This window comes from Myzus persicae, unplaced genomic scaffold (genome assembly GCF_001856785.1).
Source record: "Myzus persicae strain clone G006 unplaced genomic scaffold, MPER_G0061.0, whole genome shotgun sequence".
Lineage (NCBI taxonomy): Eukaryota > Metazoa > Arthropoda > Insecta > Hemiptera > Aphididae > Myzus > Myzus persicae.
This window is the reverse complement of record NW_019100515.1, coordinates 257122-392926: the sequence shown is the minus strand read 5'-3', so window position 1 is coordinate 392926 and position 135805 is coordinate 257122. Positions and strand designations below refer to the sequence as shown.

At 30.5% G+C, this 135805-nt stretch overlaps 10 protein-coding genes, 1 long non-coding RNA gene and 2 other non-coding genes across 24 annotated transcripts; 9 read left to right on the top strand and 4 right to left on the bottom strand.

The window, feature by feature from the left end:
- Window positions 1-2133: 2133 nt before the first annotated feature.
- On the bottom strand, window positions 2134-6208 carry LOC111029918 (alkylated DNA repair protein alkB homolog 8-like). Of its 2 annotated transcripts, none has more exons than XM_022309168.1 (6): window positions 5803-6208; window positions 4629-4860; window positions 4445-4567; window positions 4197-4379; window positions 2830-3122; window positions 2134-2601 (listed from the first exon to the last, which is right to left on the bottom strand). In XM_022309168.1, the coding sequence occupies exons 1-6, from the start codon at window positions 5890-5892 to the stop codon at window positions 2167-2169; spliced, it is 1356 nt and encodes a 451-aa protein (XP_022164860.1). In that variant the 5' UTR covers window positions 5893-6208; the 3' UTR covers window positions 2134-2166. The 2 variants fall into 2 exon arrangements, with proteins under 2 accessions (XP_022164860.1, XP_022164867.1); XM_022309175.1 differs by having other exon boundaries at window positions 6026-6208.
- Window positions 6209-10896: 4688 nt separating this feature from the next.
- On the top strand, window positions 10897-13352 carry LOC111029979 (tail-anchored protein insertion receptor WRB-like). The gene is made up of 4 exons (XM_022309258.1): window positions 10897-11170; window positions 11297-11462; window positions 11542-11609; window positions 12212-13352. Exons 1-4 carry the CDS (start codon window positions 11102-11104, stop codon window positions 12401-12403), a joined length of 495 nt encoding a protein of 164 aa, XP_022164950.1. The 5' UTR covers window positions 10897-11101; the 3' UTR covers window positions 12404-13352.
- A 10827-nt stretch (window positions 13353-24179) lies between these two features.
- On the top strand, window positions 24180-75729 carry LOC111029504. The gene is made up of 6 exons (XM_022308520.1): window positions 24180-24668; window positions 71460-73421; window positions 73532-73713; window positions 74090-74218; window positions 74301-74412; window positions 75157-75729. Exons 1-6 carry the CDS (start codon window positions 24587-24589, stop codon window positions 75423-75425), a joined length of 2736 nt encoding a protein of 911 aa, XP_022164212.1. The 5' UTR covers window positions 24180-24586; the 3' UTR covers window positions 75426-75729.
- A 5281-nt stretch (window positions 75730-81010) lies between these two features.
- On the top strand, window positions 81011-83902 carry LOC111029932 (EP300-interacting inhibitor of differentiation 3-like). 7 transcript variants are annotated; one of them, XM_022309201.1, is made up of 9 exons: window positions 81011-81152; window positions 81224-81283; window positions 81425-81618; window positions 81708-81806; window positions 82282-82418; window positions 82507-82716; window positions 82797-83007; window positions 83565-83683; window positions 83792-83902. In XM_022309201.1, exons 3-9 carry the CDS (start codon window positions 81492-81494, stop codon window positions 83843-83845), a joined length of 957 nt encoding a protein of 318 aa, XP_022164893.1. In that variant the 5' UTR covers window positions 81011-81152; window positions 81224-81283; window positions 81425-81491; the 3' UTR covers window positions 83846-83902. The 7 variants fall into 7 exon arrangements, with proteins under 7 accessions (XP_022164893.1, XP_022164920.1, XP_022164878.1 ...); XM_022309228.1 differs by having other exon boundaries at window positions 81224-81297; XM_022309186.1 differs by having other exon boundaries at window positions 81217-81283.
- A 2042-nt stretch (window positions 83903-85944) lies between these two features.
- LOC111029723 (ribonucleoside-diphosphate reductase large subunit-like) lies at window positions 85945-90979 on the top strand. The gene is made up of 15 exons (XM_022308865.1): window positions 85945-86263; window positions 86364-86488; window positions 86737-86825; window positions 87504-87681; window positions 87767-87927; window positions 88014-88216; window positions 88279-88504; window positions 88570-88811; window positions 89030-89231; window positions 89302-89451; window positions 89518-89739; window positions 89804-90016; window positions 90074-90169; window positions 90245-90433; window positions 90507-90979. The coding sequence occupies exons 2-15, from the start codon at window positions 86437-86439 to the stop codon at window positions 90690-90692; spliced, it is 2409 nt and encodes an 802-aa protein (XP_022164557.1). The 5' UTR covers window positions 85945-86263; window positions 86364-86436; the 3' UTR covers window positions 90693-90979.
- LOC111029735 (39S ribosomal protein L28, mitochondrial) lies at window positions 90868-93026 on the bottom strand. The gene is made up of 2 exons (XM_022308875.1): window positions 92798-93026; window positions 90868-91760 (listed from the first exon to the last, which is right to left on the bottom strand). Exon 2 carries the CDS (start codon window positions 91748-91750, stop codon window positions 90953-90955), a length of 798 nt encoding a protein of 265 aa, XP_022164567.1. The 5' UTR covers window positions 91751-91760; window positions 92798-93026; the 3' UTR covers window positions 90868-90952.
- Window positions 93027-93266: 240 nt separating this feature from the next.
- On the top strand, window positions 93267-93350 carry Trnal-uaa. The gene has a single exon. It is a non-coding gene; the product is annotated as a tRNA-Leu (tRNA).
- A 2374-nt stretch (window positions 93351-95724) lies between these two features.
- On the top strand, window positions 95725-104672 carry LOC111029751 (facilitated trehalose transporter Tret1-like). 2 transcript variants are annotated; one of them, XM_022308897.1, is made up of 8 exons: window positions 95725-95977; window positions 96857-97092; window positions 97303-97456; window positions 100015-100403; window positions 100907-101063; window positions 102230-102420; window positions 103018-103280; window positions 103911-104166. In XM_022308897.1, exons 2-8 carry the CDS (start codon window positions 97018-97020, stop codon window positions 104164-104166), a joined length of 1485 nt encoding a protein of 494 aa, XP_022164589.1. In that variant the 5' UTR covers window positions 95725-95977; window positions 96857-97017. The 2 variants fall into 2 exon arrangements, with proteins under 2 accessions (XP_022164589.1, XP_022164599.1); XM_022308907.1 differs by having other exon boundaries at window positions 95726-96023; window positions 103911-104672.
- Window positions 104673-109980: 5308 nt separating this feature from the next.
- LOC111029996 lies at window positions 109981-113737 on the bottom strand. Its single transcript, XM_022309278.1, has 5 exons — window positions 112520-113737; window positions 111184-111574; window positions 110900-111117; window positions 110489-110823; window positions 109981-110426 (listed from the first exon to the last, which is right to left on the bottom strand). Coding segments are annotated over exons 1-5 (1293 nt in total). The 5' UTR covers window positions 112521-113737; the 3' UTR covers window positions 109981-110078.
- A 4027-nt stretch (window positions 113738-117764) lies between these two features.
- On the bottom strand, window positions 117765-120692 carry LOC111029403. Its single transcript, XR_002604009.1, has 4 exons — window positions 119809-120692; window positions 118292-118497; window positions 117961-118214; window positions 117765-117898 (listed from the first exon to the last, which is right to left on the bottom strand). It is a non-coding gene; the product is annotated as an uncharacterized LOC111029403 (long non-coding RNA).
- Window positions 120516-120588, top strand: Trnar-ccu. The gene has a single exon. It is a non-coding gene; the product is annotated as a tRNA-Arg (tRNA).
- Window positions 120693-121644: 952 nt separating the features above from the next.
- LOC111029384 (UDP-glucuronosyltransferase 2C1-like) lies at window positions 121645-125356 on the top strand. Of its 3 annotated transcripts, none has more exons than XM_022308362.1 (5): window positions 121645-123084; window positions 123621-124213; window positions 124330-124552; window positions 124745-124964; window positions 125054-125356. In XM_022308362.1, exons 1-5 carry the CDS (start codon window positions 122844-122846, stop codon window positions 125313-125315), a joined length of 1539 nt encoding a protein of 512 aa, XP_022164054.1. In that variant the 5' UTR covers window positions 121645-122843; the 3' UTR covers window positions 125316-125356. The 3 variants fall into 3 exon arrangements, with proteins under 3 accessions (XP_022164054.1, XP_022164062.1, XP_022164071.1); XM_022308370.1 differs by having other exon boundaries at window positions 122974-123088; XM_022308379.1 differs by lacking the exon at window positions 121645-123084 and adding an exon at window positions 123098-123302.
- A 1469-nt stretch (window positions 125357-126825) lies between these two features.
- Window positions 126826-134272, top strand: LOC111029370 (UDP-glucuronosyltransferase 2C1-like). 2 transcript variants are annotated; one of them, XM_022308343.1, is made up of 5 exons: window positions 126826-127465; window positions 131136-131722; window positions 133048-133270; window positions 133345-133564; window positions 133956-134272. In XM_022308343.1, exons 1-5 carry the CDS (start codon window positions 127210-127212, stop codon window positions 134212-134214), a joined length of 1545 nt encoding a protein of 514 aa, XP_022164035.1. In that variant the 5' UTR covers window positions 126826-127209; the 3' UTR covers window positions 134215-134272. The 2 variants fall into 2 exon arrangements, with proteins under 2 accessions (XP_022164035.1, XP_022164044.1); XM_022308352.1 differs by lacking the exon at window positions 126826-127465 and adding an exon at window positions 127618-127687.
- The last annotated feature ends 1533 nt before the right edge of the window (window positions 134273-135805 follow it).

Sequence of the window (135805 nt, the reverse complement as noted above, 5' to 3'; positions counted from 1 at the left end):
ACAAATTCTGAAGAGGTACACAACATGTTACAACAAAACCAAATATTTACAGCTGAAAATGAAATTTTTGTAATGGTAAACGATTAGCAAACAAATATTATATTATTTTCATGTGAAAAAAGTCGATGGGACTTTTCAATATTGCCCAAAATTTTTTCTACAAATGTTTACAATACATGGTCTGATAAATGATTATTACATTTTTTTACTGCCTAACAAAGAAAGTAAATCGTACGAAAAAAGCGTTTACGTATTTGAATGAATTATGAATCGTGCTCAAAATATAATACTGCCTTCGCTCCTGATACTGGGTTCGTTGATTTTGAAATTGCAATTGATAGAGCTGTGTGTACCGTGTGAACAGAAGCGGAAATAAAAGGTTGTCGTTTCCATTTGGGACAATCGTGGTATGTATAAATTATTAACATCGGTATAAAGATATTTGGTATAATTAACGGTTTAATTTTAAAACAAATAAACGTTGTAGGTGGCAAAAAATACAAAATATTGGATTGGCCAATGAATATAAGAATAAATCAAAAATAGATTTATTTCTTAGAATTTGTTTTGGACTGCCATTTTTACCTCCAGAAATGGAAAGTAACGTATTTGCCTATGAAATCATTCCAATCATCCCGGCAGAATATTTAGAATTTACTGACTACATATTAGACAATTATATATCTGAAAATGCTCAATTTCCTCTATCTTTTTACTCAAGCCACCCAAATATACATCAATTTATAAATATTTTAAAATCATTTCAAATTAATACTTATGTGTTAATGACTAGCATACATACACCCAAAAGAGACTATAGAACAAAAAAATACCAAAAAATTGACTACTTAAATAAAGAAATAAAAAAATTCCGAGAAAAAGCAAATTCCGCTTTTATATATTTAAAAATCTTTTCACTAAAATTTCAGGTGACATTATTTTAATTAAGTAATAAATGATTTTTAAATTTCAATAATTTTCTTACTACATTTTTTAGTTAACTCTTTTTATTTTGTACCTAGTTAATTTTGACGATTTTATTAATAAAAATTAATTATATACCTACCTATATTATTGTTTTTATATTTTTAATTATGTATAATCTTTTTAATATGTTTATTTACATCATTTTGTATAATTGTATCTATTTAAGCGTGATGTGATAATGTAATGCGACATAATCAAATGTACCTATATTAGTGGAATATAATATAAGTTACTATATAAATAGAATCATATGTAAATGTAATCAATATAATATTCTGATTTATAATAGTCTGTAATATTTAATTTATGTTATTAAAAACTGGGACGCAACTAGGTTGTGTGAAAAGATACTGTTGGACGCAAATAAGCTATGACCCTTTTTGAACCTTTTTTGATAGGACGCAACTCGCCTACTAATAATAATCTCGGACGCAAGTAGTATGCACCACACCCTGCAGGCTGCCACCCCAAATTGGTGTTCCTGCACCTATTATTATAACATTTTTAATTAAGATTCAAAAAACATAAAATACACTATCTTGATCTTATTGAAATTGAATGTTTATATTCAAAATTTGTAAAATTAATCTTCTAAACGTCATTAAATAAAGGCCTGAAAAACAAATTTTAATTTTGTGGCCATTATATAAGTATCAAATAGCTCTACCTTTAACATACAACAAATAAACCTAAATAATCATAGAGTATCAAACATTATACTGATCTTTTTTTTTGACACATATACCTCACTTTCAAATTGTAATCCAAAATGTTTGGTTAAATTGAGAGGTTTTTCTTTGAATGTACCTCTTATGCTGACTAACCAATAAATATATTTTTTTTTATTTTGCAATTTTATAATATATTTTTATATAAAATTATTATTCATACAAATATTTAAACTTTTAAGCTGAGGGGAGAGGGGAAACAGGTTTAATTTAATCAAATAAAACAAAACAAAATTCTTGTTTGAAACAAGTGTGCTGTTAGAATTAAACCAACAAGAAATTAAAATGCTTACGATGTTCCAAATGTTTTAATTATTTTTTAAGACAATCTAATTTTCTTCTTTAAAAACATGTACATTCTTACTATGATTACCTGACATTTATCTATAGATAAATACACAAACATATACACAAAACCTGTATCTCAATTAATTTATTATACTTTTTTTTATTAAGAAACATTAGTGTTCTGTAACATAATCTTAACAAATAAAGAACAATCATCACAAGGAAATAATAAAGGTTCAATCTGATCAACATTAACAACCATTGACATTGGTACTAGAAACATGCCTCCACACCGGCATCTGTAGGAATATGTTTGTTCCTCTTCGTTATTTTCTAAATCACTAATATTGAGAGTTTCAAAGATGGTTACTTCTGTATCAATATCACATTGTTCAATTTGCTCATCATATGTTTTTTTTAATTCAGAATCTTTAAGAACACTCCAAGCTTTATTCAACTCAGCACAAGCAGCTGTTGATGATGACAAAATACCTTTATCTGGATGAAGCTTAACAAGTAATTTTCTATAACTATCCTTTAATATTTCAAAAGGTGTGGTTTTATCACAACCTAAAATTTCATATAAATTTCTTTGAACCTAAAAACAATCATACTTCAATTAATTGTCAATTAAATTATAAGTAGAGAATCAATAATCCAAGTTAGTTTAGATAGGAGACTCATATTATAAAATATGTATTGTAATAAATTATTATATGTTAACTATAGGTATTGTTTAAATGAATTAAAATGGTTGTTCAAAAATAATAAAGATCATAATAATCTGTCAAGATCATAGAAACTATTAACTAATTATTTTATTTACCTCAATGTTTTCATGATTCTGAACTACTCTCCTAAATGTTACAGAAATTCTAGTTCCACGACAAATAATATCAGGACCATCTACTGTGTTAATCATATCAAATTTTCTGGGTGTTATGCCATGAGTCCAATCGAACCTTGATTCACCAGACATAATTAAAAGAGATTTTGACTTGAGCAAAATACTATTATGATAGTTTCCTTTTCTGAACTCCATGATAATATCAGAATTCAATGATAGAGACAAGATATATTCGTCAAATACTCCATGAGTATCCACGTGACTTGGTATTCCTGAAAAATGAAGAAACACATTTTAACTTCATTGAAGCTAGTCTATACTATTGTCTGCTTAAGCACAAAAGAATAAACCAAAATAGGTTGTTGTTAAATGAAACTACAATAAAAGAACTGCTAAATGTTAAAATCTAAAATGTCTGTCAACTTGTTACCATTGAGTATAAAAGGTATCATACACTTACTTATTACGCTTATTTATAGTACTTATTAAAAAATACTGGATAATCTACAGCTTATGATTTATTGTGTATTTTAGTCATTTATTTTTGTAGCTTGAAGGATTTAAAAATATGATAATATAAAAGACTTTTTTATCACATTAAATGATAAACACACACAAATCTAAGAAACAATTTTTAGTTGTTTTATTTTGTATGAGGGAACCAAAAAAAACAGAGCAAAGTGTGAGTCTTTAGGTCAGAAAGAAGTTGAAAAAAAAGCAAGCGTAATGACAATATTATAGTCATACATTTTAGACCATATCACATAAGAAGTCTGTAAATTAAAAACCAACCACGTTAACATATTTGTAGCGGTCAATGACTATATAACAATAACAATTATTGAAAATAAATAAAACAAAAATATGAACAACGAGTAGCGTCTCAAAGCTCAATGTTGAACCTCCCTCACTTTCCACTCCCCCCCCCCCCCTATCACACACACACTGTGCTAGAGTTAATGAGACATCATCTCAAATTTATTTATTTTTATAGTAAATAACCTGCCATACGGGAACTGCAAGTGACAAAGTGTGATGCCCATAATAAGTCTATTCTAAGAAAAGTATAAAGGTATAACAAAAAAAAAGATTTTGATAAATATTGGAATACATATATATAATAATGTATTATTCAATTATTGACATTCAAATTGGTAAAAAAAATATTTTATCAAATTTATTATTTAAATAATTTGTCTGTATTCGAGTAGGTCTCATTAACTCCTACAACACTTAGCCACTACCATAAAACAATTTTAAGTTTTTAGAGTTATAACTCGTAAGTACCTATTTTAAATTTTAATACAAGTTTTTAGTAAGTAATTTATGTTTTTGAATATTTTTACCTTGTCCGGGTAAATATTTATTAACAGTTATTTGATTGGGGTGCCATTTTAAATGCAAATAAATAGCATTTAAAATAAATTCAAATTCTTTAGGAATTGGATCGCATGAATCATATCGTACTCCATTATTGTCATAATCAAATTCATATCCATAATGTTTAACTTGACGATGCTTCATTGCACCTACAAATTTAATAAAATTATAAAATAATTTATCAAATTTAAATAACTAATAGTAAAAAAATTACTTGATTCAGACCAATGTTTTTTAAAATATTGTAACATAAAATTTTCTTCTTTTTCTGTAATGAAATTGTCAATGATTTCTAATCCAGGAGGATATGAAGTTGACACTTCTATTAATTTTGGGACTGTAATGGAATATATAATAACATAAAATCATTTTATCTTTAGTAAACTAATAAACATTACCTGAGACAGTATAAATCAAATAAAACAGTTTTTGTTCAGGAAGACTATTTACTTTCCAATTCACTTTGTCTAATGCATTTATTGCATCCTGTACATTGGTGTAGCAAATAAAACAATATGATTTATGAGGTAACATTATTATGCGCTCTATTTGACCATATTGTGAAAAAACTTGTAATACATCCTTTCTACTTAAACCGTTCACCAAACCATAATTGCACACCATTAAATTCTAAAAAAAAATAATTATTTGTGAATAATTTAATAACTTATAAATACTTTATTTATAATTTAATAATTTAAAAACTGATCAATTAAATTATTAAAATTTATCACACAAATTTATCTTAGGTTCAGTATTATAAATAATACTAACAAATAGCAAAATAAATATTAATTATGTGCTTTTTTCAATATTGATGGAGAATCAGGTGAAATAGTTACTGATTGGAGATGTATTATACATTTATATTAATATTTGAAGCAAGAAACAATAATGTGCGATTGATAAGTAGATACTAATTGAAACTTACTGTCAATAAATATTATAATAATTTAATTCCTAGTTAATTTTAACTAAGAATTAAGGATTCTTGTCACTATTAGTTTTAAGAGCAAAAAAATGCTCATTCTAATTTCAACAGTTAAAACTATGTGTAAGTACACCAATAAGAATTTAAGATTCTTTACAAGGAGTGACAAAGTTACAGTTATTTTAAATCATTTTTTTTTTATTCAAAAACTTACATTTGTATTTACAATAACACAGTAAGTAAATATGAAGATATGTACACAATTACATCATATAAGATACTACAATAGGTAAAACAATGTATAGGGATGTCATCCATCGATATATAGAAAACTTAAGAAATTGATTTTAATTTAATTAATTAATAGGTCATGACACCAGCGTTGTCTGTGACGAGGTGAGTTGTTGGGGATAGTGTGTGAGTAAGGTAATGCTAAAGTTTTGAATGAAATTTGTATAGTATTTTTTAGCCAGTTGATTCACTAAATTCCAAATAAATTAAAATTATATATAGTCTTGTATATAGTTGTACATCATAAATAATAAACTAAATTAAAAGATTGTAAGTGATTAAAATAAGACTCAGGTGATCAGAATAAATTATAATTTCAAATAATCAAGAATATTTCATAAATATATTACCATAGTAGGACTAGAGCTAGCTTCAATATTCATGTCTTTCTTCAGTATTGATGTATACTTTAACCTTTTCCTATGCAATTTTTGTTCCATTATGAGGTAAATTATGACGAGTTAGTAGTTCATACAAACGATATAATTGGTTAAGAAAAATAAAGGAAAATCATTTAGCATTACCTAATAAAATATATACTATGTACACTAATATAGAAGAACTACATCCTACCAAATACTATTTTCTATCATTGAATATCTTTAATTCTAGTAGCCCTACACTGAACACAGATATTTTTATACGGTAGATCAAACGATAAGTAGATTCTAGTAAATTAACTTTACAGAGTAAAGGTAGTTTTTGAAGCTTTATTACTAAAATAGTAAAATTTTTGATTTGTGAAAAAAAACTTCTGTTATCAGTTATCATAAATAATAATTCTTACTTCTTATCACCTCACTATCAACTTTAAAATTATGAGGTATAATAATAAACCATGGTTATAGACGTACTGACCATAGCATATAAATGTTTTATATGCCTACCAGCTCTCCGAGCGTCGATGGGGGACACCCCCAGACCCCCCGAGTAGGCTTAAAGTGGATTTTGGTTCATAGAGACTGAGTCGTTACAATTATAAAAGTCACGTCCGTAGATGGATTGAACCTCAAAAGTCGGAGAAGGTGATAAGGATTTGTGATAAGGGGCTTTGAAGGTGTCGTTTCGAAGGCGGGAACGTTTGAAAATCTAGAAATCTGTGATTGAACGGGATTGATAGTCGATACGGTCCAGTCTTGTGCTCTTACAAATGTCGAAACCCAAAGTGTATATATGAGAGCCATATTTGGGTGTCTAGCAAGTCAGTCAAGGCCAGTGAAAATCGATTGACGTCCAACTTAGTCATCTACTCATCTAGGCAGGCAGATTGCCAGATTGGGCCAGCATGTAAGGTATGCGGACACAGTGGTGGGCAACTGTAAGTGAAAATTTCCAAAAGCTTATAAAAGGACATAATACATTAGCCCAGTGGGATTAAACTCGCTCGCTGCATTGTTACGGAAAATTCAAATTCAAAACAACAATCGATTCACAAAATAAAACCTCCTTGGATAGGTCTTGACTTAACGATACTGGTTAATTATGATTTCACAATTGTCTGAATAATGGATTACAATTTTACTACGTGTACGCCAAGCAATATATTAGTGTCAACGTTAGAAGAACTTATTAAATGAGAATGAAAATAAACAATTTGTTAAAAATAAATAAATTTGTGTGTCAATTTCTATAAATATATTTTGTTAAAAAAATATTATTATTACAGGTATACACTAATATATAGAAATACATAAAGCCAATTATACAATAAAGTAGGTACATGATTTTATTATACATATGATTAGGTATTGTTTTCTTTATGTTTATTTAGGTGTAAGTGAACCACATAACAGATCATACATTAAACAACATAAGAACAGTTGAACGCTGCTCATTGAATGTACATTAGGTATACAATTCAGTATTATCCTGGATTTATAATCTACATCAACATCAGTCAGCCTAAAATATATATTATACTTTAATTATTATATACTCTGTTTGAGTGAATTTAGTTTAAGTTAGTATAAAAAGTAATGAAAATCAAAGTATGATCGCCCTCTTTTTTTACATTTTATTTCTATTCTATAGGATAACCTTGTAACTACCGATTTAAACTTATAAAAGTTGCTCCTGCAGCTGACGTGTTCATAGACATATATACGTTATATGTTATATAATATGTACTAACCATAATAGTACTATTATAAGTTATGAAAAAATATATATATGATCAATATTAAACTATAAATTTTCCTTTATTTTTATCAAACGTTGACATTTTGTCAAGCTTTTCAGGTTAATACTTCTGAAACAGAGCAGCTTTTGCCCGACAATCATTTCAGGAAACCGTTCAAATCTTTAAGGAGAACTGCTGATGCGAAATCGGAGAATTTCCATTTCCGCCTTTCAGACAAACTGCACGAATGACAACCATAGGATTTGCGGACCAGGACGCCCAGCCTGCATGGGGTGTTCTCGTTGGGCGGCGACGACGGCGCAATGCACTACAATGTGCGGCCGACTTCGGTTCAGCCGGCAGTACCCTCTCGACGGCCCAAGAGGATATTATGGTGCTCGACGGCGACAAATATGGCATGCAGCAGCAGCAGCCGCCACTGCAGGAGCAGGATCAGCTATAGAGGAAAATCAGACCTTGCCGAAGGACCACAATCGCCGGAATTGCTGCCCTCGTCCACGTGTTCGTTCTATTGGTATAGGCAATCCGTGTCCGTGCGGTTTGGACCCGAAAGCTTGGTTGCTGACCAAGAGGTGTGCCCCGTGCGCCGGACACGGATACGGTGACTGCAGGAGGAACTTTGAACTTGACGGTGAAACTGGTAAAAGGGTACCTAATGAGCTCGATAGTGGACGTTCTAAGAAGAGAGACATGAATTCCATAATTCTGGTTAGGTTTGGATTATTTGGTTGTGAAAACTTCCGGTTATAATCGAATGGGTGCTGAAATTATGAAACAAAATTAACAATTTTGATTTTTTTCACGATTCTTCGACATTTTTATACCTATTATGGTTTTGAAATAAGTTGTAATATTCTTAGTTCATAATAATGTAAGCTTATAACTTACTTATTTTGATATTCAATATATTTTGTATACATTAACATTATACATTGAAATTTGACAAAATTTCTTGTCACGCTTCTTTGTGAACTGCGACGTTACTTCCGTTAATTCCTCCGTGATCAGGTCGCCATCTACTGTTCCGACACACATTCGGGCACACGCACCTAGATCTGCAATTTGGCTTTCTCGTCCGCTTATCCCGACCGCTTACATAACCACAGAACGAACACAGGTGGGCAGCAATTCAATTACATAATAATATGCTTCCAGTGGTCCTCCGGCGTTGGCTGATCTCCAAACTCTGCTGACCCTGATCCTTCTTGCTGCAAGTGCCGTCGCATGCCATATTCTTTATTCAGCGCCGTCGAGCTCATGCTCCAGCTCCGCCGGCTGACCCGCTTTCGGCTGCATTACTTTAGCACACCCCGCCAAGCCGTCGTCGCAAAGGCCCAACGAGAACTCGGCTCAGTCATCTCAAAGGTCCCCGTCCTTCCCCTCAATCGGCCAAATGGCATCAGGGTCCGACATCCCTCTAGTCCGCTATAGAATTGTAGAATGTTTGAAATTCCTATAGAGTAATATTACTTTATGGAAATTCCAATTTCAGTGTCTAGAAATCTCACATCGACCGCATGAAAATCGGCAATTGAATAAATACGATCCCCCGTCGCATGTCCCGTGCTTTTGCTTATGTAAAAAAATGTATGTTCGAAATAGGTTTGAGTGTCTTGCAACTTGCAAGTCAGCCTTCACAAGTGTTCTACGAAACCTAAATGTGGAATCCGCCTTCTGCGGTTGAAGCGCTTTTTTTTAATGCTGGCATAATACTTTCACTATATTTTATCTAATTGAAATGTAACAAAAAAAAAAACGGAAGAAATTAAGTACAATACTCGTAATTACAATATTTTGCAGTACTTTGTATGCATTTATTTGAAAAAAACTTGTTACTTTATTTGTTAAATATGTTTATGTCAATATTATGGAATTGAAGCTATATGTGTGTATTGAGTGTGTTTCGATATTTTGTTGTCAAATTTTTAAAATACCTATTGTTATTTAGTTTATGAAAAAAGCTATTGTTGGCTGTTTCATCGAACAGATAATTATTTATTAATCTTGTAATTGCCACTCGGAGTAATTCAATACCTAATAATAATTCGTTTGATTTTTATTATTGTTATTTCACATGAATAAAATTATTTAAAGTTTCCCCAATTTATTAAAAATATACTATACTTTTGTTCGTTTGATTAACCTACAACAATCAATTAGTCCTTAAAGGACTGTGTAAGTACCTACCGAGAATAGCGAACTTGGAGAGCTTTTTTGTGTTTACTCAAATCACATTCAAGCAAATTCCATGTAACCCACCCTGTAGCTTTAAAAAGAACTAGTGTAAGGACTTACTCTCTCCCTAAAAACATTCACACGGGGTGCGTCAATGGGTGACTTTTCTTTCACGCCAATAATCCCTCCCAAATTACCTATTGCATTAGTATGCATTAGTATCAGTATGTAATAACAGATTGTAAAAAAAAAAATGTTCTCCATAATATTTAAAATATCAATAGGTACATAAATATTGTTTTATATGGGTCCGTTTTATTATTAATTTATGCTGTAAGGATTAATTAGTCGACAAGGTACTTGTTAATTGTGTAATATTAAATTGTGAATTATTTATCATGGGTATATATTGTTGTATAGTAATTTGTAATGCAAAGCTACTAATATTGTCTATTGTTACAATATTTGTTATAGGTTGTTACTTGAAACAATTTATAAGGGTACGCACTAACATCGAAACATCAGCTAGGCTACTTTTATTAATAATCAATATTCAGTCAACCGAAAAATAAACAACGGAGCTACTAACAGAGCACTAACTTACTACAATACTACTTACTGAATAGTGAATTCAAATATTATTTACGTGGTAATTATATGTATTTATATACAGTAAACACTAAGGCGGGGCTATACAAGCGGTACTCCGTGGCGTTTTCCGTCGAATTCAAAATTGGTTTATATCTTTATAGCTAATCCAGCTATACACGACGGATGCAATACGCCTAGTTTCCATCAGCGGAGTAAAACGCCGATCGGTTAGCGTTTTGAGAACGAAAGCCGAAGTATTATTAAAAACGCCAACTCCTAATTTTACATTATTTTAAATTAGGATGGGCTATAAGCCTATACCGATCGGAAAACGAGGTGGAATCAGCCGTACATAACCCCAGCCTTATGCCGGAAATCGTAATGGCAAAGGCAAAAGGCAGTATCCAGTATTGTTATTTAGGTAATGCCTATTTATTAATTTGTTTGGGACAAACGTTCATAGTCAATTGCCATCTAGTGGTGAAAAATGAAAATACTTGTGGTAAATATTGTTATCAAATATTACTTTCTTATCGCTTTATTATAAATTTGTTTAATAATTAATTTAAGTTTTTTAACTTATAACTTATAAGTAATTGATCTAACTTCTAATGTTTACTTTTCAGCTTAAAGCTTAAACTTAAAACTTTTAGATAATTAATTAAATATTGTATTGCCTGTGCTTAGAGATTAAAAAACCCAATACTATCTATTTCAACTTCGGAGAATTTAATAAAATCGTTATGAATTTGCTTGTTTGGTCAATTATTGTTAGTTTTTATAATATGTTATCCATCAAATTTATTCCAAAGGTAAATTATGAATTATTATTAGAACTAGCATTTATTACACAAGATAATACAAATTTAGATTGTACTTTTGCCACACTCTTTGATTTTATAATTTGTATACTATATTTTATTTTATTTTCTGTATAGTTTATATTATGGTTTATGAATATCAGTAATGAACATCAAAAAATAGCAGACGAAATATCATTGCTAAAAGAAGAACAATCCAAAATTCTAATTGTTAAAGAGTTTGCTAAACATACAAAATTACAACGAAGAATCAACAAGTTGAATGAACAATTAAAAAACCACAGTATGTTTTTTTTAACTTAATATTATAGGTTTCATAATATTTTAAGAATTATTAAATATTTTAAATATAAATTTTTCAGTAATAGAAAATTCATCTAAAAATTTAAAGATCAAATTCATCTGTAAAGTGTCTTTATATGTTTTCTCCGTAAGTATATCATCAGTTTATATTTGAATAACTAAAATTGTATTAAGTGTTTTAAAATATTTTACCAAATCTTTTATATTCTGTTAGTTTATTATACTGTGTTAGTTATTGTTAGTTATAAATAGATGACTAGTTAATAATTAATAATACATAGATACTATTTCAACTTGCTAAGAAAATTGTATGTTAAAAAAATATATAAATACCAACACATTTAGCCCCAGAAATGTATTGAATATATTTTGAATTAATAATTGTAAATTGTAAATTTTATTTTCAATGTATTGAAAAATGTAAGTTTTTTCTATTTCATTCCACCTTAATAAACGGGGCAACAGTTTTGACCAACCCAAATGGATAACTTAAAAAAGAACCACTTGCAAGCACATATTAATAAGTAGAGGGATGTCATCCCTCCGTATCCCCCCCCCCCACTTCGACCACTGTTCATATTTCATATTACCTTTGCTTAAAATGTTGACATAATGTTATATTATTATCGTACAATACATTTACTAAATTACTACCTATTTATTAAGATAATAATATATTATGTTTATTTTTATGTGATTATTAATGAATTTTTATTATTTTTGTTTCAGGTAATTTTAAATCTTTTATTTGTTTATTACAACTATAATAAAACTGTTTTGAGAGAACTTCCAACTAATTGGTTTGTACCATTATCTTGGTTAGTTCGATGGCCTTCCTCACAAGTTGGTACAATGAGTTTTGTCTTTTGGTATAGTATCACAAATTGCGTTGCAAAGGTGACAACTAATAATATATTATGATTAGAAACAAAAGTTGTTAATGTTATTGAGTGATGACTGATCTTTGTGTAAATTATTAAGCATGTGAATTTACGATAAGTCGATAACACTTAATTGTGTGGGACTATATTAGTAATACAATTGATAAGTGTTAAGGATTTGTTTGGTAAATCCTGTAATTTGAAATTTCCCAGTTTGTTACACTTATTTATTTCCAATTTGTTTTCAATTATTAAAACTAAAATTTATTCTTGTATCAGAGGAAAATGTATTTTATAGGGTGCTTATACAATTTTTATTGTCGATGTATTAAAATTATTTTTTTGATTATTAGATAATAAGTATAATGATTGAAAAATTAATATTGTACAAGTTATTCAATTAATGAAATATCTATAGTGGGATTTATACGTACATTTTTATGTTTAAACTAAAAATTATTTTATAAATTTGTTAAGTTTTATTTTGTTTAATTTGTTTAAATTGTTTTCTCTTATATTTTAGAATATCATTAAATTAAATTTATACATATATATTTTATCACTTGATTTTGTCTACATTAATTCGGATAATGAGTAATGATAATTTTCCCTCATTTATTGAAAAGTTGTGCCATGAATATTCTTTAACTCGTAGTTCATGATTCATTGTATCTTAAAGAAGTTTTTTTAACATCCTCAAGAAAAAAATCAAACATTTTTCTAATTATTTTAAATTGATTCTCATCTCTCTCGCACTTTTATTCTCTAATCAGTTTAATATATCTAAAATCTACTAATTCCCATCTACATCAGTTTTTTACTGGATAGTAAATACTTCATATCGATATATTTTTGTTGATTTATTTATTTCACGGTGTTCCACTTCGATTATTACTGTGTTCCTTCTTATACTGTTCCAATTATTATTGTTATTTTATTTTTAATAAACGATGGATTTGTAATGTATGAATAATTTAAATTAAAAGTTGTTTAATATTTAACTACAATTAGAAAAAAAACTGAACCTCAATAAATTTATTTTTAAATTATTATATTATAATTGTATTAAAAACGGTTCATAAACATATTTTTAATGTTTACTTATAAGTTATTAAGTTATCAAAAGATATCAACATTATTTTATTAGGTATTGGGTATTGTTTTGTTTAGTACCTATTGGTTTTTCATTATTGTATTTTCCATTGTTATAAATTATATTTTGATTTATATATTTATTTATGTAATACACAAATGTTTAGGCTAGCAAACATAAACTTCATAAACACCTAAACTAAATTGTGATAAATATATTTGGTGATTATGCGAGATTATTTATTATGGAAAATTAGTTTTTTTTTACTTCAGTCAATAGTTCAATACCTATGTGGACTATGGTCTAATATGTCCTTGATCATCTTAATAGAAATAACCTATACATAATACATTTAGGCATTAAGTCTACAAGAAATTATAAAACGGTAAACAGTCAACTGTCAAATGCTCCAGGGACATGGGGAGAAATGGAGCATGACTCAGATTATGTCTTGCTTCCATGTGGTCGTGGAAGTATTTTCTAACTTTTAAAAATGGTAAGACACATTGTACTTTTAAATTATTGAGTTTCTTTCAAGTTTCGGCAAAATGCTTTTAAACAACTTTTTGAAGTTTTTACTGTTCATCTCATCATATTTTTACTAGATTTGAGACACAGCAAGCTACCAAGTAGGAATCCTTTATCTGAGTCAGTTGGCAGCATCAGTGGCATCAGTCAGCATCAGTCAAGTATTATTATCTGCTCCCATACTGTAATGTAGTAATTCATTTGTGTTTCACTTATAATACATCAAATTCCATTGGTCAATTACTTAATAAATGTATTGATAATTCTTATCTTTTTAACCAAGTGTTAAAAACAGATTCTAGGGGTTCAATTCCTATTTCCTGTGGAAATGAATATTTAACAACTGTGAAACTGGGTCAGTAATCTTTATTCATATTAACGATGCTTTACGGAACTTTTCACTATAGAACATTTTTCTTTTCCACAAAGTTATTTTTTCACAAATTGTAGTAGTATTAGAAATAATGTCATCATCAATGTTTGTGGAAACAACCTCAACATTTTTAATATTTAAACTGAAAATAAGATACAAAATCTCTTATGAATTATTGCTATAATATATTTTAATATTTAATATATTACTTCTGGTAATCCATTTATTCTGTCAAAACGTTGTCTTGTATAAAATACTATTCAAGTACTGGTTTCATCGGTTGATATTTATATAGCACAGTTAAATTGTCCTTTTAATTTAACAACATTTTCAACTAAATCATACTTTAAATAATTACTTCCTAAAAAATAGACTGTACAAATATCAAAAGTACAAAACTGAATTTATTCTATTCCTTACCAGCTATAATAATGCAATTGTTAAATAAATCTTTTAGTGTAACTATTTTACTACTTTCTTTCATAATTTAATTTTGAATCATTTTTTATTTGTCTAAAGGTCTAGGTATAAGTTATAATAATACTGCCTTACTTTCCAAACTTAAAATATTTGAATACGAGTTTTCAAAACATAGTCATTAAGTAAATTAAGTAGCTTAAAATAAATGTAAAAATGTTGGTATTTATAAATTTAAATATACATTTTTAAAATTTAGTTTCTAAACTACATAAATTAAAATACGTTTAAATGTACGTACAATGTCACATGCTGATTAAGAGTATAGGAGTTCGGTTCTCCACAGTGCTTATTTCTTATATTATTATTATTATCAACAAAATGTAATATTGAATTCAAATGATGCTGTACTCATTCTTTCTTTAGGTTAGTAATTAGCATAAATTGAAGCCAACCAAAAGTGACAGGGCGCCCAAACATTTCTTCGGGCGCCCGGTGGCCTGTTATAGATCCAAGCATCCATCCGGTGTTCTAGACATGGCAATAAATATATTATAGTATATTACTTTTTATATTTGTGTTAGATATTTGTTAGTAAATTATTTATATTTATACTGTTAGATGTAGGGTTGCTATTTATAAAATAATACAAGCCAGGACACTACAGCCCCCTCCGCTACCTCCCACACATTATCTGGAATTTTCAATAATACTCTTTTTATTAGTCAAACGTTATTTAATATTTTTATAATACTTATGATTTAAAAAGTAAAATATTAGAAATACAACAATAATATTATTATTATTTTCTCAAATGTAAATATAATTTATAATTATTCATTATCTTAAAATGTAAAAGGTATCTAAAATGTATTTCAATGTCCACCGAAATATCAGTTAATTTTGTTTTAGCTGAGGTTTCTTCTTTGGCCGCTAATTTCAATAATTCGTCTTTAGCTTTTAATGGAGGAAAAAAATCATTTACATAGCAAGATGTAGTTATTTACCCTGTCTTATGTTTATTAGATTTCATATGATAAATGACCCATATCGGCTATACCTATCAATTTTTCCGCTGTGGCTAACTGAAAATGTACTCAAACATACAGTACATTTTTACCTTTTTAGTGATTGGAAAGGTATAATTCGTTTTAGAGTTTGTCAGTAAAGCTGCATGGATTTGGAGCCGTAATGTTTAAAATAATAATAGGTATAGGTAATAGCATAAAAATAAAAATTAGTAATTACAACACAATAATTAATTTAATTGAAATGTGAGAACATCACAAGTTCATAATACGTAGAACACAAGAACGTTCGAGTGGACTCATAGCCCATAGGACTGAAGAGAATTAATAGTCGATCGAACACCACTAGAAAACCCTACTTATCGTTCCTCGACTATCTCGGAAATTGTATTTATTTTTAGTTATTCAATCATGACAACAATTCGGGACTAATATAGTAATATTTTAAGAAACCGGTACTTATCTATATACGCCCCGGCCCATATTTGAAAAATATCGGGACTATTTAGTGAAAACCGGTATAGTGTCCCAGCGAAAACTGGACAAATGGCAACCCTATATAGTTCCATATTGATATTAATTTCTTGGTGTTATTGCAACTGAGGTGTGGACTGTCCATATTAGCATTGTTTTCATCTCAGCCACTTCGTTTATTTGTACAACTTTTTGTTTTTATGTTAGTAACTCAGTTAAATTGTAGGTATTACAATCACTATTTTAGCAAATAAATTACCTATGTAACAGATTTTTTTAAAATAATTAATTATAGTAATTAGTAAGTAAGCTATGTTTCGTATTTTCTTCGAGAATTTTTGAGAATTTTATTTGTTTCATAACAAGTGTCATTATAATTGTAAAATGTGAATACCTAGTTCAAGTAGTTCATAAAAATTATAAACAAAATAAAATGTTTATTAATTTAAATGACTGCAGTAATTTTAGAAAATAGAGATAACAAAAGAAAAACTTAAAAGACAGGTACAAAGTACAGATAATAAGTAAAAATAATTAATTTTTAATTTAAAAAAGAATAAAATATTTCTATGTTTCCAGTTTTATTTTTTGTTCTATGTAAAACTGAAGGGTTATTATATTTTCTCCTATTGTTACGGACGTTACGGTCCGTTGTAAAAATTGCTTCACACACAATTTATTATCACAGTCATAGTAATTATAAAATCAACAAACATAGTGCAGGAGGCATCGGTGCGAAATTGCAAAACTATTTAAAAAAATAAATTTTTTTTTAATATCTACAATTTATTTATACGTTTTAAATTAATTGAACTTCAATCTTTTGTTCCATATAATGTTTATAGACGATTTTAAATAATGAATTGATGTTATGAAAACTCGGAAGCTAATAAATTACTAAATAGTTATCACTAAAAGTTTTAAAGTTGGTTTATTTTTTGTTAACTGATGACATTAGATACAACGTTAACAAAGAAGTAGATAATAATGAAGATTAAAGATTAAAGAAGCTATAATCAGTAGTTAGTGTCTCAGTATATATTGGTAGATTATTTACTTAGTGATTATATAATAAATATTAATAACATTTACAGATTAAAATATACAGATTTATTTTAAATCAAATACCATTGTTATTTGTTCTGATTACAAAATTAATAATAAGTACCTGTGTCTTGTACAAGTGTTGATATTTTTGTGTGGAGTATATTTCCCACGTTATTTTTTAGTGTTTAATATAAATTAATTTATGAATATTTATAAGTTATAATCAATATAATATACTACACAATATTTATTGGCACACGCTCATAACACATTCGTATACGTATTATACTTTTATACTCACTAGTGGGCATCTCCGTGGCATTGCAATACATACCTATTAAATGTATACATAGTAGGTGGAATTTTTATTTTAATGTCCATGCATAATTACTAGAATATTATAATATATAATTATAAATTAAAATATTAATTAATTTAGAGTCTTATAGTCTCGCTAGGATGTTATTATTTTATAGCTTCTATTTATTTATCGAAAGTCGACCTTACTATTTGATTGTCCAAATTAATAAGACTTCAAGTGAAGTGTAGCTGACTTTCTTGATTATTCACGAAACTGTATCGGTTATTTAAATGTTATTATCGCTATAACGTTTGACTTACACATTTACAATTAAATAAAATCAATTTTTTGAGAAAAAAACAAAATTCATAATAGATACCTATACAATTGTATGAATCATCTTCTATTTACTTACTAAAATGTAGTATACATTTATACTATCAAGACTGCAGATAAATATTTGGAAGGAACTTCTAAACCCAGAACTGGATTATCCGAGATAAGTACCTGTAGGCTGTAAGGAACTTCACAATAAATTCCATATTAGTTTATATCCAAATGTAACAGATGAACGAAAAATTGTATTTAAAAAAAAAGTGGACATAAATGTCAGGTATTTGTACAACATCTAATTGTGTAGTATATTATTGTTTTCATTTTATTCTGGTCATCACTCATCAGATTGGTAAACGTTTGACAAACTAAATTTAAGACTAGAAACGCATAAAAGAACGAATTTTTAATAACCCACTTTAAATTGTCTATGTGCACATAGGTACTACATAAACGATATAAATACAATAAATATATTTTTTTCAAAACGGCGCTTTGTGTATGCAATTTTAATACAATTTATACATTGGAGTACAATATAATAATCATATTACTATAGTAATTTACAGTGTTTATACAGCTATAGATTAAATAACAATAACAATATGTTATGATATTCAAATATTTTTGCATATATACAAATTCATAAGTTTGAAATGTTTGTATAAAAGTGAATTTAATAATTATTGTGTTGAAAATCGATGTTTACAAAATTAAGATACTATTTTTTTTTGTTTAATTATTGATATATTATTTGTAAACCCAATACCCTCGGTGACATTGGCCAGTGGGCTTACAGCTAATTTAAATCGATAACATATTATTATGTGTACTTATTCTACATATTCATTTTAAATTTTGGTTTGAAGATTAGCGGCTGTAATGAATAGAATGTTGTTGGATTGAGGGTGATTGAGGAGTATTTCCGCTAATGGAAAGTTCGGGCAGGTTGTGATTAATTTTAATACTGTGGTATATTCGACATTCAGCTCGAATGTGGTTGATGGTGACTTGGACACCCAAGATACTATTATTTAAACTGTTAAACGTAAAGAACGAAAAATCTGACAATTAAAATTAGTTTAATTGCACTGAGCTTACTTATTATTAAATTATATTTTATTACAGGTATTATATATCTGATATTTGATTTAGAAATCAAGTAATAAATACAAATCAAATCACTTTGTATTATAGTGCTTACAACCTATAGGTATATGTAAACATATTGGTTCATTATATATTTACGTCATAGACCATAATTGACGAACGTTTATCAAATATTAAAATAATAAAAATTTAACAGAGTATTTCTCGGTCGTTATATACGTTTTACTTGGGGTATCTCTTCATCTTATAACTTAAATGTGATATTAATATAATATTTTAAATTACATACCTAATATGTATGATAGGTTGCAATGTATAGGTACAAATTATAACTAAATTGAACTTAAAATTTAAATACTAGCCAGAAATACAGTAAGTACAGTAAAGTAAGACGTAAGTTATATCATGTTGAGAAGATTGGCGACAATGATGAAATTTATTAAGATAAAAATTGAGTTTGAGTTCCAGTTAAGTGACAATATTTTGTTTTCCATGATTTGAATTCATTACAAAAAACATTTTTAAAAATATTGTTTTGTTTTCATTAATTTTTATTGTTAAAGAATTTTTCTCTGAGAATTTCGATGTAACAAAATTCGAGTTTCAAGTAGTTGTTTTTAGTCATTACTTTATAAGTCGTTAAAGTTAAAAACTTTTTGAGTATGGACTATGGAATTATTTTTTGGGGTCTTGCCGAGAATGCTACTCAGCAAATATATGATAACTATTCAAGCTTTCCTGAATATATGTCATCCAATTATATATGGAACATCCAGTGTGCATCAAACGAAGCCCCTTCAATCTGATTTTAAAATCCATTATATAAATGAAACCACTTTAATTTTCCTGCAATATTGCTTGCAAGAAAAACTTTGTTCAAACTTCAAATCCTAACCATTTCATCTTAAAATTGTTGGCTGCAAAACGATATTTGCTTTATAAAAAAATATATATTTTAATAATTGAGATGAGCGGACACAAACATAGATGCTTATATATATGTATTTATTTAAATGTAGTTTTGTATGTACTTAATGACTTCAAACTGTCTAAAAAAAAATTTCCTAAAAAGATTAAACTAACCTTTAAAATTTAAATGAATCATTTTCTATGTATCAAAGAAAATACCTGCAGCCTACTATGATTTATATTTTAGCAGTGTTTTTTATTTATTCATCTCTCACGTGTAATTATATAGTTTGGTATCGAGACTGTGCTATAGCTGAGCAAGATAATGTCGAGATGCGCTAACAAAATTCAAAATATGTACATAATATATACACATCGGAATCCTTGTCGTGGCGGATAAGTATAGAGTGCACAAACATTAACATATATCGTATGGCCGATGGTTGTTAAACGATTATATATTATTATTATTATGTGTTATTGTCTACCCGCGTGCGGGTTAGGCGAGCACCATTGTAACAGTGACACCTCCACAATACCTCGTATAATGATATACCGATGTATAATGTGTTCGGCTATCCTAATAATATTTTTACTTTATAGGTGTAAGGACACCTCCCGTCGGCCGGCGGCTAAATTAGTGATTTTGTAATTGCCGTGTTTTTTGTTGTTGTTGTTTTTAGTTTCATTATATTCACCTACATAGTGCGTCATTGTCTGTGCGATTACTTTATAGGTATACGCGTTTGCACCGTGACCACAATATTCACAAATCCAGGTTTAATTGTGTTCATATTATTATAGGCAATGGTTATGTCAGTTTAATTGTTTGATATTATGAGATTATGTAAACGCACTACGGATTAACGCGGCAGGTTGAGGAAGTCGATTCGTGGATTGATTTCTCCTAATGAGCGCATATATAATATTAAAATGACTAATCACTAATTTTATACACATTACTCCGGTGTAGACGTATAATAACCAATAGGTAATCGTACACGTAAAATAAGTAATAACCTACCGTCAGTATAAAATATGTACAATACACAGAAAATGTATTATTGTAATCCAAAGATGGAAATATTATTCTCATATTGTTTCATCATTTTCAGTATCAAAAATAAACGTTATATATCGAGAAAAAATTTTTGAAACTTTTAAAAATTAAAATTTACCGTCTTTGTTGACATTAATAATTTTCAATCAGTAACATAACGTATTATTACAACTAATAATCAACATTTACACTGTACAAGTTTTAGTGCAAATTTACAATAGATAATTTAGCCAAAATTAAAAGCCCACAGGATACACGAAACTATACTGTGCAATGTGCATATCTTATAGTACAGGTACAGCTATAGTCTAACCGTTAGGAGGTATACGCACTGATGAGACTGCAGTCAATGACTATGTTCAGGTGCAAAAAGGTTGCTAAGGCTATATACACCTCAGTTTCATGTGGAATTAGGTATATTTAATTTATCTTACCTATATTGATTTATTGAAATACAAAATATATATGTACAAATCATTTAAACAAAGTGAATAATTTAATCAAACGCCTACACGGTTACATCGATACAAAAAAAAAAAAAACGTTTCACCTCTACAAGTTTACAACTTTGGTATGAACCAGAATATCAGACATCGTAATTCATCGTAGCATACATATTATTAACACTACAAAAAAAACTTGTCCTTCATTTCAAAAGCAGACGATCCGTGAGTATAATTACCACTGGGTATGTTCAATATCATTATTCGCCGAATTATTTTATAATTTGATTAATACCTAATTACAATTATTATTAGACGTTCACTTTAAATTATTACGCTAATTATGTCTTCGAGAATAGTAAATGCACTCAACTCAAATCTCAATTAATTTTGTACCTATAAATATTGGTTTAAACAATTACTACACATAGTAATATCATATTAACCTATAAAAGCCACGGACGTGTTTAGGAACTGTTTGACCATATATTATACAGAGGTGTCACATTGAAATGCACTGCAAGTTTCAAATATGTGAAAGAATTAAGCTTATTTTATTCATCTGAAAAAAAGACAATTTTGGTATAATATTTGTCAGTATCAAATTCAAGTATGCTAGTTTTTTTGTATTTCCCGAAAAATATGTAAATTTGTAGTTAAGTAGGCAATAAATATTGTGTTGGAAGTAATTCAATATGTAAGTAGTGTCAAAATTCATTACATTTAATAGCTTCGTTGATTTTTGTTCACTTATCATTATTTTAAATTTTTGCGAAAATTTTACATTCCATATTTGATATATAATATTGTATTGTTATTTGTACAGATTAATAATTATCAAAATATTATGACTTATAAGATACCTCAGTATTTTTAATATTTTCCTTATTCTCTGCAAAAAAATATAAATAAAAAATATTTAATAACGTTTAATTTTCATCTTTTACAGTAGTTTTTTAAAAAAAATTATAATTATTGGAGTACTTATCCAAATAATTTAAGTACATTTTAGAATTAAGACAAAAATTCAAATGTAATTATTTGTTACTGCTTCTAGACAAAGATCTTTAACGTGAGCTTTGAAATAAGTGTATCTTAAAAAAATAGTTCTGTATATAAAGTATATAGTTAAATATGAAATTATATATTTATTTCAAAAAATCCAGAATATAATTAACTATCAGATAAAAAGGAAAAACAAGTTTGATTAACTATTACTCAAATACGACGGGAAAAAATAAATGAATGTCTTCGAAATCTGTGTAATACGATTGGTAATGAAGAAATAGCAGTCATGGAAAGATTTCTCTATAGTTTAGAACATAGTGTACTTACATGGTTATATACGTGGTTAAACGTAATAATTATTGATTATAAAACACACATTGGCAATGTTTGAACTTATTCCCTCATTACACCCTTGACCTATCGTCATGATATGTTGCCGAATTACCATGGCCGTCGCTGCATCATTTTTTAAACTCATTATTAACTGTATTCAATTAATTGCACGATAATAATAAACAATAAGAAAAAAATAGAAAACTAAGGTTCCACAAAAAAAAGTCCTAGGATAAAAAGTATCTAATAAAATGTATTAATTATATTGTTCATCTCAATGACTACAAAGTTCCTGTCAATGATTGTGTTCATGTAAAAATTTTGGTTTTTCAAAGTTCTTCACTGCAGGTAGCAGGTGATTAACTAGTATTAATAAGTACCTACCTAAGAGGACGCTACCCATGCATTTGTTGTCTCCGTCTTACACACGTACGACATAGAACGTTTTCGTTCACTAATTTCAACAGTGTGCTGTTAGTTTTGATATTAGAGTGAATTGACCTATTATTAAAGTTTTAGGTAAGAAAATTATCTATGCTCAAGCTTTGGCGGATTTTTGTATATTTTTTTGTACATTTTAATTTTCAAGAGAGTTATGAGTATTTTTTATTTGTGTTATTTCACATACTCGTATATCTTGCTTGAAAATATCGAAAATCTGCCAGCGCTTAAGCATAGATAAAGTTCTTACCTAAAAGTTTGATAATACTTAAATTCACTCTAATATCAAAACTAACGACACACTATTCAAACTGTAGTGAACGAAAATTTGATATGTCGTACGTGTGTAAGACGGAGACAACAAATGCATGAGTAGCGTTCTCTTAAGTGGATTAGATTTCAAGCACTTCCAATTTTCATAATTTCAACTTTCTATAATTTTGTTCAGACATAAATATTTTTTTTACTGTGTCTATTTTTAACGTTAAAGAATTTCTGTATTATACATTCGCATTTCCACTTGAAACTGTTGGAGGGATGGATAAACTACCGACCGTTAACGACTTCAAGGTTCAAAGTCGATCACCCGGGTGGTTTTAAAATGTAGCATCAATGTAATTATGTGAATCGATCGTTACATATGATGTTTGTACATAGGTAAAACCAAATTTCATTCGTAAATAATGTTCATAAGTCATAAATAACGGAAAATCAGCTATCCCAAAACAGTACACTGCGTTTGACGCATGGCATATGAGAATATTTAGTGAAACATTCAGTGAACTTTTGGTATTCCAAAATTTGAAACGATATGCCAAAACGGTGAGCCCAAGAAGAATAACGTAGCAATATAGTCGTGTGAACCGATCTTATAGGTGGCGCTGCGGTGAGCGTGTTGCACGGCGACCGCGTGCCGCCAAAACCGGACGCGACCAGTCAGTCTGTCTCGCACGCCGGTCGTGTGTCTTCCTACTGTTCGCTTGTCATTCGTTTTATTCATTTATCTCCTTTTTAATAATTGGTGTAGTCGTGCGTCATCGATCATATCAATAAATATTCTTACGCACATATTCTATTCTATACAGTATAATTTTTTGTGATAAATTGTGAGTGATTGTCATTCATCGGTCGTCAGTGCAAAATAAAATGGGTTAAATATCGGAATGTGCGTGTGTTACAATAATAATCATAATAATTACTGTGCGAACACGAAACGATGGCGATATTTGTGCAGTTCTAGTGTCGTCCCGGCTTGATTTCTCCGATAACTTTAAACGGGAGCCGCGTACAAACCATAATGGATACGAGTAATTTCGACAGTTAAGATGCAGTGCAAGTGCGGCCTTTGGTGCGCGTTCCTCGTATTATTGGCCGTGTCTGCCGTTTCTGCCGCTCAACTGATCAAAGGTATTTGAAACAATATATTAAATCTAACTATCTAAGTTCGTTCGGTCGTTTCTATAAGTACCTTTATTTATGGCACATTAATATATAGATAGTTACTTACTAATTGTTACCAGTATTTAAAAAAAGCAATTTTTTTCGAAACTGAAGGTTTAGACTTGCTTGCTGTGTAGAAATGCGATGCAAGACACAACGTCTACCCTTTTTACTAGAGTGTAATCAACAAACTGTATATATTTATAATTAGCGTAACAATTGACAACAAGCAGCTTACTGCACATACATGATACACATACACTATATGAGAGAGAGGGACGATTTATTCTTTTATCTGCGAATTGAGCATGAACAATATGAGTAAACATTGTTATTAGGTATCTAGACTCGAGTATTTCTATATTAGTATTATTAGTGTATCAGTATTGATTTCAAAATCAATAGTATTCGGTAAACAGTAGACATACAGACGTCAGACTTGGTTACAATGTACTATAGTAAACTACAATAGTAATTAGGTATTTTTACTTCGTATAAATGTATAGTTATAACTTATAATACATTATTCCTAAAACATAATCATAGGTAGTAATAAGTTATATTAATGTAATATACTTATATTGTAAACTTTTTAAACACATTTAACCGCTAAGTATGAATAGTTTAGCATTAGACAAACTTGTATACCATTACGCGGTAAGCTATGATGTCCGAAGGGAGGGAAAACACAAGGAAACTCCCGACTCCCACAGAGCAGCCGTTTCAAGTTGCTTTGAAATTGTATTTATACAGGCGTATAATCTTTATTACAATCAATGAATCAAACTCAAGTGCCTTTAATAAAACAAACATGAGATATTGTCTTTTTTGTTCCAGTCTTAATACTTCCCATCAGAAAATAAAATTTAATACAAACTCGATGTTTGCATAGAATACCTAAAACATTAATATTATTTTAAATATTGGAAGTTTCATACCATTTATGGTACCTATTGTTGTATACTTCAGTATATATGTATATAACCATACAGGCGTACTGTAGCCCGCAGAGTGCAGAAATAATATGAATAATTTATAAAAATCATACCTATAAAAGTCACAATTGTTCAGAAAACGAGACTTTTTATTAAAAAATATTATATTTTGTGGCTATGTAGATTGATCGTTTACTTGTGAAGAGACTAAAATTCGTATGATAGTTCATTGTAAGCAATTATATAAAATTTCTCGTATATGCTCACATGTTTAGATTATGATTATGTGTGGTAAAAGTTTTTTTAATTTCCCGAAAGTTTGGTTCATGAACTTTTTCCCTTTCACAAATAATTGATTCACTACCTAATATATACTTAAAAAGGTCATTCTGACGCTTACACAATCTGCCAATATGGTTGTTTATACTTTAAAGTTAATTTAAATTTATTTAGTATCATTATTTAAAATAAATTCTGTGATAAATAGTGGTCTTGCCCAATTCGGATATGTAGTCGCCAGTAGGCAACCTATTCAATATGAAAACTCCGAATCATTATAGGAAATATTTAATACGTTGGTAATACATTTTTATTTATTGGTATCACAATCAATGAGTGACGAGTGTCTTAGTCCCGTTATCCTTTACTAACTGGATAATGTATATATGGTTATACTTACTTACAATATTATTATATTCAGATTATGACAATCACGCAGTGAAAGAATATACCTCAAGGTACCTAAGATTATTCATTCTGTTGGTGGAGACTTATATAATTTATACTTAACTTTTACATTATAATTAAAATAGTTATTTAACTTGATAAGGATTTTAAACTTAAAAATTTAAATACCCCTTAGTGGTGATAACGTATCCCACAATTTATTCGTAAATATAAACATTTGATTTTGGTACGCATACAAATAATATAATAAATATTATTGCTATTATTATAATTATTATAACGTAGTTTTTATTAATTACTATGCATTTATCTACACACAATTTTTATATAGTATAATAGGTACATAATTTTAAATCAATTTTCTATATGCAAATTTTAACGTCACTGTTTCGAAGAAAAAATCCAAGAGTGTTTTTTTAACCACGATTTTTAAATAAGTTCGTCACGAAATAAGAACTGTTAAAAAGATATGTTTAGGTGACAGCTACATAATATAATAATAATAACATGTTATATGTTTACATTATTCTGTACATTCACTACGAGCATAACGGTTCATCAGATTTCATATATAACGCACATAGAGTGGTTTCTATACAAGAATAGATTTGCCACAGTGTAATGTAATAAGGTCTTCGTACTAGAAACCAAACAACCGAGTTTGTCCGTTGTCGTACTATAGAAGACGTCACGTCAAAACTAGAATACAATTTTTGCAAAAGAAAAATACTTGTCAAGTCAATAGAGGCAACAACGGATACCTACATGCTAGATAGACGTAAAATATGTTAAGAACGAGAAAAAAACTATTTCGATGAAAGTCAAATACAGCCTCGATTGATAATGGAAAACGGCAAGAGTTTATGGAAGGCATAAAATATATTACAATACAGTCAATATGCACTACGCACGCTCACACGAATTGTATTCCTTAGTATAATAATATAATGTTACCTTGACAAAACTGATTGTTTTGTCACTAGAACAATGCATTAATTCAGCCCGCAGTGTCGTCTGATTTTATTATCGAACTATTTAAAACTAGCAATGCGTATTTGTGCCCCGTCCGAACCAGACTCGTTCAAAGATGGAAATTCTTCTTTGCCGCTAAAACCATAATATATATTTAATGCGAAGCAAAAGAAAATAATATCCACTGGACAAGACGTTCCCCGCGCATACACTCATAGTATATCCGTTGTAGCTCTAATAAATCTCCTCTTTATCGCGACAACTATTCGACTTCATTATTGGACCGATTTGGTCCGTACCTGCCTACCTACCTATCTACCTGCATGCGCCGCCGTAATAAACTACGTATCATTTTTCCATTGAATATATAGAATAAACACATACGCTTCCAATAGGAAGTCACAATACTTATCGGCACATATCTCTTGCCATACATCTCGACCGCATTAAGTCCGTCGGCTGTGTTCAAAGGAGTATTTCTCTTGCCAGTGATATGCACGTTCTTGCATGTAATTATACCATGCGCGTATACAATAAGGCTTGTAAATACAAACGCAAAGCCGCCAGTTCGATCTTCGACTTGCGTTCAATATTAAACTGTTAGGTTTATAATATTGTATCAATAACGGCCAATATGTTATGTTATCAGCGAGAATCCACGCGTGCGTGGCCTACGATGAGGCTAGATTATGACAAGTCAAAAATCTATTTATTTTTTTATTTTTTGCCGTCGACATAATTATACCTGTAATGGCCATTGTTAAAATATTCCACGTACATTATCGTAGTCACTTATACGGGTCCTATTGTGTTTTTCGTAGTTATATTTTTTAACTATTCCTCCCACATTTTGTCGTTTTCACCCTTGACCAACATGAATTGCATTTGGAGCTATCTTGAAAAATCAAGTGAGTTTTCATAATTTTAAGTTCGAGGTCAATTTTGAATTTTTTTCTTTTAAATTAAAAAAAAAAATACGAAACTTATTTAACCTCTAATTGAATTGATCTAAACAAACTAGAAGTTTTTTTTTTTTTAGTTTAATCCTTTTTGTTAATAATTTATTTTTAAATTCCAATTCCTAATATTGTTTAATATATTATTATATGTGTATATGAATGTGAAGGTTTTTGATACAATATAGTTTTACGAAATCACATTTTTTCACAAATAAATGCTTTTTCACTTTTTATACACTTTTCTCCTTAAATTAAAAAAAAATTTGTCTGTAGTACAAATATTACAATCTTGTATAGGTACTATTATATTCTTACTATCTTTATATTATGTATTATGCAACTTAAGGGTACGTCTATATTACTAATAAATAAAATTTAAAAATAGGCATTTTGTATAATAATGATTTCTTTTACCTATATCTATTAACGAGAATTGGAATAATAATTGTTCTTCACATTGAGGAAAACTACTCTTTACTGTGGAATTATTTATCGGTTACCTTCAAATGTAATCATCTTAAGTCAGACTGTGATACGGCCATGATGTTCCTCATTGTATAATCATAGAAAAAATCCTTGTTTCAGCGTCAATTATTGAAGCGATACATTTTAAGCATACAATTAGAAATCTACTTGTCACCAGAAGAAGATTTTTACTACCGTTTTTCTTATTGATATTATTTGTAGGTATCGTGGTTTTTACGATCCTGTTATAAGCACATTGTTTATGTTGTAATACTAGCGACGTAATTAAAATATAGGACGACCTGATGGTTGTAAATACAGTACATTGAGGTTAATTGCATGATACTTGTATAGTACCTATATGTATTTTATATTATTGTAGTAGGTAGAAACCGCTCTTCCATGACCCGTATCCGGAGGCTGAACTGATTCTATGCTTGATATTAAAACAAAATAATATTTATTATTTAACATTTCGTTTATTAATTTAATTTTTACATACCTATACTATGATGTGAACTATTTTGCGTAACCCTCATTTGTGCAGATTACTTCATTAGTTTATTTCAATGACTTATTAGTTTAGTCACATATCATTTTCAATATGTTTGAAAGTGATTACTTGCTGACCACTTCACAAGTAGGTAGGGAAACATCAATTTTAATTTAATGTTTAAGGCTTTTAAAATTATTAATACTCTACCATAATTTGTATAGTATTTTACACGATCTAAACTTTTAAAAATGTTATATTTGAGAATTCATGTATTTATTATGACGATGACTGTATTGAGCATCATGTTATGTAATGACGTAATAATTCTACCATCGATAGAAAGACGACATATTATCATTATGTTAATACTAAGTATCAAATTTGACACTATTTTATAATATAGTTTAGACAATTCGTGTAGGAAATACGGTTATCAAAAACCGATGGTGGATTGCATACTTTACCAGCACACCTTGTAGATTCTGAGCGGAACAATCGCGTATGTGTTGAATTGGTTTTACAATAATATTGTGTTTTTTTTTTTAGATTACCGGCGTAACAAAATATTATGCAAGTTTCGTTTGTTTCATTTATTAATTATACGAGTAGTACAGACTTGTGTCTAGTATATAATATACAATCATTTTATCGCACGTATGCGGTATGTTATATACGTCATTCCACAATAATTGTAAATATGCACGTCTGTTGACTGTCGTCAAGATTTGATTTATATTAGTTATTGTAATTTAACTATATGGCTAAAAATTTTAAAAGCGATGGTACTTCCACTCAAAATACTTTGAAATTTGAATAGTTAAAAAAATAATTATTAATTATTAGATATTATACTTGCAATATTCCTAGTTAGTACATCAATGTGGAAATCGCCAATCAATTATCTTTCAATTATTTTATTTTTATTTTTCCATTAAAAATTCCTGCACAAGCAAATGGTTTGATTCCACTTTTAAGGGCAGTGAAATTGCTTCAATATTCAACTTTAAATGTAATTTCTGGTAAAAAAACTGGATCTATTTAGTATTTTTGTGGTAAAAATTAAAAAAGTTTTAGTATTTTTCATAATAATCGTAAAAATAAATAAATTAGGGAAAACGGTATTTTTTACTCAAAATTGGTTGTTTTGTTCTTAATTCAAAAATGTAAAAAACGAATATCTACAGTCTTAAATTATTCACCAAATATTTAAATTATAATATTTTAATATTATGCTTCTTTTTAAAATGTTGATTTTATAAATGTTGATTGATTTTATAAATGTTGATAAAAAATGTAGCCAGCTAGGCCAAAAATTCAAAAATTTTATACAAGATTCCTCATACATTTTTATTACAGAAACCTATCAACATAAAAAAAAATACAATTTTCTTTTACTAGATACATATAACGAGTTTATTTATTTCGTTGTTATTCAAATAATACCATTTTATAAGGAATTAAAACTGTTTACGACATCATGTACGATATACCCACCTATTATTATTTAGTATATACACAATGAAATATACTAAATATTTAGATTCATTTTAGCTATTTACCATAAACCTATTCACACCGTTCTACATTAGGTACGTTGGTATTGATTTAAAATTTACTATAACAACAGCTAGACATATATTGCCATATATTTTTGTAGTATTATTGTGTTTTATTGATTGCAAAATTTAATTATCGATGAATATCCGATACCTTTATTCCGATTCGATGATAGGTACCTAGTACCTACCTATGTCTTGTTTGTAACATCACATCCTGTTTAATTTAAAACCTAGATAATGCTTTCTTGTACTTTTGTCGTCGTCAGAGGCCCGTACTATAACACAGTATAGTTGTGTTACGCGTGAACGATATTCTCATAATCAAATATCAATGAAAAACCAATCGCACAGTACCTACTTGCAAAACACAAGCGCAATGACTTGAGGCTAATGGTCTCCTCATTCAATTGTCGCAATAGAGTGGTGCTTATTTATGTATAGGTAGTTCCCTTATAGTCATAATAACAATACTTAATGGAAGATACTTTTACGTAGCCCCGGGCCGTTGAATCTGCCCAGCTCATCCGTGATTACTTTTCTTTGTGTAATATATTGTCCTTATTTGGTATTGATAATTACATCACCTACGGGTCTATTGAGCATGTATGGCTGTGTATATATATATGCGTATAATATGTAATATGTATAATATATATATATATGTATATTATGTATGTATAATTTTTATAATGAACCTCGGTAATATTACCATGGTTAAGTTTTGACCATATTATAGGTACGTTATTATCGAAGATAATCAAATTATGCTTTGCACGTCAGGAATTTCGATGGAACAATAGACCTCGAGGTGAAAACCAGAGAAATTAAATTGATTTTTCGCCGAGGGTCCGTGCAATGATATTATTTTATATGGAAATTTTTAGTTTTTCAAGGTGACTGTTTATAAATGCATTCCAAAGATCTACACATTGTTTACATGTGAGTTATAATTTATAAACCTCCAATGAACATGTCAAATATACAGTCTCAATATACGTGACCAGGATTTTATAATCTGCCACAGTGGATATAAATGGTTAAAACGATGGTTGTCTGGATAGAACATAAAGATATTACTTGGTGAAAGGTCGGACATCCGTATTATAATATGTTATATAGTTGTTTGATTTGCGTTAACATAATAACAATATAATAAGGTTTTATTGTTAATTTTCATATAGGAATTTACTTCCTCGTGAAGAGTAGGTACATTATTTAAAATGTTGTGAGCTTATATTTTATATTTAAATCTATTTTTTATTAACTAGGTATAACATTTTAGATAATTATATGTATTTACGGCAAACTATATAAAAAACTGTGCGCAGTGTGCCATTGTGTGTACTATAAGAGTATCATATTATATTATTATCAAATAGTTTATATAAAACACATATTTATGGTGTATTTAATCATTTGGTTGTACGATAGTTACCGTTTATTGGTTTGTGATCACGATTCACCAGGTACAGTTAGTTCAGTCAGGCTGCAATAGGTACAGATAATAGTTATCGTTAGTTTCAAGACATAAGTAGAACATTACATAAGATAAAATGACAACATGGACTTGCATGAACTCGTAAAATAAAAACTTACTTTGTATATATATCGTACATGTATAATGTATGCATAATACGTATATATTATTTACTGATATAATGTCATAATCAATATTATACCGAGAGAAAAAAAACATATTTTCTTTAGCTTACTCCTCGACCAACAAACCGCATTCGGTACATAATGTTATAAATATATGAAAATCGTATATGGACAATGTAATTGGAACATAAAAACCAACATATTTTCTGTATATGCACGTAGGTATATACCTATAAGTATTTTATATGCTAGACTGGAGCAGTTGTATTATATACTGTAAGTCTGTACCTATATACGATTCTGCAGGTTTAAGAAGCGTCATTTGATTTCATAGAGAAGTTCTACGTAGTTATTTATGGGTTTCTTTTCTGTTGATTTATGCTGTTTTGCTACGTTGAAAAACATTACAAATGGCAGAAAACAACGGACGAAATGATAATGCACTGACTAAGCGCAAACTATCTAGATTGTGATAAATGTATAACTGGTTGTGTGTATATATAATAGGTACTATGTCTGGTGCTTAACTGATACGATAAGTTATTTACATTGAAAGAAAATGTATATTGTTTTAGGAGTTCGAAACTAGCTTATTCTACACACATATTAATTATATAATAATAATTGTACTCTTAAAAAATAAGTGAAATAAATATGAATTAAAATACTGGATAGATTGTCTGGCTAGATATATTTTAAAGTAGATATTATCATCGAAATGGTAATACGTAAGTATAATAGAAATGTATAGGGTATAGTGGGATATGTAGTTAAGTATATAGTAATTACTAATTGGTAATTACATGTAGAAAAATAATTATTTACAGATATATAATATAATGCACATACAGTATATTTTATATAGTAAATGTATGAATTATATATAGTGCCAACTGGCTTAGAGTCAATACTAGCCTTTATTGTTTTATTTTGTTCCTTCAAAAATTTTAAATCTGTTCAAAATTATAATATTTTTCTTCTTTATATTGAGATCTTAAAATTATTAAGTGGTACCTAAACTACAATTATTGCATCAATATTTAGTTTGTAATATTGTGTTTAAAATATCTGCTGATTAAAAACTTATATAAGATAGTAGAAAAGTATATTAAAATAATGTTTTTATACTAGTCGAACGTTATCGGAAATCTGTAGTAGGTACGTTAATTTTTCCAGTCACGTTACTTTGCGATTAGGAGACATCTCATGGTCAATTACAGATTGGCAATTGCTGTACATAACTTTACTAACTGTACGTTGCCTGTACCTAATTGTTATGATATGGTTATTTATTTACAAAGATATAATTTATTAAAAAGCATGAATTATTTTTATAAACTTTAGTAAATAATAGGTTTAGTAATTTTTTAAAACTATTGTCAACTATCTAAAATATTAAATAAATAGCTTATTGAGTATGTTACATACCTATTATTTAATAGGAATCGATATTAGGTATTATATATTTTATATAAATTACATAAATGCAATAATTTTAATAATTTCAAGTGATGGAAGGACATAAGTTCAGCGTAGAACTTAAAAGTAAATGCCTTAATGCATGGTACGGTTAAGCAAGCGAAAGTCAATAGATTTTTCAAATTTAAAAACGAGTGAATAATGTAGTCCACGATCAACTGGAATAAAATTAAGCACCGACAGCACCGTGTTAGTTTACCCACTCACTTTGATCAATTGAACCGGTAGATATGCGTTAATGTGTGTTCATGTCAAAACATAACTCGGCCGTTCATCTAACGGAAGACTTGAGATCTGGGTCGAGCGGCTGTGTCATGCACACGCAGCGTGTCTCGACCGTCGACAGTATATGGTTTCAGCACACTCACATACACCAAATCCGTTAAGTATAACTTTGCCGGACAGATACTCTTTACGTAAAAGGAATGCTCAATGGTACAGTCGGTTATGATATTTTATGACGCACGTGTGTCGGATGTGAAACGCATCTAACCGTTTACGCGTGTTACGTGTACCAATACGGCATAATATAATGCCGCGGTAACGCGGTATACAACATTATCGTATAACGCAAAAAAAGGGCCACTACTATATTATAATATTATGATAGCCACCCGATATCTCAAACTTTCGTGAAATCTGTGCAGTATGCCCGGGTATAGTGGCGTGTCCGCTGTATGCGGGAGTCTAACTCGTACACCGGATCAAGTTCAACGCCGTTGCAGTCGCCCCGCCGGGGAACTGGAAAATCGTGTTACCTGGCATACCCTCGCAAATTAATAAGTCACTGCATCTCCAAATGTCGTAAACCACGTACACAAAACCTGTTCCGGTGGATTTGTATTTATGGATGATGCTTTTCAGCCGGGATAACTCTGTACGGTTCGCTATGCGCACATAAATATGTCGCGCTACTTAACTGTTGCAACACCGCGCGTCACACAGACATCGGTTGTATGGAGTGTACAATAATATATGTGGAGACCATAATATTATGGACGGTGGGACTAGCGCGTGTATTTATAAGAGGGCACACCACCGTCGCCGCATTGACTCTGCATGGTCGAGCGGATGTAGTGGGTTTCAGTTATATGGGATGAAATATTGTATACTTACAAGTTGAGCGAACGAAAGAAAGAGTTCGATCGCGACGTGCGTATGCGCGTGGACGTTATATGTATTATATATATATATATAGAATTATCTGATTGCGATGTGTGTACCAATACATGTATATTACCTATATAAACAATAATAATATCGATACTTCGGTTATAAAGGTGCCATTTTATATAATGCCTATACCGCCAATGGTTTGGACTTTGGAAAGTTATTTGTTTGTTGTTTTAATACAAAGATGACAAAAGGATTTGATAAATTAAGGTTAAACATATGTTCCATCTATTGTGTCCAACCGTTAAGTACAATATTTTTAAAAAAATGTAGTTACAGTAGATAACTATAACAGGTCTGAATATTTTTAATTTGTTAACGCTACGTGTTAAATTGCTACTGTATTTGTTTGCAATAAATATTTAAATTATTATATTACATTACACTGTTATAAAGAATTAAATAATTTATTAATGCGTGCGAAGTAACTAGGTAGCCTCAGTATAGTTGGAAATTGATTTCGATTAGGACAATTGAATTGTCCTCATATTAGAGGGTTTGGAAGGACCAGATATTACAATACAATAGAACCATACAGGCCTTATAATTGTCTTTTATACATAGAAGTTCCCAATGTATTTGGAATTTAGAAGAAGACGGAGATGAAATCATACATTAGCTGATTTTATTTTTTTTTCTTGTACAATTACAACTCCAGGTTTATACGTTCATACGTTTATATTATAAATTAAAATAAACTTAAATATTTAATTTTTAAACGGACAGGAATGGAAGTATTGTTCATACAAAATCTGGTTGTATTTATTTATATAAGTATATAAAAATAAGTCCACATGAGAAAAAAGAGAGAGAGAGGGAAACATATAAGTAACATTAATAATAATATGATAATAACTGGATGTGTTTTATTTTAGAAACATTTTAGTGCTATATCTATATGGTATGAAATAAAATATTAATATGCAATAGGTTTGTGACATTTCAATGTCCTCTCTCATCCAATAGCTTCTTACAGCCGCTCACTTTGCTTCTCAGTTATCGTGACTCTTCGCAGGTTAGGTATATGATAAGTTTTCGTAACTATTCCATTTTATATATACGTATACAGTGGCTGCCGCAGATATAATAATATAATATGTATTGCCGAATACAATACGAGTATACGGAGAGCATTAGAAGCAATTAAGCGATAATTATTATATTTTCCGTCGCTATTTGAGTTACTCCCCCCCTAGGATGACCTCAGAGGTTGCACGTCGACTGGAGTTGCCTCGTTACACAACTGCACGACGTTTGAACGGTTCTTTATTATTTATGTATACATGGGTAGGCACTAGGCATACGCATAAAAGAATATTCGCTGCAGAATTCTCGTGTGGACGGGATCGTGAATAGTATACACTTTTACACATGCCCATAGGTTTATGAACCGATCTACCTAGTCCCGTACGCGGTTTTCTGGATACTTGTGTCGAAGAGGGAGTGAATATTATATTAGCTGCAGTTATCCAAACCTGACACGGATCGTAACGGTCGATGGTAAAAACAGGAAAAACTTAAACCTTGTTCAGAAAAGTAAAAAATAGAGAAAAAACAACATTATATTCATGGATGTACCCGTGCGTGAAGCGAACTGCAAAAAAATCATCGGAAAAGTGTAGTGTGTGAGCCGAAGTGTGAAGGTTGAAATTGCGATTATTATTACGAATCGACCGTTTATTGCTCGAATAATAATACACCATTGGAGGATAGATGATGCGTCAGTAATATTTTAATTTGTTTTTTTCTAACTTCTAAACATCGAAGCTTTTAGGTTTTAACCACGTATAACTACTTCAAGTATATCAACAATAAAGCCTATTTATAACTAGTTCGTCAGTTTTTTTATTTTAAAAACAATAACATTGTTTTTGGCTTGATAAGTCAAAAATATTATTGTGATGTTCTGAATTTTGTTGACGACACAATTATTATCGAACGACAATTTAATTAGATGTTTTTAATTTTAAATCATTAAAACGAGTTTAAACAATAAAATACAAATAATTTATACTGATGTTTGACGCTATGGTCAGTAAGTAACTAAATGTTTGCAAATCCATTGCATTTAATCATAGAATTATCCATTGAAGTTTGTAAGTTATAATACAGAAATGTGGAACACTCAAACATTCGATACATGATAAACAATAATGGATTCATCTTTTGGAATAACTGCTTGTAAACTAGTGATAACTGACTGGTTTTAATAATTGGATTCCAAATTTGCTATAGTTATCTATAATTATTTAAAATATTTATAGAATCGTCTTCGAACAAGTTCATAATTATATTTTAAGAAAATATTTTAATAGTTTATTTTTTTTAAATATACCTTCTATTCATTAACACAACTATTTTTATAAATTTAAATTTGTTCGATACGAATAATTATAAAAATACAGTCAACAAATTAAAATAGATATCATATTGATTGTATAGGTACTATTTTGTATCCAATATGAGACGAGTACCTTATAGGCACCAAAGAATTACATATTATATTATAAGGGTGCATTCTTTATTAAATAAATATATTGTTTTTAACATAGTGATTTTTATATTTCTAATTTGTTTAGTATTATTTATAGATAATATCTGGGTGAATTTGGTTTTTCATTTCTTATTTATTGCAATATCATTACCTATACTATTACCAGAAGCCAGTCTACTGATATCAATAAGCATTTTTATGGAAATTATTCATTACATTTTTTCATCGTGAGAAGGATGCCAGTCCAGGTCTTCAATTTAATTCAAAATAATGTTATAATGAACTGACGCGTACATTTACGCGTTTAACGCGTTTAACGTCTAACCTACGAATGCATCAAATATGTATATAGGAACTCGCGAGTTTTATATAATAAAATTATTATAATCAACGCATACAGAATTCCCACGATATTAAATTCGGAAAATCCTTCACATTCCCAGAGTAGTTGTGTCCGTTTCTTTCCGGTTACGTAGAATGTATCATATAGACATATAGTTTTGTTTGAAAATACTTACGGTAAGATCGAGCCCATGTGTGCTTTCATAATGATTTCCAAATGTAAATTGATTATAGGAGGTACCTACCTTTAATCAACAAAGATGTGTTATGTTTCGAAACACTAGTAATATATAATTCATAATTGGTATAAATACAAACAAAATAAGTGTTTGGTTTTGGTACCAATTATTTTCCTCGGAAAAATAGAACAGCGCGCGGGGCTGTATAATAGGGTAAGTGGGTAACTATACTATGTATATTATACTCTATGTCTGTAGAGGGAAACTCTCCAAGGTCATTAGTTGATTTGGTGCTCGTGCAAGACCATCCGGTTAGTGCTTGTGTTTGGCAATGTACTGTTGTAGGCGCGCCTGCATATTGTTATTTTCTCTGCTTGGTTTTTTGTTTTTTTTTTTTTTTGCTCATATTGGTCAAATGAGCGGAAATTCAAATTTTATTCATAAAATCCAACTTGGTTATTGAATATTTTGCTATGTACGTGCCTTCCTACTTCAAGGTCTGTATAGTTCGATTGTCAATTTCCTAGCGTTTGCAACATACCGTATTACCATTGATTTTATAATAATATATTATAAAATCAATGGTATTACCGTCAAACGATTGTTTCGCGTGAATCAATCCGATTCCCTCGTTATGTCTGCACAATGCATATTGTATATACAATTATTTATTCTAAAAATAATTAATTTTTTTTCGCACATAAGTTGGTCTTGGATTTAAATATAAGCATATTGCATAGGCTACAAGCTTGTTGGGGAACTCGATTTACTAAAAAAACATCACCCCGGACTCATATGTACGTAACCATACGTAAAAATAGTTATACAAGTTTACTAAACAGTGAGATAATTACCGTGTGGAAAAATACAATTTCTCATTGAGTAAATATAATATCAGACTAATATTTCTTGTTTACAATTCAATGAACCGTTTGACTCATTGGACATTCACACACCCATACACACGGAAACTTATTTTTGCTACCTACTAACTATCCGTTTGTAGAAAGTGGCTATAATAAAGATGTGCGAACCGCACTCTTACTTTTCACGAATCCGGACAAGTCGAAAATACACTCACATAATTACGAATACATACTAGGTATTATGATGGCTGTATATTATTATTATACGTAGTTTATACGCGTATAACATAATAGTATATAACATAATATGATAATCTGCTTTACAACTGGTCTAAACAGGACGTAACTTTGATTTCGTTTCGGACCTCACCTTGTCGCCGATTATCCTTGACGCCATCGTTTTTTATTTATGTTTTTGACGTCGGTCAATCGATTTTCATAATGACGACCCACCTACTTCCGTCATTTTGTTTATCATCCGTGTCAGTAAATCCGATCTGGTCCATCAGTGCATGACGTGCATAAAGTATACATGCAAGTGTATTTACATGCACGGTGCACGACCGTACTATATGAACGGGTGGTTGGAAAGTATGGACATTTTACACCACCGACTATTCTTTACAAATAATATATTATGGTATACGTATTACCCACGTAAGTTGTAAGTACGTAGCAGTGTTATAATACTATTATTTTCACCGTAAGATCTCGTTTGAATATTTTTATATTGACGGATGGGGGGGGCAATATTTTACTTAAAAACAAACCGCCACTAAACGGTGGGGGTGGAAACTTTCGCCCAGTCTCTTTTCATCGCGTTCTACGCTGCGATGATTAATGTGATTCATATACGTATTCGCGTGTGTGCAGCGTGCGTGCGTGTGTAGCAAACGTAAATGTTTTGCAACCGGCGCAGGATCAGAAGTTGGCGTGCACATAACCTTCGCTATCGTTTTCGTGACACACATTCAAATTAATAACGATAATAAACGGGCGCGTCTTACATTTACCAATCGCTCAGCAGACGGACAATGGCCTTCGCGTAAAAGCTTTATTGCCCCCTTTTTTTCTCTCTCTCACTCTCTCTCTCTCTCTCTCTCTCTCTTAAGCGAAGCTACCATGTCGTAATATTTATATTAAAAACAATAATAGATTCGAATGTATAATTTTTAATGACAAAATGTGTGTAATATCTGGAATTGGTATATTGTGTCGATCTTCACGATCTTGTGTACCTATCCATAATATAATAGACCGATTGTACACGGCTAATATAACGAACGAAATATTTAAAATACATCATTAATTGATCAATACATCGCATAACGAGTTAGACTGGCATGCATAGTTATTTATTGAAAAATCAGTCAGAAGTAGTAAATGTATTTTAAACATTAGGGAGTCAAAATAATAAATATTAATTTTACTAATTTATAAAAATTAAAATGGAAGGTTCCGCCAAAATATGCATTGTACGGTTAGCGTATTAATTTATTATAATTTATTAGACAGGTATATCACTAAAATATTATCTCGAATATATTAGATATTTTAACAATTTTATACTAATATTTGATTTATGTTTATTGTTTATAAATACATAATATAATATTTCAATATTTAGAACTTACGCAAGATTATTTTTATACACGTGTATAATGTGTTAGGAATAACCTCTATATTATATTATGTAAATATATGATAGTATAATATTAGTATGTATATAAATAAATATATGAAATTGTATTTATATATTAATTACCTCGACCTCACAACCGTATGCTACGAAATTATACGTAGTATCACCATTTCAGCATGAAGCACCTGTCCGCATAATTTATGATAAACCAATTCGCGACGCTATTCGCCGTTTAATAGATTAATAAAACTTCGGTAGTCACCCTGCCGTGTACGCATAATATCATTTATTGCCTTTAGAATGAAATCTAACAAATATTTCGACATATCGTTACAGTTTACTTGCTTCATTACTGTTTTTGAGACCATTCTGCGTGGTATCGTTAAATTCAGTTATTCAAAAACTCAGAAACAATCAATTGCGTAAAACGTATTGGCTATTGTATAAATTATTTGGACAACAATATAATATAAAATACATCGAATCGAAATGTTGTCTTTGAATTAATGAAATAGTATTTTATCGTCATTCGTATAATATACAGTTGCAGTTTTTCATTTTGATTACATAAGTACACTAAAATTTCAAATTGTGAACCTATTCATATTATATATTGTACTGTCAATAAACATTAACGTTTCACAAAAGGATTGTGGATTATAAAAATGGGCTGGTTTAGCACAATACAAAATTTGCAAATAATAGTTAATTTCATTATTACGTTGCCGTATTGTCACCTGTCGAATGTGATGCCTTCCGGCTTTCCAGGTTATAGGTTCTAGGCAGACCAAGAAATCCTTAGGTTTTATAATGATGTTATATTTTTTATGCGAATATGGTTTTTGGGTGGTCAAAAATGTTTATGACTTCTCTACAGTTATTTGGAAGACAGGACCTTTTTAAAAATTTGCAATGATATTTGGTGTGTACAATTTGGTCGTGAAAAACCAGTAACAATTCGGGAAAAACGTACCCAATTTTAGAAATAAATTTAGATTTTAGTTATTTTACTATGCTCCAGAAAATAATTACCCAAGAAGCGATCGATGCTTTAAATTCGAACTTTATGGAATTGGTAATAATTATAAGTAATTGTACAATAGTATAGACTGTAGGATTGTTCGATTTCTTTCTACACATTGTCTGATTAATTTTATCATAATTTATGACATAATGAGTTGAATAATATCGAAAACTACTTTAGTCACTCTTCGTAGTACGATATGAATTCTGAGTATTTTATAAAGACAACAGAGTTCTGTAGTCTGTTCACAGAATTGTTTTTTTTAAATACTGTAATTTATCATTGTTTACATTTTGTCACATCATTTTTTGATCTTCTTTTTCGATCACGAAGTGTTGTGGCAAACCTATAATTTGTCATACCTTACTTTTAATATTTTATGAATTCACAACAATTAACAAAAATGTCCAATCCAAACATCAACTATAATAATATTATATCATAAATTGTTGATAGTATAAATGTTTATATAATATGCAGACCCGGCAGTGTTTAGTCATTAAAATTACTGAAATATATTTTCGACATTCTATTCTATAATGCCATTTGTATTGCTTATTAAGGTATAAAATAGCTTTATATTCAATGTGCAATGTGTATTATAAAAACGTTTGTTTAAAACCGATTGAAATACATACAATTAAAAAATATATATTTGTGATGCATTTAAAATAAATTGTTACTAATTTTTACAACTTGATCGAGCTTTATTACTTAGAACAGTTACAATATTTATCCATAATACTGTGTTGTATAAGAATATTTGACATGTCTTGTAGTTTGTTATTTGTGTACACCTGTATTAAATACTCTAATACCGTCGTATACTCGTATCTTAACGACGTCTCATTAACACGTGTTTGTACATATTAGGTGCCACAATAAATAACAATATTGTTTGTTATCCATTGTTAGGTAAATTTTTTACGAAAATGTAAATGTCGTGCATTTTAGCGAAACACAACAAACCGTATGATGTTTATTGTAATTTATAATATTGTCGCAGTATATATAGGTATGGTGCCAAGGAACTTACGGCGGCTATACGCTATATATATATATCTGACACGTGCAACTTTTACAAACGTTTAGTGAACGTTTTGAACCGACGACGACGACTACTGCCCCATATGTGTTCCCATCGTCCAAGGTTGTGCCATTGTACGTATTTTGAAAATATTGTAATGATATATTATTATATTGTATATTATGATATATTATATCGTACACGCGTACCTACAGCGTATAGCGTTTTTTTCACACATCTGTCAATGTCCCCGCGACGACCAAACGCATTATAATGCGCTTTATTATTTTTTTTGTCCGTTGTTATTCCCAACCAGAATTCGGCCAATGTCTTATATTGCAATACGGACGAATTTTCTGCGGAGCGCAGAAATATATAAGAAGAGGAATAATGATGACGATAATAAAAACCTAGAGCAGCAATGAAAATATCTTGTCACGCTCCGCGGCTTCTCGGTCTCGGTCAGCTACCTTTCGCACTGCACATGTACCTACGAACGATCGCGCAGAAGACCATAATAATATTTTTGTAATTTACGGCGTTTTTTCCCTTTCTCAACCTCGCTCATATGTATGTGTATTTAACACAAGGACTTCTGTGCGCACGGGTCGGACGCGACCGCACACAATATGATCCGAATGCTAATTAGTTGCAGTCGCGTAGTCAGCAGTAGTCCGGTTAGATAATAGAAATTATTTTATGTAAATACCTACACGAAAATATTCCTATTACAGACTCGAAACAATTCCACCGTTCGCCGATACATTGTACCCGCTGTCGGTGATTAACGGCGAACTAACACGATTACCATATTGCTGCGCATATGATTTTCCATGAATTAATCGTCAGCACAATCCGTGTAAATCTATTGCAGATGTTCTTATACATTTTAATGTCTTAGTATTACTATAATAACGATAATGGTTGACGCCCATTACTAAAACAGCGATTAAACTCAATTAGGCGTCTGTTGTATAATAGTACGACGATGATCCATAGAATACGAATTCTATAAAATCAAATCGAATTCCATGGCTGTAGAAAATATTTAAGTCAGTACACTATCTGTATAAACCTATAATTTACATGTATATTCATTACATATATGTTACTTCGAGTTACATAATAATTATTTTTGTTTATTCATTTTATGTGTAATGGCGTAATGCATTCATTACTTATAATATGTATTTGTTTTGAATTCCGTTAAAGAAAGTTTGTATAATTTATTATTACACGAACGTGTAAAATATGTTTAAGAAATATTATTGTTGTGTTTAAATGAGCTTTAAAATAAATCAAATACATTTATTTTCGAATTAGTGCTAATATTTGTGTAAACTAAATATTCGGTTGGATTGGTTAGAATAAAATTAGTATAATATATGCATGGTATTTATTTGTATTGAGTGATTTTCCTGCATTGATATCTAAAACTTGTGGTCCATAAAAATATTATTGTTTGATGTAGGTGTAGGTACTTAACTAAAAGTATAAATAACGTAATTTATAAATTCAAATTTTAGTATTCATTAAATTAAATTTCAAGCATCTGGTGCTGCAATAATTCAGTACAATATTGCATTACGTACATCAGAAATTTAATTTTCAATACGTTTCACGCTGGACAGGTAAAAAAATTGGTTATAATAATTTACCTATGCGAAACATCACGTACACATTCAATTATTATAATAATCTTACTAAGTTGATGTTTACTTAAGAAGTGAAAGTATTAATAATTGTCACTTTATATATATATATATATACGTATATATTCACTAGCTGCAACAACATTAACATAAAAGGGGGACAAATGACAATATTATATTATGTAGATGTGAAAAAACACACCTTAACACCCTACGCATGCACACAATGTGAGCATTGGCTCTGCTGTGGTAGACTGCATCGATTAAATTTCACACTCAATATAATAATTTCTACAATATAACAATTCTACGATAAAAAAAAACCCCAGTTGACAATCGCGGTAAAAAAAAAATTAAATTATAAGGAAAAAGACGATTCTATTACTAACAACAGCAATTATAATATCATACAATTATATATATATATATATATGTTAGATGTGTGTGGGTACGATAGATCCATTGTTCAAGATCAACTTTCTCTTGCATACCTATACACGACAGTATAAAATACGCGTAGGAATTGTAAATGCGATGTGCAAGTGTGCATCATTAAAACTACGATTTTAATCTAGAATACCTGTATATTGTATTATTGGTTAACAGTTAGACCTATTCTTTTGATCTCTAAAGTCAATATATCATTAGTATGTTTATTATTATTATTTTTATTATTAATATAGGTGGATAAAATATTCATTTTATTGACGTCTGCACATGTATCATATTATATTATTAAACGGTCGCAGATTTCTATAGACATTAATACATAATTTTACACGTAGGAAGGTTTTATCGTAGTGCAGGTATCGTCGTGACCGAATGATAAGTTCATAACCATGAACCAACATTATACTGTTATAATTTATAGTTAAGTTTACCGACAGAATTATTGATTAAATAACATCTGTTAATTGTCTGGGTCTGTGGAGCGAGAAAACCGCAAACTTCGTCTATAACTGATAGTGTTCATAATAAACGATTGAGCAATGCGCGTTTAGTTATGTTATCCAATATAATCAATTAGCTATTTACTCACCTATATATTATGTTTAGGAATACAGGTGGACTACCGGGTAGTTAGTCTAGGACCTATTCATAATAATAGTTCTATATAGAGTCAGGTACGAATAGGATGAATCTTTAAGTGCTATGCCCCCTTCCCCTATACATATTTTGACATTTTGTTATACTTATTTATCATTTTATTAATATCAATTATAATTTGTGATGTGGGGTAAACAATTATTTGGAAATACAAACCATTTTCCATTACTTAAAACAACAGCCTCAGAGCAAAAATTCACGAGCCAAGAAGTTTTCGCTAATGTATCAATATTAAATAGGTATTGAATAAGATACTTAAATGTATACGTGCGAGTAATGTGTATAGTACTAAATATTTAGAGCAATACATTTTCTTAGGAATATAAATAGTAAATTGGTGAAAATAAAATATAGGTACCAGTATATAGTAAGTCTTACTCGTATTGTATGTTTATACATTTTAGTTAAGTAAAAATGTTATATTTATTATTTAATATTGAGCATAGTGAGAAAAATCATTTTAGGTCTTTTATTTCTTTTATAAATTCTTTAGTAAGTAGTTTCGATTTCAGACCCACCCTCCTCCCAAAACTCGAACCCTATTTCCCCCATGAGCTGTGTTAACGTTGAAATTCTATAATTATAGTTTTCGTTATTTACACGGTTCTCCCACCGCAGTCAGTTAAAATCTGAAAAAAAGAAGTTATTATTAAAACAGTTTTGTTTCTACATTTTTAGTGGTTTTAGAAATTTCTTTTTACAAATCTTTATCTTTGGCTTATAATAAACGAAATAGTTTTATGCCAATGGCTATTATACCTATAAGTATTTTTTGTTTTAGTACGATATGGTTTGATATAAAATAGCCAAATAGAATGTCAACACATAATGGTTGCCATCAAGTGCAAGTTTGTGTGTTAATGGCTAATAAATTTATAATATATACCCACGATAAACTCGGATAAAGATGTACGATAGTAAAATCTCGTTTTTATTTTGTTTTTTTTTTTAATAGACTTAACCATTCAAAGTCGCTGGAGAATAATAATATTATTACAATATTCGAAAAAAAAAATAATGAAAAAACGTGTTCCGCGGTTGGACGGAACATAAATAAACATTTCTTTATTTTTTTCTTTAGGTTTCGGATTATACTGAGGAATCCGCGAGAGAAATTCCACGGTGATTCCGTCGTATATGGATTTTGTATTAAATTTTTTATAACATTTCAATATCGGCAGCGCGTGTTATGTCGCGGATATATATTTTCATCGCTATCTCTTTCGGCGGCGGATTTGTGAGCGTCAGATTGCGAGTCTCCGCGCTGCATAATACGCCTGTATAATTGGATTACAGTCTTATGTAAATGTTAGAAAGCGGCTGACTCCGTCCGTTTTGCAGACCGACGCATGTTTAACCGCACTACTCGCAGATAATAATAATAATACAAATAATGTCATTGTGTTGGTTAAAATCCCGATGTTCAAATCATATCGCACGAATTGATGAAATAAATCGAATTTAACGATGCAGCGTAGGTACATGTCAAGTGCATATTATCGTCTCCGTTGCATCAATTCCACGAGTGAATGAGGTTGTAAACTTCGTAACTCGCGAAACGATCGCCGACACCTGAGAGTATATACTATATAGTATGGTTAGTTGGCAGTTCAACAGTTTCACGACTTATCATTGACAGCATCGTTACGATATTATATTGCTATGTGCCATGTACCAGGTACGACGTACTATGTCCAAATTCTAGGATTGATGCTGTGAAAAATTATTAGTGCGTGTTTTATGTGTGTGGGGAGGCGTGTTGGTCAACCGAGTTTATCATAAAAAAAAAATTTGATTGAATGGTTTCATCGAAAATTAAATTAGAGGAAGTTAAGTTAGATGTTCTCATTAGGTATTATTGAGTTAAATTAAATGATTAAAAAACTATAGTTAGTGTATAATATATAAACTGTAGCCACTCTAATAGGTATACGTGATATATCAAAATATTATGTATAGCCATTTTGAACATTATTTCTTCTCAGGCATACATACCTACATAACATATTATAATACTTTTTAAAATGTAATCGTATAATGTTCAGTAAAAACAATAATTAAAAAGAAAAAAGATTGAACTTTGTGTAGATACATTAGTTACTTTACTTACACTTAAATGGCTCTGAGAATGTCTGCGCACTATGTGTTTTCTCTCTCTGACCAACGAGTAAGATAACAAATTTAAGTTTAGCAGAACCAACCAGAAGTGTTATAACTACTTTGTTACACTTAATATTAGACTGAATTCGACTATTATCATGCGTATAGCTAAACATACATTTGCTTTGTTGCGCGTGAGTCAGAGAGAGAGAGAAAACAAATGGTGAGCTGGCGTCTTTTTGATGAATTTATATAGTTAAATAATAAAATTTATTTTATTTTAATTTTCAATACTGTATCTTCAATAACAATTAAAAACAAATGTAAATTAAATCCTTTTTGTAATTTATGTACCTATATTATACTCTTCCGTGTATGCCATTTTGGGATCAATTAAAGATAGACAGGTACCTACTAAATATTTCAATTTTTATTACTAACATGACAAATTCAAATTATTAATTATAGAACTCAATAAAACTAATAGACATTTTTAAAACTTTTGTTGTAAAAAGTTTATATGTTACCAATTTTTAGCCGATAATTTTCTGACTGTTGGCTAATGACTTACTATGACCCCTCATTCCAACATCCTCGGCGGTCATGCTTTTGTCGCCGACAATCGTGGATAACGGTTTTTGTAAATAGACGAACCCGCCCGTGCAAAGACGAAAACTGGTTCGATATTAATGTATAAAATATAGTTCATCGGCCACAAGTGCTTAACATGGATCGCCCACTACAATGCATGATTAATATGTATAAATACATAATAATAATACTATTATTATAGTCGTCCGCGGTCCACGCATGTTCAACAATAACCTTAATAAATGTGTAACAAGTACACACGTATAGGATGGGGCGCAAATTACCAATGGTAGAATACTGCGGTAGAATACTACACCTGATGAAACGCGAAGCCCTTCGATTCGTGTGTACACCTACTTAGTATGTATATCAGTGACTGTAGGAATGTTGGGTTGGTTTTGAATTTTGGTCGATCAAAATGAAAAATTTAAATTTCTGTTTCGCGAGTCGTAGTCTTATATAGAACGATAATCAGCCGAATTTTCGCGGGGAACCGAAAAACCCTGTTCTTCAAAACGTCGTATCCGATTTAGGCGCTGTTTCTTAAAAAATTAAACTTAAGTTCCTGAGAGGTTTCAGTTCCGTGGCTTTCAAAACACATACGGTTTGTTTCGGTTCAATTCCAGTGCCCGACAAGCACAGTATAGGTATATCATAAGAGGCGCGCCTGCCCATGAACTGCCGAACCCGAAAACCAGTAGTCACCAGTCTTCGAGTATGATACGTCATATTTAACATTGAAGCAGACGTCATAATATAATACTTAGGCGACCGTAAACTGATTGGGCACGACGTCTGTTCGACAGTGCAGTGACGTACCATTATATCGTGAGTATAATATCTGTCGATTTCGATGCGTGTTGATCATATATCGCGTATACACACAGCTGAACACCTACAGCCATTATGTCATATAGTGTGCTGTACTGTACGATATTTAGTATTTTAGTGCGATATAATACAATATGTAATGGGTAGGTATACACCATAGGTATAGTTATTTCGCCAACTGTTTGCACGTGTCTGGCGTGTCCTTGAAAGGAACGTCAATCGCGGGAAAGAGTAAATTAAGGAAGGAATACACGCCAGCTATATTATAATAGATATTTATACACGGCGAAAGATAATTCACCGATCTCACTGATTGCGCCGAGATGTATATTTTGTTTCTGATATAATGACAGGATGATGAACAATATTATATTTGTGCTTAATTGCATACAAACGCATCATACTTGATCGCAATAATGCGATGATGAGTGCCTAAATAATATATTGTACACTAAATCGCCTACCTGATAATAAAGCAACGATTATACATGTATAATAGGTACCTACTAACAATTATAATAAATTATGGTATTAAATTATACCTAGGTATACACCACTTACTCCGGTACAACATTAAAATATAGTCATGGCCGAGCTGCTAATGTACGTCGGAGGTATATTATGATGTAGTAAACAAACACGTCACTACGTCAGATATTAAACCAAAATTAGAGAATGAAACGACGATCGTCTTCGGTGCTGCGGTTGAGAAATATTGTCGTCCGACAGGAAAATTATTGTAACACGGCGAGTGGCGACCGCATATTATACTTTACATACTTTGGCGTCAATGACAATATAAGTAACAATATAAAATAAGGTTGGGATTACATGTTTTTTTTTTTTATCATCGCACAATATTTGTTTCGCTGTTATGAACAATATAAACCACACTCTATTATAAATTTATATTTATATTAAATGTTTTATTTTTTTACATGACTATTAACTATCGAAGGTTAGTTATGTAAATATCAAATCTTTTTTCTGATACCTCCAATAACCGTTACTGTCATGAACAACCATGGATGAATTTTAAAGAAAAAAAATTTAACATATAGTTCATAAACAATATATATTTTAATTTTAAAAGTTTAAAGTTAACACGGAGAAAAATACTTACTTGATTTTTTTCTAATTTCTGTGTCACACAGTGATAAAGTTTCAAATATTTTAAATCTATACCTACATTTCGTTAAAAAGAAATCAAATTATCTATTTCTTATTTTTGCATACCATGGCTGTAATGGCTTAGGCAATTATACGTTTATGTCAACTATAAATTAGTAAACTAAAGAATATAAATTAATTTGTTCGTGTTTAAAATCATTGTATACAGTGAAATTAAAAAAAAAAAATTAATGAATTAGTTTTCACTACAGTTATAGTAGGTTTATTGTGTAACATACAGTTTTTATTGTGTACGCATAAACATTCTTTAATTTAATTGGAAAAATCGAAGTCAACCCAATGGATTCTTTAAGTAGTTAGGTTATAATGAAGCATTTAAAAAAATTAAGTTTTTAACTGGTTAATTTTGAATTTAACTGGATCACCTTTGCTTATCAATATGCTATATTACTATGGTAAATTTTAGATTCTAAATAGAGTAGTGTTGTAGCCTACCTACATATTCTTTGCGTAAACGAATTTTTCCAGCGTTTTTGATTCGTTGTCGGTCACATGTCACTGGCTGCAAAATCGCTGCTGACCGTATCGAACAGTTTTTTTTAAATTAATTTTTTTTTTATTGTATACAACGCCTGCCGCACGCGGGCAATAATAATAATAGTACATATTATTATATAGTCCGATAACAAATTATTTCGAGTTAGATTAATCGCATTAGACGGCTCGTGCGTGGATCCGTTATGGGCTTGCGCGGTGACAGGACTCTTAATTCGGGAGAAAACCTCTTACGACTATATTATTATTATTATATTATACTATACCACATTACCACGTACAACACCGCAGAACACACACATACACACCTAGCTATGCCACAACCGTGTGGTTATATTGTGTTTCCGCATATCCAGAGTTCTAACACGATGGAACTATATAACTGAACAAACTCAGAAATCATTGCGGTCACGTGACGTCTACAAACAGTAAACACCGAGGATCCATAACCATAATGAACGTACCAATAGGTAATAAGTGTAGAAATATGTACCACCTCCGTGTCGAGAATCGCCCTTGCATATAAAGTATTTTATCGAATACAGGTGTTATAACTATGACTTCCATCCGTCATAAAAATTTCAAGTTTCAAATATTAGTAACTAGTAGTAGTTGTTATTTATTTTTTGTTTATTCACACTATGCTATACAGAGTGTCCCAAAAGCCCTGTATCATCCTAAGTATCACAGTGGAAAAATATTATAATACCTATATTTAAATGTTATTTAGCGGATTAATAAAATTTCGATAACAATGACATAAAATTTAAAATTTAATTCAAAAAAGTAAATTTTGTGCAATTTAGTTTTTGAAATTTTAAAAATAAGTTAATTTTTTACCTTACTGTTAAGATAGTTCATTTTTTTTTATTAAAATTAAGTAATATTTTGTTTTATACATCATAATCTAATTGAAAATAGAACACATATAGGTACCTCTACTTATGTGTATAAATAAAATAATATAATATATAATCTCAGCTATGTAATTTGCATATTCGAAACACGTCTTCCTCCAATGTCTTGCGCAACGACGTTATGTATTTACTACTTTTTAAATTTAATTTTTGTATTCTCCACGTGATACAAACCACTGTCGGTTATAATAATACATTACATTTTCTGTAATACGATGACAAATGTTTACGCGAGTGGAAGAAAGTCGCGAGCATCGAAAATGGTATGCATAAGAAAAACTTTTCCAATTTTCTGAATTCATCAAAATATTAAAGATATTTATCTTTAACCCCATATGCCATACATACACAAAAAACATGTATTTACTATTATGAAAAAGTAGTTTACATTTAATAATAATTTATTAATACTCTTAAATTTTGGGTACCCTCGTAAAAAAATGACACCACTAATTCAATAGGTAGGCATGTAATGTGTATAATATGTTTTGGTCAAAAAGCTGTGCAGATGTTTGCACCGGTCCACTGTCACGGGTGACTGAACCAGAGCAATCATCCAATTTAGTATCAATTTCGATCATTCTACGATTATAACAGTACAATATTGTTGTACGGTCGAACCGACGAAATGCAATTCGTATTCAAATCGTTGGATTTGTTTACGTCCACACACACCGTACATTATCCATGTGTATAATAATATATCGGTAAATGTGTTTCGGGACGTTGACGTTTGCGCTTACAGAACATTGTAAAAACACAGTGGTTGTTGTTGTTGTTTGCGTACGCGTTATTATGATAATATTACTATAACGCTTACCTCGTGTACGCTGCAGGGAATATTATCCAAGTTTCCAGTACATTTCACTTAGGGCGCGTATAGAGAGAAATACCATTTTAATTAAAGTATTGAAATATACTAAATAACTGTATAAGAGAATAGAGTGATAGATCACCGGTACACGACTTTCTAATAAAGCGCTTAACAGTGTTTAAACAAACAGTTTGATACGTTATACGGCATGCGGGCGCAGATTAAATCGTATATAATAATATATAAGTTAGACTTTTAGACTTCTACGCAAATCAATAATTATTACATAAGAATATAAGATAATTTCTCCTGTCCGTTAAATTTCAAGTCTCTTACGAGTGGCTTAAGGTTTATATGCTGAGAACACAGTGTATACATCGAGTCCGTTCGTCCGTCTCGACTTTCGTTGACGTACTGGTACCGATGTAGTTAGGTGTACCATTGACGGTGTATTCATCAACCATTTTTGCTATCGACTGATGTTTTAATAAGTAATGTACATTTGAACGTATTTAATTCGATGTACAACGTATAACAAAATATGGTTGTATAACTCATAGTTCGGATTTAATTTTTGACTCATACATTGCATATTATATAGAGTTATATATAGCTCTATACTGCATATTACAGTAGCATACCCACTCAGTACTCGTAAATTGTAATTTTCTTTACTCGTCTATGAGAATTACAATAAAACATTATTCAATAATTATATTACTATTATGGGTTTTAAATGATTTATATTTTCACACCATATTATTTGTTTACATTGTAAATATAAATATGTAATATAATATAATATACACTATGCACACGATAATGAGGCATATGCGAGTATATACCATAAATCGTGAATAATTCTATACAATTGGATGAATAAGCTATTAATATTAGAAATTAATAAATTAAAAAATGAGGTTTTCAAGCGTTTAAAATGCTGAATATTTGAGTCTATACCATCAAATTTACATTTTATCTTACGAACAGATTTCACTAAGCCTCAGCCTCTATTTATAGATAGATAGTTAAAATCTCTTTACATTTCGATGACTTGTATTTATTATTTATGGTCAAAATTAATTAAACAATGGGGAAATCGCGTGACACGGTTCTTCTGAATTAGTTTTGGCGTTAAATATTGAACGAGAATTATAGTTTGGTTTGATTATTGGTCATGGCCAATGACAATGGCAGTATAAAAGACAAATATTACCTACGTTCATACGAAAATACGATCTTCTAAACAGTAAATGAAAATAATATTAATTGACAATCGAAAGTTTGATGTTTGGCCATTATATTTTTCACTTTGTCGTTGTTACCACTCTCGGTTAAATATGACAGCGGATGATTTGATCTAAATAATTTGGACGTTACAGTTCTATTGTTTGTGGGGATATCGCTCCCAGGGTTGTTCTGTTTTACATTATTTGTTTGAGACTTGTGAAAATTTGAATGTAGAAACTATTGCTAAAAGACATGTGGATTTATATTTTATTTATATTGAAATGAAAATAAATTAATCTCAGAAAATAGAAATTAATTACTTTGTAAAAATTATTCGCGGCGTGGAGGATAGTCATACAAAAAAAAAAAATAATAATAAATAAAAAGACTAACAGATATTCGTTACTATATTATGTAAATGTATAACACACCTATTAATTGTATTATTTATCATAATATATACGAATTATTTGAACGTAATTTTATACAAATTTCTGACACCACATACAAACGAAAAACTCTGTCGGTATTGAATCCTATGTTCATTATCCACCGAATATAATAAAATATGTATGTGGATAAAATTGAATACATTTGAAAGTCATTTGATACGACTACATAATAATGATTTAAAATTATAAAATAAACATATATTCGTTAACGTAGTACACATAGTATATAACTATGTAATATAATGGAGTATAATGTTCTAAACATATATTTTATATATTTATGTTTTATATAATGTGTGAAAAATGAAGATTCAGTGTGTAATTTTGGCCATGTTCCTAAGTATTTACGTAGTATGTATTAAATTGATGACATATGGCAACATTTTTGGCCTTGAAACCTTATTGTCATCGGTAACCGGTATGGGTTTTAGCGCATCCACAAAGTTGTATAGTGTAATTATTGTAGTACCTACTTATATATCAAGGAAAACGAAATACCATCAGGCACGTTTCATTGATGTCAAAATGTCAAATGTTTATATACGTATATATATATACGCACAAAATTCAAATAGTTTTTAATTATTTAATATTTCTGGAGGTTTTTATTTTTTATGCATATTTCAGATGGTAAATGCAATTGCATAAAACGACACGATCAATTGTAATGTTAATTTGACAATGTACCGGTGGCAACAAATATGTTGTTTGTATTAAATAATCTTTAAGACATAAGTACCGTTTTCACCATTCTCGTAACTCCGAAAATCACACATAGGTATACAAACAGTAAAATAATATATATTGTTTATCGATTACATTCCGTTTCTTCGGTTCGTGATTTCAGATTTGCATCAACTCATCCGTATAATGTAATCTGCTTGGCTGAACCTCTGATGTATAAATGAACGTTGCAAACCCACACTCATTCAAATAAAACTTTTTGTAAAAAATAAATAAAACTAATTTATCGGTCGTTTTTCGAGCTATACATGATAATATAATAATAACTAATAAGTAATAACCATCCGTATCCATCGAACGAATTCGTAGATAGGCTATAACTTCCCTCCAAATTACCCATGATTGGATCTATGAGTGGATGGTCCACGCCATAAAATATAAAGCGTGGATCCAGAGGAGCTAAGAGGGTATAGGAAATATTTGATATTTTTTTATATGCGTAAATTTAGAATATAAATAAAATAGTTATCAAATTGTATCTATAATCTGTATGTTCTAAAATTATAATTTTTCAGAAAAAAATGCACCCTCTCCCCCACTTTATTTCAGATTTATAGTTCCCCGTATGTAGACCGTAACGTGATATATTTGTAATTTTAACACTTAATCATTTCGCGTTAAGGATAATATTACTAATTATATTAATTAATGTTGGATTTTTGTACTATATAGTTACATGATTTGATAATACCTGTGTTTATGTTGTAGTTTACCTTTACAATTTGTTCGTTGATAAAATATTTCTCTATAGACGGATGTTTCACCGTTTTACAATATTCGCTTTACACCTATCTATTTACTTTCCTGGTCATAGTTTCAGTTAAAAGCTTGTAACGTGTTTTCCCCGATACACGCGAGGTCTAATACCAATCGAAGGTTTCATATTCCTCGTATGCATAATAATTAATAACACATAACCACACGAAAAGAAATAATTACTTTCTATTTATGTACTGAAATTGCTGTCAGTCGTTTGATAAAGATATGCGACGAATAGAATCAAACGACTGCTATAGGCATTGTTCTTCTTCTTGTGGTTTATTTTGTCGAAGTGTCAACTGTTGTATTGTTATCAAGACAACAAATATTATAATAATATAGGACAGTCTCGAAAAAACCCCGATAATAAAATTAGTTTCACATTTAAAAATGATAAACTGGTTATTTAAATTGCACTAAACGAAAATTATAGCCTAGCGCCTAGGAATCGTTTTTAGAGTATAAATTATGTAACGTTCAATACCACGCGTTAGACAAAAGAATATCCACGTCTAATTGACATACCTAGACTACTTAGGTAGAAAATTAAAAACCAAATGTTTGATACATAATACTATAAATCTTCTCAACCGTTGCAGCTCAACTCTATATAAGAGAATGATGCAATTCCTTGCTTGAGAAAATTCATTTATATCTTTGTATTTTACTTTTATATTCTAATGAAAAGAGTGACATATTTTCCTGTGCCACGTTGCTGCGTTTATTTTACTGCATATGCGAGCATCTCGTGACGGATGGACTTATATAGTGTACAGATTTGATCATCATTTGTTTGTTGAAAATCTACTGACACTATTTTTCCTGATGGATTACAGATTTAAAGCAGATAGATATTATTGTTGCATACTGCAAAATCAGATGAATATAAAGCTGCAAATATTTTGTGAATTATGAAATGACACTCAAGTTCTATAGGCAATTGTCAGGCTATCTTTATAATTATTTTCGATTACATCTATAATACAAAATATATGTCTAGATATAATATTTCCGCATTTTTTTAAATTGCATAATTTTTTGGTATTAGATATTTGATACCAAATCATATGATATGTTTGTATTATTAAACAAGGACTTTTGTGTTTGATGATTATAATTTATTTATTATTTGTAGTTGTATATTAAATATCATATACATTAAATATCAACTTAATTGTAACACAATAATAATATGAAATATGATGATCATTTACGTTTTTAATTAAATAATACGGTCGATCAAAAATATGGGATTGGGTATGACAGATACGCGTTACAATATTATGTCGACTGCTGTCCATTTAAGTGACATCTATTAAAGCGAGTGATAATCGGTCGTAACCGGAAAATCGAAACTGGTTCAAACATAATATTTCGGGTATAATACTTGTTCAGATATGGGATACGTATGTTTGGGTACATCGGGTTTACGGGCTCTGCAATTGTTTCGAAACGATCATGTTTACGTTCACGTTGGCGTATAAAAAAAAATATTGAAATACCCAAGCCCAAGCGATCGAAGAACACTGCTATAATAGCTATCGTCCGTCGACAGTCACTACGGAACCGACGAGCGATCCGCGATCGATGCGACCGACACCGTTTGGCCACCACTGGTAACTTATATAATATAGTACCTACGCCTATAATATTATAATATTATAATATATACGCGATAGGCGTTTTCGACGACCGCCACAGCGAGAATCACCGGGCTCGCCACAAAGCGGAAGAGGAACCTCACAATAATAGTAATAATAATATATACACTATACGTATATCGTATGGCGATTCCGACGATAGGCTGCAGGTACGCCTAACGTGAAAAAAAACCGAACGGATATACGAAATATACATAATAAATACAGGTAGGTATAGGTATAATGTATAATGTTATATTTTATAAAGCGTAAATTATTATCATTCCCGTGGCCGCCTACTCGACTGGCAACGAGACCCGAGACTCGCGCTGTACACGCGGCGACGGACGCGCACAAAATCACATATAAAGATAAATAAATAAATGTATACATAAAAAGGTTCTAGTAACTCGTAAGTATTATATTACTATAGAGTATAGACTATGGAGTATATATTGCGTATTATATTTTGTATACGTTTATGTGTATACAATGTATATATCCAAAGACGGACCGTCCGCGCGACAAACGAGGACGAGGAGGTTGTAACTAATGGACTTTGCCTGTTGCGCGGTGTACACTGTACATACATAATATATACCGGGTGTCTCGCTGCAGTGTCCGGCCCCATCAGCAGAACCTTTTAACTTTTAAGTATCAATAATTTTGAAACACAGTTTTGGAAAGTTGTCACAGTTGCAGTCTTCATTATATAATTATATTTATAATAAGTACTATTTGTTTTTTTACCTATACCGGTAAAAATGATGGTAAACATATTGTTTTTGCGTTTCTCAAACATCTGAAGAGATAACAAATTCGTGGAGCCGTAAGGGGTATATAGGTATAAATAGTCTCTGATAATATTTTAATAATTTTTCAAATTTCCATATGGATTTTATAGGTTTTTAAGCACAGGTATGGGCTCGGTAGGTTCACATTTACTGGGGAGGGGAGGGGAAGGTAAAGAAGTTAGGTTATTTAGATGAACTGTGAGAAATTTCTTCCTTGGTATCACGTCATGTTTATCCGATCGGCTTTTTGGTGCGGCTTTTTGCTCCTACGCAACCAATATGCATATTATGTCGAATGTGGTGGGAACGGGTGCGTACAAGTACAATTACGGTGATAATGATAAACACCCTGTACGTGTATTTATGTGTACGCTGACCATAATAATATTATTATTACTACTACTACTACTACTATACTTAAAACAGACCACAATCTATAAGTACACGACCCTTTCACGGTGACGGCGGCAGCATTTGATATTACGCATTCTAATCGCGTAATGTTACGTCGTTGTCGTCGGCCGCGGTCGTACCACGCACGCGGAAAAATCGCCATTGTTTCACCTGTGCTCCGGCATGACGCCGTGATGAGATTCCTTAATGACTGCTGCAACGGAGCGCGGTCGTCCGTTCGACGCGAAGTCGCTTCTCGATCGCACATAATATATATTATATATAGTATTATATACATGTATACATTACACAAGTACACCATATCATTACATGTTCCTTTGTCGATCCGAAGACACTTTGTTGCGCCTACGTCGTGGATAAGTATATATATATGTGTGTGTGTGTGTGTGTGTGTGTGTGTGTGTGTGTGTGTGTGTGTGTGTGTGTGTGTGTGTGTGTGTGTGTGTATATCAGTGGAATTGGTATGTGTGTTATGTGTATATTGTGTTGTGTCTAACCCTGCATACTACGCATTATATTTTTATATACTTCATCACGAGTATAAATACGCGTAAAATATTATAGTACATAATACAATTATATTATAATCTTCTTTATTTTTGTAATAGTTGAGTTTCGATATAGGGTTCGTAAGGAGTGTTGCCGAAGCTTAAACTGCATAGTATTACACATAAATATGTATATTGTTATCGATTATACTGCGAGAGATCTCTCAGTTTTGCGAACAAAACCGCTATTCCTGTTTATTATATTGTATTATACGAGGTATGGCACCTATAACTTATATATATTAATATTATACATTAAATGTGTTCAATGTACTTATAAATTTACATCATTGAATTCTGCGGTCGACATTTATAAAAATTCTAAGTAAATTATATAAGCTCTGCAAATTTATATAGGTATAAGCTATAAAACTACGATTTTCTTTTAAATATTTTAAAAACAAGCAGTATTTTTTTTTTTTTTTAAGCTATAGTAATGAATTTGAATACTGAAATAAAATGTTTTCATACAGAATACGAAACACCAATATTTGGATCGTAAATTCTACAATTATTAACTTATTCCAAACAAACGGCTTAAAATAAATTCTAGTTATAAAAATGTATATCGGTAGTACCTATTATGTACCTAGTACTTACTACCTATATTTAGGTGTTGACATATTTTCACATTTGTTTATACAACCAAACATAAATAAGATCAAATATATTGAAAACACGTATAAATAAAATTTGTATCTCATACAAAGATTGTTACCATAAATAAATGCAAATGTTACAACTGTACATAATATATATTACATAAGTACTTACCTATATAAGTTATTGTATATAAAACCAATGAAATACTGAATACATACAGCATTGACCTTTTTTTCTACTTCTTATCACGGTTTTAATATCATATTATTAATTATGTACCTATATACATACATATAAATAACATTGTGGGTTAATTTATAATTGTATTTATAAAATAAGTATGTAGCGAACCAATTACCACGAGTGCCGTATATGGTGAAATAGACTTGAAAATTAGTTATTGTATATGCCTATAGGCATCAATACATAGGTTATTATAGGCTATATATTACAATCATACCATCACTTACCTATACCCGTGAAGAGTTGGCGTAAAAATCAGCACTAAGGGTCACTGGTTTGAAAAAAACATCAAAATATGATCCTGGGATGTATTTATTGTTTCGCTAAAGTTCTTCGTAACTATATTTGCCAATTTGTTTTAAAAACGCTGGGGCCCAAGATAGGTAGCGATAAACCAAAATTAAGATCGGGCGTTAAAGTCTCCCGCATCAGCCACGTAATAAGTTATTCATTTAATGTATAATATACAAGAGTGTACCCTAAAATAAGAGAGTTTACAATGCACACATTTAGATTTTATTTTACAAATTAAAAAATATTACATTCAATACCTATACTACAAAGTAATCTTATAACTTACTATTATTCGTCAACAGTAGAAATTAGAAATAGAAAAAAAGTTATATAAAATAATATCATAATATTATTATTGACAAAAAAATTATATTGGACCCAAGAGTTTCTTGTGAATAGAAGAGACCGCAAGGCCCGAGAAAGTCTTTTTTCGTCAAATCCAAATGAAGACGCCTTATTGATACAATATATTATGTTAAAATTTCTTAAGTAGGTATGTTTATGTAAATTTATGAATTATATAATACGCATGAATGTATATGAGATAGTGTTAATCATTTGAGTTGTTCGTAAACCACACATATTTTTGTCATCCTGTTGACGACTAATATTACTATAGCAATACCAATGTGATTATTGGTATACATTCTCTTCGTAAACAAAAAAATACTAATAAGTAACGACTGACGACGAAAAACAATATAGCTTGATGTGCCTACAAGAAGTGAACTGATAATGAGAATTAGAATTTCTGTCTAACACTCTATATGCAGGGCTGCAGTGTGTAATATAATATAATATAAATTATAATATATACCTATTTATTATTATACGCGTAGGTAGGTATAGTATATACATATAGATGATGATAGAATAATATTATCTATAGAGGCATACGTTATAATATAATAACCAACGGCCGGTCGGGCCGATGATGCCCGAAAAACCGGTCACGTGTCGAAACGGAACGATTTCCAAACAACGCCCACGGGGTACGGGCTTCCCGCTTGCCCCCGCGGTCAGTCGTAGGTAACATCTTCACGGCGGATTATTCGCCGCCACCGCGCGACTATAGAGTTTTCGATGTTTATCAATCCGTCGAATTCGCGACCTGTCACGGTTACTCGTTGCGTCATCCGCGCACATCCTGTGCCGATTGCACAAACGCCCTCCTCCCACACACCCCCCTATCCCGTGTAATGATAGTAATAGTAGGTAATATATATATATTGGTACACAATGGATGCGAGCACAATTATGTGTATTATACGAGTGTGCGCATTATAATATTGTACGGCGAGTATAATAAAATATATTATTGTAGTTTTGCTTTCTAACCTCAAACGGACGTATAGAGGTACACCTTCCAACGTGTGTGCGCGTATATTATACACGCGACCATTATTATACGTCAAAGGTTTCCGCGTTCGCGTGTGTCGGATTATAACGATGATGGGTACATATTATTATTATTATTATTATTATTATTATTATTATATCTATTACCTATACGCCTGCATACTATATATAAACCCATATCACACGCACGCCGAGAATGATAATTAGTTGAGTATTTATGATAATATATAGGCGTACATCATACATGTAACATGTTATATTATTGGCTATGGCTATGTTATATCATAATATTATGATATATTATTATCGGCACTGGCTGCAGTCTCGTTAAGGGCGATTTGTTATTTTCTACGTCGGTCTATCGACACGGTTTCGGTCACTACTCATTAGCCATTATACTCCCCCCCCCCCTCGTTTGTAGGATATTATTATTCAACCGATTATACCGCGGAGTGCTGTAATCTCCTCGTCGATATTTCAATTTTTATTGCATTTCTTACTTTTATTATAGTATTACGTCAATGCAGGCACTTGTTTATCGTCGAGTCTTGCAGATTCATAGGTAGGTACATCTTACCACGCATAGTATCAATTTTTCAATACCTATAGGTATCGTATTAATTGGATGATAATTTGATTTTCAAATAAAGAGCTTAAATATTTATTTCAATTTTTTTTTTATAAGTTTTGTAATATGACTACTACATATTATTACGAGTGTTACGCATCTTACTATTACTTTTATTTTAATTAACTCGGTTTGTGATATGTTTAGACTACTTCTTACATATATTATATAGGTACACTAGTTAAACTTACTTTTTAACCGGTTATAAAATAACGTTTTCATTCATTCATTATCTAAAATGTAGGATTTTCGAATCATAATAATGACATAAAACGATTAAATATTCATTTATTACATGATTAGCTGTGTTATAAAACAGTCAGGTATAAACAAGGAAGTGTACAAATGAACGTATAATATTATTATGATATTACATGTTGTTATTGCCTGTTGGTTTTTGCTTGTTGGCAATATCAATGGTAAAATTATTGATTACCTTTGCGCGTGACTATACTGATAATTGGGTAGGTGTAATGGTATTATGTTGATGTTTCAATAAATTTTGTGGTTATAAATTAGTGTTTCAATCATTAGTTGGGGTTTTCCTTTTATCGTGCATAGAGCTGTTTTTATATCGTTGTCAGTCACGTTTGAGTACAAAAAAAAATTGTTGGCTCGATAATTTGCCGATTCGAACGCAAAACTATGTACTTTGTACCTACATTGTGCATATATATAATAGCTACACATGGTATGTATGTTCTATGTATTCATATACATTAGTATACTCAATTTTAACATGTAAAGTACACACACGCAACATCGAAAAAAACAGTTTTTTTTCATATTATATTATTATAGATTGACCAATTTGCTTACTCCATAATCGTATTTCCCGCAGTTAAAGGTGAATTTACAAGTCGATGTACTCAACGCATGGTATTAGTATAATACAAAGCGCATGAGAAATCAGAAAGTAAATTCGTAACTTATTGGTTATTAATTTATTATTCTTATAATTTATAACCGATGATGAATATAATCTAACCACGCGTATACTGTTCGCGTCTCTTTACAATTATATTATTCTGTTACAACGACACACCGCATTATAACAATGATGAATATAAAATATACTTTATTCAATTTTATCAAACACAAAATATTATAATAAGCCGGAAGAAATTGTTTAACTTCAAGCCCAGCTATATTATATTATAACACCGCGGTAGGCACGTTGTGTACGCATCACGTTCTATGCGCGTACCCATCTCATTTGTCTTGGTGGTCGTTGATATTATTATCAATTCAAATAATAAGTTTGGTAGGTATAAAATTGTACATCGTTTGCTCGTTATACACCGTACAGCGGTGTATGCGTTGTGTGTATTAGTATTAGCATTATTTATATTCGTGTGGATGTGATGCATTGTTCATTGATTGGAAACACGAATTATGATACGGTGGCGAGGTAGGGTAACCCATATTACTCGATAATGCAGTAACAATGCTTACATCACACCTGCAGTATATTATTATAGACGCGTGAAACCAAATATCAATCAATCGATCTATTGTCGGGTAGACTATAATGTGATTCAGGTATATACATAGTAAATAGAGGTATATGACTGTTGTGCGGTGTACATAATATTACATACGCACGATGCACGTCCTGTGCATAAATAATTCTTGCGTTGCCCTCGTGTACCTATGCACCGGTGGATTATTATTCTATCATATACTCGCACCACAGAATCGGACGACAATCACTCAAATATCGATGTACCCGTGTCTGTTCCGGAGACAAAAGCCCGACGCTAATCTATAATACATCGTAATGTTGTGCATGATCTACCGTGGCTCCTGCGGGTACACGAGAATTTGTGATTGTAATTTTTTTTTTTTTTTTTTGGTAGGTACTTCCATTGTAGCGATAACGGATCGCGTATTTCACGCAGTCGTCCGTTATATTATTATATGCGTTTGCGCAATGCCTCGCCGTCATTACGACGCTAATGTGAGTTTACACCGACAATTAATTCTATGCAGTCATTCTCTTCTGCTTATTATATTTCCGGTAGTCATCATCAAATACCAGATAATATATTTCAGAGTTGAGACTTTCGCTGATGTCTGAATGTCTGATGCCGTAGTTGGTTGTTGTGTGTGGGCATCGTTGCTGTTACTTGAGTGTTACTGACATTGTCCTGTTAATATTATTATAAATAATGTCTGTAAGTTGTAACTATAATAATAGTATTAACTTTCGAATTTAATATCTATTAAAGTAATTTTGTTTTTTGATATCTAACTCATCATCCGTGATCTACAATAATATAGTTAGGATAAAGTTGATAATTCCATAGTAGCATCAGTAGCACTGAAGAGTATGTAGACTCAATTTATTTTAAATAGTCGTGAGTGATGTTGTGATAGCTGCAGATGTATAAACGAACAACATCATTAGCCTGGAATTAAAATTCAAGGTTTTTTGGGCATTACGACGTATAATAACCAAAGTGGATGCGTTTCTTAGAATGTTTTGTAATAAAACGTATTTATTTACCTAGAAACGAACACTTGTACAAGGCGTAAATATCAAATTATTATTCCGACGACTTTGGTAGCGGATAATAACGATGGAGCGGTTACAGATGATAATATACGTAGTCGTTCATCAACGGTTTCTGCACGTTTTGAACCAAATTCTAGCAATTAGAGAACAATACCAAGACTTTTACGCTTACCTAGGAATTTAATTTCTCCAAAAATAATAATTGAAATGTTTACTAATTTTTGCGCGGAAGAAGAGAAAAAAATAGTGCCGCGTGAGAATTGACGAAAATAAAAAGATTTTCTCCGCGTTTACCCGTTGCCTCACACGCACGCGCGCACACGTATATACACGTGATATTATTATATTAGGTAGTTGACAAACCAGAGACCTTTCTCCTGCCAACTGCAGTCGCCGGTCATCACGACGACGATGACGACGATGGTCGTTCACCTGTGCGCCGCTGCCGATATAATAATAATAATAATAATAATACGCACTTCGCCGAGCAGCGGCTGTATCACTAAATCGATTAGCCGGCTATTTCACCGGGCCGCGTGTCGTAATCCTCAGCCTGGACGGGGCCGTTTCGATACACCGCGTAGTGGGTATTATTTTATTATTATATTTATTATTATTATTATTATTATTATTATTATTATTATGGATACACGCGGCGGCGAGGACGACTACCTCTCTACCTACTGCCACATTATTCATACGCCGGTTGCTGCAGTACAGGTGAAGCTGATATAATGCGCTCGTCGTTATGCGTGCGCTTACCAGCGAACGAGAGAGAGAGTGATGTGGCGTGTTTTCGGACGCCGCAGCGCCGAGTTCTACCGAGAGCGGTTTTTTTTTCTCCGTATAGTAATACAGGGTGTGACAGAATACGATTGACGTCGGATTCTTGAAGAGCTTTATTGCCAAAACTATGAATCCCAACTGCAATATATTTTTTACGATTATTCTACTTGTTCCGCACATCGTCTCAAGTCGTTCGGCGTGTGCGCCCTCACGATATTGTTCCAACGTATTATCCAGTTCATCTCAAAACCTCTCCCATAGATGGGAACCTACATCAGGCATGGCGGTTTGAAATGCAGCGATGATCCTCTTTTTCTAACTATATACCAAATGTGTACATTATGACAATTGACCTCCCCCACTGACGCTGAACTTTGCTTCGTTGGTCGTCACCCGTTACCTACTAAAGGTAATCCTCGAACTGCAGAGATTGTCATCGAAAAAAGTTCGAGGATGGTTGGGAACTTCAACACATAACGATTATTTGCTTCACCAATAAGGTATCCTATATGCTCACCCGATATTACTCCAAGTGACTTACATTTTTGGAGTTGTGTAAAAGGGTGTGTATTCATACCGCACCCATGCCTCAGAATATAGAAGAATTGTAAACGAAAATGGCCGCTGCCTTTTTGTTCAGTATTTCAAACTATCACTGTGATATGCTGGAAAGGGTTTAGGTCGTTTATATGATGAACAGGAATATCGGTTAGATATTGTGAGAGTTACTCGTGAGGGGAGGTAACTTCAGAAAATGATCAGATGAGGATAAATACAAATATACAATATCAATAAAAATTGTTTTTGCATTTATAGTTTTCACAATACCTGCACTTTAAAACTCTTTAAAACTCCAATATTAATTTCGTTACACCCTGTATATGTTTTTTCCTATACGACTCGTTTAAAAACAAACACGTGCAGCAAACTCGAACGTGAAACGAATTTATTCTGTTTTGTTTTATTGGTGTTATTTATTTGTTTCCCGAGGTTTCATCTTTAGTAGATAAACTTACCAATAAGACGTTTCTATCGCGGGACGAGTGTTTTAATAGTCTGAATGTCGTACCTACTTTAACATTATTGGGAGGTATACATTAAATGTGTAATGCGGTATAAACTTTTTTTATATTACTATAGTGCTTACACGAGTGTGCTCTTAACCGAATTCCACTCATTATGTTAAATTGTTTAGGTATTAATTATATTATTACCTATATATTTTTACGCATATGAATGGTTGTGTATAAACTATAATAAACCATGTTTAGATATTACTTCCATTTGTTTTTAAACATTTACTGAACATAGAACATATTTGGGAAAAAAGTTTAAATTTAACTATTTTTGGGTTTAAAATACCACCCATATTATTAGAAAATTATACTTATACTTAACTTTAATCGTCGTAAATGAAGCGTATAATAGGTATTTAAATTGTAAATATTTTTATCATGTAAGTAAATGAATATATTTAATTGATATAAATTAAAAAAATCTAATTGACTTCTCGATCGTGCTCATCAGCTTTATAGTTACCATCAGGGTACGTACTGCTTCTATGTATAACATTATAATAGCGTTTAGTACCGACAATAATTATTTGATTCCGCTCACAGACATAATGCATTAATATTACAGATGAGTACTCTGGTAGTTGGTACATATAAATATAGTATTGTTATTATTATTATATATAGGTAGATCGTAGATAATTTAATATATGCAAACTACTATGGTTGAACTGATTACCAAAACGGCGATTGTATTGAACTACGAGTGCAGCGGTAATGTCCGCAATAACCTCTCGTTCGAACATAGTATATACTTATGGTAAATATAATTGGTAGTGAAATGCGTTTATTATTATAGTTATTATAGACTATAGTTACCAGTTTACAAATATTATAGTACCTGCCTTATACCATTTACATAGGTACAACTATAGGTAGATAGAAAATATTAACGTTAAAGCGACATGATAATTTCTAGAACGTGCCACCAATTGGTGGCTTGCGTGTGTACGTATATACTACGTACACCCTAGTAATAAGAATAACAAAAAGGAGAAAAAAAATTGGATCAATAATCTCGTGATTGAGAAATGTTAATAGAATTATACATCGAATCGTCAACGTCTACGTTGCGGTGGTTTTTTGATCAATCGATCGAAATAAATTATTCGTAAAACAAGGTCGGCGTGGCTCCATAACAGACTACGCATATATATATATATATATGTACACTTAGCACAACAGTCGTATACTCGTATCGATCGGACAAATTGATTGTTAACGGAGCCTATACAATACAGTGACGGTGGAACTTAAATTCACCTGACGAATTATTATTCAATGGCGATTACTATCGTAAGAACCGATAAGAGAAAATGAATTGCAAAATCGTCAACAAATGACAGTCGCGTGTGACAACTAAAAAGTGCGTCGTAGTTACTATATAAATGGTATATTTTTATCACACTCGACAAAATATTTAAATTTAAACAATGTATTCCATAAAGTTATCATTAAAATCATATTAACTGCAGTGGATTATGATTCATTAGAAATTAGTACAAAATACAAAATGTTTAGGAATTATTGTCAAATTACTGCTATACTTATATATTAGTGCCATAGAATCTACATAAAACTTATCGATTCTAAGGCTATAAATATTAAAATCATTTTTATTTTAAATTCTGAGTGATTCAGATACTCCGTTTTATAATCGTTTTAACGGTTTCCTTCTCCAAAACATTTTTTGCGGTTAATTCGATCAACGATTTTGTCTTTCTATAGTTTGAAAATGTAAAAAGTAGTTTGAAGTAGCTTATTTAATATTGAATCACGTTCGATATTCTCTGAAAACTAAAATGTAAGCAACATTTAAAGTTAAATCTTGAACATTTTAAGCTTAATATTGAGATATGTTTGAAATAGTCTTATATGAAAGTGATATAATTAAATTGAGTGCCTTTAAAATTTAAAATAACAAAAATTTGACCTTAACCGAGTTGAGCGAAGCGAGACGAGTGCCCAATGCCCAGTTTCTGTAACCTGTTCGTACTTATAGTTTTATATAGATTCTAAGCAACGCGAGTATAAATACAATGATGTGCTGATTTTTTGTTACCTACGACCAACATAGTTTAATGAGATTTATTAATATTAATGTTAATGGTAGTCACGATTTTTAAACTTCTTTTTTTATCACCAAATATATGTTTTTATGTAAATTAATACATTAATTATTTGTATTTTTAATACACCATACACATAAGTCGTAGGTATATTATAATGCTATACATTTTTCGATACGGTTTATTCAAGGACATTAATGTAGAGCGTTTCAAAACGATCAATCTATATATATACCTAGCAAAATGTCATATTAAAGAATAATTTAAGTAAAGTAAATAAGACAGACAATGTTGAAAGTATCAACAATTTATGTTTAGTCATACACTTCAAAATCAATTAAACACTTAATTTTAAATCGATTATTTAGTTCAGTTAATAGCCTGATTGGAGTGTGTTATAATATTGTAAATCAATTCTTATAACAAATTAAAACATTGAAAAAGGTAATAAAACACACTTTTATTGTATAATATTTAAAAACAGTATACTGAATTGTACGAGTATAGGATTTGGTGAACGGTGTTTAAAAAAATAGTTTCCAGTTTTAATGAATGATATAAAAACTCATATGAAATGTTATTCAACATAACTTCTATGGTTAAGTTAAATATATATTATTAATACATAGTAATACACAATTTAAATTAGTCTTACGTTTCTTATGCAAGTAATGATTTATATATTATACGTATAATGTTTATAATTTTCTTACATAATAGAGTGCCGATAAAAAGTAATAGACACTATTGACGTCGTCTTGTTTTTGCCTTACTAGAATTCATACATCTATTTTGTAAGTTCATAAATTGTGTGTACCAGTGTACCTATATGATGTGCCTTTATCTGAATTATATCATAATATATAATAAAATATATAGGTAGTTACTATAATAGTGTTCATTAATTTATGACTACCAAAAACAAACTTTCTAAGTATTTTATTCTATTTTAAATTTTTATAGCTTCCTGCATCTTTATTTGGAGTTGATATATTTTCACAACTTTATCGTTTGCTTTCAAAATGTAACAAAAAAGAGACAAATCATTGTTGCACAATTTTTGAATATATTTTAATGCATTGTACAAAAATTAATGTGTTTTAAAATTATGGCATACATGATGAACAATTTGCAACTTTGTGTAAGGTTTATTTCACAAGTCATTCCTTATAAATAGGTACCTCCGAACCGTCTAGTATAGGTATAAATGTACAAATCATTATATGCGTGTCTATCTTGTCTGATTGTTATGGAAAGAAAAAAAAACTGATGAAATGAAGTTAAACCTATTGTCACTCGTGTGCACCCAACTCGTGAACTATTATCGATATCCGGTAATCTGTCGATTATATAAAAAAAGTAAATACAATTTTAAATTATGTAATCGGACTTGAGCGCATTTAAACGTGCAATAGAAACAATTGTGTGAAACCATTGACATCTGAATCTAGACGACAATCGCTTTTTGTCGCAATGTTTATCCAATTCCAATAATGTATATCGTTAAATACGACGTGCAACGCCGAGTGCTATATCATGAAACTGTTTGTACGTGTTATATAGCAGGCTGATGGTAGTTGTCGTTTTGTGTACTCACAACTCACAAGACGGCCAATTAGAAAAAAAATGACAAGAAGGAAGTCATTAAAATTGAAATGTACTCGCACGCATGCCAGGTCGTTAAAATATGTAATTCTCGACAGCATTTGGCGTCCTCGTGGCGTTATTCCGATTTAAGTGTATAATATATATTATAGCATTATTATACGTATAAAGTTTCCTCGTCGTAAAATTCCGGTTTTTTTTTTGTTCTTGTATTCACTATTTTGACCTGAAAAGAAGATTACAACCGGTCATACAATTTTTTTATTTTTAAAGAACCGATAGGTGTAAAGTTTTGTATACTTTCTATATCCGTATGTATAATAATAGTATATTAATAATAATAATACAAAAAAAACAGATCGCGGGAGAAAGTGTTATATGAGGCATAAACCGGTCGCACCCAGTCTCGACTCACATCGGGCGTCACCAGACCTGTTATCATCACAGTTGACCAACTAATACGGTTTTATTTGACCCATGCGTCAGACATTCGCCAAGCTAATGTACATTAAAATTGTTCAAATCGTTGAAGTTCCTCGGTTAATTGCTTTTCTACCTGCTAGCAATGACGGCCACGGAAGCACGGATAGATGATAGGACATTTGAATTTGGCCCCGCACACGGCTTATATCAGGTTAAAAAAACCCTAAATTTGAGTGTTTTAATTATGTGTATTTACAAACAATTCTATAAAGGAAAATATTAAGAATAAATATATAATATTATTGATTGAAACGACAGCGTCAACGACGTCGAAAACGACTAAAATCATGAATGTTGTCCAGGACCATACAAAATACAGCGCTGCCCCGTCTGCCTGCCACTAGCTATAGTTCATAACAAATCTAACGATTTACAATTCATTGGGATATTTTTCTCACACGTACGGACGTTAAATTATTTTTACATTTAAATGCCAGGGTTATTTTTATTAAACACATTATGAATACATATATTATGTTGTACGTATGGGACATTTGGGACACAATCACAAATTGTAATATTGTATACATTACTACATTAGTATTATCAGTCAACGAGTAATTAATTTTAAATGTTTTAGAATTTAGGCATTTGGTTTTAAAATGCATTTTAATGTCTATATTTTATTATATTAAGACAATTTAATTTCCGACAACACTGTAGTTTTCATTAAATATATTAGTTTGGTGTATTAATTAACGTGTAGAGACACTATATTTATGTATTACATAATATAGTAGTCTATGTGCATTGTGCAGTGGCTCATATAGTTATGACGAATATAATATCTTATCGATAATATTTTGTAAACGATCGCGCTTCATATACGAATAATAATTACAGTATAATATATTATACTCGCAAGTCTCTGGAGTCTGGTACAAAATTGTTCTAACAACAATTGATTGGTTTTTCAGATGATTTGATGGTGGTGATTCCAACCAGTATGCCGGCTGACGACGGGCGAACCGCGGCCGACCACCGCCGGCAGCGCAATGCGACCACCAGATCGGTGATAGGCGCTCTCAGGAGAACGCCGACGCCACCACATCACCGGGGAGGATCCGGACTGGTTCCGCTGGACGCGCTGCCGGATGTCGACGAGTCGTCAATGCCCCGGGTCAAGAAGAAGATCAAACACAAACGGACGTGGGATGAACCTGAGGCCCAAGGATCCGAAGTCCGGAACGCCACTTCCAAGAGGCCTGACCGAATCAAGACCCGTAGGCGGTTGTTGGTGCCGTCCTCGAGCACAGCCAGGGCACTCCGGACGGCGGCTTTGTCGTCGCCTCAAGAAGAATCGTACTATGATTTCGGCAAGAAGATCAGACACCCTACACAGTCGCAGTCACCATCCCCACAGTCAACTGTGGACAGACTCAACGCGTCGTCGGATTCGGAGACCAGGACGTCAGTCAGGTTGCCGGTGGTCGTCCAGCAAGTAATGCAGGACGCCACACCCCGAGCCAGGGTGCCTGGACCACCACCGCATAACCGCAACCACAGTACCGTAGCAGCGACTAGGCGGCCCACGGAGAACTCGGCGGCGGTGGAGTGCTTGTACCCAAGGTTCAGCAGGCGGAACAACAAATCTAGGGCTCGAAGGGACGTTCGGTGCTTGCCAGAATCGGATGGAAGAACTACAAGAATACTGTCAACCGTCGTCACGTCCGTGTCAGTCAGGGGGAGCCCACAGAAGAAAAATGATTCTACCACCGACCTTGGTCGTCATTCTATAGACAATCACCGCACAGACGCCAACGACGGCGACGATGCGACCGGCGCGTACAATCCAGGGCAGCCTACGTCTACGGTGAGTCCGGACTCCGCGGTGTCGGCGTACCCAAAATACCTCCGAAACCGGTACCGGAACATATCGCTGCCCGAATACTTGGAGATAACCAAAGTCAACCAGAGACGGTTGAATGGCACGACTGTGGCAGGAACTGCATCCATAGCTTCCACCACTGCCTTCACCACCACCATCACCACCACCACCACCGCCTCAACAACAGCCACTTCCACCTTTGCAGCAGCTTCTAGGCCATCGTCTCCGGACCATCCAGTCGATGGCACTACTGAAACGCTGGATGCGTCCACAACAGGTGACCGGTCTTCCACCGACACCCCTCAGCCACCACCTACCGACTTGCAAGATTTCATCTACCTGAACAACGGCACATCAGAAGCTCCTGCCGACGATATCGCCACTGATATCGCCGCCACGGTTGTCTCGACCATCCATACCACAACCACAGTCGACGCAGCCGTCGAAGCCCGTCAAAGGAGGCCGCTGCTGCAGCGTGGCAATGTCACCAGGCCGTCGGCCGAACACGATGTTGGCGTAGTGTATCCAGATGGGCTGGCCACTTCTGTGTACTTTTTAACGTTTTTGGCCATCGTTCCGTTGGTGTTGGTAATTGTTTTCGCGTTCAAGCTGGCCATGCGACGAAAAAAGAAGAAGGTGTTTGACAGTTCGGAATATTCTTCCGAGTACAACCGCAGCCCGCTGGACTTCAACACGATCACGTCATCACCGATCACCACAAAACTTCCCAGGGTGCCTCAGCACATCGTGTGGGACGCCGAGAAAACACCCGCCGTCCCAGTGCCGATGAGCAACAGCCGTTGGGAGTTCCCCCGAGAAAAGCTGCGGCTTCAGACCATACTCGGTCAAGGCAATTTTGGTCAGGTGTGGAAGGCTGAGGCGGATGACATTAACGGACATGAAGGCCTAACCAGGCTCGTCGCTGTGAAAATGGTCAAGGAGGACGCAGCGTCCCGGGAGAGAGAAGATCTGATCAGAGAGCTGAGTATTATGCAACATCTCGGATCGCATCCGAACGTTGTCACGTTGCTGGGATGCTGTACGGAGAAAGGTATAATATATAGGATATAATCTTATGAGTACATATATTTTTTCTTCACTGTAGGTTATTACAAGTGAAAACCATAATATTATACCATTATCGTTTCGTGTTTGTTGCAGAACCGTATTTACTGATCATGGAGTACGTTATGTACGGCAAACTATTGGCGTTCCTTAGAGATCGACGGACACGATCGCATTATTTTAATTTTAGCGACTCGACTGCTTCGCTCACGTCTAGAGATTTAACAATGTTTGCCTATTGCGTAGCACGAGGAATGGATTTTCTGGTTTCGAAAAAAGTACGAACTGCAGTGTTATTCTATTTACATAAAAAGTTTCACCTACCAATAAGCACGTTGTTAGTCAGTGTAAAATTTTATTGATTTGTTTATTTGATGTACTAAAGAGAGTGCATATTATAATGTATATTTTACATTTCCTTTATAAGACTTTAACATATAACAAATTAGGTATTATAATACTTAAACTATTAAAAATATTTGAAAGTAATGACAGTGGTGAGTTTTGAAGCTTATTAATATTATCTCACCTCTTGTCGTGCTTAATAAAATGTAAATTCAATGAACTAAATTAGTTTTTCTCACAAACCACACACGTTTTTCTCTTTTTGCCTATATTAAATACTATTATTAATTGATCATGTTGTTCTAATAGATAGTGCACAGGGACTTGGCCGCGAGAAACGTATTGGTTGACCACAATAAACTATGCAAAATAGCCGATTTCGGTATGTCTCGCAATGTCCGAGACACTAACCAGATTTACGAGCAAAGGCATACCAAGGTACGGCTCCAACATCTACTAGAAATAATGTTATAATTATTTTGTATAAAACCGTGTTTTATATAAATATTTTCATTTGCAGGGTGCCTTGCCTATCCGTTGGATGGCACCAGAGTCGTTGCACTATAGTATATTCACATACAAGACTGACGTGTGGAGCTTCGGTGTACTGATGTGGGAGATCGTCACTCTAGGTGAGCAATATTATTTTAATTAATTTCGTGAAAATTGCTTAAAAGAAAATTGATATCTATAAATTAAAATTAATTTCAATATGAACCGTCGATATTCGATGGCATCATCAATAAAGTCATGTGTGAGCCACCCTATTACGACCTAAATGAGTTGAAAAAATAAAGTAGCCCTCCCCCCTCGAGTCTCGAGGAATATTGATATAAATGTTATTGAAAAAGGTCCAAATTGTTGATCATAGCGCACAAACAAAAAAATATTAATTTATGTTACAACTTACGGACATGAGCTTGGCTCTGAGTCTGGACTCTCTGCCTTTTTATTTTCATTAAAACCTTAATACAAAAATAACGTTTGTCTGCATGTATGTAGTTACTTTATAATTTGTTTTCCAAAAACATCCCTTTATAGCGCTCCGAGGTCACCACCGTCTTAGGAATGCATCTGTGACGTATAACTTTTATTGTTATTATATATCCACAAGTGGTTACTCAGTGATCGAAGCGGGGGAATACGGCGGGATGGCATTTCACCACTTTTTTACAATTCATATTTTCCATCCCTCCATTCCCTCCACTCATTTTGTACGACCGTTTAAGCAATAAATGAGAACTATATATAAATTATGTATGACATCCCTCCACTTATTTTGAGCCACTTCAACCATCGCGGTTACTGCAAAACGTAATATTATCGATAACAAAATATATAAATAATATTTTAACATTTCTTGCATACTTTTTTAGGTTCAACCCCTTACTGCACAATGGGCGCCCGCGAAGTAATGAGACGCGTGCGTGAAGGCTACAGACTTGACAAACCAGCACATTGTCGATCCGAATTGTTCAGGGTAATCACCAAGTGTTGGGCGGCCGACCCGTCCAAGCGACCCACGTTCGCCGAGCTGAAACAAGAGCTGGGAGCACTTTTGGAAAACCCAGAGTTTGAGGGCAGCTACGTGGACCTAGAAAGCCTCGTCGACGAGTCAGACAGCAATGCCAAAGACAGACAATAATAATATTAGACGTGCCTATAATGTACGCATATCCATATGCAGACCAAAACGATCTCCCAGGGACGTTTTTATCGATTTCTTCCCATAAGGATCACAAAAAAATTACATTATTTTTCATTAGATTCCTTTTTGATTTGCAAGTCATATAAGTAGTTTTATACTTAGAACAGAAATATTGTAGACTCTAATGATTATTATCGTGAGTTCGAATTTGATTTGTTTTCATTTTATCGTAACTGCAAGTATCACGATTGAATAAATGTATGTTATTTATATACGATATATAATATATATATATATATATATTATTATTATATTATATATTTTTTTACCTAAAGTAGCGAGGTGGAAAAGAACTGATTTGATGTATTTGATATGCAACATAAATCAATATGATTGTAATTTAATAAGCATTTAAATATACTATATTATAGTATGTATATCATTAGATGTTAGGTTTATTAGTCTATTGTATGTCTGTTGGTAAATGTATAGTAAAATTAAAATGTGACATTATTTTTTTTTTTAATTGATAAATATAACTATCTATGTGTATTTATTGTTTCACTTGTTATTTGCTCCATATTAATATCCAATTAATGTAATTATGATAATTTCATAATTGAAGAAAAAAGTACGGTACCTACACAATTTTGTTATATATAGTCAGATTTAGAAATTTTTTGGTTGCATTTCATATTTTTAGTGGTACGAGGGTTGTAACGGTTTTGCGATGATGTTTGTGGTGTCTTAACAATCATATTAAACAAGGATTTAAATTTGTCATCAAACATTTTTATTAACATTTTCTAAACGTGATATGTTTTTAAATGTATAGACATACTACAAATAACAATATATTTTTAAAACTAGCAGTACTGCTTAACTGCAAAGTATGGGTATCGACAACACCTCGTCATTGAATAGGTTGCTTTCATGAAAATGTTGAATTTGAATGTTGACTTCAGTCCAATTACTACCCCTGCATAATTTATACTTCTTTTAGAAAACATATTATTTACATATTGTAGAATACGCATATGAAATACAACAAAATAAAGGAACCGAGAAATTGAATCTGCTCTATATAGTGTATCTCGACAAGTGGGTACCGCTCTACTGTACAGGAGGGGGAACGCGTAAAATGACAAAAATACACGGTGTATCAAGTCTTTATTCAATTTCAAAAATTTATATTTATATTAAAAATGAAGATATAAGGAAGAAATAAAGTAAAATATATTCTTAAAATAGTCAAGTTTTATTTACTTGGGTTACAAATGTTCAATATGACCCCCACCGGCCGCCTAACACACATCTATACAGTAATCAAATTCTTCCCAAACGTTGCTGATTATAATATCTCGTGTCACACTGACACGGAAATAACAGCATCTTTAATTCTGATTTTAAGCTGTTCCAAGTTTGTAGCTAATGGTGGAGCATACACTTTATCTTTTATGAAGCCCCATAAAAAAAATCACATGTCAGGGGAACGTGGTGATCAGGGATGAATCGCCAAATCGTCGTTTCCTTTACGCCCAATCCACCACTGAGGGAGTTCACCGTTCAAATACAGGCATACCAGTTTTATCAACTAGATAACTTAAAATAAACTTAGTTATCTAATCTTTCCATAATTCCATTAATACATTGGTCATTAACCTGCGATTAACCGTTGCCGAACTATATCAGTTCGTAATCGCCAATCGGATGAAGACTTTTGAAACACTCTGTATTTCGTCGTTCGGCCGATTCATATTTCAGCCGAAAAATAATAACGTTGAAAAGTTTATTAGCAGAACCATATTTTACACGACCCGTATTTTAGCCGACAATTAATATTGTGAACAACTTTTGAGGTGGTGTTGCACACTTAATGCATAGCAAGTCCAGGGATATTTTCGTTTATTTCGTCCGAGAGCAGCACAGAGAGCGAGTGACCACGCTGACATCAATGTAAATAATTTAAGATCTTATATTGGTGTCACTGCTGGATCACTGATATAAACATAATGATGTCTATAACTGCGGTTACGACAGTAATATTAGTATATTACCATGCTCATTTACCGTTCGGCTGAAATGTGGTTCGGATTAAATATTTTTCGGGCAAAATACTGGCCAATGAAATTAATTATTCTCGGCTACAATATTTTCGGATTTCTTATAGTCACTCTGTCTATAAAGCATAGTAATTATGCTTTAAAAGTTTCAAGTATACCAATGAATAATATTTTTAGTTACAACCAAATAGGCAACTTAAATCTCCGTTTAAATAACTATAATTTCGTCCAAATTTGAACTTCTATTAAAAAGAAATGCATACATAGAGTTTTTAGATTTTATGGTTACAGTATGAAATGCTTATAACAAACCATGTTTTAAATTGTCAATCCTTAACTATAAAATTGATTTTTTTATACATTTTTAACTACAAAATAATTTGCAAATTTTATCAAAATTTGAACATTAAATGCTTATAAAACAAAATGGTTCCTATGAACTTTCAATATTTTTAAACTACTTTTGTAACAACGTATAAGGAACCTTGTACTCAATTGTCTAGCTTTTTGATCCAGCAGCTGAAAATATTTCAAAGATATTTATAGAAAAAAAAATGGAAAAAATTGAAAATTAAATTTTTAATTTTTAAATAATTAATTTTTCATTTATATTTCCCGAATTCACCTTAAGTTACTAAAGTTGAAAATTGGAACACTATTTCAACTACTTATAGTGTACACAGACAAAAATGTTTTTTATCTATGATGACTTTGCAGTACCATGTGGCTTGTCTGTCTTCACATACTTATGTATTATTTGTGATGCCGAAATAATAATATTGTTAAGCTAATATCCCTTTCCAGTACCAATTTCTAACGACGCTACTGTACCACTGTATCAGCCAAACTAAATTTTGTTTTATTACTTTGCCCAACAATGTTTTTATACAGTAGGGCGTAGGCTATATTATCTTAAAAACGTTTTAACACGCTGGCAGCACCTAATAGGAAATATATCAGCTTACCGGTTTTAAGTTTTCAAACTTTGGTCCACAGCTACTGTATGGTTACATAATTCTAACCAATTAATGTGTCTAGTGTATCTTATTCTATGTTAATATGCTATATATATCAAAACAACAGAAAATATTTCAACTGAAGCAAATCGGAAACGATAGAATTTGTTTAGCGTTGGATGCAAAATGGTACAGAATTGCACAATAGCAAACAAAATAACGTGGCTGGTAAATCATCCAGTGTAAACAATAACATGGGAAATGTATTAACGTCAGTACGTCATACCTGCCGGCCAACTATCTCTTTTTTTTTTACTGGATTTCAATTTAGTCTAGAATCACGAATTTTTGGTTACATTTGAATAATTTGTTATAAAGTGGTTACAACATGTGAAAATGTCATTCCATAAAATGGTCGTATTGGAGACTGGAGCGCTGTGGTAACATCATGCTAGCACCCGGTAAAGCAAGCCGCGCCTACCTTAACACATTTTTAAAGAAATGTTAACTTGTAAATTCAAAAAAATCATCTCTGCCTATCATTCATACGAGTGGTCCTCTTTTCTATCACTGTCACTGGCACTTTATGGCCAAAACTTTTCGTTCACTTTTCGACCAATATAGTTTTATTTAAAATGTACAATTATAACAACTGAATACTCAACAAATTTTTGTATTTTTATCAAAATGTTCATTCATTAAATATGATAGTGTTAAAAAATGTGATTTTTCAATAAAAATAGTATTACTTAAAGGCTACAGCTGTGTGAAAAAATAATCGGGAATAAAATGATTTCACATATTATTTCCTTAGTCGAAATAATAATTAATTTTTGTTTGACAAATATTCCTAATTTTTTAGTCTTCAATGTAAATTTAACTCCGTTCATATTTGATTTCTTGGAAATAAAGATAAGCCATTGTTGTTCCTCTACTAGGTACTTTGTTTGCTACAATAAGTGCCTGTAATTTAAATCATAATTTTCATAAATGCATATTATAGTATCATAATTATTATTACATAGATTTTGTAAGACTTTATTTACTTTCATTCTATGTATGTAATATCACAGTCCACAGATTATAAGAAAATACAGCATCAATTCTATGATAATATATTATTACATTTTATTGCAATTATTTTATTTTATTATTTTTCACATAATTGCAGCTAATAGTTTTTATCAAAAAAATACATTTTCAATAAAATATAAAATTGTTAGTTCAGTTGTTATAACTATAGATTTTAAAGAAAAAAAACTACATTGGCCAAAAAAGTATGAGTATCCGAAAATGGTGATACCCATTCTCACGATACGCAGTTAGGTACCCAGTGGCGTAATTAGAAATTTGTTTTGGGGGGAGAATTCAAGGCCGTAGCCAGTCGCCAGTGTGGTTAAGGTTCAGACTCCCCCTAAATGAACAATTTTAATTTTAAATTTTAAAATTTGCTAGTCAAAAAGCATATTTATACTCTAACCCTCCCCCTTAAATTCTTCAAACAAATTTCCTTCAGTGGTGTCTGGTTTTTTTTTTAATTGAAAAGTTTTATTTATAATTTAATATCATCAATGCTTGAGTGTTAATTAATTTATGACAAATAAAAGTAAGTACCAACAATTGCACATATACCTAACTGAAAATAGTAAAATACTCTGGTGAAATTTCATGATACAATTATACGAATAATATTGGTACATGATATTATTAAGTATTATAATTTATAATATATACACCGATCAGTAGTACCTATTGTTCAGTTTTAAAATTATATTTGTTATATTTATTAAAAGTTGGTAAAAAATAGTATTCGAAAAACGCAGAAGACACAGCACTGAATCGCCAAAATAAATACTATAGGTACCTAATTATAGTTAATACTACCTACATAGTCAACTGAGCGCTTAGTGAACGCGCATAAACGGCGATTAGCAGTGTAGCGTGTGTAGATCACACAGTGGAAAAACGAGTGTCAAACCCGCTGCCGTGCGATCACACATATATTATTATGTACCTAGTAATAAAAATCATAATTATTTTTTAGATTTGAGAATATTTCAAGTTTAAATTGTCATGACTTTTACTTTGATCAAAATGTCTTCAAAAAAAAGTTGCGGCGGGATACATCCCCTTTCCTATAGAATTAAGCCACTGTGGGTACCCTAATTGAATCGGCGCATTCGAATTGCGTCCCTAAATTATATTTTATCCGAGTTGCATCCACGGTTTTCTCGTGACAAGTACGAATTGTGTACGGGTTTTCAGCGACTATGTTTGGTTGATTAACTCGTAGATAACTTCGGTTATGGATATATTATCTGTAAATACAGTAAAAATAACAGTACGTACTACGTAGATATAAAATTAATTTTATTAATAGTTTGATTTCAATAATATTTGTAATCTATTTTATTATATTTTTTTCATAGATTTTTTTTGTTTTATAGTTTATCGACTCCGAGGTGATTGTGACATTCTAATCGCAAATGGATGACCGTTAGACAGCGCTAGTGAATTATATTTTAAGTTGATATCGTTCTCCGGCTTCCCGCACAAAATCGCGGAGTAGATTTATTTTGTCATGATAATAGTTCTGTCTTGTCTACTATGTAATCTACCTCGTAACTGTGCAAGTTTATTTTTGGTTATGATTTTCAATGTTTGACAAATGAAAAATAGGTATTCTATTTAGTATTTTGAACAAGGTATTATGTTTTTAGTTCTTCACTATCTATAATATTATGTTTGGTGTATTGAAGTCCAACATAGTTTGCAGATTTCACACTGTTCGTGTCCCATACTTCCATGAATTATAATTTCGTCTCAATAAATAAATGTATGTATTTAAATGTTAGTGGATTGTTCAGCTAGCAATACCGATTCACGTACTCCCTATACCTACTCCCTTCATTTTGTTGTCTACTTGTTCACCGGTATTTGTTGGTTATACCTAAAAAATATTTTAACATTATTTTAGGATACGGTTTTATTGAGTTATTCAGTAATTTTGTTTATATTGATCGCTGTGCACGCTACATAACAATATGGCCATTTCCAACTTGTCAAGTTTTTCCTCGTCTATGGGTGAATCAAATTCAGAAGAGGAATTTCAATTGTTTAAAACCCAACTCAAGAAGGTTCAAGATCTTATCGAAGAATACAGCAACAAAAGTATGTACATACCAAATACTTACCTATGTTTTGTTTAACTTATGGTCATCTAAGTTCATTTGTATCATATAATTTTTATTAATTTTTAGTCGTCGACAATACATTGTGTTCAGAAGATTTAGCTAACATGAAGACAGAAATGAAATATTTGACAGAACTTGAGCAGAATGTGACTTCAGAAAAAATGAGTAAGTATATTCTTAGGCATAGGCTCCAAGATTTCAAAAATCATTGGGTGCTCAACTGCATTTGGTGAAAATCTCCCCTTCCTCCATCAATATATATATGTGTGTATGGCTTTAAATTTATTCATAATAATAGTGATATCCAGTGCTGGATTATGACCAATCACTGCCCTAGATAAAACATTAATTCATAGCACATTGTAAAAAAAATTACACTTACATTTATAAAGTACGTTTACAAGTACCATCATAAAACTAACCACGGCAATCTGTTAATCTGTTATTGAAAGGTAGTTTAAATTAAGTTAGAATGTCAGATTCAGATATGACACAGTTTTGGACTTTTACACTGTACAATTGAGTGCTTATATGTCAATATAAAGAGGTTTTTTGGGGGGGAGTAACAACTGTGCCGTTTTTTTATTTTTTTTTTAATGGTCACCCCCATACCTACGTATTCAAATAATTTCATTTTCAGAAGCTAATTATGTATCGTACAAATCCGTATCTTTGAAAATGGTTCAAGAATCTTATCGTATTTGTAATTGGCTCATGGAAAAGCAATGCAGTGAAATGGATAATATTTTTGATATAGACACATACATTGATAAAATTGTTTGTATATTTCATTATATTATTTACATTGTCTAATAGTTAAAACATTTAAACAGGTTTATTTTTTTTCCATTTTTTAAAATAATAGATTGAAGTATGTGTTAATAAAAACGATCCTTTGGCCCACATAAACACTTTATTCAAGGGTGCCTTCAAAAACATCCATTATTTTAATCTAAGTTTCTACGGGAACCTTAAACCAGAAGAGTCTGTAGAAGACCAAGTACTAACACAATCAAAAAAAGAATACAGAAGATCACAAAAAAGACAATTAGAAGATCTTGTGGTTCCCGATGAGGTGGATAGAATATTATTAAATATAATATTTATTTTACTGTATTTATTACATTGATTATAATTGGTTTTATTATTATTTAGGTGGGAAGTGAAACTGGTGACAACGAATTACAAATCACTTTATTAAGAGTAAAAAATTGTTTGAAAAAAGCTGTGTTAAATAATCAAGGGGATCCAGTATCATTCCATAAGTTTGCTATTGATCCATTTAGCTTGACATATACAATTGAAAATTTGTTTCATTTGGCTTCATTAGTGAAAGATGGTGTTGTCAAAATTGAAAGAATTTCAGGTTATTATGTATATTTAAAAATAACTTATTATGCATGATTTCAATTCACTTCTCAGCCTATTTTCCTATTGTTTATTTTTGATTTTAATCTTTTTTGAACCTTAAAATAGTAAAATAATAATAATGTTGGATATTAAGAATGATCCAAACAATTTATATACTGATGCATTGTTATTTATAATGAATATTAATCATTCTATTGAATCACATTGTAGTTTAAAGAATTATATACATTTTTGCTATCTCCATTAATTAAAACAAAATCCAAAATACATTTCATAGTTTATTTTATTTATTTGTTATAGAATAATTTTAATTTATGATGAGAAATCAAATATTTAAATAATGTACCATGTTAATTTTTGTTATAATTAGCTATGAGACCTGGATAATACGCATATTAATTTAATATTCATAGTAAATTTATAGATTTATTATTTTAAATTCAAATTTAAGAATTTACAAACTTAATTGATTTTAATTGAATACGCATCATGTTTTTAATGTTTATGTAATATTTTATAATATACTGATTAGTGATTATTTTTTCCACACAGTTGGTGAAAATGAAGAGTTTTCAACAATAACATTGGGAAAAAAAAATAGTACTAGTGCTAAGTCTAAAGTAGATGACATCATATCTTCTTTATTCACAATGAATCATGAATTATGGCAGGTAATTAATATCTTTTATTTTTGACTCATTATCCTTTACAATTAAAAATATCATAAATGATACTTTATTGTTAATACCTCAAATTAATGTTTAATTTTAATTTTTCAGTATTATATCAAAAAATATCATATAACTGAACAAATGATCAAACAAGACGAGTAAAATTATTATAAAAATATTTTTGAATGTTTGTTTTAAATAAAAAAATTGTTTAAAAACTGATTTATTTTTTTTTTTTTAAACCACAATTAGCTTAAAAATGAAAAAGACATGAAATTCTCCACCGATTTATGGTAGTTCTAAATCCAACCATAAAACTCTCATAATAGTCTTATCTATTATGACATATTACGAATATGTGTCAATAATAGCAAACAAGAAAAATAAAATGCTTTTAATTTAAATAATATACTTATTTTTCTGACTTAGTTATTAATAAATACCCTCTGTTTTTTCAATTATCTTGAAAATTTGATTATATTACAGTATTCATGTCCTATTATTGCCCAGATTAAACTGGCGAGCTATCGAGGAAATCTCGGTGGGTCGCTTAAAAATAATGTATTATGTTAAAATATATGTACATACCTACATCTAATTATATAAATATATATCTAAAAGAAAATCAAATTTTAAAAAGTCATAGTAAATTGATTAAAAATAATGGTCATACTACTCGCACTAAGGTCATGATGATTGATGAGTATAAAATGAAATGTGTAAAATTTGCATGTATCTAGTTCTAAACTTATATACTGAACTTACAATAATAATATTTTCCCATTATAATTAATATGCTATTTATTTGATTACAAACTATAAAAATTAAAGCAGCCCCCGCTTGACATTCAACAACAATAATATAATTTCCACTAATTTGTAATAAATCTTATCGGCTGATCATTATAAAAATAAATAGTTTTTATATTGACTGCAGGTTAACAATTCCTAAAAAAAACTTTAAAAAATTAAATGACCCGATGAACTCGTTCATATTTCTGAAGAATGTGAACATGAAAGTTCATTTTTTTAGTGAACGTTCCGAACACTGCATATATACTTATATAACAAATGTATTACTATTTATATTTTGATAGTGAATTATGCTATATGATTTTCATAATACTCATTACTCCATAACTTCAATAAAATATTTAAAAATATATATTTTTTTATTTATCTGGTATTTATGAAAAATGTATAGGTAGGGAAAATTGTAATCACATTTTATTGATGTTAAAATAAAAAATGTAATTTTCATTCATTTATTTTACTGAATGTAAAAATATATAATAATGAAACAGTTCCTAACGTATGTTAACATAGGTACTTCTGCTTTTTAAATTATGACACTCCTGTTAATGAATGTAGGACGTTTCCCCCCGTGCCTTTTCTCCGTGATACAATGGATTTCCCCCCCCCCCACGGCAAAAAATAAAAATATTAAACAATAATAATAATATACAATGCAAATAAATTTGCTCAATATAATTTTATTAAAATAATACATGAATATAATTCAATAATATTTTATAAAAACACTATTGCTATTTGCTAAATGCCAATACAAAATTCACTAAAAATATAAATATTAATACCATTAAACACTACAAAAATACAAGTTATAAAGACTTATGCAAATATGATATGATATGTGAATGATGAGTCTTATGTGTAAAAAAAATATATAAAAATAAAAAATGAATATAAATATTGATGCAGTTGAAATGTCTGTCCGGGGGGGATATGTCCAGTACCGCTTAAATCGCCGGGGGGGGGGGGACGTCCGAATACCCACGTTAATAGTAAGTAATTACTACACAGATATCTATTAATAAGACGCTACGCTGACTGCTGACATTTGCCTCCGTCTTAAAAGTGCGTAATATAGCAAATTTCACACTCGGCAGATCACGCTAAGCTGCGTTAGTTCAAAAATTGGGTGTAAATTGATCTCTTATCAAATTCAAAGGGCATCTCACAGGATTTTAATTTTAAAACAAGTTATGGGTATTTAAGGTATTTTAAAATGTACAAACAATTTACATACATACAACACAACTTGGTACTTACTACCCCAAATTAAGGTTTAGGTGCGTTTTAATTTGCAGTTGTATCATAGAAATAGTAAGTAGGTTAGTAGGTATAGACGTATAGTAATAGTGTGAGCAGTATGGCTTTGCCGACTACAGAACAAATGGTACGACTGCACGTCGGGTATTTTATGCCATATGGTAGGGAAAAAACGCGGGAAACCTTGTGTGTACAATGCATATCAATACGACAATCCATCATCTTGTGTACCTACTACACAATGCGTAGTTCAAGTTGTGCCCGGCTCCATTTCTGCCATTCCGGAGTTCTTCCTTCATCGTTGACCGTTGTTATTGCTGCAGATCGTATGTCTAGTCGTCGTTGAATCGTATAATAGTTATTGTTCCGAATGTATAGCTTTATTAGTTAACCATATTCTTGAAGAGTATTATAATAGTACTAAATTACTATTCGACTGAAGCGTCTGAAGCCGTCCGAAAAGTATACAACAAAGTGCAAACTGCAAACCAACTCATCTAGAGCCATGTAATTATTCATTATTGCTATCGACTTCTGTCTTCGGGTCGATACACACACATTGATTGTTGATTTATCATTATTCATGTCCTTTCGTGTACTGTTACAGATTTACACCTCAATTCTGCGACTTGTCGTTGAAGGCTTTTAATCTGGTGCCTACCCCCCAAACCTCCACAAGCATGTCCAACAACGTGGGAGCATCCAGCGCTAAGCTGTTAGTAAAAAAGCGCGGTAAGTACCTACATTTTGTTGTGTGTTAGAGATAAACTAATGTGAGCATAGCTAGGTGTCAGGTGATATATGAAAGTCCCATGAATATGTAAATTACCTCATACAGATATCTTTCAACCAATTAATTCATCATTAGTATTAATACTATTTCATTATTGTTCGCATCTGTAATTCCATTCAAAGCCCTTTTAAAGATGAAATTCTATAATGTTGAATTTGTTATCTATAAAATGTATTTATTTATTTAGATGGCCGAATGGAAGAAGTAATGATGGACAAGATCACAATGCGAATTGAACAATTATGCGATGGGCTGAATATGGACTTCATCGATCCGGTTATATGGCATTTTATATTATTATTTTATTACATTTATCCATCTTAAACTAATTAGCAATTATGTAAAAAAAATTCAAGTTTCTTTCTAAACAATAAGTGGTATTAATTAATATTTATTATAAAAACGTATAAAACCAAAAGTCAAAAAGAGATAGAGGAGATCATTGTTTCATTAAATATTATTAATAAGTGACTAAAGTATAATTTAACCTTCTACCAAAACAAAACTAATTTAATTCAAATAATGTGAAAAACTCATTATTTGCATAAATTGCAATATTCTATTTTTATCTGGTGATTCAGGTGTTTCAGGAATTTTTTTTACATAATATACCTAATTATCCATTTATTGTTCCCAAATTAGGTTTATATTTTTTTGTTATTTTATTAAAATATTATGTTAACTATATATTTTGTTGTTATTGTCATTTATTAAATATTATATTATATTAAAATACATACAATCAAAAAATTATTATATACATTCATAAAAGTGAACAATCCTGACCTCAAGTTAATTAAGTGTCATACTTAAATGTCTGAAACTAGTTCCTGTATTCTACCCAGAAAATGTATATTTTTTGTTTGACTTTATGGAGAAATCTATACTAGTATAATTTGTTAGTAGTTAACTAGAAAATTAATAATTTACTGAATTTATTTTTCTCACTTTTAGCCCGAAATTACATTATATGTCATTGGTGATATATGCCCTGGTATAAGTACTGTTCAAATTGACAATTTAGCTGCTGAAACAGCTGCTTATTTAACAACAAAACATCCAGATTTTGCTATACTTGCTGCACGTATTGCAATTTCTAATCTTTATAAAGAAACTAAAAACAATTTCAGCGGTAAATTATTTACGTTATTAAATTTATATGTATTATTATTTATATTACCAGCACACATGAATGATCAATTGTTATACTATTACAGATGTAATTTATGATTTGTATAACATGTCAAATGAACAAAATCAAAGACGCATGAAAATTATTTCTGATTTTCATTATGATGTTGTCATGAAAAATGCAGATCGTTTAAATAATGCTATCAAACATGACAGAGATTATAGTTATAGTTATTTTGGATTCAAGGTATGTGGTAGATAGCTTTACAGATTCTATAACAAATACTCATTGTATTGTGTAAATGTGACGTATTTATTCTTATTACATTTTAGACTCTTGAAAAGTCATATTTATTAAAAATTAATGGTAAAGTTGTGGAACGTCCTCAACATTTATTAATGAGGGTTTCAATTGGAATTCATGGTGAAGATATTGATGCAGCTATTGAAACGTATGACTTAATGTCATCAAAGTACTTTACTCATGCTTCACCAACTATGTTCAATGCTGCTACACCTAGACCTCAACTTTCAAGGTAAAATAATAAGTATAAGTAATATTTAATGTGTATTAACATTTTCCGAAATATTTTTTTAGTTGTTTTTTGGTGGCTAATCAATCAGATTCATTAGAAGACTTTGGTAAAACAGTTAAAACATGTGCAAAGATTTCTCAATCTTCTGGTGGTATTGGTATACACCTCCACAATGTTAGTGCAGCTGGTACAACGTGGACCAAATATCCAAAACATGAATCTCATGGTCTTGTTGAACCATTAAAAGTTCTGAATGATTTGGCTCAATATGTTGACCAAGGCGGCAAGGTTAGTTTATTAAATATTTTATTCTACGTTTAAATCTGTTTCTTTATTGTATTTGGTTTTATTAGAGACCTGGGGCAGTTGCTGTTTATATTGAGCCTTGGCACGCTGATGTATATACTTATACAGAGTTACGTAAAAATACTGGTAATAAAGATGAAAAAACTAGAGATTTATTTTTAGCTCTCTGGATACCTGATGAATTTATGAGACGTGTTGAAGCTGATCAACCTTGGAGCTTAATGTGTCCACGTAAATGCCCTGGTCTTTCAGATGTCTGGGGTGATGATTTTGTGAAACTTTATAAAAAGTATGTCCTTAGTATTTATTATTTACTATTAAAATAAATATACTACATTTGCTTATAATAATACGCAATGAATCAATAAAACATTTCTACTTATTAGGTAGATAGTCTGTAGTCACAATTACCTACAAAATGTATATATATTCACATTTACTTAATAGAAATTATAATTATATAATTTGCAAATAATACAAATGTACATTTATGTCTTAATATTATAGGTATGAAGATGAAAAACGTTACAACAGACAAGTACCAGCAAGGGAATTATGGTTTCGTATAATAATTTCTCAAATTGAAACTGGTATGCCATATGTGCTGTATAAAGATGCTTGCAATGCAAAAAGCAATCAAAAAAATCTTGGTACAATTAAGTGTAGTAATCTTTGTACTGAAATAATTCAGTTCACTTCGTCAGAAGAGGTAATCTATAATCACTATACTGGGTACATAAGACTTTTACATTTTATATATATATATATTATTTTTATAGGTAGCAGTATGTAATCTAGCTTCAATTGCTGTTAATATGTTTGTTAAACCCAATGGAGAATATGATTTTGAAAAGCTTTTAAAAATTACTAAAATTGTGACTAAAAATTTGAATAGAGTAATAGATGTCAACTTTTATCCTGTCGTGGAAGTAATTAAATTTATCAATTGAAAATACAATGTTTGTAGTTTTGTACATGCAATTTTTATCACTTAGGCTGAAACTTCAAATAAACGACATCGTCCTGTTGGGATTGGTGTACAAGGTTTGGCAGATTTATTTTTATTGATGCGATTTCCGTTTGGCTCTCCCGAATCACGAAAGCTAAATTTACAAATATTTGAGACTTTGTATTATGGTGCATTAGAAGCTAGTTGTGAGTTAGCTGAAAAATATGGAACTTATTCATCCTATCAAGGATCACCAATTAGTCAAGGAGTAAATTAAGATATAACTATAGATGTATCATGTTTATTTTATTAATCAATGTTCATGGTTTTAGAATTTGCAGTATGATTTGTGGAATGTAAAGCCTACCGACCTATGGGACTGGGATAAATTAAAAGCGAAAATTGCTCAACATGGAGTTAGAAATTCATTGTTATTAGCACCGATGCCTACGGCTTCAACAGCACAAATTCTTGGAAATAATGAATCTATAGAACCATACACAACAAATTTATACTACAGACGTACTCTAAGTGGAGAATTTAGTGTTAGTAAATTGTGTGATTGTATTATTATTGTATTTTAACTAACATTTTTACTCCAGGTGGTTAATCGTCATTTATTAAATGATCTAATTAAGCTTAACCTATGGAATGAGGATATGAGAAATGAATTGATTTATTACAAAGGATCTGTCCAGGTAAAAAGAAATCATTTTAAGATTAATTTAATGAATGACATCTGTACTTAAACTTTTAAATTTATGTTAATATAGAAAATAGAAAGAATTCCAGATGATATAAAAGAATTGTATAAAACAAATTGGGAACTATCTCAAAAAATTATATTAGATATGGCTGCAGATCGAGCGGCATTCATTGATCAATCTCAGTCATTAAATATTCACATTGAGCAACCAACTGTTAGTAAAATATCATCTGTACATTTCTATGGTTGGAAAAAGGTAAGCTATTAGTTAACCTTACAATTTGAATAATTTCAAAAATAAAAAAAAATTGTATTTATTTTTATAACAGGGATTAAAAACTGGTATGTACTATTTGCGAACCAGGCCAGCTGCTGACCCTATCCAGTTTACGGTTAATAAAAGTACACTGTCTAGTAATGCTACAATTCAAACTGAAAAGAATGATGCTCTAAATATGCAACAATTGGTATGTTCATTGGAAAACAAAGACGCATGTACAATGTGTGGAGCTTAACTCTTAATGTATTAATTTTGTTTGTACATAATGATGCATCAAATAATTTTATATTGACCATGAATTTGATCATAATTTTATTGTAAATCTTTTTTAAACTTTTTTATTGAGTATTAACACTATAGATTTTATCTGTGCTAAACACGCAATTGGGGAATATGTAAAAAAAATCCCAATTCAGAAACAAAATGTATTTTTATTTTATTAATTATTATTATTATTTAAACATTAATACACTACTTTATTGTAATATAACATTTCTAATTAAATGGATTAAGTTTATTCAACCAACTTTTGTTCTCTTCTACTGTTTCATTACTATTTTTCAACTCCTCTATCAACTCCAGTCTATATTTTGCCTTCAATGGTGCTTTCTTTTCGTTTAATTCATCTATATCTTGCATCTTGAGTAAAGCCTCATCAAATGTTAAACCATACCACTCAATTTCTTCATGGGTGTAATCATTCAAGTAATGTTTATATTTGTCATACACTTCTTGTTGTTTTACATTATCATCTGCATACAATGTTTTGTCCCTTAAAGCCATTAAAATATGACGTTTAATTTTTAAACTTAAAGTGGTTCTTAAATCACATGCAGCTGTTTTCAGTAGATAATGGTCTAGACCATAATTCTTATTTATAACATTTAGGGCCTTTTCAGTCACCGTAGTTGACATGTACTTATTTAGAATTTCGCTGTAGACCACTGTTTTTTTTAGCGTCGGAGTCCAAAAATGTGGAACACGACTCTTATATTTACCACTTTGTTTGAAACCTTGAACTATAGCTTCTCCTCCCCAAATACCATAATGCATTGTTTTTGGGTACTTTAAAGGAATTGGTATATTCTGAACAGGAATCACTGCACCAGTTTTCTCATCTTTAGTCCATTTTCCTGGTGTAGCTTTGTAATAAACTGGTTCAGGAACACTGTGACGCCATTCCTTATAAAATTTCTTATACGCCTCTGGAAGCCGATCACCGAGACCGGAACTGATTTTTGTTTTTTTTGGTATGTATAATAATTTTAAACCATTAGCTAGTTTGGATTCCATTTTAAGATTCCTAAAAATATGAATAATGCATCAATAATATATATTTAGTACTACAAACTTCTTATACCGATAAAAGTTTAATTTTTATGTTGAATTAAAATGAAGAAAACAATATAGGTATTGACTTTTTTTATTTAGTTTGATGACATATATACAATTCAACTATTGTTGATAATTTGTTTTAATATGAACCGTGGCTAAATATATTTATTATATTCATGATTTAATCTTTTATGTAATGTTTTTTAATTTTGACATTTTTATTTAGTACTTATTAAAAACACAAGTGCTTAATGTTTAAAATGTTTAGTTTGGTACCTAGCAATGTTTTATTATTTTTTTTAAATATTCAAATTTATTTTATGTAGGTACACTAAGCATTAATTTATTTATTAATTAAATTACTTAGTAATATTTTATTTTATAATAGAAGCACAATATTTATGGAATAATTTATGAAAAGAAATAAATAAATTATGATTTCCCATCAAAATTGAAAACTTAACCGTTTCACTGCTTCAGCCATAATATTACACACAAAACATTTATACCATTCACTGACTTCAGACGCACTATTATGTTCCTGTATTTTGTATAATCTTATATCGATAACTGTACACTTTTTGGAAACTCTAGCTAGCATTATTTTAATCTTAACTAATTGGTCATGGATCTCAAAATTAAAAAATATATATATGACGTTTTTTACATAGCGTACACAGGTTCAAATATTGTGAATAAAAATATAATAAAATATTGTTGTTTTCAAAAGTTAAGTACTTTAACTTTATCATTGGTATTTTTTTTTAACAATTGCTTGGTTAGAATTACACATGCATCTGAAATAAGCTATTACAGCTATTATTTTTATCGGAGAGTTAAAAAATCTCACTGCTATAAAATGATACACTTAATTCCAATTATCTCCTAATAATAAATTGATACATAAATATAATGCATTAAATATGTATTTTAGTTCTGATAGATTATTACTCGGGCTTAATTGCATGTATGTCTATGAGTATAAAATAATATTATTCTACTTACCCTTATCGTAGCTGCTTATACACTACCTACAAATTATTAACTATTAGGTAAGTATAAAACTATATAATACAACCAATTATTAATATTAGTTGTAAGACGATATACCTAGAGTAAATAACTGAACAGTCCCAAACTCGAAGAAGAATTTTAAGGTATTCCTATTTTCTTTAATTAATAATTATTCTAGCACGTTTAAAGATATTATAGTAAAATTATAAACTTATCACTATCAGTTATCACAAATTCGTATGATAGTTTGTTGATAATATTAGTATATTACCAAATATTTTAGTTTTATTGATCTAGATATTTATTTTTACTATATTTGTAACTTTAACAGTTGTTTCTAAATTACTTAATAAAATTTAAATTCATAAATACAATCAATATAGAATTTTAAAGCAAAATAAGTATTTTGCAATAAATTACAAGCACTTAGATAATATATATTTCTACCGATTTTCCATCAGTCAGGTTGGCCGAGCGGTCTAAGGCGCCAGATTTAAGCTCTGGTTCCCAAACGGGAGCGTGGGTTCGAACCCCACACTTGACAAACGTTAAAATTTTTTACTTTTTTTTACATTCTATATTTGTGTATTTTATTATTATATTATGATTTATTTCTTTAGCGAATCAATTTTATGCAATTCTTCTATACAATTTTTTATTTTGTTACGGTTATAAATCAGGGCAATACATTTCCAAAATTAAAATATGAAATAAATATCAAAATAGATACTAGGACACTAGATGGCTAGAGGCCTAGAGCAGCTATGCGCCTGCGAAGAAAATTATAACCAATTATATCCGAATATGAAGTTCAAAAAGTCTTCATTTAAGGTAACTGAGAAAATTCCTTAAAAATATCAAGTCCTTGAACCTATTGAGTATCGGTGATAAGATTGGCAACTGTAACTTCTATACATTTTGTGCCAATCCTATAAAATTTGATATTTTAATTGATGTTTCTCACCTTGTCAAATTTGTTTATAACAGTCATACTAAGTACTATCTGTACAATAATTGTGATCTAAAGCAAAAAGTTCCAAATGGTTTTTAAAAGCGGCAGGACAAACAAACAAACAAAATTAAGGAAAAATGAGAATTTTTAAGGACACCCGGTTTTTGGCAAAATCGATTTTGGTTTTTGATGTAACTAAAAAAAAATGTCATAGGTACATGAAATGTTCACCGAATGTTTATATCCGTGTTTTATAAGCACCATACAATTTTCAAAATATTTGACTCGTATTAAAATTAAAATTTTATTTCTTTCTATAAATGTCAATACAATTGTATTTGCTGGGTCAAAAAGCGTGAAAATTTAATACAAGGCTCCTGATATATTGCTACAATATCAGTTGAAAATATTAAAAACAAATACTCACGTTTTTGTTTCATAATCATTTAAAGTTCAAATTTTGGTATAATGTTTCAAATTGAAAATTGAATAATGATTTTGTAGTTAAAAACGTATTAAATGTTCATGTTTTGTAGCTAAGGATTGACAATTTAAAACAAGGTTCTACTTAAGTAGTTCATTCTGTAACCAAAAAATTTAAAAATAAATATAAGTACAGCTTTTCTACAGTTATTTTAAGTTCAAATTTAGAACAAATTACATATGAACACAAAGAATAACAATGTTAGTCACTTTGTTGTAATTCGGTTCCAAAACAGCTCAATTTTACATAAGTATATATAATATTTTCCCAGCATCACTGATAATTTAAGAATACTATTATGAATAATATTAATTCAACTTGCTGGCCACCGTATTTATAATAAGTAATAACAATATAAAATATAAAACATATTAAGCTGGACGTCTGGACGACTGGACATGCCGCCTCCGCACAGAATCGTCTTTCGTATACAATGATATGATGTCATTGAATTCAAATATAATACCATCCATTACAACAACTTTCTAGAAATCTAGACACCTAATGAACAGCAGAGTGACATTTACTTACCCCCTTTTTTTTCTTATAATATAATATAGAACAAAAATAACGATGTGTTTTTTGAAAAATGCTACAGAATTATAAAAATATAACATTTTATATTGTTCACTATATAACGCAGATGAAATGATTTCTACAATCATTTTCTTTTCTTTTTCATTCTACTTAGAACCACAGATTAAATAATTTTTTTATTTAATCTGTGTTAGAACAAACAGACATCTTTTTTTAGTTTTTAATTTATTGTTGTGTGTATTTTTATATTTGTCCATCATATATAACTATATATAAGTACTTACATTAATATTACCTTAGGCCTATAAGTATTATAACTGATTTATGAATATATATGAGGTGTAATTATCTTAAACTTTATTATACGTGAAGATGCAGACTATGCCGGTTAAGTTAATTTAATTTTTGTTTTTTTTAGGTTTAGACGCTGTGATAATATTTTTCTACTAAGTTTATTTTAATAATATTAGATTTTAAAATGTTTTACGGTTGAACTCATAAGAATTTGTTATAATTTAAAACAAGATTCAAGTTCGAAAAAAATTAGTCTGAGTTCGCGAGAATCTAAATTCTACCAATCGTTGGTTCATACAACAACATTATAGACTTAGTCCTCCGACGGTTAGGGAAAAGAAACTATAGTGCTTATGGTTTTACACGTGTAATGATGACTTACGGAATGTATAAAAAAGTCTAATCATTGGAGTGTAACAATAACATAATATACAATATACTAATATTATAGTTAAGCAATAAAATAATTATGAGTTCGTACGGTGTGACCTGTTCGCCACGCGATGCTGCTGAATATCAATAGTGCATGAATTGCCCAAACCGCGTTCATGTTTTCCCCACCACGACCACAACGTCATTCCTCATACCATATTCTTAGAGATTCAACTTCGGTAGGTATCTCATATAGGTTCGAGGGCTCTGCATTTTCTTTAACAAATCGACTCGCTGTTGGCATTATGATGTGCAGTCTCACAGGCACCGTAGTTGCGTCTACTTGATAATATCACACCTGTGGTGTTCTCGGCGGAGTTTTTGCGTTTAGTGTTGTGCAATAATATTTATATAGTACCTATACCGTGTGTGTGTGTGTTGCAGTTTATAGATATAATTTGTGTCGCGACGTCTTCAGATACATTTGCTTTCGAAATATTTATTCGGTCATGGCTGTGTGTTACTTTAATAGGTGTGTTTAAAACCAAGCACTTCAAATCGGGCGGGCGGCTTGCATAGTATGTCACCCATATTAATTATGCATTTTTTAAATTAATATTTATAATTACTTGATTTACTTATTCGACTAGATTGAGAACATTTAGAGTAGGACCTATTTTATAATTAAACGCGTACCTTTCCAGTGTTGTTCTTGTTTTTTTATTCCCATACAGTTTTCTGAAATTGCCCGTACTTATAATATATTATTATTATTATGATTTTTTGAACGAAATTCCTGTACTATGACGACAATTCAACAGCGTTAAAATAAACTCATATTTATTGTTTTCAAGTATAATTTTAATTTTACAAACGTTGTAGATGAAATAACTAAAAATATTATAGTTTAGTAAAATATTTATCAATTAAAATAGAAAGTTGACATAAATATGAAAATATGAATAATTCTATTTAGTTATAAATATAATTCGATGATTTTTTAATACAATCTGTAACCAATTACCTATATTAAAATTTTTATACAGCAAATAAATTAACGGCGCTTTGATACTAAGTATATATATTAACTATAATTATATATATATATATAATATAAATATATATAATTAACATATAACTATAAATTGATCAACACATATAATTATTTTATATCATAATGAATAATATTATTATCAAACATTTTGAAATAATGTAGTTGAATTTAAAAACAGAGATATTTTTTTTGAAATTTCAACATTTTTTTTTATAACTGGCAATTTAAATTTTTTGAGTGAATATTCAAAATACTTTTTTATTTTTAGGAATATTGTGGAATCTATTATATTTAAATGTATCTATTTCTAAAATATACTATGTTTACGTACTTACTATAATTATTTATGGTTATCAGGTTATCCGTTTCAAGTTTCAAACATTGACAAATATATCCATTGTGGTCATAGATAATTCTCTGGAAGGAAGCTCTGAACAAAACAATTATATACCAACTGCTATTGTTACGTGATTATAAGTATTATATATTGTACCACATCGTTAATAATATTTGGAAACATGAAGTGGCCAACATTGTGGATGAAATCAAATAAAAACGATTTCAGTTATGGAATCGATTCCACTATAGCACAGGTTAGTGCAGTACAATAAATTATAATTTATAAATGACCAGTGTCCAGTGATCTCGTTGAGATGATCAAATTGTATTAATAATAGTATACGGGGTTACATATTTATCGGGGTGTATGAAATTGATCGAGATAATTCGTAGATCACTCTAGTTAGCATTGTTAGCAAGATTGCTCTCATTGTTGACGTTTTGTAATTTTTTCACATCCCCAGATCTTGGCTTTGACGACGACCAATCTGTTCAGTATGAAAATCGGCATCGATATGATGACTCCGACGATAATCATTGGTGCCATTACCGACAAACAAAATAGCACCGGCTACAACCCTCTACCCCACATATCGGAAGAACAGACGTCCTGGATAGGTGAGAGTCAAAGTCGGACACCGTTCGTGATTTTAATGATAACAATACATGGGTGTAGGTAGGGGGGGAGTTGGGTGTTCAAACACCCCCCGAAATTAAATAAAACAATCTTGAGCTTTTTGTGAATTTGTTCGAGAATATTATTAACTCGCATATTATGTTGGTACTAGGTATAATTTGTGGGAAACCACAATTTACATTATATACTAGTTGAATTGCAATTGTTGGTAATAACTAGAGTTAGGATGTTGATGACCTAAAAAACACACAAAAATGCCCTAAAAAAAATGCAAAAAAACCCTAAAAAAAAGTGCAAAAATACTCTAAAAACTTCAAAAAATGACCTTAAAAATTATCTAAAATACTAATTAAGTAAGTGAAAAAACTTATTTATAAATAATAATTTTTATTAGAGATATGGGTATAATAATGGATGTAATAGTAATTTAAAATATGAATTATAAATATATTAAGCATTTAAATAATTCAATATATAACACTCAAAGAGTAAATCTTATCGGAACGCAATAAATGTAATCACAACAAAAACCCCACAATAATAATATTAAAATTATTTTTTACTAATAGTCCAAATCCAAAGTTAGATTTTAAATAAATTAAATTTGTTTCCAAACTTGGGTGTAACATTTGCCCTAAAGCCTATAATTTGTGAAAAATGCCCTAAAAGATGAAAAAATGACTTAAAAATGTTGAAAAATGACGTTTAAAAACAAAAAAAATGCATTTATAGCTAAAAATGCAAAAAATGCAAAAAAAATGCAAAATAAAATTAGAATATTCTGCATCAAGGGAGCATGAAACAAATTTTTAGCTAGGATAGCATTGTACAGAATAAAAGGGAAAAAAATGCAAAAGTCATCAACATCCTAACTCTAGTAATAACATAACAAAATAGGTATAGTGTATAAATACCATAAATCGGTTTTATCGGCGGACCGCGATTATCAGCTAGCGGCTGTCTCCAATTATTATTGTTTCCGTTAGGCTGGGGGCTATACACGGCGTATTCCGCGGCGTTTTCCGTCAAATTTCAAATGTATTAATTTATATCGGAGTAGCTATACACGACGAATGTAATACGCCGCGTTTTCATCAGCGGCGGAAAACGCCGGTCGGCTTGCGTTTTGGCGGACGAACGCCGAAGTAATAAAAACGCTCGACGGATACGTTCTGTATAGCTCGTCCGTCGGAACACTCCGCAGCGGAATCCGCCGTGTATGGCCCCAGCCTTAGTCTTTATATTGTTCAATTAGTCATCAGTGTGGTGTAGCCGTGTAGATACTACTGCCTCCTGGTAAGTACTCGCTAATTATTTTTATGTTATTTGATACATACAAATAAATGATTCTTAATTTTATCATATTAATAAAGATTTAGACAAAAACCCCCTACGAAAATGTTTCCTACCTACGCCCATGTAACAATATCGCATACATTACATTATACGCCATTTTGTACTACAAGATATTATATAGCTAAAGAGTGATATTATGATTCATTCCAATGAAGGAGGTACTTATTTTTAAAAAAAAAAACACACAAATTGACTACAAAAATCAGATTAGATGCCGATTAAATGGATGGCTCTATATGTTAATATATGGATAATATATTTGAATATATTATATTATACTTTCAATCAGACGTGTAACGAAGATTCTTTTTAGAGATGTGTTTTAATTTTATACGTAAATATAACATTTTGAGAGCTTTACTCACTCCGTTGTAGTTATAAATCATCATACTAATAATATTAAATCTAAAATGGAACTATAATATTAAAATGAATAATAAATGATAATATTCTAAATCACGAACTATTAAAAATTAATTTTTAGTTCAAAATGTAAGCAGTTTTAATTTTCATAACTAAACCATGAAAAATGCAACACAAGAATCTTCAAAAGCTATTATCACAGAAACCTATAAGCTCAAAAATATAAAAATCCATATTATATTTACAGTTCTTTTCAATAAAGACAATTCATTAAGATCAAATGTTTTACGAAATTGAATGTTTAAACAAAAAATAACTGTTAAAGTATAGATAATACCTGCCTATAGTTATTTCATTGTAATTCAAAATCATTAACTATACCTAGTTGCAAGTCACACTGCTTGCGTATTATATTAAAATTGGACACAATATTATTATGTACTATAGTATTCAATGCTTCTCGTGATATATGTTATACCAGTTACCACTTACCATTTAATTACATTAATATAAACACTTGAATCACTTAATTACATTAAAAATTACCATAAATCAAAATTTGATTTGTTCATCACGATCGAAGGTGGAGGGAAAAGTCGTCTATAGACTATAAATCTTAGCTAGAAAAAAATGGTTATGATTACAAGAATGTCATTGTTATTACCAGAATTTTCGGTTGCACCCATGACAGCAGTATATATATGTTTGGTGAAAGTTACAAGTTTGGTAAACTGAGTTTGGTAGCGGTCGCGGTTAATTTAAGTTGTAGATAGATATTCTTCAACCACACATCATGTCTAACCGAACTTACCATGCGCAGGAAGTCTCGTCTACCTACTCTCGCCGGTGGGCAGCGTGATTGCATCTTTCTTGCAAGACCGTTATGGTCACCGAGTGTGCATGATGGTGGCCAACGTTACGCACTTGCTGTCCGTGGCCATGTTGATGTTATCCGATGGTCCAGCCTGGCTGTACGCCAGCTCAGCACTGATGGGTTTCAACGCGGGGTTCGTGACCAGCTTCTCACTGTCGTACTGCGGAGAGGTGTGTGAGCCGAAGCTCCGTGGCACGCTCACCGCCGTGCTCAACCTGTTCTACTTCGCCGGTTACCTGTGCGTGACCATGTTGTATGCAGTCACCGCCGATTGGCGGCTGTCCGTGCTGTTCACCGCGATTTTGTCGATCGTCAATGCTGCGATCCTGTTCAAGGTACGTGATACACTATAATATTTGTGTTGGTTGGACGATTGCAGGTCGCCAATATGTGACATTACCAATGTATTTTAAGTAAATTGTTCAAAGTATAACTGTATTCGTATTCAAAATAAAATTCAGCTATCGTGATTCGATACCATTTGTTTGTCACATTTTGTCGACGATCACGAGGTCTCGAAAGCACCCAAGGAACTCAAAATTCCTATCCACACTCCACGGGCAAACTATGTCTTACTACATATTGACAGGGTACACTCGACACTAGCAGAGCGATTACCTACTTAACAACTTTTATTTTTAATATTTATATGATGATTGATGGTATAATATAGTCAATGTTTTTTTTTTGTGTATGGTAAAAATTTTGTTAATTTTATTATAAAAATTGCGTTTGCCCTCCGAAATGGCGACATTGAAGTTGAGCAATAATAATGAATCGTTTAGAAAAAATTAAAAAATTTCAAATTAAATTTTAATACAATTTAATACGATTTCAGACCCCAGATTCACCAATGTGGTTGATGTCCCAAGGCAGAACGGATGAGGCGAAGAGCACGTTTAACAAACTTCGAGGTGACGCAGGCGAGGACAAGTGCGCCGCTGAATTCCGGGACATGGTTAATTATACATCCGAAATTAATCTACCAACAGCTGGTTAGTATTTCATTTATTAGTACTGTCCAATTGTTGGTCTTCAAGACAACATTTTATACCTAGTTAAGGAATTTAACTAATGAACAAAATGTTTTTTTTTCAGTTTTATTTAATCGGATACCTTTAATAAATCATTTTTTGTACTTAGCGTTGCACCTATACATAAAGTCATCCACTTTTAAATTATTGATCCAACACTTTCCCCTTTGGTCTTAACCACTCAAATCTGTAAATGTTGTCTTACTTGCATTAATATTTAGACCTACATTACTCGATTCAATTTCTAATATTCCTGTCATATTGGTTTACTCACTCCCACTATACGTCCGTAGACGTGATCTGCAGATCGTCTATAAAATTAAGGAGTGTCTATGATTTATGACCATATTCAGTGTACTGTAATTTGCCCACATCCTCTTCTAAAGTTATATTGAACTCGATCTCCTAAAGTATAATAGTTAAGTATACTATGCAAACATAATATGAACTCAAAAACAGCAAACTAATAAAATTTTCAGCAAGTGTTACCAAAAAAAAAATTCAATATTTATAATATTTATTTCAATGCAAATGTTCATTTCAGTTTAATAATATATTATTCTAATTAAAAAATATATATTTATTACCCACACAGGAGTATTTTCATTTCACTAAAACACTATTTTGTGTAATGTAATATTTTTGTTTGAAATAATATTTTTAACATTAGAGAGTTATATTACTTCAAGGTTAATTTCAATCTTTTTATGCAGTAATCTTACATGAATGCTTTAATCTTCATTATTCATAGTTGCGTAGTATAGGTTAGTATATAATAATTTATAATGATACATTTCACTGGAAAAAAGCGACACAAAAATCTGACCTATGAGTTATGACTTCTCAAACGCAATTAACAATCTTTACCATTGAATACATGTAATATGTAAATGTTCAGTTGGACACAATCATTTATTGTACCAGGCGCGGATCCAAGGGGGGGCCAAGGGGCCATGGCCCCCCCGTAGACTCACGCTTAAATGGACTTGCATTACTTGCATTTTTATTAGACTTATAGGCTGAAATTTTATTTAAGATGCCCCCCCCCCCCGTAAATACGTTCTAGATCCGCGCCTGTATTGTACTACTTAAATATTTAATTTTTTTAAATTTTCGATTTTTTTCAGGAGAAAAACAAGAAACGTGTTCTATCAACGATTCGTGGTACCGCTTCATTGAACCCGAAACGTTAAAACCTTTGCAAATGCTCATGATAATAATTTTCTTCACCAATCTTTTGTCGGGAATACCGTACACACCGTATCTGATATCCGTATTCGACAAATTCCAAGTGTCTTTCCATTCGGCTTGGGCAACGGTTGGTCAATATATAAATTTTAAAATCATGTTTATCTATAGGTATACGACGTGATTATGAACTATTATATTTCCAATAAACTATAGAGGCTAAACTGCAGACTAAAACCTGATTGTATAAAAAGTCTAAGGTACTGGCTTAAAAGATGCGGCTTCATCGGTTAAAAATAAACGAGGGATCGCAAATTCCCTTGAAGCCTTATATGAAACATAAAGAACTTTGCTTTATCAAAAAAATTATAATAAATCAAGCTTTCACAATCTTCGCACATAATAATATTATCCATTAATTTTTATATTAACTATACGTTTAAATATTATATATGCTATAAATATTAGTTGAGAACTCAGAACATTAAGATGAGGGTTCTCAATCCACATTCTAGTCGTTAGCTGACTAAGTATTAAACTGGTATTTGAGAGTGAAGTGCAGGTAGGAACTAGGGAGTAAACAATTCGTAAGGTAAAAAATAGATTTTGTAAATCGAAAAGGAAAATTTGACATACATAATGTATATTGAATTGATATTACAAAAACACTATAATAAATTATATAAGTAACAATAATAATGAGTGTGTGTGTATATTTACTGTATAGACGATGTACATGGCTTTTGGCGTCGCTGGAAACGTGCTGACCATATTCTCCATAAACAAATTGGGAAAGAGATTTTTGGCTTTGTGCACAATGGCTAATTGTTCAGTTTGTTATCTGTCCATCGGGATCATCGGAAACGTATTGCCACCGTCTCCAGTTACGTCGTGGATTAAAATCGTGTTGTTTTTCATGTCGACTTTTTTTTCGACAATGGGAATCATGCCTATAATGTGGATTCTCATGTGTGAAATTTTCCCAATGAAGTAAGCACACGACGTCCACAACATAACAACTATTATTTAGACACTTCTAATATAATATGTATTATAAATTATAATTGATACTATACCAAAAAATGAGAAAGGTTGCTAAACAAATATTACAGTGAGTTCCTCTTAATGTGATTTAGATTCTATTAACTAATTGTCTCAAAACAACATTTTTTTTTTGGTTAACTCATAATATTTTAATTTAAAAAAAACACATTTAAGTAAATATTATTGAAAAAAAAATTTACAAAGAAGAAAAAGCTAATGCCCAATGGTTAATTACACTTGTCACGGAATTTATTTCTCATATTATAAGACTATAATATATTAATATTACATAATAATGGTATGTTATGAATATTATGATTAAAATCAGCTCTGATTTTAACTACTAATCCATAAAAGCGATTAAATCCGTGGTACACAATGGTCTAAAAAAAGTTCTTAACGAAACAAAGCCCTATTTGATATTTTTTTTTAGTTCAATATAAACGAACAATTCTACAAACATGTCATCACAGTAGGTAACCGCCCGAACTCACTGTAGTACATATTTTGCTTATAGCTACGAATATAATAATATAACATAACGCTTACGAGTTTTCTCGTTGCCTTGTATTCCAGAAGTAAAAACGTCGGTGCCGGCATTAGTTCAGCGATATACTTCATCTTGAGTTTCCTGATGACCAAGTTCTATTTGGATCTCGAAGTGATTACAGGTTTCTATAATACTTTCGTTTTGTTCGGGACCATAGGCATAGTCGGTCTGGTGTATTTGTACTTTCAACTTCCCGAGACCGAGAACAAGACGCTAAATGAGATTTCGGAACACTTTAAATGCAAAAACACGAAAGCTGATGTGCCAACTGGTTTAGCTTAAAATAATATACGAGTTAACAATTTAACGAATGAACTATAGTATTGTTATTACTATTATTACCCATGGCCATAGCATAGTTTGTTGTTAATTTTAAATGCAAGTTTTACGTCTTATATATAATGTATAGTGATTTGTTGACCGTTTACATTCGTGCGTTTTCACATTGTTATTGTTTAGTTTTTATTTTCACTGTACTTACCTATATCATTTGTATATTTTTTCTACTAATTTTATTTGTAGTAATATCCATAAGAATCTCACATTAATCGTGGGCGATGGGGGTTACACCACACATTATTGCATCACAGATAATATTATATACTCCTAAATTCTGATATCAAACTTTTCCATAATTATACTTTATTACAACCCCCTTTCATTTTAAGTATCATAATTTATTGATTATAAATGCTGATTGCTCAAATTATAAATTGTATATTGTAACCTACTGTGGTCTGTGTTGTATGATATATTCTGTAAGTAATAAACGTTAACAAGCTATAAAACATGTGCCAATAGAGACTATGCAATTTTTTTCTATTAAAAATAGTTTATATATTAATTGTCTTCCATTTTTTAATTCCTATTCTGTATAATTTATAATAATTATAATATTTATTCATTATTATAAATTATAATAATTTGTAGAAAAATATGTATAATATTGATAAATCTTTAACAATTTTCAGTAGTTTATCATGATGTTTAAAGAAATTACTGTGAAAACTGAAAAGTATTACACTTAAAATTACGCCTGTCTGCGTAGGTATATAGTGCAAATTGAATACTATTGGGGATTTAAAGAAGTATAATAATAACGTATGAATAAATGTGTGTAATACATATTATATGTAATAAATTGGAAAGCGATATTCATCTTACTTTAAGCTGGTCGGGCTGTATAATTATTGTTGTTTTAAATTATCCAAGCCAGTCTTAAGTCCTTGAGTTTGCAAATAACAGATTCGAGTGGTAATAGCGAGTTATTCAACATATTTTTTCGCATGGAACATGGAAGCAGATATCAAAATATAATGAAATCAAGTTTTTATTAAAGTGCATATTAAATTTTACTTACAAAATGTGTATCGGATAATTTACATAATTCATCTATAAATAGGCTATACAGGGTTCCATATTATGGTTAAAGTTGGCGGTTGGTATAATTATAAATGTATAACATAATAATGTACTTGAAATGAATGTATTATGCATTATTATTATAGAAAAAAAAACAGTACACATCATGTGTGCACGTCATGTTTTATTTTGTTACATTTCAATGTAATGTCTGGATTAAAAAATATTCAAGGGGAATGGGAAATATCCCATTGCGCCGAAAATATACTGGAGGAAATCGTCAATTTCATGTGAAAACGGTGTATTCACACCATTACTTGAAGAATGTACCCATCTGGACAAATCTTCGAGTGCCAAAATGTAGTACCTAGATGTGTGTTAAATTTATTGACTCGTGCCGGTGCCAAAATGCCGTACGGGTTGAGTTGTCGTGCGTTGCAATTACCGCATCCCATTGACGAGAGCGCAACAATTACTGCGTGAAATTGACGGTACACCCAATGATACTGTGAACGAGTTTTTCAAGGGGGTAAATCACTGGCACAAATTGTGTACACCAGATTCCAGATTACCATGATTTCCCAATGATTACCATAATTTCTATGATTTCCAATGATTTCCAAGATTACCAAAAGATTTCCGTGATTACCGAAGGATTTCCGTGATTACCAAAAGATTTCCGTGATTACTAAAAGATTACCAAGAATTTGTACACTGATTTCCGTATGTGATCTACCCCCTTAGTTTTTCTTTTGCTAGGTTAGCCGGCTCTCTTGACGCGCGCGAGGCTGGCAACACGAACCAACTCCGTAGCACGACACGCGGTACTGAGACCGTGTGAAACGCGCGTTTAGCTCAATCCACAGTTGCCTGATTGCAGGGCAAATGTTGATGATGATTTTAGGAAGGTATATCTGGAGTATCTTGGCCTATATGTTTGTGAATATAGAGTGTGAATTCGTGAAACGTGTACAGGTGTTTCAGTGTTTGCACGTAGACACTCCAATCAATAATTATGATAATCTATAACAAACCGAAACAATGGTTAGATCTTTGCGTAGGTGTATGATAGAATATAATAAATAATTGACAGTTAACATTACACGATCAACAAGTACCTTATAACCCTTACAGCATAGATTAATAATAAAACGGCCAATATAATCGTATAGATAATAATACAATATGCAAATTATAAAATCTTTAATTTACGTATCATGTACAATGTTGTATTGCACTACCTATTCATGTTTTTAGATTTTAAATATTATGTAGGTACTATCAAACAAATTTAGCTCGTAATCGTCTGGCCAGAAATAGCTGTTGCCTGAATAAATTATTCACATAACGCAAGTCATCAAAAATAAATATATAAATATGCAATACACGCCCTTGTGAATATTTAAATTAATATTATAAATTAAAAATTATTTAATTAGGAAATAGGAGTAGGTGAGCTATTCGAGCTACTATTAAATAATATATAATTATTATAAGCTGCACAATTTCTATTATTTATTGTAATTTGTATCTAAGTATTTATTCAATGTTGCACACACATTATTAAGTGACAGTCCACAGACGGGAAATTTACTAATCGATGAAAAACTGCAATACAATAACAAAATCGTATAAAAAGCCTTGTCAACGCAGGTATACATAAGACATAAATGTATTTGTTTTTATTTATTAACATCCGAGGTCAACAGTCAGTATTATTAGTCTGACGTATATTACAAATAGTGTTTACTTTGGATCCTACATCGGGATTTCCACATGGTACCTATCGATAGCGAATCAGCAATTTCTATTTTTATTTGAATCATTATCGATCGAAGTAGATGCACAATTTTGTTTAAGTTTCCATCACCAAATATTTTTTATATCTATCAACATTGGTAATTTATATTATTAATGTTAGCTAAATATTTTGATGGTCTTATTGGTCTTAATAAATAAATCAAATTTGCTCCCAAGTTAGCTCATCATTATTACCGATGTAATTCTGTCACCGTATACTGTGGATATTCAATAAAATAAAACTATAGTTATTTGTTATTATTGAATTATTATTAAAAACTACGATATAATAGCCGTAGTCTTGTATAACAAGAAAGTAACTGCTATAATATAATATTATAATTTATAATGAGATGAATGAGAATTCTAGCCCTTGGGGGCTTGGAAATACTAATAATATAACCTTTATCTCGGCCCACAAACAAAACACTACAATTTAATAATATATTTAGTCGGTACCGAACTTGGTAAAATGGTTGCTACTTGCTATAACTAAAAGTATAATAGACTCACAACTCACAAGCAATATCGACCAGCAGTATTCAAACCAGAAGGCACTGTTGCCTCAAGTCCAATGTCCAAATACATATTATTCACAAAACACGTACACAAGTACACAACAAATATAGAATATAAATATTACAAGTACATAGTAAGTATCATGTTTCCTTGTGTAGATCGTAGATAGATCAATAACTTGTAAGTTGTGAGTGTAAATATAATAATACCTAAATTGGCTAAATTACTGGACTATTCGAGCCAAAATAACGTTTAAATAAATAATAATAGATATATTTTTACTAGGTTATTCGAACCGTATGAGTAGATGAGTTATTCGGGTTAAGTACCAACCAAATATTGAAATATATACACTGTAATGAAGAACGTGAGCTGTATAAAAATACTATGGACTTGCTACGAATCTACGATAATAGTATAGTGGACCGTGATAAAGTCAATCTGTAATTTATGAGGAATTTTATATATTCTTAAAATGTATACGTTTCTCATTTGTTTTAAATAAAGATTGAAATAATCGATTTATGTACACGATAATATCAGTCACTCCTCCACGAGTGTGATAAGGTCAATATATTATATTTTTTTTTTTTATAGTATTATACTCATTGAGTCTCAATTAATCGAAAAAGTAGTTATATCTATAAAGTTTAGTATTTAATTATTTATTCATTATTGAAAATTATTATTATTATTACCAGAAAAAGCATTATCCTTGTTTTTAAATATTGAAGTATGTATCTACCTCCGTTTATTTTCAAGTGTCAGTACTACACCGGTAAATGTAATATACGTGGACGTGACAGAAACCTCAATATATTTTGTTGAGATTTGAACAAAAACTTTGTCGGTTAACCCACATGAGCATGTTCAGTGGGGCCCATTATTCTGTTGAAATAAATAAAAATAAGAATTCACTTCTTAAATAAGTACTGAAGACGTATGTTGTGACCAAAGACACAGGGCGAGCGTAAACGGCCATTGATGATGAGGAATTAACGGCGACCGGCAGGATTGCCACCGAGTGAAAAAGTGAGAGGACCGTCGGACGGCACCTCGGTCTTGACACTCTTCATGAGGTTTGGCAGCGGTGGATTGGCTAAAAATGTGGCCCGTGGAAATTGCCGTGCGATAAGCCCACCCAATTATTATAAACATCCGTAAAAACCTTTTTTATTTAATGAATTGTCTTATTTATAATTTAATACAATAAATGTTGGACATTTGAGTACGTACATTATTTTTATGAATTCCTAAATTACTAACTAGATACACTTTCCTAGCAAAAAAGATGAACCTAAGATCAATCTAGACTTTTCAGTTAATCTCTCTTCGGTAAATCATCTGGGTTCGTCAAAAATAATAATCTCAATATCACGGCAACCAGTTTCTCCACATTAATATAAATCCTATGTCGCTAAGAAACAACACTAATCCTACTACACCAGATACTTGCATTGCTTGCTAAAACTAATTTACCGGATCATAATTTGTATAACTAAGTACCTACTGCCGTCTGTCATAACTCATAAGTAATAAATTCTCTAAATACTCATATTAAAAGACTTTTTTTGGGAAGCACCTCAATTAAATTTTATATTAGTTTTCATTAAAGCGATTGGCCAATGTAAACATTGATGTTTATACAAATAATACATTTTTAAATTATTTATAAAATCAACTAAAAGTTAAAAACACTTTATTATGAATTCAATATTATAAATTGTTTAGATTTTTGACAATTAAATACATTTTAGAAATAAGAACAATACAAAAATGAATCTGGTAGCACTAAAAAAAAGGAGTACGATCCAACTGAAAAATAGGTACTTAATAATGTTGCATAATAATAGTTATTTTTCATATATTGTTGAACAAGAAGTCAAGAAATACATACAGCATACCTAAATATAATATTATAATTAGTGAGATGACATAAAAAGTTCCAAATAACTAATAACATTTTGGTTTTGAGTGAAGGTTTGAATAGTGGCATTTATTATACTCTGATCATTTAAAAATGAAAAGCCTCCCAAATAAATTGTAGTAGTCAATATTTTATTAAAACATGTTTATAAAATGTACAATTTATAAAACGATCTAATAATTCATTGAACAATAATAAAAAAAAATCAGTTGTACACGAATAGCACAAATAACAGTCACCATTTAAATATAATTAACTATTATTAACAAAAACAAAAAAACAATATTATAAAAAAAATAAAAACCTTGAAATCAATAAATATGAAGTGACAAATCATAAAACATTGAATGTAAACTAATGTAAAACTTAAAAAATAAAAATAAAAATTCATACCAAATATAGAACAATAGTGTTATTGTAAATATTAAACAATTTAATAAAACATTAAAGCATAAAAAATATAAAAGTTAAGATTGATAATAATTAAACAATATTTGGTATAAAAAAATAAGTCACAAACAATAACATTAATCAAAACAATGCATACTATGTAATATGAAGATTTTATGGAATATTTCTAAAAATGTTAGTTAAAGTTTCTAGGAATTCTATAGACTTTATATTTTAAGGTATTAGCAAACATCAATGTTTTGTCAATTTGATGTTTCATGAAAGTTTGATTACGAATAATTAACAGTGTACATTCCAAGTATTTATTGATGGACATTCCAAGTAGACTCTGGGCGACTAGATAACGGATCAAACCTAGTTTCTCCAGTAGTTGATTTAACAATTTCTCCATGACAAGGACTATATCTTGTTGCAATTGATCGCCATCAATACAGTTCTTGTTCGGTATGGGATAATGTAAGATATCTCGCATGTATGACATGAGTTCACACAGTTCATAGGGAGTAACATCCAAATCCAATTTCTATAATAAAAAATAATTTATTTGTTGTTTTATTCATAACTTATAAATATATTCAAAATTACCAATAATAAGTCATTCAACATTTGTGGCCGATCCCTCAACATCTTTGTGGATCTGCAAATCTTTTTTTGTGCGCCTTTTGTAATGGAGTTTCTGTTAACTTTAGCTATAAAACTATCAATGTTGTCCTCATCGATGAATACAATTTCAAGATAACTGAGGCTATTGAAGAACCATTGGTATTTATGTAGTTTCAAATAATGGAGCCACTTGGCAACTGCTCCTTCCATTTCTTGATTAACAATAGTTACGTTGATAACTGGCTGTGGATTGCTCTCAGTAGAAGGACTATTGACATTTGCAATCATTTCCAGGTGGTCATATCCGTAACATTCGACTAAAAACAAACAGAATTTTATTAGTTGAATTTTATTTTCATAAAAACTGTAACTTGATCAATATTTAATTCTTACTGCTTAAGTGTGGTTGACCCCGAACTGATTCTAAATTGGTTGGTTGCATCATATTTTTCCAAACACGCGTATGCTGCTGTTGAGCAGATCGCTGGAAAGGGTCTATTTGTGGTGGTCTGACATTTTTTATCCAAATATTTTCTGTCAGGGTTTCTTCTGGCATATGGCATTGAGTGTTGCTCAACTGATTTACTTCACTAATGAGTTGTTTCAAATTCCTAAAAATAGGTTAAAATATTATAACCTAGTTAAAAGATTTGAAAAAGATTAAATTGTTTGCCCACTCGTTAAATATTTTCAAGTGTGTTGATTTTCCAATTAAATGGCATATTTTCATTGTTTCTTCAATGTTAGTACCAGTTTTAATTGTTCGGTTTAGCATACACCTTATGTTGTACATGAGCTCCTCTTTGGCCATGATGTTGCTATTTTTTACCATCATCAATGATTCGTGAAGCTTGACATATGATTTTTGGGTTAAATTTTTTAACCACTTAGCAATTTGATTTGGATTATTAGATTCCATTTCTCTTCTTTTTATCTCTCTATACAACACTGCGTATATATCAGGATAGTCAAATGACAGATGATCGAGTGATTCCCTCAGACATTCTTGCCTCTCTTTGAATGATCTATGCTGCATCAATGTTGTAGCTAATTGTTTCATTTCGTCCACTAGACATAAAAGCAACATTTAAATTAAAAAGATATTTAATATAATGTTAATTATAAATTATTTTTTTAATTTTTGTATTTTTCATATTAATTGATATGTAAGGTAAAAATAAATAAAAAATAATAAATAAAATAATATAAAAAATTTAAAAAAATTTAAATATATATATTATTATATAGTAATACTTGAATTTTAAAAAAAATATGGATTATTTAAATATAATATCAGTAAAGATCAATATTTAAAGAATAACAAGAAATTTACCATTTTACTTTTAGTGTTATAAGGTATTTAATTTTAAATTGCATCAATTTTTAGAATCATACATACAATTATACCAATTCAAAAAAAATATAGTAACAATAACTGAGTTAAACAAATTGTGGACATTGTTATAATCCATTATAATCTATTGGGGATTATAACGTACAAACTTTGAAGTTTATTGACTGTAGTACTGTACAGTTTTATATTACCCAAGAATCACAAACAAATTTTTGGTCATTTTTAAGGACATTATTGGGTTAAAATACATTTTTTAGGGCATCATACTCTAGATATCATCTATGATTTATGACTTAAAAACAAACAATTGATATTGGCTCAAATAAATTTTAATTTTAAAAACATTTATCACCTGTTTATGAATTTATTATGGTGGTTGCCACCACTGAATAACCAAAATTCAAAAATAGAGTACCAAAGGCTAAAAGTGTAGGTTGTAATATTATAGGGCCGATTTTTTTTCAATAATAGTGGGCCGAATGGGTCTCAGTCCGCCCCTGATTGCTACTTGATTAGTATGTTCGATAAAAAATGAATTAGGAAATAGATATGTAGTAATAAATCCTAAATTTAAAGTTTTTGGTGGTTGTATTTCATTATTTATTATTGAGTGATTTATGACTTAAGCACTTATATAATTATAAGATATTAACACTTACTTGTGGAGTATTTATTTATTATCTTGAAGATAATCAGATTTTAAATAGACGTCACAGCGTAGTATGATGGTAAAGTATTGGCGAATTGAAAACAAATGACTTGAGAAACGTAAGATGTCTTGGAAGACCCGACGATGTATCCACTGCGACCTCAGAATACGGTTTGATGGGTGATCGTCTTGCCCGGACGGTCGGCAGGTTATTCTTCTCAAAATACCCCCTCTCAAAAAATCCCACTTCTGAATACGCGGATAGTACGTTTACTAGCCATACATATGGTGCCTTAAGTGTGTATCCCTTTTAACAGAGCTAGGTAGCCTATGTAGTATGTACATATCTATTTATTATGTGTACGTACAAAACTATATATGAATAGGTATTGGTAATATTATTTATTTCATCTTTTACGATATCAATGGTTTTTTATTGACCAAGTACTAAAAGAGCATGTTTGCACGGCCGAACTTTGTTAGCAGAACGGCCTCTGAATATTATACACATGATTTGAATTTTAAACTATAATGTCTTCCATAAAAATTAATCAAAATATTTAATTCGATTCTACATACCCAGTTCTTGACTTTTATAATTTTTTTTAAATATAGTATATTATACATTAAGCCAATAAAAATTATTATTCAACACAATAATAATGTTAAATATCTCAAACTCAGGGTACATTCTGGACCATAAGTTTAATCTAAGTCGCGTTCTGATAAAAAATGGAATCTTTTGCAGACTATAGTATTATCATATACTGAGTATAAGGTTTATAAGGACTAGGTAACCGTATACACTATAAATCCCGAACGAAAGGTCTCCGGGGACTAAAAGTCCAGATTTCATTTTTATTGTCAGACAAAGAGTTCAAAAATACAAAATATTCTATTATATTTTCATTTATAATGATAAATAATTTTTTTTTTATCCGTGGTACAGCTTCAATTCCTAGGGTTATTATCTTGAATAATTTATTTCATAAGTATATAATTAGTAATAATGAGTTGACGGTAGAAGAATTTTTAAATCGCGTAGATCAAAGTTTATGATACGGAATTATTAACAATTATTACATACCTACCTACGTTTTATTTCGTTATTTTAATATTGTATCTTACATTCTTAGGTACATACATTTTAATTAAGATATGGGTGGGCTCGTGAAACTCAAGTTTTGTTTTGTATTTAACTTCCAATTTCCATGATGATTAATAATGTTTATAAATATACACATCTAACCATTTTGATATAAAATTAAATGTTAAGGTTTTATAATTTTTAAATAGATATAAGAGTACCAATAAGTATAATATTTAAAATGTATTTAGAGAAATAATTTAATTTCCCAATATAGTAAGCACATAATTTATTAATGTGATAGTATTGTTATATTTACTTTAGTATGGGTAAGTGGGTAACAGGTAGTGTTTGAAAGATCAAGGGACGCCGTCTTTCATTGTTATATTCTACATACTATATATAGGTATATATATATAGGAACCTACATCATATGCCTTATGTGTTCTATAAACAATCCATTGGGTTTTGGACGTCAAGTGGCATATTATAAGTATTGCCGTATAGTCGAATAGACGATACTGTGATAAAATATTTTCAATTTAGAATCTTATATATTGTTGGAATCGTAGGTATTTGATTATTTGTAGTTATTAATAATGGCAATGCACTCAATTCGTATACATATAATATTATTATTACAAAATCCAAGTAGAAAAATGATTTATTTTGTGTCCTTTACACTTAAACAGTAATACACATTATAGTTAATCACTAAAAATATTATTGATCATATTTGATTAAGAAAAACCTCAGTATTGATTGTCTTGATTAATTTTAAGAAATTGTATAATAAAACCATATATTATTATAATAAAATAATATGTTCTCGTTTGATGAAGAGAATAGAGCATAATATTGCAAGAGTATAAAATATAAAATTGCATATTTTTACAGTTTCTATTATTAGTATTATTATTATTGCCATCATAACAAAAAATGTCCATGGAAAAAATAATATTAGGGCAAAACAATATTAGGCTCTAATCATGTTAAGTATTAATTAATAACTCAGAATTAATTTATATTTATTCATTCGAATACCATATACTATTCGTTCAGTTAATTATTGATGTATATATATACGGCATAATTTTTTTTTTTTTTTTTTAATTTAAATTAAGCCTCGGCAACTATGGCCATTGGCAACTTAATATTTATATCTTTATACTATAACAGTATAACAATGATGATAAGACAAAGTAGTATATGGTTAGTTATTTAAAAAAAAATTAAGTACCTACCTATTCATTTCCAAGTAATAAAATATTTTATAAAAAAGGTTCTTCATAGACCATAATATTATACATAGGTAGAGATATATGTTTCGCCGTTTCGGCCTGCGGTTGTCGCGGCACTGTAATCTTCCTTTTTCATTAGATTTGTCTTCATTGTCCACCTGTCACATGAGTCATGAGTGTGAAATGTGCATACAGCAAATTACCAAGGGTTGACCGTAGTCCGTTGAATGTAGATGTTAATATGTTATCTAAGTATCTATTTTTTTTTAATTATTTGAAACAGACAAACAGTAAAAAATAAATACTTAAATAATATGTCGTTTTCAATATTATAAAATTACTCGGATTAAAAACTGAAAAAACCCAAAAACATAATAATAATATTATAAAAAAATATATTTGTGTGATACAATATGATACATTATCAATGCCCTAATTATTCCTTATTGGTTATTACTTCAATATATTTTGATAGTTGATACGATTTATTGATTTTGATAGAACCACCTGTGAATTGTGATAGGCAAGTTCAGTTTTTGGTTACGAATTTGAATTTAGTATAACGTGTAAGACTGACAAACTGTGGAGTGTAGACCCGACATAATGATGACGACAGCACAACCGTATTTTATACTAAGATGAATTATAATAATGTTAGATTTGATGCACAAGGAATTTAAATATAAATTACCTATGTATGGATTTTTAGCTGCATTAATATTAAAATTGATCAGGTCAAAATCATAAACAATAGCAATCAAACAAAAAATATGGAGAATATTCAATCGAATAGAGGATGGTTGTACCATATAAATTATTTTTCTATTTTATTAATCAAGCAATATTTAACAACCGCCCTACCCATTGTGTCAGATATATCTGACAAATGACAAAATTAAAAATTATATTCAAAATAAACAAAATAAAATATATGTTTAAATAATTTAGTATAAACGATTAACCTAGCCTATAAATAAAAATGAAAAAAAAATTAAATTACAACAGTAATAGTATATATAACCTATATAAGTAAAATATACTATGTCTACACAGCATTATAATTTATAACCCACAATTGTATTTTTAACACTTTTGACAAGTGGCGCTGAGCTGGAATAATTTTATTCCTTTAAAAAAAAAAAATTGTCAATAATTTACAGTTAAATTATTGTAATATTATTAAATTTAGAATTAATATAGGTTGAGTATATACATATTACATATTTAATTATTTTATTGACGAAAGATCGTGTTATTTATAAATAACTGGGTGTATAAGTGTATCCGTGTAGGTATAACCAGACTTCGGCCGGGAGAAAATGAACAAAAATAAAATACATCGTTAGATCGGTTTAACCCCGTAATTAGTGCACCTCAATTCTGATTATGGCTCTTGGTATATTTTTAAGTTCAAACGTGGATCGTGGATCGAACTACTTCTCTAAACTTTCCTGATATATTTTATAAAAACAATCTGAAATCTACATACAATTTGGTCAAATAGTTTTTGAGCCTATGCAACAAACATATTATAAAGGAAATAATTTTATAAACTAACCCTCATATTATTATAGTCTTTTTAGTTATTTATTTTGTATTTTTGTTATAAGATATTGATTAATGACTTCATTCGAGGCCTTAAATTCGACGATGCTTTTTCATCATCTGCCCGAGTAACCAATGGCAACCATTTTTATTGAAAAAATTATTGAAATTAACTTATTATTAGGTACTATACAAAGTTAAGACAAATGGATTATTATTTATTTATTTTATTATTTATAAAAACCTTAGTGTCGACTGTCGAGTAAGTTACACCCGTAACGCTTTTTAGTCACAACAGCTGAGCCCATGAATTCGACTTACATTACCGCGTCTAAAGAAGTTTACTTTTAAAAAATACTAAATTCTTCTATTACTATTATAATCTGTAACCAAACATGGAAGTCCCCAATTATTCTAGTTCGGCTCAATGTTGATCAGTTAGTCAAGACACGTCTAACTGCATATTATAAAGATTATCTGTTAAACATTGTGTACTTGTGTACTAATGAATTGGTAACACCACTACACAACTATATAGGTATTTAAATAAGTGGCCCATGATTGGTCCTATCAATTTTATTAAACCATTAAATTAATTAATTTTTCATAAAACCCGGCAATAATATTTTAAAGTATCAGTAAACAACATTGTTTTGTCAATTTTATGTTATATGAAAGTTTTATTACCAATAATTTACAATGTATATTGTATTTAGTGATGAACATTCCTAGTAGACTTTAGATGACTAGAGAATGGATCAAACATAGTTTTTCTAACAGTTGATAACAATTTCTCCATGACAAGGACTATGCCTTGTTGTAATTAGTGATGGGAATTATTCAAATTCTAATAGTTTTACTGTAAATAATTCAAAAATTCAAATACTCGGATATCAGTATTCGAATACTATAACTTTTTTTAGTAGTTTTACCAGGATAACTCTTATACATTTATTCAATTCTTTAACCAATTTTCGCTCCCACCAGCCATGCATTCCTTTTCCTTTACCCTTCAATAGATTAGGTTAGCCGTTAGGTATACATAGGTATAATATTTAAATTATTGTTTTAAAAACAAAGTTTTGATAGTTTTGTACAAAAATATATAATAATTATACATCATTCAATATTAGGTATAACAGAAAAATAAATATACATATATAACTTTATAAGTAATAGTTTTACGCAATAATTTGTTCAATAATAATTAATAAATACTTGTACATTAACTTTCATCAATAAATATCATCGAATATAATATTATTATTATTATTATTTATATTGATTAATATTGATTTTGTAGTATCAAATACTGATAATCGAATTATTTGAGTAGGTATTCGAATATTCAAATTATTTACGGTTACACTATTTGAATATTCGAATGTACATTACCCCCTAGTTGTAATTGATCGCCAACAACACAGATCTCGTTCGGTATGGGATAATGTAATATGTATCGCATGTAGGATATGAGTTCACACAATTCATTAGGAGTGACATTCAAATCCAATTTCTATAATTAAAGGTAATTGATTAATCATTTTATTCATAAGCTATAAATATATTTAAAATTACCAATAATAAGTCATTCAACTTTTGTAGCAGATCCCTCAACTTCTTTGAGAATACACAGTTTTTTTATTTGTGCATCTATTGCAATGTAGTTTCTGTTTACTTTAGTTTCAAATAATGAAGCCACTTGGCAGCAACTGCTCTATCTACTTCTTGATTAATAATTGTCAGGTTCATAAGGATCTGTTGGTTGCTCACAGCAGTAGCACTATTAACATTTGCAATCATTTCCAGATGGTCATACCCCTAACGTTCCACTAAAAACAAACAAAGTGATAATAGTTAAATTTTTATCTCCATAAAAATTGTAACTTGATCAATGTTTGATTTTTACTAGTGTGTGGTTGATCTTGAGAAGATTCTGCCAAAAAGGTGTATGCATCTGTTGAGCAGATTGAACTTTGAATCACTATAAAGGGTTTATTTGTGGTGGTGTGATAGTGATATTGTCGTCCAAATGTTCTCTGTCGAGGTTTCTTTTTGCATATGGTGTTTAGGGTTACTCAACTGATTTACTTGACTAATGAGTTGTTCAAATTCCTAAAAAAAGGTTAAAATATTATTAAATTTGTGGTTGGTGGGTGGTTGCTTCATGTTGTCCATTAGACATTAAATTCACATTTACATTAAACAAATATTTTATGGATATTAAATATTAATTATATAGGTATTTTTGATTTATGATTATCTTTTATTCATTTTTGTTTATCAGATTTTTGTATATATTATATGGGTGGATATATCAGTGAATATTTTAAAGAAAAACATGAAATGTACTAACCTAATGCAAGACTATTATTTTTATGTGTTATAGGTGGTTGCATTTCCTTGTTATAAAAATGTTAAAGAAATCCGATTATAATTTTTAAAAAAGATATAGAATTCTTGATAAGTATATTGTGATTCTACCAAATTATTTTTTAAAATATTAAAAAAAAAAATTTATTACATATTAATTAAAAGTTTTATTATTAAATGTACTTCACTTTGTTGAAAAAAACATGTAGAATTGGTTTTTAAAAAAATCATCTGGCCAAAGCACAGCTTATTTTCTAACTATTAATTTTAATCAAAAAACAACTCTAAGAAGCATACTAAGGGAAATACAATAATATCATTTTTACATGAAATTGAAAATAGATATAAATAACATTCAATTTATAACTCATATAAAAATTGATTCAGTTGGCGACATAAGTATACCGTAATGAGAAAATGGAGTTAAATAAAAAAAGATATGTTGCTGATCGTGGTTTAACTTTAAAACTAAGTTTGGTGTTTTCACTTTTCAGTTTTGAAAAGCAATCAGTGGCAGGCGGCAGCATGGTCTCTTTCTGTCCGCAACGGTATCATTAAAATTTCCAATTTTCAAATGTATTTTAATTATATATAACTGAAAATCTTTAGTTAAATTAAATTACCTTCAAATAATTGATCAGGTCTACAAAACTCTGTTACAAGTTGTGTAGGTAATTTTGTGGTTTATGCTTTCTAATCGATGTAAATTGCTTAAAATTTCATAGATAACTCATAATTCAAATAATTTTTACATCAGTTCAAGGCTATTGAACACATTTAGAATGAAAATATACAACCAATTTATGCCAATTTTTTTCAAAATAATCTATAGATAACACTCTAAATTTTGATGTTTTTAATCTGACATAATATTGATCTGATTATGTAGATACCTACTAATGTCTGATATTTATATTCTTTCATAATCAGTTTCATTGTTTTGCACAAACCATTTCTTGTGCCAATAGTAAACAAAGCATTCTTTGCCCTAACATAATAAAACCAAAACAAAACGCATGCATACTATATTGTATATAATATTTAAAATAAAACCTGTAGTTAACTCTATTTTTTCTGTAGTTGAGCCGTAGAGCCGAAGAGGTGCAGATTTGAACATACATATTCCAATTCTGGATTCAAATTTCTCTTCAAACCTTTTCTTTTGACACATTTGATTGTATTTGTGTTGTTTTTGTGTTGAATTTGGGAAAATTGCATTTTCATGGTTCTTAAATTGTTCAACTCTTATATATGTATCAAACTACAAAACTCATCTCTAGATTGAGTAGCTTATGCCATAATTTATGAATAATGATTATATTTATCAAATAATTGAACTAATAAAAATATGACTGACACAACGTTTCACTCAAATGTTATAGACATACTGTACATACTACATTATATGAAATAGACTGTCGAGAGTGTTGAAGACAGAGTTTTAGTTTTTACGATAATCATTTTCTTATCTTAGTCCGTGGGATAAATCGTACTATATCAGCTTATAAACAATAATTTATCATAAATTTAAACTAGAGGGGTTTGACGGATGGGTCCGCGGTGACCACATAACAGGTAAGGAGTTGTCATAACAAAATGTTAGAAAAATTGAAAATGTAGAATAATTAAAATGTGGAACGAGTGGTACAGTACTACAGTCCAATAAAAATCGTTTATTTTAAATATTATTATTTTCATAAGCAATGGTAATTTTAACAATATCATTGTAAAATGTTGATTAACCAAAGAGAAGTTAGCTAGCCCCTGTGGCCTAATGGATAAGGCATCGGTCTCCTAAACCGGGGATTGTGGGTTCGAGTCCCACCAGGGGTACGCGTCTATTTTGCAATTTCTTCGTGTTTTTTTCACGCGACGGATGTTAAACATATTATTATTCTTAATGACCAATGTGGGTTTTATAAATTTTATAAATACACCTTGTAATATATTTTTGGATTAATATGTCATCGTATTCATATATTTTAGTGAAGATAATATTATGATTTAAACTTACTCAAACCGTTCATCCATATTATAATGGATTTCGGTTTTTAAGCAGATGTATAACACTGACAATTGTTGTTTCCGTCTTACGCGTCTTACCTCAGCATAGGTTCGTTAGTTTTAAAATTAGAGTGAATCGACCTATCATGAAACTTGATAGTAAGAACATAATATCTGTGTTTGTGTCTTGGTTTTTTACGATAGTCCAATTCTTTAGCGAGTTATGAGTGTACCTATAATATAGTGTAAATTAAAAATGCTTATAATTAATTTAAAAATTGAACCATAGTAAAAATACTAACTTACAAACACAGACTATGTTCTTACTACCTAGTTTCATAATTAGCCGATTTCCTATAATTTTTAAACTAACAAAGCTACACTTGATCAGCTGATCCTAAATTTTCCATGCTACCCACTTGTAAGACGGAGACAACAAATGCCAGTGTTACGTCCTCTTAATACGATACATCTCATACCTTAGTATATCTATAAAAAAAATTGTGCATTTATATTTTTTATACTTTTTTGTCCCTTGTATGAACTACTTACAGGTAAGCTTTGTATTAAATTTTCAAACCTTAGCTAAAAAACTGAACTTTTTATACACTTTTTACTGCACAATAATTTGAAAATTTTAATGGTTTTGATTAATTTTGTCAACATTTTAACTTTAAATACTTCATGCCTATGTATCTCTAATATTTTGGAATGGTTTATGTAACAGTTTACGAGGAACCTTGAAATGGAAATTTACAAGTTTTATGATCGAGCAAATAATTACCAATTGAAAAAAACTAAAAAAAAACTGAAAATTGAAAAAATTGTTAGGAATAGATCAAAATAAGTCAAAATATTTTTAAAATGGTCATAATAAATTTGGTAACAATTTTAAGTATTTACAGTTCTTATGTTTTGAGTTTCATCAAAAAAACAAAATTGATTATGTCAAAAAATGGGTTTGCTTAAAAAATTTTATTTTTCTCCGCACATTTGAAAACTACTGGAAATTTCTTACTTTTGATATCCTCAATCCTCCTTAAAGTGCCTACTAGGTTCTCTTCTCTACTAGAAAGATTCTGAAGCATTATAAAATTAGAACATTTTTACCGTCCCAATACTGCAGATGGAACGAGCCAACGGGGACATGACCGCTTTAGCCCTCTTGCAGTACGCCACTGCATACACAAAATGTAAAATAATATTAATTATGAAATAGTTATCTAAGGACTGAAGCGATGCGATAGCAGTTTCTCTCGTATTAGTTGTACCAGAAGCTAGTGTTAATAATAAAATAAATACCTACCACAGAAAAAAAAATGTCCAATTGTAAATTATGGAAAATAAATATGGTACTTTCTTGAAATAAGGAAATGGATTTTTTCGAATACCTACTATAGTTTTGTGTAAAAAATCCGTTTTTCCTTAGTTTTTTTTTTTACTTGCCTGATTACTTTGAAAAATACTGGAAATTCGAGATCGTAAATCGTGTACAGATACAAAAGAAAACAAGTATAAAATCCATACATTCATCGCTATTATATTCAAGCGTTAAAGTACAATGAAATTTATATATATTCGAGCCTTATATTATGAAATACTGGACTTAACTACTTAAGTGATTTAAATTTGTAATCATAACTCAAGTCCAAAGTACCTAACATATCTGTAGAAGACATATTATATAATATTATATAGTATTCTTGGCACTGTTGTTATGTGTTTATATCATATTATATACTGTGTTATTTTACTTTGAACTCGGTATCAAGGTCTTCGACTGATTGAATATTGTTATCAAAGTAGCTAGTTTAATACGTATTAAAGACTGAAGTGGTATATCTAAACCCGTTTTGCCGAGAACATTACCTACCTATATTAGTATTCTATAACTGAATTTTAGTTATCAGCATTGATACAGTGTAGTAGTGCACGAGTTGGTGTCGGGCGAGTCTACACCAAATTATGTGTCGAATTTTTTACTTGCCTGTTCAATTTGTTTTTAAGGATCTAATGACTGTTAAATGTACTCAATCTAAGTGAACAAGCCTGCAGTGTAATATTAAAAACAATTTTCGTCCAACATGTTGCCGAGCATGTTTTTTTGTTCAGTTTTGTGTATCGCAGCCTGCACCATAGTCACAAGGGCCGCAAATATATTAGTATTTATGCCGTTGCCGATGAAAAGCCACTTTCGAGGATTTCAACCGTTGTTCGAAGAGTTAGCTCACCGAGGACACAATGTAACGGTAGCTAGTTCATTCCCTCTAGATCGTCCGCTCGTCAACTACACAGATGTAGGGCCATTCGTTAACAAAGGAAGGCGTAGGTACTCTAAAAAATGCATGCGTTGTTTAATATAAACCAAAAACACGTAAAGCTTACAAATAAAATCAACGTAACAACGTGAGATCAACGCGGTTCAATTAAAAAATTACAATTTTCAGACTTTTAAAAAAATATTATTTAATGTATTGAATTTTATTCCGGACTTGGTACTCTGGCCCACTTGCACGTGTAGGTAGAATTGTAGAAACAAATAGGTAAGTATTAGTTACGATACAATTATAGGTATATTATAATTTATGGCACTTTCGACTTGTTGCTCGTACAGTTGTTTATCGTACTAATTAATAGGCAATAGCTATAGTGCATTGTATATTATAATGCACAGACAACAGAGACCGTGATACACTATACAACTATCAGTTCGTTAGATCAATCAAATTATAATTATATTATATTAGATTTGATAAAAATAATGATAATCAAGTATACATTATTTGTTACTGAAATTCTAGTCTTTCCGCTATTGATAACGCGAGTGTTTTTTGTAATTAAATTTTTTATTTGTATTTCAGTGAGAAATGTCATGGAATTAGTGCATATGAACTTCGTGACGTCTGTCCAATTAAAATGGGACCTTGGCATAAGGATGTCCGATTCCGTCATGTCACACGAGAACATGAAAAATTTCGTCCAGTCGAGTTCGAATTCGTTCGACTTGGTTATAATCGAAACGTTCTGCCAAGAGTACACTGTCGCCATGGGCCACAAATACAACGCCCCCGTCATAAATCTGTCGCCGGCGATGCCCTGGGTCAGTGTTAGCAAATGGCTGGACGTCCCTGCCACATATTCGTACATACCGGACATGTGTTTGCAATCAACAGGCGATATGGGTTTCATAGAGCGTTTAAAAAACACCATAAGCGGCCTCATGCAGTCGTATGCAGACAATTTCGTGTATTTTCCCAAAATGAAGGAAACGATGGACACATACATCACGTACGACGGTTGGGAGTCCAGGCCTCCGCTCGAGCAAATGCTGAAAAATGTCTCCCTAACACTGGTCAACTCAAATTATTATGCGATTGGTGTCGCCAGACCGTATCTTCCCGGTATCGTCGAAGTGGGCGGAATGCACATAAAACCCCCGAATCCTCTACCCGAGGCGAGTTACACAAGTTAGATGTACCTTACTGATTTAAGTACTAATAATTATACTATACTACTTTCAGTTGTAAAAAATAGTTGTATTTTTAAACATCTTTAATTTTTTTGTTTTAGAATCTTCAAATATTTTTAGATGCTGCTGACGAAGGAGCAATATTTTTCAGTTTCGGTTCGATTATTAATTTAAATGACTTACCCAATGAAAAATTGGAAATTGTTTTAAGTGTTATTCAAAAATTAAAACAAAAAGTAATTATAAAATGGACACCTAATGACGGTGTAAAACTGTCTGAAAACATTATGACTGGTTCGTGGTTTCCTCAAAACGACATTTTAGGTAAATATGTTACTAATACAAAATAAGAAAAAAATAAGCGAAGAAACAAAAAATTATAATATTATAATAATGTATGATACATATTAAAGTAGCATGTATATATTATAAATATATATATTTATATTATATATTACAATATCAGAATATATAATAATTATATCTTTTATAAATGTTATGTTAAATGTTGTGTAGCACATCCAAACGTTAAACTATTCATAACCCATGGAGGATTGCATAGCATAGAAGAAACCATTAGTAACGCAATACCTGTAGTTGGAATACCATTTTTTGCTGACCAGTATTTAAACATGAAAATAGCCGAGGAGAAAGGTTATGGTAAACTTGTAAATTTTTTTGAAATGACTGAAGAATCGTTTGGAAATGCCGTCAAAGAATTGCTGTCGAATGTGATGTATGTTAATTATTATGTCATATGTATATATTAAATAAATAATTAATACATAATATAACGTATTCTTAAAATAATTGGTATTTAATTAGGTATAAAGAGACGGCAAAGGTCCAGAGTCAGGTATTTAAAGATCAACCAATGAAACCCTTGGATCTAGCTGTTTACTGGGTCGAATATGTTATTCGGAATGGTGGAGCTGAACATCTTATAAGTGGCTCAATAGAGTTAAATGATGCACAGTATTTTTTGTTAGACATATCATTGATTTTGTTTGTATTAATTGGACTGATCATTTGGTTATGTTATTTGGTAGTGGCAAAAGCAATATCCAAAAAATTAAATACAGATTGATTGTTTTAAAACTTGTTTAATAATGTTTTATAAAACCTTGATTTTATAAATTATTATTATCATTTATAAGTCAATAAACATATTTTAAACAAGTATGATTTTGTGTTATTTTATTATTTTTCAGTAAGCAATAAGAAACTACATGCAAAGTGAAAACTGAATAATTTAATGTCAACATGTTTGTTGAAAAGCTGAGTAGGCATAGGAGTAATGATTTATAAATAATTATAATTATAATAATTTATAATTAATAATAATAATAAAAATATTTTTAAAAAACTTGAAAATGTAATACAACAGTCCTCAAAAGTTGTTGTTAGCGGAAATTAAAAAAAAAGTTTATCGTAAATCCACAATAATTTTTTATGAGCCTCTGAAGTTAAAATGTTGACAAAATTCGTCAAAATCACAAAAATTGGCAAATCATTTCGAGTTAAAAAATTCATTAAAAAAATGCTAATGTACGTAAATCTAAGATTTAAAATTTTTTCACCACATTCCTTTAAGCTTTCCTACATTTTTTTTAAAAAAAAAGTTAACCCGAAAGTCAAATTAATTTTTTGAGAGCTTTTGAAGTTAGACATTTTATATTCACTTGTAAATTTACAAATTCTCATAAAACGATTTTATTATTTTGTTGTTATTAAAAAATCATTAACCGTAAGTATAGTTGAAGTTTTTTTAAAAATGTTTATTTTATCATTTCCTATACATAATAACATTTTAAAAATATTTTGACTTGTTTTGAGGTATTTAAAGACGTTTTAAAATTTAAACTTTTTTTAAACAGTTTCTTATTCCATAAATGTTAATACATTTTTTTCGTTGGGTCAAACCACTTGATAATTTCATAAAAGGTTTCTCTAAGTAGTTATATTAGCAGTTGAACATTTTTAAAGATCTGTAGTCACGACAACATTTTTCAAAATCTCGAAAATGTTCAAATTATTTTATAGTTAAAAAATGATGAAACTTTATAAGTACTTACTACTTATATTACGATATATAATATTATTTATTATTTATAAATCTCTTACTTCACTATGAAATTTCTTCAATGCCATAAGTTATGCCGATATATGTACCTACTATGCATTCCTCTTTTATTCTTTTGGACGATGATGGTTTTGAATTTTAGACGATGGTGATGACTTATGATGAGGTATAAGTACTGAAATCGGAACTGTCTAACCGTGCGATTGCATTGACGACTGCCAACCAAAACCAAAATAATTATACATGTTATAACTTATAATATATGTTATAATATAATATTATAATATGTGTAAGCATGAAGATTAGAGATATTTATGAGATTATCTCTAATCTTCATGTGTGCAAGTATACAACCTATCTTACAGCGATGGTCGAAGGTCAGACGTACAGCTGTTTGTAAGCAAGGCTGTCCACGCTTGTTAATTGGTATATATGTTATAGGCATAAACCGTGGTTGTTTAGGTATAATCAAGTCTGGTACACCCATTATTATCTTTAAAGGCCACTGCAGTACCTGCGTACACAACAAACCGGATGGGCACAGTGAATTGGTATATTATACGTCACACAGCATTGCTGCTAGCGATTCCACTCCGACCCAAGCGCAAAATATTATTATTTTCTACGATCATGCCTACACTATTACTTTCAGTATATTATTATATTCGTCCGACTGGCCGCGCGGTCTCGCGCCGCAGTTGGACATCGACGTCGAGCAGACAAGGGTTTCACCGACTCTAAAATATTTCTACTACAAATCTAGTTCAAGCGACACTGAATACTGATCACATTATATCAATTATAAAATCAATAAAAATTTATTTCTTTTCTTTTCTTTTTTAATTTCTTAAATTTTCATTTTAATGTGTTGACTTATTATTTTGTTAATTTTTTCGTCATGTTCGCGGCCGTCCCGAGGCTCCTGCCGCTGTTGCTGCTGCCGACGGTCTTATCGCCGCCGGCCGCTCTCGCCGCGAACATTTTGGCGTTCATGCCCATGCCGCTGAAGAGCCACTTCGGCGGGTTCCAACCGATGTTTGAGGAGTTGGCTCGTCGTGGCCACAACGTCACCGTGGTCAGCTCTTTCCCGCTGGCCAATCGGCGCGTTCCGAACTATACCGACGTGGACGTGACGCCTGAAAAAGGTCTTCCCGGTGAGCATATATCTGCAGTATAATTTATTATTGTACTCAGTTAGCCCCCTCCCACCCCCCAAATGACGCCTGTCGATGAATCGAACATTTTTTTTTTATTGAATAAAATTTCCAACTACAACAGTATTACATTGTACAAAATTAACATTATAACAAAAAGAGTTGGTCACCTCCAAACCTGCAATGGCTGAGCGGAGATGACGGTTCCTTAAAATAAAATAGGTAATTACTTTTCTAATCCATGCATGCAATAAGTTGAATTTATACTTAAAGAAATTAAAGTTCATAGCTATACTAAAGTAGATTAATGAATGTAAACAATCAAAATCTTAACAATGTCAACCTAATTATAATTTATATTCTGAACTTAGTTTATATATTTTTTTATATATGATGGTATCGCAACACGTTTCTTAAAACTAAGGGGACTATAAAAGTCTTGCAGATTAATTTTTAAATTTAATACATACATTTATAAAAACATAATATGGTCCTGATTGTGCAAAAGTAGTTCTAAATTTAGGAATATTTATGTTAGTATTTTTTTAAATCTAGTATTATTATGTTGAATTATTATGTTTGTGAGCGAAAAATAATTATTGTAGAGAAGGTAACGTTACGTAGGTACCTATCAATGAAGGAGTTAAAAATTAAAATTAAGTTAAAACGTTGAGTTAATATTAACTAAGTTAAGTAACTCGTTACTTTTTTTTTTGAAACTAAATTTCAACTTAATAAGTTAAATTTTTAACATATTTAACGTGGTAACTTCAAGTTAATTTTGTACAGATTTCTTAAAATTAAGTTACATTTTAAATTTATAATAACCCATTGATTTATAACCTTGTTGGCTTAAGAAATATTAGATAGGTATCATAGAAAATAAATGGGAAAATGTATAATTAATATATAATTGTTATTAGTTTATTACCAGTTGAGTTTGATAAATAGTAAATACACAATACTCATAATATAGGTATTTTCAATTTGGTAGATAGACTGTATCCAGTGTAATGCCCACCCGCATGTAATAATAATTAATAGTTACACATTTGTGATTATTGAAGTATATACAATGTACATTATAGTATTATACATTATACATGCAGTACTATATACTATATATATATAGTATACTTAGAGTCATATGATATTGGTATATTGGATATATGTATATCATTGTCATAATATATAATAAAAAGAACACTAAACTACTTTTATATTTAGTTATATAATTGTATAGATAGGTACTAAGGGACGCTACGTTCGTGTACTTAATTAGTTTTCTTGTAAACCAATCGGCATTATCATTCCTCATCATTAGTCAGTCATTACCTAGTGATATTGTAACGCATACTCCACATATCGAGAAATACGTTATTACTTGAAATTATTAAAATAACCCACGGGGAAAAAATTATTCCTGAACATCTTTGTTAACACTATGATTTAAAATATTTATACTCCACGATTTATAATTTGAATTACGGTGTTGTTATTTTATTGTACTTGTTGGCTATTGCTTCATTCAGTGCGAGTGCGTTGTGCAGTACTGCAGTTCGATTTCGTCGATTTTTGATCAGGTTAATTTTAACTTACCTATTTAATCTTTTTTATTCATTAATTTTTAACTTGATGAAGTTATAAAAAATACATTCATTGACTTTTAACTTGACTTAATTTACTTTTTCTCATATTTACTTAACTTAACGAGTTAAAAAAAATCGTAAATTTGCCCAGCCTTGCTTATCAACATCTTAAGATAGTGTGTGTCTTATTTTATTTATACAATAATATACATTTCACTCATAGTAGTACTTAATTTTTTTAAATTCAGTATAGGTTAAACTAATTTCTGCCTAACACATCGCAAACAACCAGCAAATTCCGCCACTTAATCACGTCATACGGTATACTCTCATACCATAGTGCAGCGGTTCCCAAACTTTTACGACCACGGCACCCTTAAAAAATTGTTTGTGTTTCGCGGAACCCTAATGTCTAATCCAACTCAACTACAATTTTTGTGAATTAAAAAAGGAAAATCAATTCCTTAAGCTCTCAAGTCTAAATAATATTTTAATGATACTGTTAATGACTTTTCATTATTCAACTTAGTTTCAAAAAAAATTTTCAATCAAAAATTATTTAAACAACAAACATTAAATAAACATAATTTTCTCAATAATCTCATACATCTAACGGAACCCTTGACATTGTCCCACGGAACCCTAAGGTTCCGCGGAACACACTTTGGGAAACGCTGCCATAGTGAATAGACTCGCGATATAAATAGCTTGAAGTAGGACTAAAAAATCTATGATTATTGCTTTCTGAGTTTGAATAAAATATACAAAATTGATCATGTTGAAAACTGGTGTTTGATATAAATATTTTCATTTTCTCTCTGTTTTTATTAGTTTTTTTTCTAATTAATAAGAAAAGGACTGTGAAATATCTATTTTTAAAGGCAACAAAACAAACTTTGACCTTTCAAAGTACAAATTAGAAATAAAAAATACAATTTTTTTTGTTTTTATAATTACTAAAGTATATAGTACACCAACTAGATAAACTTTGCTGCTAGAAATCGGCGTTAAAATTGATGATTTGATGATTGGAAGTAATTTCGAACAAATGTTTTGCTTCAAACCGTGATAACAGACATAAAAAAAATATTAAATACACACACATTTGGGTGCGCATCGTTCTTAAACAAAATATTAAGTATTTATCATTAGACTCAAAATCTTGAAGCGGTAAAACGGAAATATTCACAAGTTTTTTGTTGATATTAAGAAAGGAATAATCGTAAAGACTTTAAATACCTATTCATTTAATAATTAGGTTCATCATATTTATAGAATTATATTATGAAATTCTCAATATATTTAGATAAGTTCTAAGTTATTTACTATAGGTACTTGATTTTTTTTAGTGTAGCTGTATCCATTGCACAGTGCATACTGACTGTATCAGTTGCGTACCCGATGAGGCTAAGGGGGCTCCATTCCCTTCCACTGGTTGTGTTATGGTATACATTTTATATGATAAAAGGCAAAGTAGAAACCACAATATTTTTGAAAACGGGTTTAAAGAAACATTTTGGGTGTTATAAATTATTTGTAGAGGTTATTGCGGTTACGGGACATATAGTAATAACGACCTGGTATAATGTAACAGGTATCAAATTATGATTTACTTTGTTTAGCCACTCCCTCCCCCTATTGAAAAATCTTAAGTACTCCACTGGACTGTGGCGTGCGATTGCTTTATTTTTGTTTAAACAGTACCTTCGTACTTATTGACGGTTTTTTAGTTAATCATGCCAATAAATATATATGTATCCGATTATAGACTTTTAAAAACATATTTGAATAAGCCATGAGTTCAGCACTAAATTTCAGAAATTGTATCGCTATATTGATTTGATCGGTAGGAATTTACAATAGACAACATGGTTGTACCTATATTTTGTTACAAAAACTAAAAATTGTTTGAAATCTACTTTATAGGGGTGAAAATGCAATACAAGCTCAAAAACCGTACAGTGATTTAAAAGTATAGAAAAGTTTAACGCGTTACACTGCCCCAACCGTTAGCGTATCCATATCGATCATGAAATATTAATAATTTTTGATTTTTTTCTGTCCATTCCACGCTGTTGCAGAGATTGACGTTATGCATTTGATGGATATAAATTTCGTAATGACAGTGACTACCAGATGGTTTTTCGCCCGTCTCTTGTCCGCCCAAATGGAGCAAGCGACTTTAATAGACTTTCTGCGATCGGAGGACAACTCGTTTGACTTGGTCATGATCGAATCTTTCCTCCAGGAATACACCGTGGCCCTCGGCCATAAATACAACGCTCCCGTCGTCAACTTGTCACCGGCTATGGTGTGGGTGAGCGCCAGCAAATGGACGCATCTACCTTCGACATTTTCGTACATACCGGATTGCTGCATAGGCGTCACCGACGACATGAGTTTCGTGGACCGTTTGAAGAACACCATCGCCGGACTTATACAAATGTTCGTCGAGGACTACCTGTACATTCCGATGATAAAAGCGGAAATGAGTAAGCACTTCGCGTACGTTGGTTGGCAGTCGAGACCGACCCTCGAGCAAATGCTGAATAACGTATCACTGACGCTGATGAACGCTTACCACGCGGTCGGAGTGTGTCGACCGTATTTGCCGGGCATCGTGGAAGTAGGAGGAATGCACATCAAAGAACCGAAACCTTTACCCAAAGTGAGCCCTTATATTAATTCGATAGAAATAATCATCGTAAAATACATATTTTATAATGTTTAACTCTGCAGTGGTCGGGAAAAATTAAGCAGAAGAGCTCAATCCAACGATTTAAAAATACTGCAGCGTTCCAAGTGCAAAATTGTTAAACACACGCTCTGTTGGGGGACTTTACCCCACTAACCCCCTCACTCGACCACTACATTTCAGCATAGTTATAACTATTGCTAGGGACTTCATGCCCTAAAAAACCTTAAAATATACATGCATTTATGCCCTTAAAAATTATCATATATGTTATAAAAATATGCGAAAATGCTAAAATATGCTCTTAAATATGCTCTAAAAATGTTTTTATTTTTCTTTAAGAACGCAAAAATATTACAAATTTGTGCATTAAAAAATAATACATATTTATTAAAAAAAACGAAAACACATAAGAATATAAGATACGATTAGACGAACTGTACTGACGCAAGATGAAAACATATATGATCAACTGACCGTATTCGCCGTATTCCTTATCGACCGATTTCGTTTTTCACAACACTCAAATAATTGGGAAATCACACGGTATAGATTATATTATAATAATTTGTATTAAATTTTTTTCCAATTTCTATAAAATTCATAATAAATGTTGTATACCTAGTACGCATGTATAAAATATTATTTTCTGCCGAGTAGGTATTGTTTTAATTTTAATAAAATATGTGAAATATGCTCTTAAAATCCAAATATAACAAAATATGATCTTATAAGGAAAAAACAGATGATTATGCAAAATTATTGCTTTAAACTTCTAGAACAATGAAACAAATTTCTATATTACTTAGCTATGTTTAGAATATTATTGAAAAATATGGTAACACCTTTAAGTCTCCAGCCCATAGTTATAACATATTAGTGGTTTTGTACTACAAATATAATACAATAATATAATCAAAAATATAAAATTGAAAATGCCATTAAGTAGGTATTAGGTATATCATTGATTCCGGCACTGTCGACGTAATTCGCAAGCAGGTCCACGAAAAAAATATCATTGACAACAATAAAAACCTATTGTTTAGGGTATTAGTTTGTGCCGCCACCCCACCTAAGTAAGTAGTTATTATGTATGCAAAAAAAAAAATGAAAATAGTAGAGGAGCTTCTCCCGCTTGCAACCCCCCACCATCCACAATCCGAGCACTGGTGAAACCTATTCACCGATTCATGTATTCAACTCACTCGAGTGCGCATAATTTTTTTAAAAATTATTCGTGAACTGCGAGTAAGTTTATTATTCATTACATTATTAATTTAAAAAATGATATTTACTAGGATTTACAAGATTATATTGATTCAGCTTCTAACGGCGTCATATATTTTTCTTTCGGTTCAATCATGAATTTATCGAATTTGCCGAAAGAAAAATTGAGTAGCATTCTCAATGCCATCAGTCGTTTGAAACAAAAAGTGATTATAAAATGGGTACCAGATAAAAGTATAAAATTGCCACAAAATGTAAAGGTCGGTTCGTGGTTGCCTCAGAATGATATTTTAGGTAATTCGTTGTTTGAATTTAATTGAGAATAGAATTTAAAATATAAAACGTATCTTATGACCTTATTTCCACAGCTCATCCGAACGTGAAACTTTTTATTACTCATGGAGGTTTGCACAGTATCGAGGAAGCTGTGTACAACGAAAAACCGTTGATTGGCATTCCATTTTTTGCTGATCAACTAACGAACATGAGGTTGGTCGAGAAAGTCGGCTATGGAAAGTTGATACCTTATAATCAAATAACCGAAGAATCGTTAGGAAACGCTGTCGAAGAAGTTTTATCAAATCCGGCGTATGTATACCTATGTCCTATATTATAAATAGTTCAGTGGCGTATTTTCAGGGGTGTGATCTGGGTCTTTTAGTTTATTGTTTGTTCAATTTCAGTGTGTTTTCTTTAATAAGTTTGTTGGTAAAAAAAATAGCCGGATTGCCTATGTAAGTGCACCTCGCATAAATATAGATGTTAATTATAACGAATAAAGAATATACGGAACTCGGTGGAGACTGCTGACGTTCATCTGACGAGCCGATTTTTTTTCTGATATCACATCATCACCCCATAGAGGGTGAAGGACATCGTAAATACGCCGCTGATGTAGGGCAGAGAAACATCACACTCAACAGTTATAATATCTTATAAAATATACATTGTGTTCAATTTTCCTATTTTCATCAAACAGGTTTAAGGATAAGGCGACGTTACAGAGCCGGGTGTACAGAGATCAACCGATGAAACCCTTAGATCGAGCAATATACTGGATAGAGTACGTCATTCGGAACGATGGAGCTCAATACCTAAAAGCCGACTCTATAGGACTGAACACTGCCCAGTACTTTTTGTTTGATGTCACATTGTTTTCACTTTTACCAACAGCAATAATTGCTTGGTTGGGTTACCGTGGAATAGTTAAAGTTTCATCGAAATGTAAAGCCGGCTGAATTAAAAAAAAAAATTAATTACATTTTGCTGTAGTGTAAAAAATCCTTACACATCGACTTTATTGATAATAATTCTCATTCGTACATTTGAAAGATACGATATTTTAATGCATTTCAATATTACTAGCTTGATTATGAATATTATAACTGAAGAGGGTGAAGGCCCAATGATGACGTTCTAAAGTGAATGTTTATATTCATAAAAGGTTTATGTAAAAATTTGAATTTTATTTAGATTTAGATTTTATATCAAATACATTTTTTCCTCTTTAAATTATATTTATTAAAAAGAGAATAATAATTAACACGAGAGATTGTTTAACAATTAAATGTACACTGTGTACCTATTAATTATAATAGATACCATGTGAATGAAGTTATATATATATTTCTTAAGTTATTGAACCTAATTATGATTCTATTGGCTATTTACACATTTAAAATGTTTATACTTTATTATACGTAATATATTACTATATTAGATACATATTATTACTATTGATTGTATTCTATGCAATAGTTTTGATCGATTCTTTGATGTTAATTTTAAATATTTAGATGTTTTTCTTTACCCAGTGCCCTGGACCGAAGTTAGGTAAACAAGGAAAAACACTAAAAGACGGAAATTGGAATGTTGAATTTAAAAAAAACATATGTGACAGTGGCATCTAGTGATAAAAGTGAACAGCGGAAACTGGTAGTTCAGTTGTTTCTGAGCTTAAAAATGTATAAACAACGCAGTTAAGATACCACAGCCATTATAGTCCGTACAAATAACAATTGTTTATAATTTATAATTTGTTTTATTGAAATTCATGACAGAGCCTATAATCAGTTTACCTAGTAGCTGTCCACAGATGTTAATGTAGAGTTCAACAGTTGTGATGGGTAATCGTTTTATTTTGAAATAATATTAATTTAATAATTATTTAGTTGACAACCGACAAGTAAACTATAACTTATAAGCATATTTGCATATTTTATATTATTTTTCCATTCACAATATCACTTTAATTATGCATGTATATGCCGATAATAATGACGTGTGTTTATAACTTGATTTATTATAATAAATCACAATTTAAGAATAAATTTAAATTAAAAGTTTCATTCAAATTTTCTTATTGGTCCCAAATATTATGTAGGTATTGTGATTTCAAAGTTAATAAGTTACCTTGTTATTTATTAATCATTTATATGGTTTGTTAATCATTTTTCTTATTTGATTGTAAAACATATTTTGTTTATTCAAATATCCAAAGTCTGTATTTAATTTTTCTATTAAATGGAGTTTTACTGTAAAAGTGTAAATATTACGGTATAAAACTCAAATGAATCCAAAGAAATGTAATGAGAGTTTCAGAAATACTTTTATTAGGAATAAAAACTTACTTGCGCAGTTGCGCACCAAACAAATGCAGATAAGTCGAACATTTTAAAAAGCACACAATTCGATATTTTTTTATAGTGCATACGAAATTCACATTGAATTCTTATTCAATTATTGTACATTTTTTTTAAAAATGATTTTGTCATCTTAGACATATTCGTCGGTGCATAATGACAGCAGTAGCCCTGCCGTCCGGCGCAT

Excerpts from the sequence above, each read along its gene's own strand:
- LOC111029504 (XM_022308520.1), top strand. The coding sequence starts at position 24,587 with ATGCAGTGCAAGTGCGGCCTTTGGTGCGCGTTCCTCGTATTATTGGCC. Across the intron at positions 73,422-73,531 it reads GGGATGCTGTACGGAGAAAG|AACCGTATTTACTGATCATG; the intron begins GTATAATATATA and ends TGTTTGTTGCAG. Across the intron at positions 74,219-74,300 it reads ACGAGCAAAGGCATACCAAG|GGTGCCTTGCCTATCCGTTG; the intron begins GTACGGCTCCAA and ends TTTCATTTGCAG.
- LOC111029370 (XM_022308343.1), top strand. The coding sequence starts at position 127,210 with ATGTTCGCGGCCGTCCCGAGGCTCCTGCCGCTGTTGCTGCTGCCGACG. Across the intron at positions 131,723-133,047 it reads AACCGAAACCTTTACCCAAA|GATTTACAAGATTATATTGA; the intron begins GTGAGCCCTTAT and ends GATATTTACTAG. Across the intron at positions 133,565-133,955 it reads GAAGTTTTATCAAATCCGGC|GTTTAAGGATAAGGCGACGT; the intron begins GTATGTATACCT and ends TTCATCAAACAG.
- LOC111029996 (XM_022309278.1), bottom strand. Across the intron at positions 111,118-111,183 it reads CACTTGAAAATATTTAACGA|GAATTTGAAACAACTCATTA; the intron begins GTGGGCAAACAA and ends ACCTATTTTTAG. Across the intron at positions 110,824-110,899 it reads GGGTCAACCACACTTAAGCA|TCGAATGTTACGGATATGAC; the intron begins GTAAGAATTAAA and ends GTTTGTTTTTAG.
- LOC111029979 (XM_022309258.1), top strand. The coding sequence starts at position 11,102 with ATGAATTTGCTTGTTTGGTCAATTATTGTTAGTTTTTATAATATGTTA. Across the intron at positions 11,463-11,541 it reads TGAACAATTAAAAAACCACA|TAATAGAAAATTCATCTAAA; the intron begins GTATGTTTTTTT and ends TAAATTTTTCAG. Across the intron at positions 11,610-12,211 it reads TGTCTTTATATGTTTTCTCC|GTAATTTTAAATCTTTTATT; the intron begins GTAAGTATATCA and ends TTTTTGTTTCAG.
- LOC111029735 (XM_022308875.1), bottom strand. The coding sequence starts at position 91,750 with ATGGAATCCAAACTAGCTAATGGTTTAAAATTATTATACATACCAAAA.
- LOC111029384 (XM_022308362.1), top strand. The coding sequence starts at position 122,844 with ATGTTGCCGAGCATGTTTTTTTGTTCAGTTTTGTGTATCGCAGCCTGC. Across the intron at positions 123,085-123,620 it reads ATTCGTTAACAAAGGAAGGC|TGAGAAATGTCATGGAATTA; the intron begins GTAGGTACTCTA and ends TTTGTATTTCAG. Across the intron at positions 124,965-125,053 it reads GAATTGCTGTCGAATGTGAT|GTATAAAGAGACGGCAAAGG; the intron begins GTATGTTAATTA and ends GTATTTAATTAG.
- LOC111029751 (XM_022308907.1), top strand. The coding sequence starts at position 97,018 with ATGAAGTGGCCAACATTGTGGATGAAATCAAATAAAAACGATTTCAGT. Across the intron at positions 97,457-100,014 it reads AGAACAGACGTCCTGGATAG|GAAGTCTCGTCTACCTACTC; the intron begins GTGAGAGTCAAA and ends TACCATGCGCAG. Across the intron at positions 101,064-102,229 it reads AATTAATCTACCAACAGCTG|GAGAAAAACAAGAAACGTGT; the intron begins GTTAGTATTTCA and ends GATTTTTTTCAG.
- LOC111029918 (XM_022309168.1), bottom strand. The coding sequence starts at position 5,892 with ATGGAACAAAAATTGCATAGGAAAAGGTTAAAGTATACATCAATACTG. Across the intron at positions 4,861-5,802 it reads CTAGCTCTAGTCCTACTATG|AATTTAATGGTGTGCAATTA; the intron begins GTAATATATTTA and ends ATTTTTTTTTAG. Across the intron at positions 2,602-2,829 it reads AGAATCATGAAAACATTGAG|GTTCAAAGAAATTTATATGA; the intron begins GTAAATAAAATA and ends GATTGTTTTTAG.
- LOC111029932 (XM_022309219.1), top strand. The coding sequence starts at position 81,492 with ATGGCCATTTCCAACTTGTCAAGTTTTTCCTCGTCTATGGGTGAATCA. Across the intron at positions 82,419-82,506 it reads ACACATACATTGATAAAATT|ATTGAAGTATGTGTTAATAA; the intron begins GTTTGTATATTT and ends TTAAAATAATAG. Across the intron at positions 83,008-83,564 it reads CAAAATTGAAAGAATTTCAG|TTGGTGAAAATGAAGAGTTT; the intron begins GTTATTATGTAT and ends TTTTCCACACAG.
- LOC111029723 (XM_022308865.1), top strand. The coding sequence starts at position 86,437 with ATGTCCAACAACGTGGGAGCATCCAGCGCTAAGCTGTTAGTAAAAAAG. Across the intron at positions 87,682-87,766 it reads AACTAAAAACAATTTCAGCG|ATGTAATTTATGATTTGTAT; the intron begins GTAAATTATTTA and ends ATACTATTACAG. Across the intron at positions 90,017-90,073 it reads CTCTAAGTGGAGAATTTAGT|GTGGTTAATCGTCATTTATT; the intron begins GTTAGTAAATTG and ends TTTTTACTCCAG.